Source organism: Aphelocoma coerulescens, chromosome 15 (genome assembly GCF_041296385.1).
Source record: "Aphelocoma coerulescens isolate FSJ_1873_10779 chromosome 15, UR_Acoe_1.0, whole genome shotgun sequence".
Classification (NCBI taxonomy): Eukaryota; Metazoa; Chordata; class Aves; order Passeriformes; family Corvidae; genus Aphelocoma; species Aphelocoma coerulescens.
Genome location: NC_091029.1, coordinates 14,212,472 through 14,356,650, shown reverse-complemented (window position 1 = coordinate 14,356,650; position 144,179 = coordinate 14,212,472). Strand labels below are relative to the sequence as shown.

The window sequence follows — 144,179 nt, the reverse complement described above, 5'->3', positions numbered from 1 at the left end:
TTTGAAGATGTAAACCAGTGTCAGACAATAGACAGGCGAGTCCAGCACTGGAACCTCACCAAGGTCACCCCGAGGGCACCGGTGCAATAGAATGTTAATTATATCCACGTGCAGGATGAACAACACAGAGATGCCAATCTCCCTCACAGAGATAGGCAGGGTTTTCCCTGATACACACAGAACCAGGCATCCAGTTACAGAAGTTCGCAGGATTTGTATTTGTCTCCCTCCACATCTTTTGTTTAGAATTTTTACTCATCTAAATGGCAACTACAATGAAACAGTTTCATAACAAGGGTAGAGCTCCAAACAAAGTTCTAGGTGTTCCACAAGCCCACAGTGAGGTGCAAAGGGCACCAATAAGAAGCAGAGGAACAGCAGTGGGAGATTTGTTGAAGGTCACCAGTGGACAGCCTGTTCCACACGTTCATCCCAGATTAAATACCTCCGTGGGACTGTAGCTGTGCACTAGTACTGGGTTGATGACAGATCAACCTCTAACAGGTTTGGGTGGCAGCAGGCAGAAGGTAGCATTGCACAAGTTGTAGAAATGTCTTTATCTGTGAAGTCGTCCAGAACAGATTAAAAAGAAATGACATTTTAAATATACAATAATCACGGCAAAACACAAGTTACCACATCCTGGCTCTGCCAACTCAGACTGAACACACGCACACCCACCAACTAAGAGACACGGACAACAAACCCTGGCAGAGAAGCTATAGCTTCTCCATCCCTGGAAGTGCTCAAGGCCAGGTTGGACAGGGCTTGGAACAACCTGGGATAGAGGAAAGTGTCTCTTCCATGGCAGGGGGTGGAACAGGATGAGCTTTAAGGTCAGGAGTTTCACTTTTCAAAATGCCTAAATGTCAGACCTCAGAGACCACAAGCCATGCTGGGTTCTCTCACTGCAAAGTAGCACCTGTGTCTCTGGTTTCATTAATTCTGCAGCTTTCAATATCTTCCTATACCCAAATGGCTGCACAGGAGCATCTGCACAAATAGAAATCTCCGCTGTAAATGCTGTATTTCCAGGCTCCTTTCAGACATAAAATAATAATGCAATGGTCAGCCCCATCCTGTAATGTTGAACAGCGCCTACCTTTTTGGACTATTTAAGCCTTACATGCATTGTAACTTTCCAACTCTTTCCAAAGGGTCAGTTTGATTTCTTGAAGTGCCTCAGTATCGCAGGCCAGCTTCACCAACTGCTCAAGAAATTAGGCAAGTTTCAATGGTTTTGTTGTTTTCCCAGGGAGGTATTTTCACTGACCAAGCAGCCCCTCCACCCCACTCCCACCCACTCCACCCCAAACCCTTTGGGATTCTGGGAATCCAACTGTAAATGACACTACCAGCTGAGATGTAATGGGTGTTGGAGCAGCAGCCGCTTCCTGTCCAGCAGGAACCCGAAGGTACAGGAATGTGGGAAGACTCCAGTGAGCCTCCTTAAGCAGCCAGAGCGGGCTGGGAACTAGAGAAGAGATAAGGGATGCCCTTTCCTCCTCCACCCACTGCAGCAGATAAGCATCATATGCCTCAGACATCTTGTCCACTGATCTGGCTTTTCTCCCGTGTCTCAGTATCTGTGACTCTACCTTCCTTCCTCTGCGGAACGGGCCAGGCCGCCCCGCGCTGATAACGGGGCTGCTGCCTGCCCGGGGCTCAGCAGCCAGCAGACACCTGTCTCATCCGGGGAAGGGACACGGATAAGGCACCGGGGCTCCACAGAGAGCAAACCCCTGTGTTTGAGGAGACAGGTGTGCTCCAGCAGACGGAGCCACAGCCTGTTTACTCAGGCAACATCCACAGGCCTGGCTCCAAAAGCAATTCATTTATAGTTTGTTTGGACACCAACACAATAATGAAATTGGCAACACCTTGCTGTGCAAACTGCAACAAAGTGCCATGGCTCTGTCAGGAGAGTGACACACAAACAGCAAAGGGACCAAGAGGCAAAACCCGGGGTTTAAGAGTCGTATACAGGAGTGTACCGGTGCTCTGAGGAGTGTGCTGTGTGCTCACACAACACGGGAACAGGCCACAGGGCAAACAAGAAAGCACCACATTAAGAGTATCCAAGATGCACCAGAAAAGACCAATCACGGATTCCAGCTCTCCTGTCTCTGGAAGGAAGGCACTAAATAACTGACTGCTCTGCCTCACATGCTTGCGGGCTTCAGGCCAAGACAATGACAGTAACACAGGCTGCATGTCATTCCAGAGCATCCCACATCGCTGAGACAGAAGGCAGCAGCCAGTTAGGCAGTAGGGGAATTTAGGGCCAGGAGAAGCTCAAGACAAAGGAGGAAAATCCTTAGAAAATGGATCTGGGGAATTTAGATCCTGTGTACAAACAGAAGTAACCTTTCCACCCAGTCACCTCTCCCTGCAGCCTCCCTGAGTAATACAATTCCAAAGTTAGCCCAGCTAAAACAATCCTGAGTTTATCTCTCTGAAGATTCAGAGGATCAGAAAGCCTGAGCCTTTTACACTCTCAAGTTTTCTTGTTGCTCATCTACGTGTTTGTCAGGGACATTGTGCAAAGAAAGAATTCTGAGTCCTGGCTTTATTGTTGGCCCTGCTGCAGGAGCCAGAAGATAACAGCAGGCAGGACTGGTCCCAAGGAAAAAACTCTCAGCTCTGGCACTGAAGTTTTCTTTTTGGGTGAACAATTGCTTGAAACTAAGGAATGCTGCATTGATTTGAAGAGGAAAAAACAAAACAACATACACACAAAAGCAAAACCAATCAGACTGAGCAGCATTATACGGTTTTCCTTTGGAAAACAGGAGAATATAAATGTAAAACCATCTTTCCACATTATCCCTTCCTATAAGCCTTCCTAGAAGAGAAGGAAGCCCAAGCCTTAAGCTGCTTTCTGTTCAAAGTTTGATTATTACTGAAAAATTCCAGCAATCCTCCAGACTTTGCTACCTTCTTACTAAGCCTGGGCCTGCTTAAACATCCCTTGCCTGAACTGACACACTCAGTGTGTCCTGACATGACTGTCCACTTCAGGAATTCTTCCTCTTCTGTGTTTCACCTGACACAAAACTGGAAGAGCTGAGATACTGTTAAAGAGGTGGGGTCCAAGAGCTTTCAATTTCAGTTTTGTGCAGCCAGCTTCAAAGTCAGGCAGTAAAAGACAATCCTTATCTGAGCAAGTTTTTCCATGCGCTGTAGAAGCTCATGCTGAGCTCTTCTCTGATGATAAAGCAAATTATTCAGCCCCGCACATGCACAAGTGTGTCACTGAACACACAGTGCCCAGCCCCTGCTGGGACCCATAGGCAGCACCTGAACCCTTCCAGGAGCAGCCTGCACCTACCATGAATTCAAAAATGTATTTTAATTCCCACAGAGGGGGTCACTTGCTCCTGCCTGTCCATTTGCAGTGATATCCCGAGAATGAGGACTGGCAGCAGTCTGAGGACAGTGGTATTTGCTGTCTCTGCTGCCCCCAGCCCTCCCACACAGCCTCGCACATCCTCCTCTCCTTTGGCTCTGATTGACAGACTCCTGAATTATGAAAAGGTAGAAAAAGCCTTGGTGAAGCTCAGAGGTATTTTTATCGTAGTTTGTGGCCCCCTACCCCCATCATATATTACAGAATAAGAATGCTTTTACACAGAGAAAAAAAAAAAATCTATAGAGTCCTCAAAGGAACAGTTTTTCTACTCCTCTCAGCAGCCTGCCCTCAGTCTGGTTCCCTTTTCAATGGGCTGCTGGCTCCTAGCTGTCTGCTGATAGGAAGGATTAGCTACAGAAATGGCACAGGGAAAGACTCAAAACTCGAGGGGAGCACAGCTCTCCAGCCCATGGAGCCATTTGTGTGCATTCAGCCACAGTTTGATAAAAGAGCAAACTGCAGGTGCTGCAATATTGCCTTTCCTTCTGGCTGGGCCATCCCTATAAAAGGCAGGAGTCAATCAAGTGTGCTCAAAAATGCTGAGAAATTAGACAGAAGAAATTAAAGTTATTAATGTAGTCACGCTGTCTCCCTTTCCCATCATTTTTTGGTTTAGGGACTAATATTTCATGTTGTTCTTTACAAGCATGGACAGATATTCTAATCTGTTTTCGCACTGAATGCTGAGAGGCAGTTTCCAAACCCAGATGCCAGACATTACAGAGCCAGACTTCGCAATCTGCGTTAGTCATTATTCCTGAAGTGTTGAGCATTCCCTCTCTCTGCCTTCCACAGGAATCTTGGGAATCTTAGAAGCCAGGTTTCCTTCTCTGAGATGCACAAACATAACTTAGGAGGTTACACTTTAGGCACAGACCTTTCCAATGAGACCCTGCACAAGGCTTTGGAAGAGCTCTTCCTCAAATGCAGGCAGGAGCTGCAAGCCCTGGGAACCAACCCCGCTGGGCCAATGGCTCCATTACATCCCAACAGCTGACACTGCTGGATCTGCTCCCCTCCACACCACACAGAACAAGACTTCTTTCATGTGCCAGAATTGTTTTGGAGACAGACTTTCCAAAAAGGCACTCATGTGCCTAATTCCTGTTGAAAACCACGAGGTTTAAAGAGTTTCAACCTTTGAAATTGTCTCTTGGCTCCAGCAGGACAGTGGTTGTATATACACCGTGCAGTTTTATATTTATTTCCCAGCAGTGTAAAAAGTCTTCTTCTCACCCTTTTTAAGTACATGAGCACAAGTAGGGCAAGGCCTGCCTTCCTGTTTTAAGAAGTGAAAGCTCTGGGGCAGACTGCCAGAGGACTTAATATAGTCTCCGATCTAAATTTAACAACAATAACATGGCTCCAGTCTGACCCTACAAAGAGAAGTTTGGAGAGACAAAAAGAAAAAAAAAAAAAAAGGTAATTCTTCACAAATTAAGAAAACAATAAAGGTCCCTTTCAAGTGTCAAGGAATATTCTTAGCCAGCCTGCAACACCTAAATCAAGAGAGAGGTTGTTAAAATGGCATAATACCAGGAAATTCGCCTACAGGGTCTACTTCCTCCGTGGAGACTCCGGCCTGGAGTGCCGGAGTCAGTGTGCTCGACATGGGGGAGGTGGGAGGGAGGAACAGGGAGCTGACTAAAGAGACTCTATAAAAAAAAAGCCCAGGCTGGGTATCAACACCACCATCTCTAGATCTAAGATGATACAAGCAGCCTTCCTGGCCCGAGATTCCGAGTCACATCAATAGGCTCTTTAATCCTTTCCCACCCAACATTTCCTGACAGCGACCGCAGAAGTCAACAAGTTCAAGCCCAGCACAGAAATTAGCGCTCGCACACAATACAGGCGGGTGATAATGCGCCTGTATTTATAGCTCAGAGCCAGCCCCCTCGGAGCAGTCATTAAAGATCCTGGTGGGAAGAAAACACAACTAGAAGAAAGTTATTCAAGTAAGTTAAAGATACACCTGAACCCTCCCTTCCTCTCCCACCCCTTTCTGAGGTCATAACATCACAATATAGTCTCCTAAGCAAGGACGTTCCTCCGGGACACTCTGATAGGGAAAGTGTGAACAACAAAAGCCCATTGTTAGCAGGGAACGGTGGTGCCACTTAGACCCTCGTTAAGCTCCCCAGGGGCTGTGGTTTGCGTTATGCAGGCTTAAAAATAAAAGGCACTAGGACAAGGGACAAACAAATAATGAAGTCATTTCCATTTACCTAGACCAGCACGGGGGTTGCCAAGCAGGGTAACCGGTTACTGCTGGGTGTTAGCAGCATCTCCACCCTGGGACTCCCACTCCTCTATTCCACGCTTCTCCCCGCAAGTTTGTCACACTGAGTTCAATTCCATCCCACAATGAGATGTGGACGACGCCCACAGACCACTAGCACATCTTACAAACTCCCTGTATGGGGAGATTCTTCCTTGTACAATGTCTACATGTCACCCAAAGAACAGGAATATGCCATTTAAAAGAGCTCTGTGCATCACTCCTGAGTTCAAGGAAGATTCTTAAAGGAGTACCTCAGCTGCATGGCACAATTAATGAGCTCACCCTCAAATTACTACCCCGAGCCATAAGTTCAAGCAGTTGCATCACCTAATAACATTCCAGCTACTGAATCTGAAATTTGCTAGCATGACAAACACCAGCTCTGGGCACTGCTGAGCTGCTCCACTGATTACTTGCCAGCGACCCACAGGAGAATTTTCCATCACACTCAAGCAGAAGGACTCAGATGGAGTCCCCTTAAATCAAGATTACAGGGAAGGTGTCAGTAGGTGGAGGTGCATTTACCAAACAGCAGCAGCTCCTCCTAGATCCAGCTCTTTGAGAAACACCACTGTGGAGTTCCCCTGTGTGAGTGGAGCTTGTGCTGGTGGCAACACACAAGGTGTGAGCTAATCCTGCAGTGAAGCCAAACTCTTAGGGCTTCATGGTCCCAGTACAGTCCTCATCCCTTCTCTGTGGTGCACAACAGCTGTTCCAAGAATCCCAACAGCCTATCAGAGAGTCCTCCCAAAAGGGTAACACTTGGGTAGTACTGAATCCATGCACTCACCTCCACATCCCATAAAACCTCTTGCAGCCTGGAAAGAAGCTTTTCTGCATTTCCAGGGATTAGTAAATGCCTGGAAATCAAGATGGTACAGAAGCCGTTTGCCACCTGTGAGCTGCTCCAGGTCACACCAGGAACACTCTCATCCAGGACACATCAGGAGCTACCTCCTGCTCCTGGCCCTGTTAAACTGAGCTCTAATAACTAATGCTCTGCACCTGGGGAAAGGAGGTGCTACAGGCATCAAGAGAGTGCTGCTTGTTTCCTTCACCTTTGCCAGCTGCAATCTCTCCTCAAGCCTTGCTTCTCCAACAGCCTTTTTAACTAAATGCAAAAAATTGGGGAAAAAATAACTATAGAGTAAGGATACAGTGGGCCTCTTTGGAGCTGAATACTTGTGAAGTTAACATTTGAGTTCATGCCAATCAAGCCACTGAAGAACTCCACTTGCCATTTCTATCATTTGATCTAGGATTGCATATTTTAACATGTGGGCAGTTCTAGGCATAATTATTCTCAGTAATCAGAAGAAAGTTGCCCACTTTAATCCTGAAAGAAAATAATAGAAAGTAGCTGTTCCACCCAAAGCTGGTCCTCCTTTTTCCCAGCAGCATGGATCATCCAGATGAAATAACAATGCTTAGACCTACAGTGCCCTGGTAGGAAGGATTGCCAAAAAGCCAGAGAGCAGCCTCCTAGCCTCAGCTCTAAAATGGTTCGTGACAGTGATTCACTTTTTGCCTTTTCTTCAGCTTCCCAGTATTTATTTTCACCTTGGGTGGGCTGGAAAATATAGTTTTAAGATGCTCCAGCATGCAAATAAAATATTTATCCATGGTAAGTATTATTTTATTTACTCTTGCAGTAGTAAAAGCAGCTGTGGCCAGAGTAAGGCTGCACAGCATTTGCAGTTACAGTGGAGATCTCCTCATGTGAGAACACCATACTGGGTAATCAGACCTTTACACAACCCAGGACTACAACCAAGACTGGAAGTTTGTTTCACATTTACACTAAAGTTCCTTTATACTGTTCTGGCAGGAAAATAAATGAGATTTCAAGTGTATGTAATAGTTCAAGTCTCTCTGGTACTACTCGTAGCAGGGGTTTAGTTGTAAGGCACATTGGACTCTGAATATTTGAGTAGTTCACAGTAAGTCTGCTGAGGAGATGCAAAAAAAGAAAAGTTTTAAACTAAGCAGGACAGCTTCCCCTCTTAAGGCTCCTTTAGGTACCAAGTGGCTCTACCCTTGAGGGGCAGACCCTAAACACTGACACAAAATCTCAGGCAGGACCTGTTCTTTTAACAAAACAGTCTTAGCCAAGTTCTTCTACACGATAAACATTTTCTGCCCAGGCCTAGCACTGCTGACCTCCGCAGCCAGGCTTTCCAAACTCCCAGCCTGACACCCCAATGTGTTTCTGAAGCTCAAAATTTGAGTGCAGAAGCCTCAAATTTTCTGATCATAATTTTCAAATCACTGCTGAGCTTCCTCTGAACCCTGAGTAAAGGGAAAGGTCGTTCTCTACAGACAACTGTCAAACACCTGAGAGGGGACTTCATGAAAACCTCTGCACAGATCGACTGATGGTGACAGACATGGAGCCTCAGGAGCAGCTCCATGGGGGAAATCATGCATGGACCTGAAGGAGCTGCACTGTTTTATCTTTATTTATATTCTCATTTATTTAGAAGTAGGCCTCTGAATTCTGAGGTCGCTTTCTAGGTCAGTGGAGCCTTGTGCAGTCAGTACCATGGCAGCTGGAAAGGCGGCTCAGGGGTGGTTCAGGATTCACACACAGATCCGGATATGAGGATCAAATGCGCCACACAATGAAATACATTTGTTAAGGAAATTGGCACTGCTAAAAAAGAAACACTCTGCGGAGAGCCAAGGAACATCTAAGGCTCCTTAACCCAATTAGCTAAACACTCTTCTGCCACTGAAAAAAAAGAAAACAAAAACCACCTCATGAAATTGAGCTGAGTTTGGGGCAGAAAGTGAATATCTTGATAAACTGCTGGTATCTTTGCCTGCCAGAGCTTTTAGCCAAGAGTCTGCTGAGTCTAGACAAAGGTTTGATTTTGAATTGAAAGGGGAATCATTTGCAGAGAGTAAAGCAATTTAGGTTTTCAAAAACAACCATGAATTTTTAACTATTAACCCAAAAGAGAGACAAGGAGCCTCTGCAGGCACATGAGGCTTTTAAATATTATCTGCTGCCACAGGAGGTCATTGAGAGTGGAGTGATTTTAAGATCAGAGAGCTTCATTAGGCCAAACCATTTAATGTACCCGAGAGCTGGAAGGAAAAGATTAAATTGGTGGAGCTAGAGATGCTAAGGGAGAATTCTATATTTGTCTCATTTACTGAAATCACTGGTTCTGCTCCATGTGATACCAGCAACAAGCAGCTGCTGACAGCCGGGAACTGCAGAGGTGACAAGCACAAGGCACCAGATTGTTCCTGTCCGTTGCATGACTGCACAGAAGACATGGACCTAAAGCTTGTTTCTTTATTTGAGTCTCAGAGTGGACCCTAGGCATAGAATTATTTCCCTCTTCATGAACACAGACAGCACTCGGCTGCAGCTGGGTGGACAGGCTGGTGGGCAATCACATTTTCCTCTTGCAAAGCAGAGTAGTCCAGTAGGAATTGTGACTCTTCTCAAACAATTTCTTCAGATCGTTCTCTGAACAGCAGAGAAACCACTTTCTATCGCACAGCTTTGCAAACAAAGCAAATGGAAGGAAAAGACCTGCCTGAGGAGAAGCACCAAGGCCCTCTCAGCATCAACACCCTGTGAAGGAGGCCTGATTGCTGTTAGATCCCCCCTCCCCGATCAATCAGCAAATTGTCTAATCAGTGCTTCAAAAAGAGCTCTCAGGCTGGTATCAAACTGCCAGCTGGGGCTGGCAGTGAGGCTGCTGTGCCAGGCTGTGTCTGAGGAAGGGCCTGCCCCAACCCCACGGGCTGTTTGCTGCAGCCATGGCAGCTTGTAAAATTAGCACATGAGCACTTGTTTTCCTTCAGGCCCCATGGCAAAATGCTCCAGGAGGCTGGAGATGAGAGCAGGGTGCAGAACAATGGGAAACCAATGAAATAATGAAGGAACAGTTTCTTCACCTTCTGTGGCTCGGTGTCACGCAGAGGAGCCTGAATGCATCTGGTTTGATCTCAGTTTCCTAAAGCACAGATGTGGTTTGACCAACTCCTTTGGTCGCTTAATAACATCCAGTTGCTTCTCAGACCACTGGGAGACGGGGAAACTGAGGCACTGGGAGGGGACTCTGGTCATGTCACCCCGGGGCGTGGTGGCACCCCCGGGCCGTGCCCTGGCCAACAGCGCCTTCTGGTGGAGAGAGAACGTCTGTGCACGGCCGAGGGTGTGGGCACCGAAAACCCCACAGAAATACCCCCTTAGGGCCAAACTCTGGGCACGCTCCTGTCCTCTAGGAACTGTCCTTCACTTGGCAACCTCGCTTTACATACTCAAGCCAGGCTATTTGAGACAGCAAGGAGTCACTCTGGCCTTTGAGGACCCCTGGTAATCAAGCATCAGGAAGTCTTTGCTTTAGTAGCCACCAGCACATGAACCCCAAAGGTCACAACAATGCAATGGGACAAATATATTCTTCGGAAGGCACAGGGCATTCAGTCTCTGCTTTTGTGTTCTCATGACAATGATTGTAATGACGCAGCTGGAGTGGGAAATGGCCCAGCGTAAATCCATCCTGGCAACAATACTGTGTAACAAAAACTGTCAAAGGAGGCAGGCATGTTTAGGATAAGTTGGAGATAGTAATCTGGTTATTTTTCTGAGGCCCCACTCAAACACTACACTGAGGAGATCCTGATTGTGTCACCTTGGCCCTATACCACACATATCCTTTGCAGAAGAACAGTGTAGACAGGAGTCTCTTGGCCCATCTGAAAATCCCTGAGGTAATTCTGCAAACAGGAAATGACACGAGGCAGCACGTCTGCCACAGCCCCTTCAGCCAGGAGGCACAAACCCAGCTCCCCCTCCGCGGTGAGCACGGGCAGCAGTGCCAGAATCAACCGAGGCACTGAGATCTGCATCCAAGGAAGAGAAGAGCAAAAGAAACTGCCATGAACAAGGCCAGGACTGAAAAGTACAGCTTGAAATGGTTTAACTACCAAGGAGGATGTATCTCATCCAAAGGGAGCTCTCTGGGCTGCTGTATAAGCAGCTCATGTTCATACCTAAGAAAACGGAGAAAGTGGGTAGAGACAAAAGAGCTGGTCAGTGGGGAGCTGGTCAGGAATTTATTGATGAGATCTTCTGTTGGAAAATTCAATCATCCAAACCAGAAACTTTCCCCTTTGCAAGAATGAAGCATCACTGGAAAAAATGTAATGAGAACAGCAGAGCAGCATTCTTGGGTTCATGAGTGAACTTCCACTCAGGCAAAAACCCCAAAACCCAGAACAGTGTAAGCTGCTGCCCAGAAGAGGTTCTTGGGCTCCAGGAGACTCTGGTTTACAGCTTGTCTTCTCTCCCTCAGGAAAGTCCTGGGCTGTTACCTATTTTAGGGGACAGTTGTGCCAGTTTGCTCCCAGGAGGCTTCTGCTTGTTTGCTCCAGTCTCACCCAGTACCTGTCAGCAAAGGCTTTGATCTCACACCTTCCAGGTGGACACACTGGCCACCAGACTGGGCTGTTCCACACCTCAGAAATTCTTTCCCTAGGGAAAACTTCCCTTCAGTGTTTGGAAACAGCTTAAGTCGCTTCCTTTTACAATAAATATTTCCTACCGAAAATAAAAACCCCAAGACAAAGCCTCAAGCAAATATAATGATGCCTTCCTTATACCAGAGCAATTTATTTCCCATCCCATACAGGATCAAAGAGGTGAAAATCCCCACATAAAGACCACAGTAGCCACCACAGAAAGACTCTGTCCATGCGATGTGACAAATACAGACAACTGAAGCTTGTGAGATCATCTCACACAGCCTGACAGGACAGATCACACAGATCTCTGCAGGGCTTTCTTTGCAAGCACTAATTCCTACAGTTTTCATTCCAGCTTATCAGTGAGCCAGTGGATGTGGTGTAATGGGGATGGTATTCCAACACAGACACAGATACATAGAGATACTTCTGCTGGTGCAATTAATTTTTAATAAGCCCTTTTTCATATTACTATTGCTGCAGTCACACTGAAAAAAGGATCTCTATTGAACTGTGAAATCAAATTAAGAAAAGCTGCATACTTGCCTATCATAAAGGGGGAAAAAAGATTCCATTCCTGCCTAACTCTTCCAAAAGGCAGTAACTTAGCACGTTTTTCTGACAACAGGTTGAATTCATAATGGAGAAGGTTTCTCTGTTCTTAACTTTGGGACTTGTCTCTTGCCCTTGGACTAATTCTTCTGGATTTGCATTTTGTGCTGAATGTTGTCACCTCCTGCTCCTTGGCTGAGTGCATTGTGATACAGAAGAGGTGCTAATCCTCTAGTAATTAGCACCTCATTGGGAGGTCAAGAAGAGGTCATGGAAGTGGGCTTGTTTATTTTTCAGGAGAATTCTGGTTTGCTCCTTGTTTTCATTAGGGATGTTGAGGTGTTCCAGCTCTCAGCAGGCTGATGCTGTTTAGAACACAGGGGCACCACTCAGAGCAGCTCATCTCCAGGGCACAAGGGATCTCGAAGGTGTAAAACAACCATGACTCCCATTTCGACATTCCTAAGCCCCCTCAGTCACCTCGTGACAGGACTCCTGCTGTACCTGACTTTCAGTTCTGTCTGGGGCTGATCTCTCCCCAACTTCCTGCATGCAAATCAATGTTCCCACAAACTTGGTGGTGTTTGGTAGTTGGCAGAAGCACATTCACCTGGTCAACAGGATCACAAGATTCATGACTCCTGCTTGAGACACTGGTGATTCATTCTCACAGTGAGCCAGATTTAAGACCCCAAATTGGCTTAAATGGTTTTTCCTAACAGAGGAATTGGACAATTTTAAGATTCAAAGAAAACTCTGTTCACTTCCAAAGGCAGGAACGTCATCTCAGGGGACAGTGGTCTTCCTTTAAAAGCTGCTCTCTGGGTGAGATCTCCTCCCTCTGCTGCTGACCTGGTCTAACTTGGATGAGGAAGCCAGGCCCTCGCTGATTGTGCCAACCAGCTCTCAAACAGAACCAGTTCTCCTCACAGGTCTTCCAATGGCCTTTTCACCATCTCCAAAACACTCATCTCTAACTTAGTGAGGACACTAATTTGCCTTCACCAGAAATACAGTCCCTGGCAACACAGAACAGGTCCATCAGCAGAGCTGACCATCCCCAACCAGAAGCACACCCAAAGGCTTCCATCTCCACTGGGGATCTCACTGCTGCTACAGCATGCAGGGAGAGAAAGCCCTGGATCCTCCATGGCAAAACACCAGGGTCTCCTGCCTCACACCTTTCAGAGGTATAACAATACACCCAGAAAACTCAAAAGGTAACTGTGTCATACTGCAAAAGGACACTTCCCAGAGGATCCAGGGCATCCAGACATCTCTGGACTTACCAAGAGAATGCTTAGGAATGCCAGCAGGAGCTAACAATAAACGGAGATCTTTGTTTTCATGCAAAGGTCAGGACAACTGCATTGTCTCTGGGGTCATATCACTGAATCCTCAGCCTCCAGAAATTCCTCATTTTTCTAGAAATTGCAAGCTCCTCCATCTAAGAGCTGTCCCAACTGCTCTCGCTCCCCCTCTCCCTTCCATTCCCAGGCTAATCCAAAGAGACTGCAAAGGAAGAAATGCTCGGACTTAAATCAGCACCAGCGATGCCGAGGGAGCCGTTACTGTTGGAATTCCCCATTCCTGAGTGGTCTCTATTAAGATCAATGGACCCCTGTGCTGGGCCCAGCACACAAATTATGAGCCAGCAGCCAGGTTAACTCTTACCACAGTGTCTGTGATGACACAGCATCCGTGAGCGCTGCTTCCCATCAGGAAAAAATAAAACTTGGTTAGTATTTCCCACATCTTTGTAGCAAGGTTCCTTGCTATCTATTTGGGAAAATGATTTTTAAATATATAATATATAAAACACAGACTGAAATTTTTTACAGATTTGGCCAGTTTTCAATATTTCAGTCTATGTGAAATAATCCAAATATGTTTTCAATATATTTCAACACATACAGTTGTCATATTCAGACCTGTATATTTTCCTTATTAGCAAAACTGGCCAAGTATGTGCTATTTTTCAATATAGTTGCTCTATCACCTCATATATTTTAGAGACATGATTGTACAGCACATTTTAGGAAAGATATTACAAATGAAGAGAGATCATTTTTCTCTTACAGAAAGGATGTGGTTTTCTAAACCATTTGGAAGACAGAACTGGATTGCTTTGTCACTGGGAATGGACTCTGGGCACGCTGCCCGGGGCAGAACCAGGACAGAGGTTTGTGTGGTGCCCACACCAACCTGTGCATGTGCTGCCCAAGAGCTTTGGATGCAAGACTAAGAAGAAGAATAAGCTGGTGTATCTATGCAGAGCAGACTTTGGGTTCAAGAAACAGGGAAAAACAGAGGACATAGCCCAACACTCTAAAGTTAAGCTGGCATCACAGTGTGACTGATCCCACATGGACACCTGATCCCAGCACTGCTCACTGACTTCACACAGCCCACAGACTCCACAGTCACCACACAGAAAGAACATCACTGACTTGCTCACTGGAGGAGACCTACGAGGAAAGCTGGAAGAAGGCGGCCTGCAGACCTCCCAACAAACAGCTTTGAGTCCTAAACTGAGTCCAAAGAAAGCTTCAAAGTCTGTGAAACTCTTAAGTCTTTTCACTAAATTCCAAGGACTCAGCTACAATTTTTCTGTAAGACCTGTACAGGAGATGGATAATCAGATTTGTCGACATCTGTAGATGTGAAATGAGTATGGCCAACCTGTCCTGCATGGGATTAATGATGCTGCAGCAGAGGGACTCCAGATGGCCCAAAGCTGAATTCTGGACACCAGCAACCCTGAAATCATTGAAAAAAGAAGGATGACAGAGCAGAGTTAAAAGCAGTGGAAGAAAAGAAAAAGAAAAAGAAAAAGAAAAAGAAAAAGAAAAAGAAAAAGAAAAAGAAAAAGAAAAAGAAAAAGAAAAAGAAAAAGAAAAAGAAAAAGAAAAAGAAAAAGAAAAAGAAAAAGAAAAAGAAAAAGAAAAAGAAAAAGAAAAAACTAAGAAACATAAGAATTCCCCAAACAAATCAAACAAACAAAACAACCCAAAGAATTCTCTATGTTGCTTATGCTTGTGTCACCCTGAGGAACTTGGCAAGAGTTATATTCTGAGAGACAGAATTCCTTCTTTCTGTTCACCCAGCAGCATTTCACAACACACATCAGACAAGCTCAACATTTTTGCCTTGCCATGGAAAAGCTGCCATCCCAAGAGCTTTGCCCAGCTTTTGCCCTTCTGTCTCTTGTTACTTGTCTTGCAGTAGATTGGGGACGTATTTGAAGGCACTTGGTGCCACGTGCTCATGTTTTCTCTTGCCTCCTACATGTTTGCAGATGTTTCAGTCACTTACCTGGATCCCTGCGCTGTCCTCCACATGACACTTAATGCTCATTTTGAAAGAGGTCCTTATGGTCGGAGCACAGCACAGAACAAGGAGAGGTTGAACTTTGCCACCACAGGAACAGAATCATGAAACTGGAAGACATCCCCAGGTATTTAGATTTGAAATGAAGCCACCAAAAAAGCCCAGGTTTGTTTAACTTTCAAATTGTATACCATGCCAAGATGAAAAAAACAACATTAAAATGAGGCAAAAATCATTTTGTTTAATACAAAATACCTTTCCTTGATTTATTTTCTTTTACCACAAACTGAAGCATACATTGGTTTTCCTTAACCAATGTTTCACCTTACGTGATTATGAGGCTTATGCAGATCTTTAAATCATTTGCCAGTCACTCCTATAAAGCTACTGATGGCTACAGTAGAAACAAGATTTTTTTCTAGCCTTGCAAGTTCCTCCTTCAGTTGTTCCCCTGTTGTAGTCCCAGCAGGTACAGATGAGGTCCTGATGCCTACACCTACATCCAGCCTAACTGATGATAAATCCCCATCTCCCTTCAATGAGCTCTTGCAGCCTAAATCTCAGTGAACGGGGATGGGGCTGTTCCCAGCAACACCTTGGCAGCCGCCTGTGTTTGCTGCTGGGTCTCCCATGTTCTGGGATGCCATCAGCACATTCCAGCTGATCACAGCTGCTGGGATTATCCTGCAGCTGCCAACCTGAGTGCCTGTGCTCACTAACCCGAAATCAGGTGGCAGACACAGAGGCTGCAGAGCTGGCAGCCTGTTTCTCCAGCCCTGGGAGCCCAGCACTTGCAGTGTGCCAGGCTTCCACACTCTCTGCTGCGTTTTCTGAGCCTTGTTTACTTCTCAGATATCCTCACTTACCACAGAGCTCACTGAAATGATGTTTCATGGTTCATGTACTGCTCTCTGGGCTATGGCCCTCAAGAACTCCATCCCTGTAAACTCAAACTAGTTCTTTAGAATGAAAAGTATTTGCAGAAATGCTCTTTGAAGCGAAGCACTGAATTCTCATTTCTGTAATGAATGAGCCTTGGACCTTATTTTGACATAAACTCACATCCACAGAGTGTTAATAGCTGCCTAAGCACAAGAAAAAAAGGATTCTCTCTCAGGTACTGGGGAAGCTTCTTCATTATAACAAGTGAAGAATAAATGAAGAGTTACAACTCAGAGACATGTCCTGAAGGCATGCTACTCTGTTCTGGAGTGACTCTTTTTTTTAGGCACAATTTAGTAAGGTACTAGGGCAGTCATTAATTCTGTGAGTTGAAAGATAATTTTAAAAGTGAGAGCTCTTTTCTTGAGAACACTTAGCTGGATAAAGCCTGGGAAAAATTAGTTAAGGAGAAGTTTTGTTGGCTACATACAGATAAGTGTTGCTTGACCTTCTACTGTTGATGAATTTCATCAAGGATCTAAAAACTCAAAAGCCCCCAAAATCATCCATGAGCCTACTCAAGAGGGCAAACAGAGAGATAAAGGCATGAACAGAGAAGAGGGTGTGAGGGAAGAGAGATGTCCTATTTCTATCCTATCTTTTAGCAGCAGTCACCTTCAGGACCTGAACTGAGTAAAAGAGACAGAGAAAATAAACATAAGCCACAAAAACCTCAACCCTCACAGAGACGATTTAGAAGGAGAAACTCACAGGGCTTCTCCATTCCACCTCACCCTACTCATCAAATATTGATAAGGAACAGCAGTGGCAGTTGTTAGCAGGAGCTGGTAACGGAAGCATGAAAAGTAAAAATCAATGGGATCTTTTATTTTGATGAAGAAAGGCAAAACTGTGTGTGCTGTGACAGAGCATGCTGCACGTGGCCATCAGCATTTCTGTGGGAAGCACAGGGATGGACACACTGGGATGGGATTTGATGTGCACAGACACGAGGTATTTTCTGTGAGGTCACATTTCTACAGCCAGTGCTGAAACTGAGGAACTAAGTGCCACACTTTGTACCTTTGTGTCTGTGCCATCAGAAGGGCAAATGTTCTGCGTGGTCAGGAGGGACTGTCCATCAATCAGCTGGGTTGGGTGGCCTTGTTTATCGTGTTGTTTCTTGCTCTGAGTACAGAGATTAATTTTCACTTTATGGGTTTGCAGAGACACTCAGGAAACCTCAGTTGTTCCATCCTTGCACGTGTAGCTAATGAGCTCCTTGCTCATTAGCATGCACCCACGTTTAGCACTCTTGCTGCCTACCCAGCTTTGAGGGAGAGTGTTTTTGTGCACTAACACTCCAGCAGCAGTAATTAATAGCTGTTTACCATGTAAAAATGATCTGACTGCAATGCAGTGCGAGTGAGCCCTCACAGGAGGGGTATCACCAGATGCACCACACACTGAGCAGCTGGGTGAGAACTGGTGTGTCCAAAAGGGAAGCCAGAGGTGACACCACAACACATTTTGAGGTCTAGGTTCAATGTCGCACCAATATCACACACAGGGTGCAAATTCTTCCATTGCCTAATGGAAGAGTGAGGTCTTGGATTCAGATACTTCCTGCCCAGTCAGAATTACAGTAATTACAGCCTTACATGTTGACCTCTCCTCTTTCAGCCTGGGCTGGTTTGAAGTAGGAAGCTGAACAGAAGGTGTGAATCATCAAGCCTGTCAAACCAATCTCTTTCAGCACCAATGAGTTCACTTAAAGTGTGTGCAGAGGAAAGGCATGGGGTGGAGGGAGAGGCTTTAAAGGAAAAGCATTCTGCAATTTAAGCCAGTGGAATTGGGTTCCTCCCTTTATTCTTTGGTCACAGTTGCCTTTCAAAGCTGTACTGCAACATAAAATGTAGAAATCCTCTGAAGGAAGAAAAATAAGACCCAAATTGATAGAACGGTTCAGCTTCCTACACTTGGCACTGACCTATTGAAGGCAACCAGAGAAGAAACCACCTTGTCCTCTGCTTAAAGCCCCGATTTCAGGCCCTCTGAGGTGAGGAGGGACTGGAATAGTTTTGTTCTGGGGTATTAACCCAGTAAAAGTGAGGAAGCAGTTGCTGGTACTTACATTCCATTAGAATGGCAGCTTTTCTTGGTTTCCCAGTTCAGAGAACAATCAAATGTACCATCTGTTTTCTCACACCAACAACCCCCACACACATGCTTAGGCTGACCTAGAGGAAACTCTTAGGATATTCTCTCTTCCTAAAGCACAGATAGATGCAAAGGTCCAAGAGAGACTCAGCATGATGCCAAAGGGGAGCTCCATGCCTGAAGGTGAGGATTATATCTGGGAGAGAACTGGACTTAGGCTCTTGTGCTGCACACTTGGAAGCTAGCAGAGGACAGAAGTGCTGCAGAGATGCTGCCCAAGGCCCCACAGCCCTACAGACATTCAGCTGATGTTCATTTTTGCATGTTTCAGCAGGTCCATTCCTGCTCAGCAAGGCACCAGTCCATGCCCAGCTGGAAGCACTTGAGCTGTCAGGCCATTGACACTCTCCTGATTCAGATCCATCAAGGAGATCCCTCCCAGCACATTGTTATGCTCTTTTAGTGACATCATCTCAGTTTTACAATAGATTATGAGAGAGATCTGCTCCAAACTGAGCTCAATGAACATGGCCCTCTGTGATATGATCCCCATAATATGGTCAAGAAGAGGGCATTTGATTAAACAAACTCCATCTGGCTGGATTAAGCCAAATAAAGACCACAAAGGGACAGTCTCAGTGCTCCAAACTACACGTTCCTGTTCCTCCCTTTCCATCAGCACTAGTGAGCCTACCACCTCCCAGCTAACCAGCTCAGCTTTCTGACTTGCAAACAAGCATAGCAAAACTAGAAGAAGAAAAAAGAAAAAAAAATGGAGGTATCTAAGCTTTCAGCTGGAGCAGTGAGCTGATTTATTCTGTGAGAACACCAGTGCTGACTAAAAGGAAAGCACAAACTCCCAATAAAAGGAAGGAAAGACAAGAACATGAGCACAGTGTCCGAAGGGCTCACACCAACCAGGTCACTGCATTTTTTGTTAGCTGCCTAGGGGCTAGCCTGGCTATCTCAGCACTGCACTGCAGAGTTACATCCAGAGGGATGAAGAGAACAAGCAATTAGTAAGTAGAATTGGAGCTCTGGTGCTAAAGGTACTTTGTACACCCTGTAGGATCCATCAGCAGCCCTAGAATAAGTGCCACATCATCTGAGCAAAGGATATGATGAACCCTCACAAGCCATGAACTCCTTTGAAGAGGAAAACTGAGCAGAGAAAGGAAAGCCATGTACAGCATCTTTTTGTACCTGGTACAAGTCTGGCCCAATATATCCCTGACCTACCATGCTTTTCTCCAAAGCTTACAGGCTTTCTTAAGGATGCCATGTTCTAGAAGCTGGTGTCTGCATGGAAGAGGTAGGCATATTTTGATTGTAAGACAGAACTGATTGTTCATGAGCTTGAGATCTGGAACTTAGGTTTTGAAACAAATCACTGCAGAGCTTTCACTCACTTTGTGCCTGCCTTAGTAAAAGTGACGTGCTGTCAAAGGAGTTTAAAGGCCTCATACATCAGTTCTGGGATTACATTTTGAGAGAAAGAAAGAGGCAGAGAACTTTGGATGCCTAAGCTTTTCACCCAAGAATCTGCACATTGTGATAATTTATAAAAAGCTTAAAATTGCCTAGATATCAGTACATTAAAATTTAATTTTAGATTGAAACTGTTATCTGAATGCAGTGGCCTGTGAGATATATATGTATTTGGAACATCCTGCCCAGAGAGCCTATTAAAGTACTTTCTGCAATTATTATTTAATATTGAACATTTTATAGCAGCAGTGCCTTGAGGCCAAACAAATCCTCATTGTGTTCCACACCACACAAATGTAACACAATTATAACAGCTCAAGTTTAAAGTTATTTATGCGTTGTTTGGTACAGCACTGCAAAGCCCAAGTGATTTTTACAATTATGGTCCATTTTTAGGAGGAACTGGGGACATGAACATCTTGTGATTTCTAATAAAAATAAGACACTGATCATTTCTCTCTCTCTCTACTGATCACACCTTTCCTTCCATCTTCTTTGGGAAGGAATGATCCATATAAAAACCTGGATCATGTTGAAAATTAGCAGTAACCTAAGAAAGAAAGTAATTGTTTTCAATGGAATGAGGAGATTTGTTTTCAAATGTGACTCACAATCACAGAATTATTTGAGATGAGAGGAACCCCCAGGCAGGATGAGCTTGTACCTCTGGATGATGCTTCCCACAGCCACACTGTCTTAAGTCAGTCACAAAACTGCATCACAAGGTTCCAGGTCCTTCAAAATTAAGGCACAAGAACCTAAATCACTTTAAGACACCGAAAGGAGAAAAGTGTAAAACATCTGAAAATCTTCCACCTTCAGCTCAAGACAAACCTATGCAGCACCTGGATCTGAGAGATGGGATCTGAATTCAGGTGAAATTGGCTGTACCTCAATCCCCAAGCCAAGCACACCCAAGTTTCTATTACCTGGACTTTGTAAACAAATGGTGGCAGCCAGAACTCCCAGCAGAGTTCCCAACATTGCCAGCTTGTTCCCAGGATGTATCAAAGGCTGGTGCCTTATCATCACTAAAATCATTCACGTCGGGTAGAGTGAAGAGCATTGTCCCATGTACCAAACTCCCCCTTCACCAGCACACCATCACAGCCGGTCACCTCCTTGCAGGAGCTCTGCTTCCAGCACAGCACAGCTTAATTAGACTTTCCCTGCTGATTTTTGAGACTAAAATCTTAGAAGCAAGACAGCATGCAGGTTCAATTCACATCTGAACTGGTGGTCCTGGCCCAAATGAGTATTTCTGAACATATGTCTTACTGACACCTGATAGTGCAAAGTTCCATCTCTGGAAGTCTGAATGGATGTTTGCAAGGAACAGTCCCCACTGCTCATCCTGGCCTTGCATGTACAAATCAGAACTTCTCCAATTTCAGGATAATGAGCCTGATCTCTCCCTTAGCTGTCATTCTGTTCAGCCAAAATTTCCATGTGTAAATATTGGATGGGCCCAGATCTGGAAAAGCTGAATCTTTGAAATAAAACACGAAGAGGAAGCAATGGCAGAAAGCAGAGAAGGTATGAAGAAGAATAAAGGATCGTTAGCAATTCTCCCAACTAATTAAACAAAGCTAAGGAGGAAGAGGAGCAGAGGCCTTCAGACAGCTCATGGCTGGGCTGGAGGCAGGGGGCTGCTATTCCCCAAGGCCTTTTGCGGGTTACCACAAAGAGAGTTCACAGATCCTCCACTCGCTTAAATATTTGATATGAAATTAAAGCCCTGTTCCAACTTGTATGACCACTGTCTCCCTGGCTCTCCCCTCCTCCTATTCCCAGCAGACCCCTTCATCCTTCACATGCCTGTCCTCAGCCCAAGACATGAGCACAATTAGCACGAGCCCACTGGCGCCAATTAGCAGCCAATAGTGTCTATATTGCAGCAGGAGGGGCTGAGGCAGCGGGTGCAGTGTCTCCAGCCTGCCTTCACACTCAATTACATTAAGTGGAGTCTCCTGGCTGGGCCTGGCCGGACAGTTGGGGCAGTAATTGTGTCCTCTCTGGCTGCAGGCGATCTCCTGCAGGCTCTCCCTACCCCGCTATCGGCTCCCTGCGTTGTCCACTTACATCAGCACACTCTTCCTCCAAGGGAAAAGGGGCAGGGCAGCACATGGGAGCAGAGGGGGCTGCGCAGGGGAGAGACCCCAAAGTCTTTGTTCCAAAGTCTGAGAGTCTGAAACTCTCGGGCCGTGAAACTCTCTTTGACCTCCCTGGGGCTCAGCTGTGCCTGTTCCCTGTGACTGTCACAGCTCCAGGGAACGCCCTCCCTGGATCCAGCCCTTGGCCTCTCACAGGGGAGCCCGGCATCTTTGTGGGAAATGGAACACTAATAATGTGTTTTTAGCTCAGAACCAAACCTGAGCAGGAAACGAGCTGGTGGGCTCCCATCCCTGCTCTTGGCCAGTGGCAAATGCTGGGAAATAAGCAGGGTAATTGGCAGACCTGACTGTCTGTACCACTGGAGCACTGCACAGCTCTGCTGTAATGGTCTGACTTTGCAGGTATCTGATAAAACCAAAATTCCATCATTTTTGATACAAAACTAAAATTAAAAAAGCTCTGTATGTGTTCTCAGTTAATCTAAAATTCCCTTCTTAAATGTTTTAGCTTTTGTACATGGTTTCATAACACACTGCTCCCAGTGCTGCAACAGGACGCACTTTGATGGAATACTCTGCTTTCATTTTATTTTTAAACTCGTGAAGGACAACAGCCACTTAGCACCAACATAAATATTTGTCCTTCTTGTGTAGATTCAAGTGTCTTCCTGTTTTTAATACGCCAGGCTGACTCTGGACAGAAATAATTTCTACTTTAACACCTATTTTAACATGAGTTGAATGATGCTCTGGAGCTGCTGATCTCCTCTTACTGCCTACAGCAGAGCTGTGGTGTAGGATCACGAGAAAGCTGGACCAAAATGAGATAAATCACACCCTTGATGGGTCATTGTGTGGCACAGTTATTCCAAGTACTGCTACACATAAGAACTTTCAAATGTGATATCTGATACTAAAGGAAGGGAAGAAACAATCTTCCAAAGTAAGATTTTTCATAGAATTTAAAGCAATATCAGCTCATGTAAAACAGCAGATAATGAAATCAGTTCTTGGGAAAGGTTAGTAACACCCCCAGTCTGTGAGCAGGACCTCTTGGTGCTTCAATAGCAATTCTGTTGCAGAGAAAGGATAAAAGGATAGAGTGTGGCAGTGAGAATGAATCATCTTCAAAAGATATAAACCCACGGCTTTACTGCGGCAGCTAATGAAGTGCTACACATTCCTGGACAAATCCACATCAGCTGTTGGCTCTATCTGTAAGTCCCAGGTGAGAGCTACTGCCTCAGCTGGGCACTTTGTAGTTGATGTTCACAGCTTGCACAACACATAAAAAGGATTCTCTTTTGCTTTATGTCAAGACTGAGAATTTTCCTGGAGATGCTGACACGAAGGAACGCTCCAAGAGTAAGATTAAAAATATTATATGCCAGAAATACTTTCTCCCCCTCTTTTCCCTTAACTTCTCTAGACCCAGGACTCCTCTTAGAGACTATGTCCCATCCTTCATCACTTCAGGCTTCTCAAGCTGTTCTGTGAAGAGGACGTGGGTTAAGCACTACTCTCCACCTGCTGATGCTTTTTCCCATATTCCTTTAGCTCTTTTTCTTCTGGTCCATTTCCAATGTGCTCTCAGTATCTCTCATCTCAGGACACATCCACCTATTTCTGCATCTCTTCCCTGCTCCATCCAGACATCCTCACTTTCTCTCTTTTGCCATGTGTTCTATTTTCTCTTTTCCTTCTTTAGTTCTTTCCCTTCTTCAATTATCTCCCTTTCCTTCCTATTCCTCCCTGCTTCATCTTCATTCCTATTCCCCAATTCTTTCACTTCTGTCTTCCACCTCTTGTACTTGCCACTTGTTCTGGAGTGGGTTGTGAAGATTCCCGGCTCTTTGTTGTGCTCAGGAAACATTTACTGACATCGGAAACATCCTCATTAGCTCTGGACAGGTGGGAACCATCTTTGTTTCCTGCAGGCACCGTCTCTTGTCTGCTCCCTAAGCCTCAGTGACAGCTGCCCAGCTCTGACGTGGAGACATCTTCTCCTCTCCACCCGTTACTGGGGCCCAGCTCAAACCCCCCAGGTGCTGAGGAGGAAGAGGTTGATGGGCAAAGACGACCCCAATTAAATTCAGTTGAAACTCTTTCCTCTCCTTTGGACTTCGCAGAGATTGGAAGGTCAGGCTCAAGGGCTAAACATTACCAAGCTCTCCCAGCTCACTCTTGCAGAAGGACAGAAGTCGAGCAATTAACAGTGTGAGAAACAAACAAAAGAAGAGAAACAATGACAGAATCAAACTTCTGCCCTCAAATAAGTAGTAGAAAATGTCCATTTTTAACCTTGATCTCACTGAAGTGTTGATAACAGATCAATGAAAACAATCTGCTGCAGATCAGGATCTGGTTCTGTTGTTCTTTATCATATCCTAAGTAAGAAAACTGCAAGGAAGTCAGTTCATTTCAGCAATTTAAACTGACACCAGAACCAGGCAGCTTAGCTCTTTGCAAGGCACTTCTTGTTCCGCAGTGCATCTGTTCCCTGGGTGTACCCTGCCAAGGCATTGGGAAGTATATGCTAAGACCCACCGAGATGTTATTCCTTAAGACAATTACAATTCACTGCAGAAAATCTAATTCCAAAAGCAAATTCTTTCCCTTCAAGAGCTACTCACAAGCCCTTGGTATCAGATTTGCCCAATGCCATCTCCAGCCTCATCTGCAACATCCCTGGAGGTAACATGGGATACAACTCACTGCTGAAAGGCACACATGTAAAGCAGTTGAAATACCCATGGGTATTTTTTTCAGAAAGAAGTCACATATTGGATCAAAGGATTTACTGAGCTGGAGATGTTCCTGAAACAGAGCCTGCTTCAAAATCTGTCTGGGCAAAATGTGTTTTTGCTGGTTTTACCTGATTTGGGATCACACCTATGGATTATGGGAAGATGGCAGAATTAAACCCCCACCATCCCCTGCCCTTTCAGTCCTTACATAAATACAGCAGCACTATTCCATATTGAAAAATTACTTCAGTCCCCCTCATCAAGCTGCTGCTGTCCCCCCTCTATGAACCAGGGCAGCAGCTTCCCTTGCAAGCAGGACCCACAGGAAAGGTTACCTTTATCCTAAATGCACTGCAAGGATATCTCTGACACATCTCGTCAGCACTTAAACATCCACGACAGGCTTCCTGCAACATTTTCCAGGTGAGCACCCTGGCTCCTTCTGCCGTGTCACCTGCTCATCATTCAGCACTCAGACACGGTGGGAGCAGCCTGTTGACATGGTTTCTCTCACTTTTCCTGGCCCCTACAGCTGACCTCCTGTCTCCCCAGCTAGATCAACTCCAGGAGACTGTACTTAGGGCTGGGTCACTGCATGGTGTTAAAAGCCTTTCTCTTCTTCTCTCAGCAACCAAAGTTGGAAGGTGGCAAGTGGGAGAGAAAACACTTCAAGTTGATTTTCCTTCAGGAGATGTTTTCTGTCAGATGGGAAAGGCTCCCAGGCACAGGCAAGGGTCTTGAAGAGTTTGCAGAACGACATATTCACACTTCTGGAGATTTAACAACTAGACTTGATTTCCCTCACTCTTTTGGCTACAGCCAAAGCAAGAAAAAAAATATGTAGAAAGTTCCATTGTCAGGGAACTTTTCTTTACTGCTGCTTATGAAAACTGAAGAAAACACCTTTGAAGGGAGACAAATTAAGTTCCAGGAGGTTCTGGCAAAGTGAAATTTTCTGTTTGCCATGCCAATAGAAAGGGGTTGCAGATCTGATTTTGCCACATAAAATATTCCAAGTTTGTGTCCAAGTTGAGCTTAATAATCAGCCACTGAATTCCTGAGAATCTGATGAAACACACAATGCAAACCACACAGTCCCATTTATATGTGCCAAAGTGGTAAGATAGACATAAATGTAATGTTTCACTTCATGCTTTTCCTAAAGGTGTTCTCCAAGGCAGATTTTAGTCTTGGTTCCTTTATCTCAGCAAGATCAACACCTTTTTATTGTACTATTTATGAAATAAATAGTCAGGAGTGGGTCATCTGAAGACAACAAGCCTTGCTCCCCTGCAGAGAACAAAGACTCAACCTTTCTCCTGCAGTTTCCATCTTGGTTGAATGGCACTGTAAGATGACTGATCTGCCCATCATAAAATCATAGGACTGTGCTTCAAACAGTAAAGAATCGAGCACAGTGAGTCAAATTTCAATTGAGAAATCGTTGTTCTCCATTTGCTCAGAGAATCCTCCTCTTTCAAACCCAATCCAATGAAGCAGCACACAGAGCACACTGTGGAACTGATCCTCCCCTGCATCACCAGCTCCCTGGGCTCAAATTCAAGCCAGGATGTTGGAGTACTCTTCCACAAAAGACTGACTGAAAATACCTTCACAGTCCGGAGCAATTTAAGATCTGGATTCTGCCGAGGAGCATATCTGTATTTTTTTTCTTCCATCACATCATTTTTCCTCTGGCCACTGCAGGTAGAGGCATTTCCCTTCATAAAGTGGATCAGTAGCTGATCCTCATGTGAGCTGAAACTCAGAGCTTTGCCAAGCTATACCACAATTTCTGATCACATAAGCTCCCAGCAGGACTCAAGGCCAAGGAACTTCTGCACTCACAGTGTTCTGTCAGCCACCTCTAACCATGCTGCTTGCTCTCCAGGCAAAATACTGGCTTGTAACCATGGAAAGAATCTGCACTAGCAGTGGGCTCCCCCTTCCCAGAAGGTATAATCAAACAACACTTCTATGGCAGCCATCTCCTTAAATGTGGCTTCCCCCCTGCCCAGAACGTGGTTGGGACACTTCCTCCAGCCCACAATCTCAGAGCTTTAGAGCACGAGCCATAAAGTGTATGGCAGGTGAGCAATGCTGCAAACACAGGGGTGTGTAAGCATCCAGCATGTCAGATCCTTAGTGGCTTGGCATAAACAGGGAAGGTAAGAAATCCCATCCTTTCAGCAGTCAGACAGATTTCTCAAGTGGTTTTTTTAAATAGGTCATGTGCCCCATTCAGCAGCTCCAGCTGATGCTTCCAAAAGAAACCCATTAACAGATTCCCCTATGTGTTCTTTATTGTTTGCACTGCTTTAATGGCCCCATCTGGCATCATCTTAAAGCCTCCTGGTCAGAAGCAGAGAGCAGCTTCTGGTTACAGCAGCATGAGAAGTTGTACTTTGCAGCCCCTTTCTCTACTCACAAGACCTAACTTTGAGAATAAAAGCGTTTGGAACTAGGCAAGGGTGGGAAGGTATGGGACCACCTGCAACCTGAGTGACACAACAGTGGAGAACTTCAGTTCTTTTCCTCTTCCCTCACACCATGGCAGTACCTCGACACCAGGTGTCTGGGCCTCCTAATCCTTTGTGGTGTCCACCAATCTGTGGTACCTCTAAGAGACTCATTCTATGGAAACAGAAGAGGCAACCAAAGCATATCTCCAGTGATGAGCGATTAAGGAGCGAGCCTCTGGTACCCCAGACCCACAGCAGCTGAGCAGGTTCCAGTACAGAGCTATTACAACACATGCTGCCTCTCAGAAAGGCCTGAACATCTGTGTGTCACCTGGTTTATTTTGTTGCCAAAGGCTGCTCAGGTGTGACACAATGACTCTTCTAGGACAGAAGCGTTTGGGTTATCCTGGGCAGCCCAGCACCGTTTTCCTTCGGCAGCTCCCAGCCAGTTTAGGCACCAATGCAGTAAAAATTAGTAGGACAGGCTGCAGCACACCTGAGAGCAGCGGAGTCCCTGAGTGGCACCTGCTGGTTTGCCCTGGGGACCAGCTATGACTGACTGATGGATGGTTTCATCCGACTGCACGGACAGTCTGACCTGGGACACGTCTCTCCACTTGGGAGGTCTCAGGATAGCTCCAGGCTTCCTGATAAACAGAGTTTATCAATAACAGATGCTGTTTGGATATTCTTCAGAAGGCCATATCCTCTCCAGACTTGGCTTAGCTTCTGCTGGTATGGGAGCTCAGCACACCTTTTTGAGATAAGCCTCAGCCTAGCCAAGCATTTAAAAGCACATATGCCCTCCTGTCCATGTGTACGAATTCCCTTGGAAAGCCTTGCCTACCCTACAGGCACCTTCTGGAACCAGACTCCTTGCATGAAGAGGTTTCCAGCGTGCTGCTGGGAGGTGCAGCCAGACGAGCAGGGTTAGCACGGGAGCAAGAGCCAAGGCAGGAAGCTGAGAGTTTGTTCCCTGCCCTCTCCCCTTTCTTCTCAAACACAGTGTTGCTGAGAGCCAGCTGAAAGGCCAGAGACAGTCTGCAGTCGGCTGGTTTTTACTAAACAAAAGTTTACTTTCATCCACTGTGCCGCAGCCGCTGGAGTCACTTCCTCCTTCTTCCAGCCTTTCTTCGAGGCGAGAAAACAGTCGGCTCTTTCAGCACGTTAAGAAAGCCATTACAATCAATTTAGGCAGTGCACAGACAGACTCCGTGTCTACTGTATTCTGTTACCACAGGCCGGGGGAGCGGGGGGAGCGCACCCACTGCCCAGCTCCCCTCGCACTCTGCTCCGTAATGGAAAGGATGCCGGCGCCGGCAGCTATTGGGATCTCGCTAACAAATGAAGCTGTCATCAAACACCTCTTGGGGGAAGCGCTGGGCAGCGGGGGGTGCGTTCTTGTGCTGGAGCTGCCTCCACCGCACTGGTCCTGCGGCTAATTGCTCAGCATGGAGAGCACACACTTAAAGCGCTATCGGCCTTGTCAATAATGGGGTATTAGGTGCCTCCTGGTTGGCTTGGCATTGATCTGTTCCAGCTTTCCCCTGTTGTTGTTGTGCTGGGGTTTAAGGGTTTTTTCTTTTCCTTTGTAAGTGTTTTCTGAGCCTGTGTTTAGCGTGAGTGCTGCTTAAGTGCTAATTGTTACACCACAGATTGATTGGCGACAAGATGGCTTGCCAAGTTTCTTCTCCCATCTCCCCGGGTGGGGTGTGGAGGAAGGACAGAGGGTGGGGGCTGAGAAGTGGGGAGAGAGGGAATCCTTTAGCACTCACTGACTTCCTCTCTCGCTGTCTCTCTGAGCTGGAAACTTTTGGCCTTTCCAAGCTTCTCCTGCCAATTTCCATTCCTGTTTTGATGCTCTCTTCCCTGCTACAGAAACTGTACATCTTCCGTTCCCGGGAATGTCCCTGTTACAGTGTCCTTTGGCCTAGATGACTTGGTGGGTAAGACGAGTGCTGCAATGACAGAAGAGGGTCATGCCTTTTTCTTTAAGAAAAAAACCCAAACAAAACCACAAGAATTCGAAAGGGTTCCATGCCTCCAGATACTCCCTATCTCCATCACATTCATGCTTCCAAAAACCTGTAGTGCTGAGGCCAGTGGTGGGAGAACTGGGTAATAAATGACACAGCAATGCCATGACTCTCTAGAGTCCTGAAACATCTGGGCAGGTGCCAGAGGAAGGATGTGAAACCCTCCCAGAGAATCTGGATGAAAGCTCTGAAACATACAGATACTGGCTTCAAGACCTGCACTACCCTGGCTAACACAAAACATTAGGAATGTTCCACCTAAGGTTAAAGAAGGTGAAACTTAAAACACATTTTCTTCCAAGAGGTTTAACTGTTGCTCAGCTGAAGAAGTTCATTAGCCAACATTTTTTATGATTTCAAGTCATTTTCCATGGAATCACAGAATATTTTGAGCTTGAAGGGACCCACAGGGATCATCCAGTCCAACTCCAACATACACTGTATGCAGAACTGCCATTTGTTCCAATTCCTCTTGCACAGCAAGCAACTCAAAATAATAATTTTGATTGCTACCAGTGTCACTGGTCATGCCACTGGGAAAGTGACTTCGTAACATTAACAGAAAATCAAGTTGGGAACTGAAAAAGCTGACAACAGAAAGTATTACTTGAACTTTGCTTTTTGCCAGTTACATGGAACTCTGAATGTAAAGCTCTGCTCTCCTGATATATCAATTTGTGGTGACTGAACTAAATATAATTGGATTTTCTCATAGTATAAAAACGTTCTAACAGAAGACACAGCCTTAAACTTTGTTTTCTGATTAACATTCACGCTAATAACCCTTATGTACTTGAACATGACCAAGAAGCAAAGGCAAGCCACACACAATTGAGTTGCAATTTGCTTTTCAATTCAAGCAAACATGCACAGGCATTTTTTCTCACTGATCCGTCAGATCTGTTAAAAACAGTGAGGTCTGGCAGTTCCCCAGCCCTGGGAAGGCTGCAAGAAACAGCTTTAACATTACCAGCAGCAGCTTCTTGGTGACCATTCACTTCCCTCAGGAGGTTAAGGACATCCAGGACTACACCCACCCGTGCAGGAAAAGCAAAGCACACCCCTCAGAAAGCAGTCAAACCGTAGCAGAGGGAGAAAAACTGCCCTTTACACCTTAATAAGTTTACCTCCAACAGCGAGTGTAACTCCTCTAGCTCTGGCTGCATAATGAGCAGCACAATAAAATCGGAAGCAAGGAACATTCTTTAAAAAAATCAACTGACTGGATGTCAAAGAGGCACAGGTAGAGGAGAATGAGAAACACAGTAAAACAAGCAACTGAGGGAGCAGGAAAATGAGACTTCCTGGGTTCAGATCAGGTAGGGTGTTTTGTATCCTGTTCCTCGTGGATGGTATGACAGAAGGTTAACATAGTGATGCTGGTAAGGTGAAAAAATATATAAGCATAACAGTCATTGCTTAATTCCAGTCTGATTTTCAAAGACACCAAGAACCTGAGGTTCTGCCTTTCTCTGGGCCTTCAGTACCTTTGAAAATAGGTTATAAAAATACATTGAACAAATACCCAAGAGAAGCTTCGATTGGCAGAAGGTGGTCAGAGGGGAGGGATGAGGACGAGAACCTTCTCAGCAAGGTATTCTATGCTTAACTCTCAGTTACAGTAGCAAATCTGACCTCATTTGGTTCCTAAACCCAAGGCCAAATTCCAGCCAAATTTTTCCATTCCCATTTGTAAACAGTTAACTTGTACTCCCAAAAAGCATTTGCTCAGAGCCTTGTCAAGTCACACGACACCATGATGGAAGAGACCAGAACGTACAGCAGATAAACGAGAATTTAATCACACACACATACACACAAAACAGAGAAAAACCACCCAAACACACACACTGAGAAGAAAAGACAGCCATGCTAACAGAGCACATACATGGAAAACTGTTTTCTGAGCTACTCTTGTCCAAAAACCACAGAACAAATTGAGGCTTTTCCCCACTGCACAAAGTGCCTTTTAGCATCCCAGGTTTCCTCCTGAGGGACAGGAGAAAAAGGGAAAGACAAGTGGCGTCGAGCTGCACATTGTCTGAAGATGCTGTCAAGAACATCATAAGGGAAGAGCTGTGTCTGAGGTCATCGGATTAGAGGAGAAACAAGGAAGGGAGCAGGGGCTGGGGATGGAAAGGGAAGGGGGAGGCACAGTGACCTGGGTGACCTCTGCTGCACTAACTTGATATAACAAATAGTTCTGAAAAACCAAATACTGTTAACCCTTTTAAACTGGGTCATTCCCTGCTGTGGATGGCTCATGGAGCAGAATCCTTAACTCCTTCCTCCCCACACGCTTCCAAACACCTAGGCTTGGCACTGCATTAGGTCACAGTACATTTGTAGCTCTCACTACTGGCAAAATGGATTAAAAAAGAATCTCTCTCTACCCAAATGAAAATGTTTCATGGATTTCAACTCCAAATTTAACCAGCTTTTTCAAGGCAAAACACAGTCTCTGCAAACATAAATGTGATCCTTTTTCCTATAGAAAAACTCACTTTTGGATGACAAGGTCAGTGTTTCTCTCTGCTGGTATCTTCACTCCCTCAGACAAAGGGACATTCTTAAGACCTTTGATAACATCCAGTGAAAAATCTCTTCTTATGAGGGAAGGCAAAGGCAGTGACTCTCCCAGCCTGCTTTGGACTCTGTGGAGCAACAAGTGCAACCTGATGGGGAAAAAAAATCTTCAAGCCTTTACAGGGCCCCAGTCACAGAGACCTCCCTGCAACCCCAGATCCTGGCTTTGACCCACTCCTGACTGCTGTCTAACTGCAAACTGCAGCAAACCTCCCAACTCTGCAAAAATGGGCTCCAAACCCTGGAGGAAATTATTAGCTTGTGTGTGATTTCTAGTACATTTATTTCTGCTCACAACTCCAAATGCTTGAATAAATTGTGAGGTATCTTGGTCTTTCTAGTTCTACTCCTAACCACAAATTAAAATGGAAAAAATTATCCCAGAAATTTCAAACCCTACAAACCAAGTTTAAATTTCACTCTGGTTTTGAACATGGATAAGCATTTCAAAAAAGAACAGATTATCCATTACTATTTTTTTATTCCTTATGAAAACCCTTCGTTTTCTTCTTCTGTTACTGTGATAACCACTTTTTAACATATCCAGCACTATAGCTATGTGCAGTTTTCCACCTGGATGAGTGACATGGACTTCCAATTTTGAGACCCCAGAAGCAAACCCAGCCCAGCTCTGTTCCACAGTTCCACACAGAGGTCACACAGCCTCCCTTGGCCACAGCCACTGCAGGAGTGCCACTCCAGCAGGGAGGGCTGGCAGAATGTGGCAATGCTGACTCTTGGAAACACTAATGGGAAAAGATGGTTGTATAGGATTAAGGATGGAGCAGGATTCTGAACTGCCCTCCCCTCTCCTTTGAGCTTGGATCATATGACCTCCAAAACTCCCTTCCAACTTGTATTATTCCACAGTTCTGTAGGGAGCTAAGGACTGTGTTGCAGAGCAGTATGTTGGCCTGTATCAGGTGTCTAGAAACAGAAGATGAGGTCTATTTTCCTAGGACTAGTCCAGAAAAATGTGGTATTATCAATAAGCTCTATATGGCACCACACTTAATAGAAGAGACAGAAATTGCTCCTGGAAAAAGACACAAAACCTCCTTGACCATTTCAACACATGCATGCACAAGGATCTTTAGCGTTCTCCTGTGGCACTGAGGGATATTTTTACTGCCTGCCTATTTATACCCCAGTTCTCTAAGCCAGGGAAAGGATCTCTCCCTCAGGTCTCTGTGCAGACAGAAGAGGGAGGCAAACAAGCTTCTCCAGAGCCTTTGGAGCAGGAGCACAGCATGTGTGATTTGTGTCCTAATCTTATCAATGCAGGTAAGATACCTCAAGCTGGGTAGTGAATACATCCCATCAGTCCCAAACATCAGCAGATTCCTTCCAGAAAAACCATCTCTAGTTTAATTACAGATGAAATACCATGAGAAGCAAAAGTCTGTGAGTAGGCCAGCAGACTGCCATCAAGAAAAATTCAGCCTTCCCTGCTTTATTTGTTGCTCATCTGAAAGAGGAGTGGTGAGAGGATGGGGGGGGCATTCAGGCACTTTTGAAAAGCTCCTTCTCTGTGTCCATGAGAGAGATTGGGCAAACCATGTCAGAAGCTGAGAACGACTCAAGGGTAGCTTTGTCTTCAGGCTCTGTCATTCTCAGCTGCTCTGCTCAGCTTGACAAAGAAGCTGAGTAGAGGAAGGGATTTTAAGGAACCAGAAAGACTTATACTACAGAACTGGATTTTAAAAGGGTTTCACTGACCTTAGGTCTAGGATTTTGTCTATAGAGACTATACCCACTACAAGGAAACTGTGGGCATAGTTCTTCCTCTTTCAAAACTCAGAAAAAAGTTTCCAGATGTAGGAGTCCATCTTCCTGACTCTGGTAGGGTTATGAGGAAGTCTGTCTAGTGTTTTCCACTTCATATCAGTGGCTACATTTAAGATGAAAATCTAGTCCACGTCCCATCTTCTCATTTCAGTAGGGGAGGCTTAAATTCCTCCAAACCCACTGGCACTGGAACAGTTTGTTGTCTGCCCAGTACACCCAGGCATGCATGCAGGGCACTGGGTGGCAGTGCCAGGAGTAACAACCGACACAAGGACTAAACTGGGGGTGACAATATTGGGCCCTAACAATCGATCCTTCATAAAGCTTAATACCAGTGGTGTGAGACTAATCAAGAGCTAAAGCTTCCTTTGATTCTGTTTGCATACCAATCTTGTGCATAGTATCACGTGATGGTTATTGTAGTTACAAAAATGCTGCTAGCGAGGATTTTCTTGTTATTTTCTAAGTCCGTGAGAGACTTTTCTCTCTCACAGAAGAGGTAGCAGGGAATGTAAACAACCCAGACACCTGCAACCTTGAAAAGTCTTGTTTATGGTATAGTAAAAAAATATTTTGACAATGGATGTTTTCGGATTTTAGCCAATCACCCCCAAGGGGTGGCTGGCCCTTTGTCCAATTAGGCTATGAAGAAAAAAGTCTATAAAAGAGTTTGTAAAATAATTAAATAAATCAATCTTGCTGCACAACTCCTGCCTGCTGGATCTTCTCCTCCTCCTCCTCCCTATGGCTGCGGGACACGGTGCTATACCGTAGGAACCAGGCCTGCGGTAATAGGTTATCAACACCGAGATGCTCTCCTCTTCCCTCCAAACCAAAATAATGGGCTGCAACACAGGGTGCACACCCCATCCAGAGAACACTGGCAGGATAAGCACTGTTGAGGAATGGCACTGGCATTCCACCAAGATGGCTATTGCAAATAAATGGGACATCAATCAGTTGGTAAAAATAATAATTGACCTTAAAAAGATGATGTTATTGCATAACTAATGGGCTCGACAGATGATTTATAAAATTGCCCATATCTTTTACATGTAATATCTTACATGTACCTCAAGGAGTCTCCTACTCACATGGTCCAAAGTGCCACTGCTGGAGTGTGCAGCCATACCTCACTCAGAAACACTGAATCTACACAGAAAGGATGTTCAAGTTTCATAGAGATTTGTGTTAGGCTGCAGATTAATCGTGCTGAGAAGGCAAGTCTAACATCAAAGAGGAGACTTCAAACTGAGTCCAGCAACTCTGGAGTCTTGAGCAAGGAAAAGGTTAAAATACTGCAAAAGTTGGTCACTCAGCAGTGACCATTCCATTTATCTGCATGGTCGTAACTGTGGAGTATCCCCAGCACCATGGATGATTCCCATAAATTTGCTAGCAGGAAGCTGTGCCAATTTCTGAGCATGGAGCAGAAGAACACAAGACATTGCAGTCTAACACTGGTATCAAGCAAGCACAGCAGCAAATCTCACTGTGCTCCAGCTGCAAGAAGGGCTAAGAGCTGTTTCTTTCTGCTTCTCTCCCCCTCATCCTCATCCCCCTGTTTCCACCAAGTAACCTCTACTAAAGCCAGCACGTGAGGAGATCTGCTCGGCCCTGCCTCTCTAAGAAAGGAGAAACTTCTCAGCTGCCTATTGCGGGCTGACTGAGGGGGCAGGGAGGTTCTCAAGCAGCCTGATGAGAATTTACAGGTCGCCAGCTCCCTTTCCCGCTGTCAAGCAGGGGGCAAACCCTTAATGGGGCGGAACGGGGAGCGCGGGGCTGGCTCCCGGCTCAGCCCCTAATGAGGGCCGGCGGCTCGGCCCGCAGCTTGTTAGGAACGGGCAGGCGCGGCACGGAACGGGAGCCGGGGACAGGGGCACACAATGGCTCCTGAGGGACCGGCAGCCGCAGCACTGGGGCTCAGGGGAGGGGGCACAACCACCTCCTCCTCCTCTGCCTACTCCTGGCCTCTTAAAATCCCATTACCTTCCTTTTATTTCACAGTAGCGACTGGCGGGAGGGAAAGGAGGGGGAGATGTCCGGGAGGAGCTGCCTCTGTCTAGTGCCTTCTGTCAGCAGAGGTCGGGCCCATAGGATCAATTTTTTTCTGTGGATGTGATTTTCTTGTCTCCCTCTCTCTCTTCTTTTTTTAAACAAGAATACGGGCGCCAGGCTTACAAGAGGTCCTCAAGAACTGTCAATCAGGGGCATGAAATATTCAGAGAGCTTAATCTTCTTAGGAGATCTGTAGAGACCCCCTCATGGGGTCTGAATGCTCTTCATGAACCTGCAAAGAATGGGTGAGGGGAGGGAGGAAAATAAACACAGCTGAAAAGAGTGAAAAGAGAGACATCCTTAGACAGACACCCTCATATCTCGGTGAGGGGTGTATTGTAAGAATTTAAACAGAATAGAAAAGACCTTTTAAGACCCAATTAGCGAAACAGTCTCCTTTCTGAGTGGGAACCTGAAAAACCACCTTTGGGTACTCTTCATCATGGCTATTTCTTCCTTTCTTTGCTCAACAGGTAGCCCAGTTCATTGGCATTCCCAGCTCGGCCATGACCTAGTTTTTGACCTTATACAACTTCCTGCTTCTCCACAGACTTTGACTTTCGTGTGGTCTGGCCAATATACAAGAACTCCATCGATCTGCTTAGTTAAAGGTCAGGAACAGGTCCACTGGCCTGGTGGGTAGTCTGCAAGCTGCATCAATTTCCTCTGAGATCCTGGGAATTAGATGTGGATTTTTTAAGGTATTACAACTGAAAGTAAGACAGTCTTGAGATACTTAATTACTTTGGGCTCACAGCAAGTACCTCCATTAAAGGAACACTGTCTTAAAAAACATTCTGAGAGATGTGACTCATCTATGTGAGCAGTAAGAGCCCTTACAGAGAGATCTAAGAGAGATGCACATCATTGCATCTTAAAGTGAAAACTTGGCTATCTATTTTTCGAAGACAAGCCAAGGACAGGCTGTTCCCTGTTCCAAAGTTATAGTGAGTTGTCTGAAAAGAGACTCCTCTGTGTTTCTCTAACTCTTTATATCTCTACTTAAACATCTTAAGGAAATTCTGTGTGAAGAATGAATGCTGCAAATAAAATAACTTGTATCAAGTTATCACCCTCACAAAGTCAACTGTGTTTCTGAAACTTAATGTCCCATGTCTGCCGTTTGAAGGACCATGTCCAGCATCTGTGACAAGCCCCTGCAGTCCTCAAACAGAGAATCATATTCAGCATCTCAGGCCAGCCCTTAAGAAAATAATTATTAAATTGAGCAGACAGAGAAACCCCCTGTATTTATCCCTTCCATTAGCATCTGAAATGCAGAAAATAATTCCACTGCTGTTGCAAATTCTATGACAGGGAAGAATTTCAAATCACACTGGGAGGATGATCCAGCAGTTAAAGACACTAGTTCTGAATTGAAGCCTTATGGGTTTGCACATATATGTCTTGTTAACCATGGGGCCTTACCTAAGTCAAGAAAAACAAATAGTTTTCATGCCCTAGCTGGTTCAGTAAATCTTGGTTTGGGAAACAGCTCTGCAGCAGTGTGTGACACCTGAGCATCTGGCCTTTACCTGTGCTCCCTGCCCCACTGACCTGTGTGATCAGTGCCAAAAAGGAGCAAGGGAAGGCAGTTTTCCCATCAGGAGATGTATCCATTTACTGCTATATGCTGGGATGAGTAAGAGAAGGATTGTTACTTTCCCCCCACCCAGCCCTCAGTGGAAAAACTATCCATGTAGCAGTTTGTGCTCCTGCATCTCACACAAGCTGTGGTGAAGGACTGTGCTCAGAGAGTTTTACACCTGGAGGGCACAGCGAGGTTGGAAGCGTTTGCTCATTCCTTGAGGGACAACAGCTACAGCTCTGCAGGGAGAACGAAGTGGACAAAGAGGAGAAAATCCAGTAACCAGCCATTGAAACCTATAAAGGGAGAGCTTATGCTGTAGCATTTAGGAAGAGAAGGTGCCAGTGCAGGTCGAGAGAGGGGGCAGTACAAGAGCAAAGACAAGGCATATTTTTTTTCAGGCAGTGGCAACAAATTAAAAAAAAAAAAAAAAAAAAAAAAGGGAGAAAGCTGCCTTGTCCCTCCTCCTCTTCTCCTGCACCTGGGGTCATGCTGTGACCTTTCAGAAGACGGGATGTAAAAGTGACCTTTGTCAGAGTGTGACAGAGCGTCCAGCCAGGCTTTCCATGAGCAGACGTGGGAGGCCCACAGGCAGTGCTCCTTCCCCGGGCAGAGGTCCTGACCTGCAGCAGCGTGCTCAGGGAGCTGTCAGGGCAGGCTCCCTGTCCCCAGCTCCTCTGCTTTAGGAAGCACAGACTGGAATACAGCCTAGCACACAAAGAGCCTGCTCTTCAAACTTTCTCATCCTGCCTGTAACAACAGAGGTATTGCCTGGGAGCTCTGAGATAGTGCTTCTCTCTTTCTCTCTCTGTCCTCTCTCCGAGTCCTAAAATAATCTTATGAAAAGGCCACAACCCTTAGATGCTTGAGATGCCTTCAAGACGTCACAGGCACACTGAAGTCCTTTCAAAGGCAAGAGAGAGGGGAATGGGGCCAGAGATCCTTTGCTGCTTTACTGCCACCACTTTATAAAACCAAACCACCCAGCACACATAACTGGATGTCTTGAAGAGGCTCAGGAATGGCTTGGTGGACACCCTTCTCTGTCTCCTCTCTGAGCTCCAGGGCTGTATGCACATTCCTAAATACTCTATGTCCATACATTTTCCTGCAATCGACTGCACAGAGAGAACAAACGAAGCTACAGAAAAAATAATCCAGCCCTGGGACAGACCCCAGCGAGTTGTAAACAGGTCAGTCCCACGCAGCAGAGCAGGGAAACCTTGGAGAAAACCCAGCAGGAGCTGTGTGACACCGGCTCACCCCACACACGTGTTCTGCTGCCACTCGCAGGGACAGGCATTCCCCGCTCTGCCCCTAAGCCCCTGCTTTGGCTAATTTACAGCAGATCCTCTGGATAAACACATCTCTGTTGGACACGCAGTTCAGGTGCTGGCTGCTCCAGCTGGGAATCCCTCATGTCCTTGCTATGTCCTGGAGGCATGAGAGGGCATAGGAAGCAGGGCAATCTTCAACCTCCATCTCCTGCTGCCCTGCGACCCCTGGGCTGCCACTGCTGACCCTGCTGGGGTTGTCAGGGGTTGACTAATTTGGACACGTTCAGGCAATTGCTGTCATCAGCTTCCTGCTTCGTGGATCAGGGAGGTTTTTGCTGTAGGCGGGAGTCAATTATTTGGCAATCTCAGGATGATCGGAAGAGACTATTAGTGTTTGACATTTTAAAGGGAAATGGAAAACAGCCCACCTCTCCCTTTCTGCCAGCTAAACCAACCACTTCATATTAAACTTCACATGGCTCCTTCCTCATACAAATTGGCTCAACAACTGCTGCTCGTCTCCAATGTCAATGGCCCACCTCCCAAAAGGATGCTTGACCATGACTCCAAACCTGCTTTAACAGGAAGTAGAGTCTGGGCTGCAATGGAGCCTCCGGAAGCCTATGAGCAGCAAAAATCCCTCATGGAAGACATAAACCAGCAGGCTGAGCAGGGAACACAAGTATGGAAGTATCCACCAATTAGCTGAAACAAAAAAATGGAGCTACACGCTGTACATTCAACATCCTGACCTGACAACACATGGATGAAACTTGTTTGAAGCTTAAAAATCTATCACAGAGAAAGACCAGGCCTAAGCGGGAGGATGGCAACTTGAAGAGATGTTCAGCAAGCCCATGCCACTCGTGAGCACAAACTCTATTTCAGACACTTTTCCAAAACTCCATTCTATGCCTCCATATGGGATGAGAGGGTTATCCACTTTTCCCCAGAATTTCTCCCCAGGGATTTATGCAAAAAAGAATACTTATCTTGGACGTGTAGAGTAGAGAGCAAGACAGGGCCATTGGTAATGTAAGCAGCAGAGTCCATAAAACAGCAGCCCTGGTTCCACCTGTGTTTAAAAACCAGTCCTTGAGAAAGAAGGGAACATAGCAGGGCTTTTGTTTCAGAACTAACAGCAATAGAAGTGATGTCTCCTGACTTACAGAACAAAGTTTCCAGCTTGAATATCTCTCTCCTGTCTGCCTTAACTGCAGAATATGTGGTATTACTGTTTAGCAGGCAAGTGTAGAAATCCCATCTGGAATCAAACCCTCACTGTACCTCCCACTGCACAAATATACTGAAGCATTTTGATTTTTCCCTGCTTTAGTATGATAACTTAAGGTTTGAACAGCAGAATTTTTTATTTCCAAAGGCTTAGATACACTGACACCAGGGAATTCTTTTAGAAAATCATTGAGTATTAACAACCTTCTCCCACTGTAACTTAGTGAGTTGAAAGTGAAGGCCACACTTCCCTGTAAGGACTGACACAGGAAAGCCACTCTCCAAGGCTCAGACACACCAGTTTGGCAAGCAAGTGCCTGCCTCTACTCCTGCTTCCTAACAAGGAGAGAGGAACACAACTTTATGGTTTCCCCACTGCTACAAATGCAAACAGTGACCCTAAATAAAGGATTTTCTGCTCTAGAAGAATAACCCATGATGGAACCTAACGAGGGGCTGTTGGTGAGGGCTGCTCCCTCCTCCCCCTGCCTTTATTACCACCAGTATCCAGTTGGCCCAGGTTCCCCCGGGACTGGCCAGGGTTCGTCTGTGTGCAGACAGCTCTGATGTGGCAGCAGGGCAGACTCTAAGCGCTGGTGTGATTTAATAAACAGACACTTAAGGCAGTTTACGCTGGAGTCAGCCCACTTCGATGGCCTTCTCTGCTAATTTAACACTGGCTGCAGCCCCCGAGCTGGCGTCTCCCTGCTCATTAGGGAGCAGGGGTGTGTGTGCCTGTGTGTGGGGGAGGAATTCTTGTTTCACGTTGGTGCTCCAGAGATTTTATTATACCGGGCAGCTCATTTCAGTCACTACATTGCAGAGGATTTTTAAAGAGAAAGGGAGAGGCAGGGCATGCTAGTTAGGATCCTTCCCTGTTGTTATTTTCATTAATTTTCCTCTTTTTTTGTTTTGGTTGGGGGGGATGTGACAAAAAGGGACAATAATTGCCATTTGCCGCAGACTTTGAGGAGTCCTCCTCAGCCATTACAGATTAAATTGCATTCTGTACAAGTGTCCATCAGGCCCCAGCTCCAGACTCCAGGCTGGTTAGAGGGCAGCTGATTCAGCTGCAAGAACATTTTGCTCCACTTCTGATCTATCCTAATTATAAAAGGGATGCTCTTGCCTTTAACCCCTGGAGTTCTCTCCTCCCTATTAGGATGGAACAGCCTTCAGCCAGCTCTTCCACTGCTTTAAATGAGTCACCTGGACTGCCAGCAGCAGAGAATAATCTACACAGATCTCTGCTGCCTGACTGTCTCTCTCCCCATTTTTATCTCACAGACCCACACAAACAAAGCCTTTGAGATTCCAAATGGAGAATGGTAACATCAGGACAGGTTTACTTACAGAAACCATTCAGTCAGGTTTTAGATTTTGTAGAATCAAATCTAAAACTAAAGAAAATACTCACCCTTTCAGTCCAAAGCATGAATAGGTTGAATACACATGGCTGAGGTAGTTTTAAGGTAGTGACCATCAGTACTCCCAGAAGTATAGTGATATAGTGAGAGGCAGAGTCTGTAATATTTTTGGAGAAGGCACACATGGAGTCTATTATGGTTCTGGCAGCACAGGCAGAAGTATCAAGGCCAGCTTGTTAACAGCTGCCTCAGGAAGAGCTACACAGCTGTACTGACAGCACTGCAGTGTAGATACAGAATGCACACCTGGACTGCACCCAAAAAGCAGCGGGTTGTCCTTTTCCCTTCAAATAAAGAATTGTTCCACTTTAAACCTCTTACAGTGGATCTTTCCACACCTTTGGGCACAACGAGGTGCAACAGGACTAAAAACAAAGCAGAAAAACAACGTGGGGCTGATACTGCTCCCTTCAAGACTGATTTTGATGCAGCTCTGACACTGACTTCAGCTGGGAGACATCAGGTAAGAATCTACCTTTGTTTGATTTTGGCTCCTGCAGCACAGACTCCCCTCATCCCCTCCTGATAGCAATCTCCTGCCTTTTCCGTCTCACAGCTAATTCCCATCCCTTCCACAGCCCCTTTCCTAAGAGAGGAGCAGGGTTGGGATTCGTGCTTCTCTGAAAACTGGCTGTGAGCCCAACCTGCCCAAGAATGCCATGAGCACTTGTGGCCCCACAGCACCACAATCAGGACAAGTCTGTCCCTTAGCACCCACGCTAGTTTTGTTTTGTTTTCAGTGAGTTTACATTCTGCTGAATATTTCTTAGAACCAATAGCCCTTTAACCATTGGTTGCACGTTTAGAACACATTAGTGGAAAACATAAAAGAAGGAAAAAAAACTTAGTAAAATATCCATGAAGAAGAGCACCATAGTATGTGTCTTCTCCAGCTAGGACTGGACAGCTCCCTCAAACCAGGCTCTCATCCTCAATGCCTGATGGCACAGGGAGCCTTTTAATACCCTTCTGATACAAACCAGAATCAGCTGTTACCAAACTCATGAACCAAGTCTATGGAAACAGTCAGGGACACTGTGCAGAAGGCTTGCAGCAAACAACCTGGAGAAATCTTCCTTATAAAAGAATTTCTCCTTATTTATCTTCAGAGTTAGAGAGCGACTGATGTCCTGAAGCAACAAGTCTGACATTCCTGCCAGAGATCTTACCTGGTAAAGCAATTCCTCTGCTGTCCTTGTCCCTGTGGTATTTTAATTATGCCTACCTTTTGGATTTCAGTGATCCTTGTGGGTGCCTTCCAGCTCAGGAAATTCTTCAATGCTATGATTCTACCTTTTAAACCCCTTTTCAGGGAGCAGCTCCTAATACACATTCTCTGCATTGTTCACTCTGTGAAGACTGTATTTATTCCTTTTGGACTAACCCATCTTCTTACACAGCAACACCGAGGCGCTGGTGAGAACTGGACACATATTTTAGTTTGAAATCCCCTGCCCAGTCCTTTAATGCAGGATGAGCCATCTCCATCTTCTTAAAACCACATCTCTGAAAAAACAGAAATTTGCTACGGCAGTGGAAAGAGGAAAGATAGCTAAAGCAATGTAAAATTCGTTCAAAATAGGTGTCACACTGCAGTAAATAACAATGTCAAATGATCACATATGCAAGTAAAATATTTATAGCAGTATAAACTTGGTAAGTGAATGAAGCTGTAGGGATCAAACACAGGATGAAGGATCAAACAAGAAACTGCATTTCCCTGAGTCAGCCGAGCTTCTGCAACTGTTCATGTGTGCTTTTAGCTCACTCTAATTTTGAAAAATGACAAGTTAAAATCAGTAATTATTTAATGAGCAAATGCTTAATTGCTTATTTATCTTCATTACTATTTTACATATTGCTGCTAGTGCCAGAGGCTGGAAAAAGAAGAGACAGAGGAAAGTACATCATAGTAGGTGAGACATGGTTGTTTAAGGAGTCTAAGAGGTCAAAGAAATCCTAAACAAAACTAGCAGCAAGAATGTAACTGACCATGAAAATCATAATCTAAAATCTAATTAGAACAGGTGAGGCTGACACCAGGAAAGGAATAACACCAGCAAAAGTGAGTGACACTGCAGAGCTACCCAACAACCGCTGCCACTGACCATAACACTTGTACTACAAGCTGTGCTAATCCCAGAGAAAAAGAGGGTCCCCCACAGGGAGAGAGCAGAAGTAAGTGTGAAATGCTCCAACTCAGTAAGTATTAAAAAACATCTCCTCAAAACTCAAATGTAATTTATTCTCTTCAGCACTGCCATAATTTCCACTCATGAACTCAAAGCTTGGCGCAAGGGAAACAACTTCTCTTCAGCGTGCACTGCAAGCATGTGGATAAATCTGTGTTCTGGGTGGAAAGAGACTCGGGTTTAAGGGAAGGAAAGCAAGGCCAAGCTTTCAGCCATTTTGTGCAGCCGTTTCCAATGCCCTCGGACGAGCTGATCGTGTCAGTGTCTCAAGGTCCCCAGAGACCGTAATCTTATGTGTTCAGAGAGGCTTTAGTTCATGCAAGGTCAGAGTAATTGTGCATGATTAATGGTTTATCTCTTCCTGAAAGCCTTACACAAAGGCTCCAAACCAAGTTAGCCGTAATTCCATACTCCTTACAGCCTGCTTAAAGGGGCAGCATCCTATTTCCTGTTGGTGGGGCCAAGCAGGTTGACTTTATCTATCAGAATTGGAAGTGAGCCATGTGGCCTTTGAAAGAAGTTCCTCTCCCCCATTCAGCTCCCAAAGAAACATGAATACACTAAAAAAAAAAAAAAAAAAGGAACAAAGGAAAAAAAAAAGAAGAAAGAAAGGCGAAAAAAAGAAAGAAAAGAAGTCTAAATTCAGTCTAAACCACCCTAAAGTCTGAAAAGACTTCTCTGTAACAGTCCCCAAACCTTTTGCTGTGAGATTCTTTGGTTTTCTACAGAAGTGCTCCTTATCACATTGCCAGAGCAGGGCACGTTAGAATCACCTTAGAATCTCATTTTTATTCCGCAGCTTATTTTGTTACAAAAAGGATAATTTTTAATCAATTATGGCTTTGTGACCATGGGCAGCCAAATAAGCTGATTAAATTATTATTTGCAGATAGAGCTCACAGATAACTCCTATGGGATAGCTGCAAATTTAGCCCTTTTTGTTTCCCAAAGCATTAAAGCACCCGATTGCCCTGAATGCACTGTGCCTTTTGCTGGAGCTTTGAGCTGCCTGTTTTCAGACTATGGAGCATTTGTGAGCTGCTCCTTCAGCTCCTTGGTGACACACAGGGTGCAAGTGGGCACCTAAGTCATATGCTGCTGTCTCTGCCCTCTGAGTGGATGTGCAAAGCCCTTTACCCAAGAGAATAGTGAAGAGTTTTGTTCACATACCAAATCCTCCTTGCCCTCTAAGATGTTCAGATCAAACTCCACATTCTCTGTGGTTTTACGCACATCAAAATCCACGCACATCAAGTTTGTTCCCTAACAGCAAACGACAGGGATCACAAACATGGATGAATACAAACAGCAGCTGGCAGCTCAAATATACTTTTGTCTTTTGTAAATGCAGTTCCCACCAGCAAAAGTTTTGATTTATCTGGGAATTTGAAATGTTATGTTATGTCAGAGGGAGGAAAAGGCGTCCAGTGTGGTTAGAAACTTCCACACAGCAATAACCCAGAACTCATGGAAAATGAGCCAGGGAGCCTCTGGAAAGGCAACACTGCCAGTCAAAGGCTGCTCACCCCACTCTGCCAGGGTGTCATGAACACATTTGTTTCATAAGGTGAGGGAGCTGAACTGTGTCATCAGCTGCCTTGAACACCTTCCTACCTAGCAGGAATGGACTGGCTGAACACTGCAACCAGAAGATAACCTGGATGAAAGAGAATCATGACCTCAAATGTTTTGCTGTCAGGGGAAAGGTAAGATTGGACACTGGACTGCAAAACAGGAGATGACAGCAAGCTGGGGAGATTGGTTTCTTGGAAAGACTTCTCATAGGAAGCAGTGTAGAGTAAAGCTGGAATTTTCTGGACAGACTACACCAAGAGTACAGTGGCAAACTGACAGGAGAAAAATGGAATGCCTCTGATCTTAATTAACTCCAAAAAACTGAACACTAACATGGAAATAGCAACACACAAGTAAGGGTTAATATCAAGGAAGACCATATGAGGAAGAGAAAAAAAAAATCAGGGACAGAACTGCAAAACAAACTACATACACCACACATAAAAAGCAGAGAGGAAAAAAATAAGAAAGTCATCAATGCCTTCTTTACTTCCACATTCACTAAAAGATTAATGGTGACTCAAGGTAATTTTTCCTATCAAGAGAAAGACACAGTCCAGAACAAAGACAAAGCAGGTTAAATAACACTTCTGTCAGTCCAGCCCAACTGGGGGGCTGTGTGCTAAATCCTCTTTCCCCGGAGAGAAAAGGAAACATCATAAATTATCCAAGCTGTGGAGCAGATCCTATGCATAGGGCTCGGATCACCCCATGCCCATAGAGCCAGGAACTGGGAATGGCAGCAGGCCTCCTTCTGTAACAACAGGCTCTGGGGACAGAACGACAAAAATTCTAGACCTCATGGAAGCCACATTCAGGTCACCCTGAGATACTTAAATTGAACACAACCAAGTAAGTAGGGCTGATGAAGTCTGCCCTAAAGCAGCTCAGAAGTAGCTGTAACAGTTAATCTGTGAATAGATAACATTGATCTTCATGTAATTCTGGAAGGTTCTGGACAAACAGAAGGCAAACAAAGGTCCCATCTTTAAAAGCACAACTCAGTAAACTGCAAATTACTTAAATGCACCTTGTAGAAAGATGAAAAAAAATCTGAAAAATCATTTTAGATGTAAGCAGAAGGTAGCATAATTATGAAAAAAGCCTGTCAATACAGAATTCTCAAGAACAAATTTATTATGTTCCATCTAACGGGGTAACAGTCCCCGTGATGGGGGGAAGCATTAGGGTGATTTCCTTTGATGAGTAAAGTAACAAAACAGTGTTTTTAATCCTTGCCCACATAATGTTGCCAGAGCATAGAAAGGAAATCAAATGTAGATTAAAATCACCACAATCTGGTGTACAAATATCTAGAAAATCCTCGTAACAGCTCTTTGCTGTCAAACTCTTTGCATGTAACTCCACAGGGGGCACAGCAGCTGCAGCTTCAAGAGCTACTGGCATAAACAGCCCTTAGAGATACACATTTAGAGATGCCATTTTAGCAGGTATTATTAGAAGTCAACAATCTCAAGAAAGTGGGAAGAAGAACATCTCTATTTAGATGGCACAAAATAGAGAGGTACAAAATCAATCTATAATAAACAAATTTAAACATTTACAAACAAATGGCAGCAATATTCAGAGAAGAGACTTCAACAATGCTAACTGAATTCTGGTCAACAAGTTGATGTCACCAAAACGAGGAAAAGAAGGGGGAAAACATCCCAGAATGTACTGACAGATGAAGAATGGAATGACATTTTCCTTAGAGTGCTAGACTTGCCTCAAGTTAAGATATCCAGCTTCAGCATTGCTGAAGGATAAAGATTGATGGAACTGTGTTTATTTTCCATTCCAAAGAGAGATCAAGACAGGGTTCTTCTTTTACAATAGATAAGTAGTGATTATTAAGTAGACTGACATTCATTTTTTTCTCTGGCCACTTGGTGGTAGAACAGAATGTAGCCAGCTTTGCTGATAGCAAGAATATTTGGGTTTGATATTAATTTAACTTTCACTAATTTCCTAATAAAACAGATAATCAAGCAAAAAAAGCATCCAGCTACACATGCAGGAAGCAGAATTCCCTTCCAAGAAGGACTTTAGAGAGCTTTGTCACAGGATAGCCTGAGTATGCACTCATAGACATGAGCAAGACAACAGCCAAAGTGCTGGCCATAAATTCATCATGGGGATCTCTACCCACCTGGAATTGTCTGTCCAGCTCTGAAAAAGCCCAGCTTGGTACCCCAGGCTTGTGGTTAAATAAGCAGCTTGTGGTAAAAGATGAGGAAGGTGTGGATGATTGGTATGAGTGCCTAATAAGCAGCATCCTGATTGTGACTCCCAGTTGCTGCAAGTGTGCTCTAACCACACTGACCCAGACTCCAGGTAAGCTTCCCACCTGGACTGGCCTGAGCCAAAACACTGATCAGCCCAGGTTGTTCAGCAGCAGGAAGTCAAAACTTTGGTGTGATGAGCAAGATGTGCACTGAGGAGATTCACCAGGAACAGCACTCAGGAATCCTGGACTGGCTTTCACGTCCCCATCAAAGCACCAGGGAGGTTTGCATGTGACAGTGCAGGAGCTGACAGCACCACGCAGGGTCTCAGTGCAGCCTCTGCTCCAAACACAGCATCAGAGCTCAGTGTCACCAGCAGGCACTGTCTGCCATGTGGTCAGACCCACAACAAATGGGGACCTGCCATGTCACATTTCCCTGGCTCAATGGCTGTAAAGTCAGCATGTGATGCAGAACAGATTCAAAGAATAAAAGCACTGCTTTCATCTTCAGCATGCATTTTCTGAAGCACACCTGAAGATGTATCAGCTGGCCACCTTTTATTATTTGCAACACTGTGTGGAAATAAGCAGAGAAGTCTATCCACGCACTGCTATGAACTTGGAACAGCAGGAAACAACCCTGGCTTGGGATGCAATGTCCTTTCCAATATGGTAGCAATATATCTTTCCAAGTTTGTTTTTTTTTTTTTAACTGTTACGGTTACCAACCATTTGAACAACCTAATTTACAGTTGCCAAGGAGCCAGGGCCTCGCTTTCTTTTTCTTCTTGTCTCTTTGGGGTAAAGTAGATTTTTATGCCAGATTAAACAAAGTGCTGCTCTTCTTTGATCTACAGTTCAGGCCACAGTCCTGACTGGAGAAGGGAAAAATAATTCACCAGGGTGCTCCTAACTTAACTACAGCCAAAACCACTTGGGTTTCCAAGGTTTCCCCTACTTCCTTTTTTGTAGGGACATCAAGAAACAAGTAACAAGTTAAAATACATTGAAATACATTTCTGGTTTGCTCTTCATTTCTTTCCTGCTTGCTCTCTTTCTCTACAAGTAGAACCTGAACAAATACTGACCTTAGAAAAGCCTCTGCATGAACCATCAGAAGGTGCAGAAAATACTTCTAAGTTATTAAATAACCACAGTATCCTAACCCTCAGTGCCCCTTTTCCACTTTGTTCCTTTGTGCCACTGTTCAGCATAAGACAGACTGCAGAATTTTTTAACAAATATTTCTGACACCACATCTAAGAACATCTCTAAAGAGAAGGAAACTCTAGAAAGCTTAATCCAGTCTAGTGCAGATGTCAAATGACAGACACATCCCCACATTCCTCAGTGCTTATATTTAGCTTCAAACCCCCACTAATTAGCATTCAGCAACCTCTGTACAATTTTAAAACTGCAGTAATAGTAACACTGATAGCTGAAATGAAAACTTCCTCAGTTCAGACCTTAACTAAGGCAGAACAGAGAAGTTCTAAGATAACAAGGATAAAATCATCTAAAGTCTAGCATGACAATGACATGTGCTTACTCGTGACAAAATTAACAGTAAGGTCTGCGTAGCTCAGAATATAAACAACACCAGGTGCTTAAGTAGCACTTAACCTGGTGTTAATTATATCTCATGAGCTCTGTCTTTCAGCAGGAAAGTTTCCAAGAAATCACTCTCCAGTGGCACCAGAGGATTTGGAAACAGCTTGTTAGTACCTTACAGAAACAAAGGATTAAATTGTGCCTCAAAACATCCAACACACACTGCTGCAAAGCCATTCAACTAAATCCAGTGCTTTTTACAATCATCAGGAGTGGGACACTGATAGCGGTAGCACGACAAAGCTGAGAAACAAAAGCAGTCATGGCTATGAGGGGCAAAAGTAGGGGAACTAGATCAGAAGCCAGGCCTTCTTTAGACCTACAATTTCTTTTCTCTCACTAGTTTTCCTCTGTTTAGAGTTACAGACCTCCTTCTGTAGCCTGGCCTGCTTTCTAGCTCAGCCAAAACACATATTCCAAATATTTCAGTCCTTCCTGTGAAATAGCTCAGCTGTTGCTAAGCCTGAGGTAAACCCACCTCCTCTTCTCCCTTAAAATGATGTTATGTTGGGCACCAGACAATTGATTTCAACCCAGCAGTTTGTTATTCTGCAAGTGGGAAGAGCAGTACATGAACCCCCAACCCACACTACATAACCAATAACTGACCCAGGCTGGGACTCCACCCAGGACATCAGAAGGTAATTTTTTTCTCTATTAGAACACTCAGTATGCAATGCAAAAGAATTAGTTAGCTGGGGAGTTCTGTGCTTTTTTAATTAAAAGGAACAGTCATGCTATGCCAAAAATTGACTTTTCGGGGGGACTTGAGTGATAGGAGTAGCTGCTGCATTCAAGTTATCTGAGCCTACAGACATACAAGACACATAAAGGACATCAGCAGATTTGGGTTTTTACCCCATTCCTGTATGCATTTAGTCAGGAGAACTCACCAACTTTCATAATGTAGTTTACAGCCCCTGAGCTCAGCTGTGCAACCTGGAAAGTGGAAATGTGGAGTGGCAGCAGCAAACAGGCTGGCTGGGCCCAGGGAAGGCTCATGTCTCTCCAGACATTCAGTCACGCCTGTCTGAACACTGTCATTCAACCTTCCCTTCACAGAAGTGTTCCTACCTGCTCAGAGGGTCTCACATCATCCTTCTTCCCCTGGACCAGCAGGATAATGAGGAAACCTCTGGGCAGAATTGCTCTCCATAATAAATGCCTCAATCAGGAAAAAAAAGAAAGTTACTGCACCTAAAATCATGGGAAAAAAAATTAACTGAAATGGTTCCATCAGCACCTGTGTTAGTAACAGCCTAGAAAAAATGGGGGATTTTGAGATGCTGTCTTCCCAGGAAGTTTCAGTGGCTTACCAAGTAGAAAACACCAGCATTTCAAATAAATTCTTAACTATTTAACTTTGGATTCCTCTAGCATACAGTTCCACTCAAATCCAAACTCTTCCTATTTCCCTAGGGATTAAAATAGGACATGTTGAACCTACTGAGCAAAGTAGCTATTCCCTAATATCTGAGGATATTCTCCAAGGGTATGGAACACGGACACGCACCACACAGGTCACGCTTTGACAACCATGACTTTGATGGGACAACAAACACTGCACACACAGATTTTGTTTTGCATAAATATATGGTACAGAAAGGAACTGGTTAACAAGAACACAGGAAACTCCTTACAAATTGGTAGTGATGGCAATTTCCTGCAATAACTTAGAAGATTTTCACTTGCTTGGTTGGGTTGGTAACTCATATCCTTAGGTTGAAATTCAAGAACCTCAAGTCTTGACACACAATCTAGTGATTAATGATATAGACTGTGTGTACAAGAATGTGGAATATACAGGACCAAATTCATGGTATATCTACATTAGGTGTAACATAAATGCCTTTCAGACAGGTTTTTGGTTTCAATACGCTTTTGGAAGGTTTGTTATTGGAGAAGAGGCTTAGAAAATTGACTATGCAAGAAAAGCTATCACAACAGTCAATGAGAGTTATGTCAAACTGCAAAATAGGAGCTGAGCAAAGACTAGGATTCAGAATGACATTTTCAACATCACTCAAATGATACAGGGCTATGGAAAGATTTTTGGAGGCAGAGAAGGCATTTCAGCATCCTACTCCTATCAGCTTCCTTAAGAAGGTATTAAATTATTGATCTGCCATTTGTAAATTTGCATAATCCTAAACCAAGTAAGCACTTTTTAAAAAGTTCTTATGTGAGCCTTTAGCTGTATGGGTAAGTCCTGTGTGGTTATCAGGAAGCACAACACTGGTTTTCAAAAGAGCAAACTACACTGACCACATGTCAGGTTCTGAGTTCTTCTGAAAATTCAGGCACTTGATTCTGTTGTCCAAATGTAGAACTGACAAGCTGCGAATATTTTTCAAGCAAAGATCTGAAGAGCTGTCTCTGACCTCTGCCAAAATCTGTATACTATTGATTGAAATCAGAGGAGGGGTTAAAATAAGGGCATATGGATTAATACATTTTTCATTATTCTTCATCTTTACAAGCACAGCTTTAGTTGATTTTGCACAACGGAGATGCTTCTGTGTTTAAGGACAGAATAGTGGCTAGAATATAGTACAGCTGAGGAAAACAGGAGGAGAAAGAGGCAGGAAAACACCCTGAAATCACTGTGAACCAGACGCTTCCACCTCACAGCCTGACACGAACCGCACGGTTTGATGGCCAAAGGGCAGCATGTCATGCTTTAGTGTTTCATTTTTCTACCCCATGGCAGTGAGTTGCATTACAATCTGTAAAGTAGTAAACCCACAGAGACCATTATAAATAGTCATGGAATGCCCTGGAGTGACTGCAGCAGAGCTGGAACTGTGCCTTCTGAGCCCCTCGAGGAATTTCAGCTGTGGCTTAACGGTAGGGACATCACTTATCCTATCAGCTGAATATCTAGTAGACAGGTAGATGTGGGCCTTCACACAAGATGTGACAAGGTGTACAGCTGCTTCAGTGAATCCATGTTTGCTGGGATGAGGCTTTAGGGGGCCTTCAGTTTCTGAAAACAGCAGTCATCTCTGTGCCATCTCATCTCCCACGGTCTTTCTTCCACAGAGAATCATCCCCTTGTCCAAGGGAGGAGGCAATAGCTGAGGCCCAGCTTAGCAGATCACTTGGAAAACAAGCCTAACTCAGCGTTTCTTCCCTGCCCAACTGATGTGGTTCCTCACATGGACCCCACTGAAAATGTCCCAGTCGTCACGAGCAGCCAAGATATGCTGACAGTGTCTCTTTCCTCCATGGACAATGGCTCAAGGAGGTGCCACCAGCAGAGCCACAACACCTGCAGCAGAGTACTGCTGCAGTCCACAGGCACTGCCTCCCTCTGGAACCATGCAGATTCCCACCCTCTAGCACAGAGCTGGGCCTCAAACTCCCTCTGTATGCACATGGAAATGCCACTCGTCCCATTGGGTGCCAGGAGTAAAACACAACCCTCAGCTCTGCTCTGCCCACAGTCTCCACTCCTGCTTTTTCAAAAGTTCTACCAACGTGGCTTGAGACACTTTCCATCCGCTGGTTAAGGTACAGGAATACACATCTCCTTTGGGAAGCCCTCTTACTTCCCTTTTTCCCCATTGCTCATTTCAGTTTCTAACACACTGCAGCTACAAGAGCTGCACAAGGTTCAGTTCTCTCACCACTGGTGTTTGTGTCACCAAGCTTCTTGTCCCGCAGAATCAGCCTAGAAACTCCTCCCAAAGCTTTCCTGGCTTTGTGGGCAACAATGGCTATTCAAAACTGGGGAAAACCAGGGAATGGAGAACACTCCCAGCATCTAAAAATTATCTCCTATTCTCACAAAAGCAGGGCTGAGATTGACCACTGTTTTTTTCCCCTCAGAAGTCCACTTGGCTTCTACTTGTATTACTTACTGCCCAAACTTGTGTGATTTGATGCTCTGCTGTACTCAAGAGTTCACAGAACTTATTCATGTGCCAGGTTTGTTAGGAGACCTCAGGCTGTAGCTTCAGGCAGCCCAACTTTCATCAAATTTCTGCCTCACCTGCAGTGTAAAAAGAGCAGTGCAGGCCCTACCTGCCTCCAGAAAGGGCAGTACAGGACCCAGCTGCCCTGGTACCACAGCGTGCCTTGCAGAGCAGGAATTCCTCCTCAGCTGCATAACCCACAGATGGGTTCTGTGGTGCCAGCCCGGTGCTGGAATGACACAGCAGCAGACTAGGCTGGGCTGTGTCTCCTCCCTGAAGGAAGTGAAGAGAACTGCTTGTCCCTGTCCCTTTCAGGAGCACATAACTGAGCTGGCTCCTCTCCCTGTCCAGTGCAGAGCCAGGCTCAGGCAGGTTTGCAGTGCCTTTGGCTCCTGCCCCAGCTGAGTGGGGACACAGCAGCTGTGTGAGCCCCCAGCCATCCCGGGCCACGGCTGGTGCCTGTGCAGTCTGAAGTGCCGCAGCAGCTAATTCCTTACAGCTTGCACTGCTGAGCCCTCGCTGGGGCAGACACTTGGGCGCCCCTGTACAGTTAAAGATCACAGGCCTTGATAACCTGGCTCTTTGATTTATGACAGCCCAGACCTTAGTGATCACCTAATGAGGGGAACCTGGAGTGTCAACCTGTTTATTAAATACCCAGAACCAGCTGTAGGCCCAGCCAAGGAAATAAGTTAATCATATTTCTCATTTATTTTGTGTATCCCTCTCACTCCCTGGGTCTCCCCATTCTCTCCTTCGTTCTGCCTGGCTCTCTCTTTTCATCTCAGAAGGGGAGGGATTTTGGACAGGTCATTTACGGAGACTGTCAGGGGGCCAAAATGTTTGTGATTTCCTACTGATTTCTTAGGTGTTTAGAAGTTAATAATATTCAGCACCTCATGATTCTTTCCTAGATGTCAAACAAAGACATGAAAGGCAAGGAACCCAAGAGGAAAGGAGGGGGAAGGAGGAAAAGGGATGGAGCAGCAGAGGCAGTAGGAGAACAACTTTCCCCTTCCCCACAGTTTTAAAGAAAGCTGCATCCAAGAAAAAAGTTAGTACTAACACAAAAAAGAAGCACGTAAGAGTTGTGTAAACATCTCGCTATTGCTTAAATCAGACAAAAATTTCTTTGCTCTTCTTTGTAACACCCTGAGCAATACAAACTAAGATCCAAAAGGCAAAGATTCAACCTGTAAAACTACTTTACATTTATGAAATTTCTATCCCTGTTTAGGGCTCTTACTTGCTTAATCCATTCAAGTTTTTGCTTTTGTTGCATTTTGGGGGTTTTTTTAATACCTTAGAAGAAACTTATGAAAAACAGGAGTAACTAAAGAAAAAAAAAATCACAAAAATCACTGTATCCATCCACCTGATAGGACACAACTCAGAATCCAGGGGGGAAAAAGATATCCAGTATTACAATGATATCAGATATCACACAAATAATCCGGATAACTCAGATCCAGATCTAGAGCACGGAGCAAGTGCAGTTACGTCTATATTGACATATTACTGTGAGGTTTATAATCTTTAAGACTTTAACAAAGCTCAGCTATCACCAATTCAAGTGTTTTCATCTCTCCTTGTCCACAACAGTTCACTTTCTGGAACTCAGCAGAGCTTTAATCAAAAAAGTACATCTCTTATCCATGAGAACAGCTTCTGCTCTCTCACAAGATGAAGCTGGCCCCAGCAACTGTGAATCTGCCTCTGAATAAGCCTGTCTGCCATCTGGAAAGATAAACCTCAAAATCTAAGGCAATAAACACCCTTCTTCATAAATACTTTGGCGAAACATAAATGTGCAGAAAGCTCTCAGATACCTTCTCTGATCCACACGGGACAACGTATCAGGCCATATCTATCCCTTCTGCTGTATTCACAAAGGATGAGGCAGCTGATACAGAGCACCAGAAAAATCCAGTATTTAGTGTTCTTAAACAATAGTTCCCTACTCCATCCCAACCAATATAGCAGTGTGCTATTTGAATTGCAATAAGAACTGTTCTGAGAGCTGGAGCGCATTTGGGCGTCCCAGCCCTGAGGTCAGCAGAGCTGCAGTACTGCAGGGGCACATCCACAACCAACACAAGCACTCGGAGCCCAGGACCAGCTGCTTGGGGGAAAGGCAATACCTGCCTCTGCTACCACCTGAGAGGCCAAAAGGAGAGGGCTATGGGATGACACAGCTTTTGAATTGCAAATGTCAGGTAAGTATCTCCACTTCTGGCCCAGCAACAACCTGATGTGAGCCTGAGGTCTGGGCTCACCACACAGAACCTTGTTCCTGTTCATGCCTCTGCTTCCATCAGAAACTAGAAGAGCAGGAGCTGGCTCTTCAGGGAAGGAGACAGGGGCCGGAATAGCATCTTCTTATTGACTACAATTAGGATACTTCTAATAGTGCCTTCCAGAGCTTTCAAGCAAAAACCTTCCCCATCTTTCACAGCGACTAGGTGAGGTCACAGACTGAGCTCTGCAATGTCGTCCATGGGTGAACTAACAGGGACGGAAAAGAGCTCACATGATTCCTTGTTGCTGGCAGCTGCAGAAGAAACAAACCTAATTTGCCAATCCTGCAAGTCTCTTGAGTGAGCTGACAAGACCTCCAGGAGTCAGGCTTATCAGAAGTTGTTGCCTCATCCTTCCAGGCTCAACCTTTGTAGAATTAGCCTAAGACATCAAGTGGTGCTATTTACAGAGGCTCCACCTTGACGGGATGATTTTCAAAGGTATCAGACACCCGATCTGAGACGAACAATTGCAATTCCAGCCCATGGTATTTCAGTGTTGTCCCCTTTCATCCCTCCTGAGGCCGAACTCACCTCAGCATGTACCTCTGTCTCCTTGTACCCCTTCCCAGGCCTTCCCATCACACCATTAACTGGCTTTTGCAACTCAAAGAAGGAGCTCAGCCAGGCTTCTCTTAAGAGCCCAAGACTGACAGGTTACCAATTCAATCCCCGGCCTACTGTCAGAGATGAGTGCGTCAAGCTACCAAGTTCACGCACCCTCTAGACTACACAAGAATCTGCCTGAAGCTTCCCCACGTCTCCCTGACTTGCACTGGCCAGCAGAGCCCATAAGGGCAGCCCAGAGTGCACTTTCTCTGGTGCTTTACCCAGCCTGCTTGGAAATGATGAGGAAATGCTTTGGGTTGCTGCAGACTGGGCCGATTTTTAGCTTCAGAAACCTTAACGCTTTGCTTGGTTTCCTTTTATCTGCCTCTTTATCTGTTTAAATTTAGCCTGGTTCCTCTCTGCTGTTTCCCAAGTCCGAGCCAATATCTGTTACCCAGTAGCCAAGGGGGATCTTTCTCTGCCACTTTCCTCCTTCCTTCAGCTCTGCTCATTCTCTCACAGGAGCTGAGGCTCTCTTGACCCAAAACCACGATCCTGCTGGCAGCTGCTGCTACCGGAGGTAAGATGTCTTCAAGGCATGACATCAAGGAGTACTGCAGAAAATAGAAGCAAATCCTAAAGGCTGCCTGTGTCTATATAATATATTTATTTAATTGATATGCTCTCAGCTTTCCTTAATAGAAATTGTCAGAAGCATCCAACAGAATTGCCTCTTGCTATTCACTGAGTCCCCCAGAGCAGGCAGGTAGCAGATGGGGATGGGAAGAAATTGCTAACTGCCCTTATTGTGTGGAAATGAGCCTGCGAGCACTTGCAGGAGGAGTATTTCAAGGCTCAACTGAGAAATAATAGTATGGACATTGTAGCAAGCAGCTAAAGTGGGAAACAGGAGCAAAACAGGTCTGTGTTGAGAAGGGACTTGAAAGGAAGAGAATGTACCCAGCAGCTGCTGGCATGAGGAGCAAGCCCTGGGGATGGTTCTCTAGCTGGGGATATGGGAGGGGGACACACATGAACACAAAGGAGTTTTTTTCCTTCCCTCTGAAGACCCTGCAGCCAACATGACTGGCAGCTGTCACTCAGCCCGTGTCTGCTGTGCTCTCTTTCACTCAGACGCCCTGGCTGGCACGGAAAAGCGCAGGATGTGTAAGGAAGCCACTGCAGGAGCTGCCTCGGCCGTTCTGCTCTCAGCCCCCGGGCAGGCAGGACGCGCTCGCGGCACCCCGAGCTGACGGGGCCGCCGTCACCGGACAGCCGCGCTCGGCACGGGGCTGTCACATCGCCATGGCTGCTGCGGGGCGGCAGGGACGTGCCTTCCCTCCTCCCTGCCCTGCTCCCTGCCCTGATTGCTTCTGACCGTGCTGTAGGCCAAGGGAGCTTTGGGGCTACTCGGCCCACACTGTCCCCCCTCACAGACACTCCTCAGGGGAGGAGACCAGCCTAAATCTTGCCCACATCCATTTCTGCTTAAAGCCAGCCCTTGTCACCACCTCCCTGCACAATGGAATATTCTGTGCAACATGATCATGGATCATTGTCATGTTTTAATTCCTCAACAGCCCTATCAGGAGAAAGGATTTTCCAGACTAGGTTGCAACAGTTCTCCAGCAAATGGATCTAAGATAGCCACGCCACAGGGGTAGGACAAAGAGCTGAATCTTTACAACTGAACATGAAGAGTATCTGTTAAAAATCTTACTTTCTTTTCCCCTTCTGTCAGGCAGAAGAGCAAATGCATTCTCTTGTTAACATCCTTTCAGAACAGCAGAAAAGCCTTCAGGGCCAGCTATGGCTGTGATGGCAACAGCAGTGGGGGAAAAGAACCCCAGTGCTTTGGCTGCGTGCATGACTTGCAGTGGTGGTGCTGGAACTTTCCTTGCTGCACAGTAACTCCAGCCATCATCTGATGGTAACAACAGGTCCTCACCCAGCAGCACAGACCTAGAGCTTCTTACAGACCTTTAAAAGCATGAGGCACATTCTCCCTTGTCCTGAGAGCCTTCAGTTACATGCAAAGACAAGGAGTATCTTGCACAAATTACTTCAGCTACTCTGGCACAGAAGCCCATTTGGGCCAGATGTCTACCCATTTCTCCCTCCCCTTACTCCATTAACTGATGCTCCCTTTTCTCTTTCACCCCAAACACCTTGCTTGTTTTGCTTTTCCCTATTTTTCCATGTTGAACATCTTGTCCTCACTGCTAAATACCCCGTACTCCAAGGGGTAATGCAGGAATCCCGTTTTCGTTTGTCACATTTGGTTTTGTTATTGCATAACAAAAGTAAAGCATATGCAGAGCACACTTGATGTCAAGCAGGTCAACAGTTCCACTGCAGCAACCCCCTTCTGTTTACTTAATTTTGGCAGGCAGCATTTTCAAAAACACCCACAACACTCTGACCTTCAGTGAGATTGAGCTGGGCTTCAAGGTAAGATGTGCTGTCCTAAAGATCCTCCACAAAGCCATACAGGCAGCTTGAGACTCATCTTGTACCAACCTTATCTCTACTAGTCAGTCACTTTGAAGTCAAGAGGAGACAGGTCTAACTCATTTGGTGCTTTTGTAAAGATCATCAGGCATTTCAGATATCTACCAAGCTCTGTAAAGCTGGCCCTGAGGCTCAGACCCTCCAAAAAGGCATTTAAAGCTTCCAGCCTTCCCTGCCTTTAGTGGCAGATCGGCACCTTAATACATTTGTAAATCCAGTGCTCACACCTAAATCACCTTTAAAAATGGTACATGGTGAAAGTCAATACCGCAGCACGGCTCCCAGGGCAGAGGTCCCTAAGCTGCTAAATCCCCCCCAGCCCGGCCCTGCTGGGTGCTGGGATCCCGAAGAGCCCGGCCACATTAGCAGGATACAGCATTCCTCCTAACAAGCCCCACCTGCTCAAGACTTGCCCTGAGGCTCCTGTGGCACTTAGGTGCTTTTGAAAATGTTGCCCTTCAACTAAATCCAGCTCCCAAATCAGTCTAATGACAATTCTGTCCCCGTGGCTTCACTTCTCAAACATTTGTGTGGCTGGAATTCACTCGTACAAACATTGGGCTTGTTTTTCTCCTGCATGTCCGTGCATAAATCAAGGCATTTGCCCATGAAGCTCTTCCTCAACCAACTTGTTTGTAAAACACAATTAGTTGGGGGAGTCCCAACAAGCAAAAATTCAATGCAAGCTTGCTAGGCGGCTAACAAATTTGACTCATTTCAGTCTTTCTCCCTCAGCCAGGAAGGAACCCAGCTATTTTTAAGTCTGGATTTGTGTATGTAGCCAAATATAAAGTTCTTCCTTCTGTGAGAGGGAACAGGAAAATATTTTAAATGTCCTAACATTTCCTCAGCTGGTATATCTCTCTGTCACCCTCCCCAAGAAAAACCCACTGTCTGCCTTGTCTGTTTAGACCGTAATTTTTTTTCTTTTTAGGCCAGAGTTGTCTTTTATTATGTGTCTGCACAAAGTCTGGTACAATGAGCCCAGCCTCCTCTGGATACTGCTGTTGTTGGAATAATAAGCCTTTGCTCGGGGGGTATAAAGCAACAAGATGCTTGTTTCCCAAAGGGATGAGTATGCAGGTCTAGGCCCAGAAAGTAAGTTAAAATGTCAGAAATGAACAAAACCAAAACCGAGACGAAGGTTTCTCAGAGATGGAGAGGTTATGTGCACACACATCTGATTTCCTTGGCCCCCAGCATAGTAGCTGTCTTTACTCTGTGGCCTTGTTCCCATACTGAAAGGTAAACAAGTAGTTTTGTACATTTTTGGATTGTGGCCCACAGTCTGGCAGAGTGATAACCACCAAAGCTGATGCATGCGGAGCGAATGCCGAGACATTAAGGCAGCCAGACACAAGCTTTTCAAAACACATCATTATTAAACAGAGGTGTGGGTGGGAGGAGATTTCAGATGAGAAAGACACACCCAAGGTTACCACATTGTGTTCTAATTTTAACACTTCTTAAGACCCAGCAGCAGTACCTCCCTGGCTTCAGCTCATAATATCTCCAAATCCAGGAAGCCATTATGATTCTCCAGGGTCAAAGGTTGCTTGCATTGTAATCCACTTCCTCCTTTGGAGGTTTAATTTTGGAAATATTTCTAATTGCCATTGTATGTGACATCGTCTTGCAGATAACCATGGAACGAGCTTTCTATTTGTTGGCTATGACTCAAGTATCCAAAACAAAAAGAAAAAGCAACCCTGTACTTTCTTTGGAACAATGATTTACGAGTGACACAGACTTCGCAGAGGCTGTTCCACAGTCCTAGTTCTCAGCTCTAGGAGTGGGAGGGTGGTGCCTCCCATACCCAGGGAGCAAGAACTACACAATGGACACACTGTCAGTGTGTTGGAACAGCCTTCCCAGGCATCCAAGACCTCTTCTGTAATTAGTGAATGTTCCAAAGCAGTCACAGAGGTGAATCAGCAGCTCTGAGCAGCACTCATGGCTATCTGGTGTTTAGTTCTCCTTCTGGCCCTTAATGACTGTATGTACCTAATGACTGTATCTGCCACATCTACATAGGTTCCTCTCCCCAAACAAATCCCCTGATTTTGCTCTGGCCCTACCTCCTCCCCATCTTAATTTCCATAGGCTCATTCTCTGAACTCTTACCTCCTCTCTTCTCAATATCAGTCTGACCACAAGCCCCCCCTCCATTCCGTTCCTACCCCTAAGGACCTTCCAGCAGCAGCTGCTCACACTGTCACAATCCCTACGGTGGCTGATGCTGCTCAAGTGGAAAATGGAAGAGAGAGAATATGTTATCCAGAAAAAATGCATCAGAAATTTAACAGGTCTTGTGTAAGCCCACTGGTTTTTAATTTCTTATTTCCCCCTGATTTCCTGCACTAGTAACTTCACAGTTTTGCTACTGGTCTTTATGGTTCAGTGGCACCACAAAAGCTTGAGTGCACCATATAGTGAGCACTGTACAAACACCTACAACACAATGGGACCAGTGGGTGCTATTACAATTGTTTACATGTAAAGACGAGTCAGGATATAATAGATCTGAGCAAGAGTAAGGAAATAAAAAGTGGATTATTACAAGTTAATTTTTTGTTCCACTCCCAGTCAAGAATTAATGGTTTGGTGAGAGAAAACACTTCAGTCTCTGCAAGCGTTCAAGTGCAATGGACTAAATCCTTCCAGACAACAACAACAAAAAAAAAGGTAAATCGCCTTTTTGGATTAACAGCTCCCAGCATGCCAACACCAGCAGTCCACCCAGACCTGCAGTTGGTGTGGAGGAGGACTGTCTGTAAAGGAATTAAAACATTTCCAGCCCTGTTGACACCGTGAACCAAAGGCTGGGGGTGGGGTGTGGAGGAAGTGTTAGAAGTCAGAGTCTGCTGGAGAAAGTGTGAACAAGCCAATTAAATCCCAACACTTCTGGACAAAGAGGTCTCTTAGGAAGAAGGAGATTAGCACCTCCTATTCATCAAGAGCAGCAGCTTTCTGGGGGCTGTAGGACTGCCTGGCCTGTCTCAAGGAGCCACCAGGGGACCGAGGGCTGTGCTGTCATCGGGGTTGGGTGTGCTCACCCCCTCCCAGCAGCACAGGGCCCTCTCATGTACCTTGCCTTTTGCTTGAGAGTGTGTAAAGAAACACGGTTGTTGAAATCACTGCCACGCTGTCACTGTGGCTTTGTCAGGTACCCCCAAGCTTGTATTAACAACGCCTGGAACCCTCACCAACGGTGCAGCCACCTTCATGCACCTTTCTTCAAGCCTAGGATTGATAAAACAACCAAAACAGAGACAGCCACAAGCATCTCAAGTATTCGAACCAATCTGGACCTGGGCATTGTTCCTGGCCCATTATAGATCCAGAGACAGTTTGAAGCTCAGCCAAAAATCACCATGATTTGTGCATTAAGACTGTGCTGGATCTAGAACTCCAGAAAGACCCTGTGGACCTGCAAATCAGGCTTTTAAAGGTCCCAGTTTAAAAACAAAATCACAAGAGCCATGGCACTGGATGCAGTATTCTTGGACAGTGAAAACATGCAAACGAAGCCACGTAAAACCTCTCAGCTGGGACATTGTAAATGAGGCACCCAAAGTACTGGGAACTGCTGGGCTCTTGGACATGCTTCACTTCCAGTTAAACTTTATTCCAAGAGGACAATTCCCAGTATTATACACCTGACAGCACCCTGTTGTTCACCACTACAGTCTTTTACAAGCTGCCATTTTCCACTTGGTGACATAATGGCACTTGCTGCCATTTTCCACTTGGTGACATAATGGCACTTGCAAATGTAGCCCCAGGTTTGAGGAGGTTCAGTAAAACCAGAGCTCTAAGAGGAACAATTCCATGATCACCCAACCAAAGAAAGCCAAGAGAACATAAAGAGATGATGCTGTTATAGCAAAAGAAAATACATACTTTTTGTAACTAGAGAGTAAGGTGAAAAACATGGCCTTTTGAGACTTCCTACTCCCTCCCTTCTTTGCCTTTTAATTTCATAGTGGCCTTAGGCTGCCTAATGCCACCAGTATGGAAAACATTTTAAAGGACCTTTTCCTTTCATTCATTATTTACCACTGAGTGCACACATGTCCTGAACAGTCATTGCCCAGATGAGATTGTGTAAATCAAAATCCAAAATTCACACATAAGTAAACCAATGCACCTTAAAAACAAGTGGCCTTTCATTTGACTCAGCTCAATGACCAGAAACTGTAAATTATCTCCGAGTGCTCCAGATCAGATGCGATATAGCTCTGGTTGTGACAGGAGATGTGAGTTCAATTTCTGATTTAGGTCTCAAGGGAATTTTCTACACCTTGAATTAAAAGGGCATGTACCATTTGACTGTTTCCTTGAACCCCCTCACACATCATTCGCCTGCTCTTGACATAATGCCAGAGAAAGCACAAGGATGGAGAGCTGGTTATTAATTTGAGTAGTCAAGAGGAAGCAAGAAGCCTGAGCTACTAATGAGAGCTGAGTGAATGCTCAACATTCTCTCTGGCTCTCCAACCCCATGAACTCACTTTGGCTGTGCTCATGTTTCCTTTGGGGTTCACTTTCCATAAGCACTCCAGCTGACCAGTTTCTTGGCAGGAAAAATCTCAGAAGCAGCCAAGATCTAAAGAAACATTTAAAGAATACTTGTGGAAAAGGAATTTTCAGCTTGTCAAACTCCACTTTCATCCTAGCAAACAGGTCCTCGGTGCTGCTGTATGTGTTCATCTAATCAGGGTGCAGAGAAGATGCCACATGATCAACCTGCCCAACAAAGCTTAGACCAAATTAGTTCACTTCTGAGCATTGAGAATTCACAACTAGATGCTCATAATCTGCCAACATTTTCCAGCCAATTATAAAAAATACCACATTCTGAAAGACCAGAAGCTGTGTACAAAGAGGAGACCTTTTTATTAGAAAAATCTCATCATCAGCCAGAGCTCCATTCACAAACACAAAATCTTTTCCCTTCCTTTCTGACTATGATGTTATCCAGCTGGAATGACACATTGCTCAGTGGTAATCTAGACCTCAAACACTGACATTTTTGCTCTGTAATGTAGGCTCAGTCCTAATTTTCACTTTTAATCTGCTATGCCATCTCTAAATACTATGTATTTGGTGACAAAGGACAGGTCTTTTCCCTAGAACCACAGAGACTTTCTGAAGTGGTTGGGACGATATTGAAGGGACTCAGAGTAAGAACAATCCTGCTTCCCAATACAGCCACTCTTACTGGGTTCACTACGAGAAGTACCTTAACCACAGATAACCTCAGTGACTTTAGGCAATGAAGCAGATACATTTTTCACAGCCAAGCTGAGAAGTTCTTTCAACACCTATTTGGAAGTCCTCTGAAGTTAAAAATTATTCTTCCATTAAATCCCCAGACAGTGGATTAGTTGAATGCAAAGAAAGAGGATGATGTCCTTTGGTATGTACACGACTCCCATAAAGTCACTACTTGTCTTTCAGTTGAACCAATGGCCTCATATCAAAGATCATTAAAGAAAAATGGGTTCGTTTAGTTCAGTATTTTGATTTAAAACCTTCAAACTCTTTCTCTTTAGGGCATGTGTTCACTGGTCAAATAGTATTTAGGTCCTTTCCCTTCTCTTCCCACATTTAATCACAACATTACTAATGAAAACAAAAAAAGAAACTCTAGCTGGGCCTTACATGATTTAGGTACCAAGTAAACAGTACTTAACAGTTCTAATTGAAGGTCAGTAAATCCCCAAGAGATTAAATGAATCCTGCAGTGAGATGTGTAAATCTCACTGCCTTTTACGGCATCCCAGCCAAGACCCTGTGCTGGGTTGTGCAAGACTTAATAAATGTGGTATGCACTTAATCAAAACCATTTTGCCACCAAAGGGGCAGCGGGTGTAAATCACAATTACTCTTGGCACTAAACCACTGGCACAAAGAGGCCCAGCAATGCCAAACGTCACTGGGCTGGCTCCTCGCGCCTACTCAGCTGTCTGGCACTGCGCGCGCGTCTGAGCGCCCGCTTGCTGCTCGGCAGGGGGAAATCCAGATGGGAAAATAAAACACACCAAAGGATACTGAATGCATAAGGGTTGTGCCTCTCTCCAGCTCGCTCTCCACTTGCCTTCTGCCAGCTCTCACCCCAATTTAGTAACTATTAATAAGCTAAAGCACGGAGCTTTGGCAACAGCCTGACTCTTTGCAGCTAGACCCTGTAGATTTAATAATCCCATCATAGTTAATGTTCCAAATTGTATTTCAAGGTTTAATAACTGGTGCACCGAGAGACTCTGGAAAAAGTTTTTGTGAAGCTGGTTTCTTTTAGCCACTCAGGAATTTGGAATGGGTAAAGAAAGAGTGAACCAGTGATGCTGACGATGTTAAAAGTATTTTCCAATCTAAACAATTCCATGATTCTATTGCTCATGATGGTCATCACCCAGGAACTTTTACCCATTCCTAGATCAGCTACCAAAGCCAGATTATGGAACAAGGACAATGGATTCCTCAAGAGAGTAATAATGTATTTTAAAATAGGTGAAGACAAAAAATGGACGCTCGGTTCCAACACGGAAGTTCAAAATAGCTACATAATAGAAGATCCCAACTGATCAGTTACTAAAAAAGAGAAGGTCATGATGATGCCAAGCAGCAGGGAAAAAGCAAGAGAACCCCGAAGTCAGAGACTGAGTGGTTAGAAGAGATGGAAACCTCTTTGTTTTCAAACAACAAAATTGGAAAGATAGAAAAAGATCTAGTAATTTTATTATGAAAACATTTGGGGTTCATAAAGCACATTCAACTCTTAATTCATCTGTAATCTCAAAATCTTCCAGTACTTCAGTTTCCCAAGGGGCTGATCCCTGTATCTGTTCTAGTAACAGATCTTTTTCATGGCACAGCAGGTAAGATCCAAGCTGCTTAGCTTGCTGTTCCCAAGTCTTAATTTAATGCATTAATTCTCAGCACTGTCATACTGGGGTCTTGGATGCATCTGATGAGTTGTTCCCAAAAGTAATTCAACGGTTCTCCCCACTGACACACAACTGTAAAACAGCAGCTGATTTACACTGGTAGCTCACCGTAAGTCAGGAATAAAGGGATTCTCCAGCACCACAGTTGGTGGATTGGGACAATGGGCTTCTTTTCCCACCAGCAACAAATAGCTAAAAGCACACAAGTTGCCCTCATCTCCCTGCTTTCATGGTTTTCCTTGCCACCAGTCTCATTCTGCCACCTCTTCTTCTTTCACCTCACAAAGTCACATGTTCATTCCTTTATTTCTTTCCTGTTTCCCCTCTTTATTATCCCCCCTTCTAAGACATTTTAATATTTTTTCCTAATATTTTGTTCCATGCTGCTCTTATTTCTCATTCTTCCACATTGCAGTTTCCCTTTCTTCCCCCTCTCTCTCCCCTTCTCCCCCCTTTCCCAGTATCTTACTCTTCCCTTATACGTTCTTTTCCACTCTTCTCCTCCCCCAGTGTGCCTGGAGCTTGAGCAGAGAGTCGGCTGGAGCCTTAATTGCTGCTCCCCTGCCTGACGTCCATTGGAGATGACATCTCCTGAGCACAGAGCTGCAGCCGTCCTTTTGCATATTCCCTCTGTCTGAGCACATCAGGAGAGATGTCACAAGCAGAAAGCTGGAAGCCCTCACAGAAGCGGGGAGCCACGGAGATCACTGAAGCCAGCATGAACCGTTGGAGAGGTTGGTAAACCTTGCTTCCACAACGGGTTCTTCCAACGCTTTCTGCACTGTTGGTCTCAGGCTCAGAGCATTTACAGGAACTGACATATCCAAAGTTGCACAGCAATGTTACACCAGGGTTTTTAAACAAAACAAATGGTTGTGTTCAACTCCATTACAGCTTCGTGGCTCCCTGTGGGAGGGTGAATTTCCAGTAATTGAGCAAAGATGGTATTTCATAGCATAAGGGACACCAAGTACTTGCACCATTTTAGACCTGATCTTTAACTGAAAGAAGGAGCTGTTCACAACACAGAGAAAGGAACAGCACAGGCAGCTGTGCCCATGCACTCGATCCCAAGACCTGACACCAGAGCTTCCACACATTCCTTTCCCCAGAAGATGCAGGCCACGCACACTTCAGCTCCTGCTCCCACATGGCCTTTCCCCAGTTACTTAACTAAAACAGTAATTACAGTATCAGCAACTTCCCTATCAACTGATTCTCCTCTGGTCTCTCAGCTATTTAGCTGAATTAGATATTCAACTCCTTAACCCCACTTTAATCCTGTAAATACGCTTCTCCCCAGATCTGCAGATGAAATCCATGAACTACAGAAATGCCAGCATGTCGGTTTGGTTCACATCAGCAAACAAGAGGGAACTTTCAGCAGTGGCTGGAAGGACTGAAACTCACCCTGTAGTTCATGCAAAACTGCTTGAACTTCGATCCTAGGAAAGTTTGGTCTAGCACTCTAAACTGTAGAGGGGAGTACAAGCAAAAAGGAAATCCTGATGTCCACGTCCTATGCAGTATTTCTTTAATATCATCCTTGGCTCATACACGTAATCAGGCACACCAATAACTGCTTTTGGTTTGCTGAAGTAGCACCTTAAAAAGCTTGAAGAAACAGCATTTTCACCAAACAAGCAAATACTCTGCAGCAATTACAGGTTCTGTATTCTGTTTCATGGTTTTATCTTAATTCAAAATGTCTTCATTTGAATCTTCCTTCAGTTTAAGGAGTTGTTCTCCTAGAAGACCACTATGTCATCCACCAAATGGGCGAGTTGAATAGCAAACTGTTGCTCAAACCTTCAATCTCACCTGCATGGCTTGCTTCAGAACTCGAGTTCAAAGCCATAAAGGCCTGTCCTGTTCGCATAAGCTCAGCATCCCTCACATGTAATTTTAAAATGCACCACCTCCAAACTCACACAGGAACACATAATGTGCACTCACATACACATCAGCGACTGAACGCAGTTCACATTGTATGAGAGTCAGGAGTGGAGTTTAGAGCAAGAAAATAGCTTCATTTGGTGCCTCTGAGACATTTATTTTAAGATTTTACCTGAAATGGACTGCAATTGTCACACTTTCAAAAAACAAAACAATAAGAAATGGATAGCTTCAGTGTCTTGTTAAAGCCATCAGGTGCCAAAGTGTCCATGTTTCAGTTAACCACCACAAAGCAAGACCTTATTTCAGGATTTTCAGTGTGTTCACATTTCAAACCTGTGACTTTTCTGTGTTTGCTGTGTTATTACACAGGGGCAGTGCAGTTAAGAACAGACCATGCTCTGCAGGCGTAACACTGCTAAACACGTACAGATCAGGAAGGGCTTCCCAGAGCAAGGTAAGTGTCCCCAGCATCACATTCCATGTGAAACTACTGAGACACCAAGAAGGGAAATCAATGCGCTGTATGACCACAGGCAAGTTAAGAACTCGTGCTTCCTGGATCACAAGTCACTCTTAGTTCTCATCATACAGGCTCTGAAATTGCTCCATTGCACAGAGACTTGGGACAGATGCTGCTGTTTTGAACACTGTAAGTTTTTAGTGTCTGCCCACCATTACAGTTACCTTTATAATAAAAATTACCCAAATGCAGTTAAAATACTCGCAAAGTAGTTGAAGTGTGTTTACCTTACCTAGCTACCAACTAGCTATTGAACACCTACTCATCTCCACTTTCACTCTTCTGATAAGTTTCTGATGGACTTTACAAATCATAACAAAAATCAGCAGCATATTTATGCAGTTCTGTTACTAACAGGCTTAGATACTGTATTATGTCAAAGTAAAGAAAAGAAGTAACCATGAAACTCACCACCTGAAACCCAGGATTCTCAGCCAAGCAGGAACCTATCAGAGAGGCAGTCAGTGAAGCTTTTTACTACATGTAGGCTCCACAGAGCGCCATGAGGCTCTCCAAGTCAAAGTACAATGTGTTGGTAGCACATTCAGTGTTACCTCTACAGAGACTTAAGGTCCACATCTACTAGGGGTAGAGCTGGTGGGAGTCACTTGGCAGCCTCAGCCTGGATGAGAACTCTGTGAGTAAACCAGAACTGAAGCCACCTGAACACTCTTCCACATTCACTTCATGCTAACCTGTTCTGGGAAATTACAGCTACCAGTGCAGGACACAGCCATGTTCTTCACTGCCTTTTAAATGGAAACTGCTGCTCTGGAAAGCAGGTCCTCAGACACCCAGGCTCAAAACACAGATTTACATTGCCAAAGAAAAATACAATGACTGGTACATAACCCTTACTCTTTAGTCAATAAAAATTTGATCTTGCAAGATGCAGCCACTGTTCCAGGCTCTCTAAATCCTCCACTAATCTCACTGGCTCCCAGAGTTCCAGATCTATAGCGCAATTTAAAAATGGCACATGGACAAGAAACACAAACCTGCTTTCCCCATTTAAAACTGTTACATGGGACAAGGGGTTTTGATTTCAGCAAAAATGTTTGTTAACAACCTATCAGACAGAGAAGGATTTCTGTAACTTGCTTAAAACACTGGAATAAAAGCAGACAAGATAACCAGGAAGAGGGCTCCTGAATGAATTACTATGAATTACCAAGTTGGCCCAGGAAAAGCAGTTCCAGGTTTTAGAGATAAGGCAGCCATGTATATATAAAATGAAAAAAAAAAATTAATAAAGAAAGGAAAACAGGGAATTATGGAGTCATTATGCCAAATTCAAAGAACAGCCATACTGCACAGAGAGTGGTCTGAAAGTAAAACTCAAAGTGTATGTATGTGCTTGTGCATGACTATCCAGAGATCAGATACACCACCCCAGCTCAGTATTTGTCCTCCCTTCTGTGATGCTGTGACACGTTACCTAAGCACACACAGCCATTTCAGAATATATGAACCTGAACAGACAGCTAAGGAAGGTCTGATTTACACACTGAGGGTAACAAAGAGAAGACAGTAAACTGTTTGTTCTACTGGGAATAACTGGCAGGGGTTTTATTCCACCCATCTTAAAAAAAAGTCAGTTGGTGCTAAAGGAAAGGCCAAGGAAATACCAAAACACAGGTTTGCTGATCAGCTGAGGCTAAGTACAAGATCACAGGCAAAGAATGAGTTTTAGTAATTTTAAAACAACTTCCCTTTGACCAGAATATCTGCAGTTTTGCAACTAGGATCGTTACATTGGAAAAATTGCAATAACTTTCATGGCTTTGCTTCATAAAGTTCTAAGATCAGAAGTTGTCAGGAAATTTGATTTTTCCATCTTCTCTAAGATGTGTATCGAAATGAGTAACTAATTCCCTCTAAGCTCCCTCTAAAGTAGCCAAGGTGGGAAGTTTGCCTAGCTGCACACAGAATGGGATGCATTCCCTGTTATTTTTCTGGAAGTTAGCATGGATCCTTCCTAATCACAGTGTTCTAATCACAGTGTTCCTAATCACAACACCACGTTTTAAACATTGCATGCAATCATCTGTTTGAAATCTCAACCAAGCAAAACTGGTGCTGTATTTCTGACAGGGAAGAACCATCCTCATTCACCTCTATTGTTTTTAATCCTGGAGCCCCAAAAGGACAGTTTAAATGTCAGTTATTGAATTGTTTCACTGCTAATTATTATTCAAGTATTTTTGCTGAAATCTGTGTCCCACAGCAGGAATGCCCACTATTGTTTCACAGGCTGGTATGGAAATTTTATGCAAATTCCAAAAAGGAATGGCCCCACCCTACTCGTTCTTTCTTTCCCCTAGCTGTAGCCTGTACCAATCCTTCCATCTAAATCAATACAGATCTTCACAAGCAGGAGAGCTGGGATAATGAGAAAGGAGGGATCTGTGTATGGCACTGCTGGCTCAAGAGGTTCAAAGAACTCCTGGGAGGGGAGTGTGTGCATACACACACCCCCCACACACTGTCTCAGCTGCAGAGTTCCCACAGCTCCAGCTGAAGTTTCTCAACAGGAACTTCTGTTTTCATACTCAGGATGTAGATTTTTGTTTTGATGGCAGTAACCAAAAAAGGAAAGTGTGAAGACAGCTCAAGAGAAGGACTATTCAGTATCACAATCAGTAAGAAGGGACTTTTATTATGTCTTTTATACATTCCCCCTCCTAAAATTCTCCAATTTCAGTAGAACTGCTACAGAACTCCCCACCTTCCATTCCACTACAGGATTCCCTTTCCCATGGCTTCATCTGCAGGTCAGGAAGGAGAGACATGAACAGGAGGCATCGAAGAACTTGGCTGCCTGCAACTTGTGCTGGTGCAGGCCAGAACCTGGATGGAAGGTGCCAGTACCAGTCCCTCAGCCTTTTTCTTCACCAGTATCAGCTCGCCTACGCAAACTAAACATCAGTGACAGCAGGAAGTTAGAGACACTCCAAGCATCTTCAAGTCCCCCTATTTTCTTAATCATCTGAGGAATCCATCTGCCTTTCTCTCTCACACCCATCCTACACCTTACGTACTCACTTACCTAGTGCATGAGAAAAAGCAAAACTACTGATCACTCTTGCCTGCCGTATTTTCCATGGTTTAGGATTTGAGCAGTCACTGTGTGTGAGTATCTGACAGGATCCAGGTTGCTTCCAACCACCAGGCACACTGGTTTGCAGAGACTCAACTGAAAACTGTGGCTGATCACCAGAGAGGTTCATGAACATCCTCTTCTACAGGGAAAACAAGCTACAAAATTAGACCATATTTTTTTTTGTGTGTGTGTGTGTGCGTGTGTGTATGTTTTGTGTGTTGCTTCTTAGGCTTTAATTTTAAAATTGTAACCTACTCACAGACAAAAGAGGCATCCTTGGTCCCATGCAGTATTACAGAACCACTATTACAAAGGAAAAATATCCTCAGGTGGCATAAGGAAAGGAAGAGATTCCTGGAGTAAGCCATTTCCACAGCACTGACAATACAGTTGGAAAGGCTTGAAGACCTTTGTATTCAGGAATGGGCTGCAGGCAGATGCACACAATAAAACCTAAGAGTTTCTCAGAAATACATCGAGGTGATTAGTTCAGTCAGCTCAGCCAGGCTGGAAGACCAAGACCACACAGAGGGATGTTTGTCTGGGACTCAATCTCCAAAATCCTTGCTTAGAATAACAACAAAAGACAACGTGTTAGTTTAAGGAGGATCCTCACTCTCCCACTGCAGTGAAACTCTCCAGTCATCACTGACATCATAGCACAGGTAGCATTTGCATCCTGAAGGCAGGCAAAAGTTTCTCAAGCTCTTAGAAGGAGGAAGAAAGGAGAAAATTAAGGAACCTTCCATAAAGTAGAGAAAACATATCTGAAAGCCACATTTAAGTTAACCTAATTTTACTTTATTTTTTACTGGTATTTTAGAGGGTGCGCAATCACTAAACAGTGTTTCTTCAACAGTAAGAAAAAGCCCATTACAGAGGACTGCCCCATTTGCTGTACTAGCTCCAACCTATAGCCTGCCTTCAGCAAGATCAAAGATCTAAGTGAAACATAGAAAAGCAAAACTAATTAAGTAAAATTACCAGGCTTATAACAATTCAGAAGTGCAAATGCTCAGGCAGTGCTAATCCATTCCTACAGTAAAGGTCCCTCTTTTAGTATGGGGATCTTCACTACTACTGCACTGAGTGCCCTCAGCTCTGGAGGGACAGGGATGTATCAGCAGTTACAAGTGCCATTAAATATCCAGTCCTTGTGGAATTAAGACAGGTTGTTCCATTTCAAATTTTAGCACATGGTTAAACTCATGATTCTTCCCTTCAGCTTCTGTTTTTACCGCACTAGAAAACTTCAACCAATCACTGGCATGCACCACACTTGTCTCAATTTTCCATTCCTGTTCCCAAGCTCCTCATACATCTCTGACCACTGGCAGATAAAGCTCTGCTAGAGGACAGGGCTGCCGCACAGACACCCAGGCTGTCCTTGCCCCTTGGAACACGTTTCCCAAAGAAACACAGCAAACCTGTCTCCCTTTCTGCCAGACAGGTATCTGCACCTGACTCTGACAGAAACTAAAAACACGGTTCAGAGCAGAGTTAGTGTGTTAGGGTGAGCAGAGATGCCCACCCATGAACACATGGCTGATAGAAATTTGTGAGATAGCATTTTATGTATTTACTTATGCATGCCTACATGCAAACTATCCTTAGCTTATTCTCTGGAATACATCTCTAAAATCCCATTAATCTCCAGCAAAAGCAACACTTCATACCCAGAAGATTCTTGCACTCCTATCTTCTTGAGTAGATAAAAGGAAATTTTCACTAAATTTGTAATCTCTTAGCAAAATACTGACTTCTTAAAAATTTTCAGCTTGTGTGAAGTAAGGGTTTATTAAGTCACCATCAATGGGGATCATATGAAATGTCAACCTCCCATCCATCCCTCTCCTCTTGCTCTCCCTGCCCCCCTTCTTAACCCCTCCCTGGCTCCTCTGAGCTCCCTCTGTCCTAGCCTGAGCAGCTAAAGACATTACTGACAGACACAAAAGGCGGCAGAAATCAAATAAAAGGCAAACGCAGCAGCCGCAGGTCAGTCTTATATAAATATTTATGCTGGAGGAAGGCTCAGTGCCTGAGTAATGACCTTGTGGCTGGTATTAATAGAGATAATGTGAGTCTGTAAAGACATGCTGCCAGAGAGAGGGAGAATTTGGAGGGTTATAAATCTCTGCGTCGGGCTGCAATGCTGGCTTGACCTTTACACTGCTCTCTCTCCTGCTTTCCATCTTTCTTCTTCTTTCTTTTAATAAGAGAGAGATTGGTAGAGCACTTAGCAAGGGGAGGAGTCCCCAAATCCAAACCATTTGCACAAGAGGATTTGATGCAAGTCAGAATTCCCACAGCAACAAAAATCGGAGCGAGGAATCCAATATATGCTGTGTTTACCTACATGACAAACACAGACCTGCACAGACTCCCCTGTGCACGTACCGATGTGCTGATCAAAAATCATGGATAGAAACATGCACGTATACTTTCCATGACTTGTCTGAATGGAAGTACATATTTGCATCTATATATGCATATATCTATGTAAATATACAAATATACAGAAAGTCTCTGTACCACATACATGAATGCTCCCAAAAGTAATCTGCACTCTCTCGTACCTATATAACAATCACAGCAGAGAAGGGGAGCTGCAAAGAGCAGCTTTAATGTAAACTAAAGGCCCCAGTGAGAGGGATTGAAGTCTCTTCTGTATTTCTGCCACATACAGACCTGCAAGATGAGGTTTCAGTAGCAGATAAAGGAGAGGTAGGAGCAAGGTTTTGATCCAAAGCACAAGACATCAACCTCAAGCACTGCTGTCTCTTATTAAAAGGTGCTCCTACTGCCACCTAAGTTCCAATGGAAATCTCCAAATTATTATAAAGTGACTAGGACTGAGATCTGAAACAGCCTCAACAATTCCCTCTTGGGTGAGCATAACTGGGCCATTAGTCTTGAGTCCCTAGAAGATTAACCCTTTAGCTTTCATCATGTATCATGTCATCTGTGCTTCAGGCAGACACTCAGAAACACATGCTATGGAAAACAGCAGCATTCAAACTACAATTCTGGGGCTAAAAGATGGAAGAGAGAAAATAACAATTTTGTGGGTTTTGCTGGCTTTCCTCTGTAACACTTGAGTAAAAAGAAAGCGAGAAACCACAGCAAATGTGCATAAAGTTCCATTTGGTAGGCACTTAGTCTTTAATATAGATTTATGTCTCGGATTTTTTTCTGAAAGAAACCCCCAACCAGCCAAGCTTATTAATATTTGATAGGAAAGTAATTTGGTAGAAACAGGCTCCACAATCTTTTTAATTCAAACATCTAAATGACAACTTTGTTATTTTACTGCACAGTGACTCAGAGCTGGAGCTGGGTTTTGCTGGGTAATGTACAAAGTAAGATACAGAAAGTTCAAAGTGGGGACAGACCATGCAACGCTGTTGGTGGGGAGCTGGACAGTAGAATCTTTTGAGCCTCAGAAGCACTACTGGACCTACAGACCAGATTTTTTAACATCGTTCTGAGGCCCAGCAGGTATCAGCTACCTGAGAAAAGGTTTCAGGATGGGGGCAGACTGAAGAGTTGCTGCTGAGTTCTTCAGAGAGACAGCAGAAGGCAGACAACCAGTCAGGCTCACCATGGCCAGGCAACAGCACCTCAATTAGTCTGACACACAGTTCACTTAAGAACAGGGGAGAATGACAGCTGATGTTACTGACAACACTTCTGGCATCGGCATCACCTAATCCTGGTTCTGTGGTATTTGCCTTGATCTCTATGTTGCCCACCTCCAGGACTCTTTCCTTGAGTTTCTGTTCATTTCTCTTCTGCACTGATGATTTTCATCATTGTGGCACTAACAGAAATCTTAACCTACCATGGCAGAACAGTGTCAACAGGTACCCAGAGTATAAACAAAACAAGCTGTTACAAAGTCTCTCTGCTCTAATAAAGTCACAGTATCAGAATTCACAAACCAATCTCGCACTACACAGATAGTTCTTCTATTTCTATTTCATTCTACATGAGCTTCATTCAAAGTGTTACATGAAAACCAAAAATCAGTTCCAATAATACTGTCCTCTCTGAAAGGATAAGCTGTTACCAAATTCCTGATCCATACTGCACCATTTCAGTCATTTGGGATCCTGACCTTTTTCCCTACAAGGCATTTGTTCCATGTATGACTTGTTTTGATTTTTGAGCTATGCTGCAACTACCCTGCAGGCCAGGATTTGCAAGAACCTTCCCTAATACATGCAGACATCTCTACCGCAGGGATATTCCAAGAAGTTACTAAGTACATAGATGTCTGTGAAAGTTCTGATTCTTTGGTTGGTATATAATCTATGGTTAATGCCTAGTTAGCTCATTCATGGATAATTCATGGTTAGTTATTAACAAATGTAAGAACAACCAAGAGCTATATGTTGAAGCTCTTAAATCATGGAAGTAAACATGTCATACACAAAGGAGAATGTATGATTTATTCAGGAAGACAAACATGGAGCCAGGTGACCACTGGGCAGCACAGATCATCCCCACTCCAAGAAACTAAGCTTGTCAATCATCTGAGAGAAGAAGCAAATGCTTGATTCCCAGGCTAGGGATACAGGAAGGTGAGAAGATAAAGGTTTGTGGCTTAATTCTGTCTCTTCTGAATAGGTTTTTCATAGAAGAGAACAGGACTGTGTAATGGAAAGACAGAATGGTGCCCAAGATATTTTGATTGAGAGTTCAACACACCAGAACATCTTACTGGATAGTGGACTGGACACTCACAAGTACCCCTCTATTGTTTGGTCTGTGAGGGAGCTGGATGTCACCAATGAAGCCTGGGGCACACTAGTACGTGCACAGCAAGATGGAGACACAAACACACCACACGGGGACAAGGAGCATCTGAGAGCATACACAGTCATTTCCAAACATTTGACCCCTCTGAGCAACACTGTTCCCCTGTATAAATAATTCCAAGTGAATGACAGCAGACACAGCAAAGACACCCCACAACAGAGGATCATCCCATATATTTTACAAGTACTTTATGCAAACTGGAAGAGCTCCAAGAGGAATGAGCTCAACCCCACACAACCTCAAAGCCCAAGATAAGACTGTCATTCAACAAATGTTTGAATTATTCTGCACTTAAGTCAAGATCTATGCAGTGGAACGAAGCTTTCCTGAGCCTGTTTCATTATTTCTGAACCACACTTTTATTTGGACACACAAATTTGATTCATTTTAGGGGATGGATGTTTGAGCAAGTCTTGCCAAGGTTCCTTCCCTATTGCTGAGCTATTTACAGAAGGACTGCTCCTCAAGCAAAAAAAACCATCCCTGAAGATCAAAAAAAGTTTTTCCTGCAAATTTAGGTAACTGCTACATATTCCAGTACAATTAACATGTGTTTCTGTAACATTCCAGGAAGTAGAAATGCTGTAGTATCTCAGTGGCCCACTACAGAACACAAATATATACACAAAGCCCCCAAGCAAAGAGAAACCAGATGCAAACTGTACAAGGCTACTCATATTGGCAGAAATCTCTCCATATAAAGTGGTTGCTGAGCAATTGAAAACAATGAATACATTCCTAAAATATGCCTACTTGTGCATAATTCATGAACAGAAACAAACACTAAATCCATTGGATAAACTGTGGACTATGAATCGTTTGCCCTGCTCTAATTATAATTCCATTTCAGTCTACTAATGGTACCATAAACCATTTGAGTTTCACCCTTGTGGTTTATTGCCTCATTAGCTCTCCTTTGAAGTAATTAATGCCTTGTCAATTTACCTGACTAGAGCTCCCATGGTGGCTATGGGTGAGATCCAATGAACTCCATACACCCAGCAGACCTGGAACTTCTGCTCAAGTGGGAGACTTCAGGCTCTTTGGCACGGGGGCTTTCTGTGCTCTTGTCCGTACAACAGCTCCCACAACAGCCCACACCTACACACAAACCTGACTACCATTTTTGAAGGCTACAATATAATGGACTTAAATTTAGATATGGATTACTGGATTTCTAGGACAATGACATCAGGTAGAATTATTGAGGCGAGGTGTGTATTATCTGAGTTGGCACTTTGCAGTGACTTTGTTTTCTGTCACAAACCCTCTCATGTAAACAATCAGCAGATCTTGGGTTGATTGTCTAAAGTTAATACCTTAAGCTTAGCTTCACTGAAAAAACCTCTTGTTTTCATCCATTCTTCTCCTTTCCTCAGCTAGCCAGAGATCTCCTTAGTCCAACAGAGGGCAATCCCAAGCTTGGGCACAAAATATACTTTCAACAACACAGCAAGCGCCATGGTTGGATTCAAACTGGACCACACGTGAGAAATTCAATAAACATCATTTGTCAGAAGCCTTTGTCGGCTCACAGCTGTATTTATTTATAGGCTCCCTTGTTATTTATAGGTCCTTGTGCTCTATATAAAAGCTGTGCAAAGGAACAGTGGTCCTAATGCAGGGGGAAGGGAAGGCCAAGTGTTCTGCTGATTATACCAAACCAGAGTGTCTTTTCTAAGAACAAACAGCTGAGCATCTACTTCATCTCCTATCCCCTTCCATGGACATTGGAGCCAATAACTCTCAAAGCCTAGTTCAAGTTACTTTCAATTTAGCTACAAAAATCATTTTTAAGAACTCCACAAGTGTAGGAGTTCTCCAAACTTGGTATGCTGTTGACTCTTCCTCAAGTTAGACAATCTCTGCAGATGTTAACAACTACAGGATCTTCTCATCCAACATACAGGAACTCCTGTACCACAACCCTCTCCCTTCCATTCAGTTTAGCAACCTTCCCTCAGGCAATATCAAGGATACAAAGCTCAACCAAGGTCATTGTGTTGTGAAGAATAAAGTAGCACAGTTCTGTGTCCTCTGCTTATTGCCTGTTTTGTATCAGATCCTTGAATTCAAGTTTTCTAACCATACATCGGAACTGCTTTAAACTACCCTGAAGCCCAGGAACATTATGGCCAAGGTAACATCTTTGTTACTGAATTTGCCTGTTCTCTCTGGTGGTTGAAATAAAACCGTGACAATGAGAAACCTGAAGTGATATTTTTGAACCAGCTAGGGGGGAAAAAATAAGAAAAGAAAAAAAAAGACAAACCTGGTCAATTTGTTCCCAGCACAACATAATATAAACCTCAGAAAGAACTGCTGAGCATTTAGAGGTGGGGTAAGAAGGGAATTTCCCAGATCATCTCTTTATAATACACCACAAAAAAGGGCACAAACCCATAAATTCTAGCATATGTATACACACACCCCATGGACAGTATTTAAGAGAATACTTAATACTTCATAGTTCTTTACTTCAAAGAGTTGGATCCACAGTACAAATCAACATAGCCTTCTTATAGCTCCATTAACAACAAATCATACCTGCTAAGGAGCCAACCCATTAATTAATCAAACAAATTCATTTGGGGTTTCCACTAAGGATTATGTAGTAGTTTGAAAAATGAGGAAGACACAATAACACAACCACACAGTTATCATTTCCTCACCAAGTGTTTTAAATCCTGGGTGGTGTTCTCCTTATGCCAATTTACTGAGTATAGAAGCTGAAACAGAAAGAATATTCTTAAACAGAAAAAGCTCAAGCTCAGGAGACTCCACAGTTCATACTTTGAGGGAACAAAGAGAAAGTAACGATTACATTGGATGTTATTTCTACCCAGATAATCTTGAGCAGTGAAGAAATTTCCAAGTTACAGAACAAGAAAACCTTTCGTACTCTTCAAGGGATCTACCATTTCTAGTAAGACATTGTTGCCTTGCCAGTAGACTGTTCCCATTTGAAGAGTCATTAAATACCCTCAAAGCAGATGCTGATTGCCCTCAAAAAAAAGATAATTTAGAAAAGACTGAGGTTGGAAATATGCTGTCTGAATATCTAGACATGCTCCCAGTGAGGTACAAAACAACCTCAGCTACCAATGGATCAGGTCAGATGAGCTGCTCCCATGAGCCAGATGCTGGTGTCAGTCTCTCGAAAATCCACTGCAACTCCACTGCAGAAAACGGGCAACATTCCAGAGGTATCCTAATGAGACTAAGACTATAGACCTGCCTTCTGCTAAGAAACTGTTTTGGCTTACTTTATATACATCCCATTGAATATGAATTACATCTCCCTGCCATTCCACTCCCATTAAACTGATTTCCATGAAATGCAATCTTTGTTTCTTAAGGATTACGGATTTCTCTTTGGCCAAAATACATCAAGCCTTGTTCTTCTGGAGATTTAGTGGCAGTTCTTGCATTCCCCACGGCTTTTATTCGTTGGCAGAAATTGGCAGCAACACACAGGCATTCTTTGGCTGGGATGTGGGAGGGCAGGAGCACTGTTCGAAGAAACACTGGCTGGTAAAGCTTCATGTTGTCTTTGGCAGGTGTGCACTTTGCTGAAACAAAAGACTTAGGCAGGCTCTGCCAGAGCAATGTGGCCTGGGATGTTAATTGGAAAGGGAGGCAGCAGAAGGCCCTGGTGTGTTTGCTCAACAGGATAAAGAGCTCATTTTACAAGGGTTGATTCTGGGCTTGTAAACAGCATGGCGCAGAGAGCAAAGACAGGCTTTTCTCCCATGAATTACCAAATCCAAGGCATTTCCAGCAATGCCCAGCAGAAAGGAAATACCTGCAGTGATGCAATCCTACAGATATGGCTATCCTGGTTTACACACACTGCCTCAAATGCCAAGTAATGTCTACATTCTCCACAGCACAAATCTGCTCCCAGAATGAACCTTTGAGTCAATGTGGCACTTTCCACCCAGAGCTCCCCAGCATGAGTCCACTCAAATTTAAGCATCCAGAGAATTTAGAACTGTCCCCTCCCATATCTACAAAACTGATGTGTAAATTCACAGCTGCAGGAATTTGAAAGTCAGTCACGGGGTCTTAAAAACAAAGAGAGAAATAAATGAAAAGCAAGCAGTATTTTTGATTCCAAAAGAACAAAGTGGGGACTATTTTTATCTGCCTTCTCTTTTCTCAGCCATTACCACACTTAGGGAACACACTTTCAAGGATATTCTCTACCATTATCAAGACCAGGAATAAGACCCTTTAGTTAATGATAAGGTTTTAATGAAATTCCAAAGCATGACACACCCAAAGTACTGAAAGATTTAGTAACACTAAGGCAGATGCAAAATGAACATCACCTTTTCTTGTCAAGCCAAAAGAGATGACAGTAGCTCATGTGGATTTAATTTTATTTGGTTTGCATACCCTGCAGGGCAATTAAATCATTCCGTTTGCAGGCTGAACACTGCATGAAACTACACACAAGACAGATTCTTGACTGAAATTACATGAAAGTTATACACTGAAAGATCTGAGCTTGGGGCTTCAGCTGCAATCTTGTAACCTTTGTCTTCTAGTAGTAGGAAAAGATGACAGAAAACAGGACAACAATGCAAGAGGAGCTGGAAATAAATGCATTAAGGTGGACAATATCACTGTACTACTTTTTCCACCAGGAGCTGTTGTCTGTGCTCTACCCCACCAGGGAATTAAACATCTCAGCTAAGATAGTGAATAATTCTCCAGTGGAAATTACAAGGCTAAAAGGAGGCAGAGTACAAGAGCAAGAGCTCCAGCTGTAAATTTAAGCTGCATGCAGTTGCCAGCAGATTTTAAATGACCCCCCAAGGAAGTGGCCACTGTTTGAGGTCTTCTTTTAATGAGAGCAATTGCCAGTCATGAGTGCGTTTACCTGTCAAATAAACAACACTAGCTGGTTTGGGGGTTTTTTTGGACAGAGGAAGGGATGGAGACCTGGAGACTACTAACATTCCTGTTGTTCAGAACATCAGATGCTGTCACAAATTATGCAGACACGAATACTGGTTTTCTGGACCTCCTGCAGCAAACGGCACAAAGGATTTTAATATATTTTAGTGCCAGCCACTGCCAGTAATGCTATTAAAAATAAGTGTACTGACATAGCACTTACTTTGCCCTTTTCAGCACCCTCCTTTTAAGCTAGCACTTGCTGCTGGAAGAAAGCAGATGAAAGAGTTCATTTACCACCATGTTAAGCAGCCTCAAATACGATTTTTGGCAAAGGTTTCTTAACAAGACGTTTAAGGAAGCTGATCTAGCAGCAGAATGAACTTGCAAGCAGTTAGTGTCATAACGCCTCAAGTCAGTCAGAGACCTCTTTGTCTGAAGCTTAAGTTCCCTTTGTCTGAAGGAAAGACTTACGCACACATTTTCAAAAGCAGCAAAGCAATTAAAAGACAAATTCCTTTTGAATTCATCAGCCCACACCACACAAGCCACTTCTTACCTATCTCTTCCCTACAGTTACTTAGTTACTTACATTATTGATTACCATTAGCTAAATGAAGTCCTTTTGGATATAGGTTTGCAAACAATCCACCGCTCCCCAGACTTGTATCCCAAATTTACTACTTAAAAGCAGTTAAGAGAGGATAGAGGACAAATACATTTCATGGGGTAAAAAAAGAGAGGAGTGGGATGATCCCAAAGTCAGTGCTTTCCAAGGAAAATGTTAACCAAACCCTGTAAAGAGAAGTTCCACAGTGCATTTCAGACTCCATAAGAGAAGAGCTGGTGGCCAAGCTAAGAAGCATAGAGTGCATATGGCAAGGAAAATTGGGTCTGAGGGGATGATTAAAACCTTTCTAACTATTAATTCAGACATGCCATAGTCTAATATATTAAACATATTTATAAATCCATCTCTACTGAAATCCCTAAGAGACGGGTACCTGATCATATTCAAAGAACTGGGCTTCCATCTGCTGACTTTTAATGAGACTAAAACTCATCGGTGTTGCTCATAGGAACAGTACAGAGCCTAAGGAAAATGACCTGAGTGCTCTTGAAAAGGCAGTTCTGCTCAACCTGTAGCAAAAAAAGGGTCGGTTCCCAGCTGGGAGGTAGCGAGGAACCGTGGTGTTCAACAGGAGTTATGCAGGACAAAGTCCGCAGATGAATGCACTGGAAGCTGGTTTTTCCTCGGAGGGCACAATTTAAGGCATTCTGCTGGTATGAGAATATTGCTACTGAGAACACACCTCCTCACGAGGCAGCAAGTGCAGAGAGAACCAGTCCCCGCCTGAAACACCCAGCCTTGCAATGCCTTCCTCCACCCACAGGGATTTGATCCTCAGAAACTGAGGCTGTGTGCTACAACACTCCCAGGTGCCAGGTCAGCTCCTACAGGGATGCTGAGCTCCTGGCAGCCAGTGTGAGAAAAAGGAGGTTCACATGACACAGGTCCCACAAAATCCCCCACTTTTCCTTGTCTCAGTCATAGCTTCTGCTGCCTGTGCATCCAGGTACTCCTCCAGCAGCACAGGAGACATTCTGACCTTCCCTACACCTACTTCCAAATGACTTTATGAGGCATGGAGACTGCTATTAACTGCACTTATTTGAAATTCTACAAAGTACAGGAATTGCCCTTCATGTCTGACAAATACCTGAGTAAAACAAACCCTTTGTGGGCAGCTGTGAAATACCTCAACCATCACAAAATATTCATCATAATCCTTTATTGTCACAAACAGAACAGCACGTTTGTTGATAAGGATCAGGTGTTTGGAACGGTGCAGAGAAAGCACAACTCTTGGGGCACTAAGAGGTGGTTCTGCAACTGTGAGGAGAAATGAGAGGAACAACACAGCCAGCAGTTCTCTTGGCAAACCTCGACTTTAACTAGTGTTTGCTGTGCCAGAGGCAAGGTGGCAGTCACTCCATTTCCTTACCTCGCAGGGGTGTGAGGTGAGCTAGTTAATGTCTGCAGAGTACAAAGTCAAAGCTGACTATTATTGCTGGGGTATTACATCCTACCCAGCTCCTCTGCGCTGTAGGACAGGGAACACTGAGTGGAAAATTGCAAATGTAATAGCTGAAGTTATTCACTTTACAAGTTACCTCAATGTTTTTCTTTTCAGCTGTCAAAGTGCTTTATAAATAGCAGCTCAGCTAAGCAGCTCTCACCCTCTACAATTTGGTTTTGTTTGCTTCCTAACCTGGAAATGGGCGTCTCTTGTCTTTATTTCATTTCCAAGTCAAGCCCAAAAAGAAAAATGCTTGCAGAAAAATCCTGTAATTACTGAATCTGATTTTCATTTGAACTTTTGCTTCATTCATATGGTACCAACAACTTCTGAAATTTAATGAAACTAATGTAATTACAATTTATATGGAAGAATGAGTGGGAAAGTTTTCAAGTGGGCATACATATGATAGACTGTATGTCCATAAGAGAAAAAAAAATGTACTTACAGGATTAATACAGAGTCATTGGAACTGTAATATATGAACTAGCTTTCCTGAAGAACCCAGCCTCCATTTGGGCATTAAAATAAGTGGCTAGATTTTCGAAACTCCCTAGCTTCCACCACGCTGAGCAATTTTGATTATCTGGCCATAAAAATGTCTCAGTGAGAACTGCTGGGTGCCAAGCACTTTTGGAAATCTGGGCTCAATTGTGGGCTCTGAGCATTTAAGAAACCACTAGCTCCAAATGTTAATAGTGGTTGTATGAAGCAATGGGTCAAAGTCATGTAAGAGGCATATATGTGTCTGAAAGTATGTGTATTTTCTTAGCTTCCCTTAAACATCTAATCTGCATCCTACTCCTGCATGTTACCATGCAAAAAGACACAATCATGTTGCAAATCTTTCTCCTGAAATGAAAACAAGCCTCAAAATTCAACAGTGTCCTAAATAAGTTCTGCTTCAATGCATAATCTCACAGGAAAAGTATGAGGATGCTCCTTAATTTTCTGTATTCATCCAAATGATGCAGGATGGTGCCATCAGAGGATAAATTTAATTACCATTGCAGGAGGAGCCATAAAGTCATTAAGAGCTATATTATGATGGACAAGTTCATCACACATCTGGAAGTGACACTTTCTTTCCAATCCCACAAGAAAAACACAAAAAGAATAATATGATTGGAAACAACAAACACTGAACTCTAACTCACATCAGTGAGTGCATGGTTATGAGCCTACCACGACCTGCACCACTGCTCTTTTTAGCCACCATGAGCCTGTGTGGATTTGCTCTGCATTTACCTGGTTGCCTCAGACACCAGCTCACCACAGCCCAACTTCTCTGGACAGGTCTGGTAATGCCAACTCTTTCAGCAGTGACATTTAAAACTTGTCAGTCACCACTCCTTTGTTCTGAGCTATGTAACCAAAATGGAACAGAAAGAGCATCATGTAATCTAGATGGCCAATGGCATAAAAATTTTTGAATACTTAAGGAAAAAAGTCTCTGAAAACTGTTTGTAAACAACTTACAGCTTGAAATATATTAATATGCAGTATTTGTTGGTGTTTTCCAGTCACAGGTATAACTATATAAATGTTTATGGAATATTGATAGATAAGATTTGACAAAATTGTGTCCTCCTTTTTCTTAAAAATAGTTTTCCCAGCTCAATTTGCAGCTATACTACAGTAATGTACTTAACTCCATAATCTTGAATAATCTACAAGAAAGCGAGTAAATATCGACTGATTCAAAAAGCTGCAAAGCATTTGCAATCACTTTATGAAGAGATACTTTCTACTAATCCTACATGCCAGTCACTTTGATTTTGTGAGAAAAAAGTGTTGCTCAATGCCCCAAGGGACTTTTGCAGCTTTGTACAGATGCTGCTAATCTCAATGGTCAGGCCAGAATCACAAAAATAAATCAAACTCCCCACACAGACAGAGCGTCATTAAACATTAAATTAAGCTGGCATTAATTAGCAAAGCATTGGTTAGTAATTTAATGAGAAAGATGGACACAGAGAAAAGGAGGTAAAACAGGAAGACAAAAGATGAGTGGCAAAAAGAAAGAGCGGCATGAAACATTTTCTGCAATTGCTTTTCATGCTTTTAGAAGAGAATACACAATTCAATGAAGTAACACTTGAACAAAGAGTATATTTTTGTTCCAACAAACACTTCATTTCCCTCGAATCTGGACAGCAAAGCTTCCTCTTTCGAAAGTGCCTCCTATTGACTGGTAATAGTTAATCCCCTCATTCTTAGGTGACTTTGCTGAAGGGGGGTGGAGGGGAATCAGGAAAAGGGGTTTTGCTACTTATTTTACTTCCCTCACTGCGCTCCAAGAGCTCATGAAAAGTGTATTTTTACCTGTACCAAGATTTCCAACAACTGTGATTTAAATGTACTAATGGAAATGCTGGAAAAAAAAGGCAACTTTTACATGAGTAACCATCTCTAAATTAAAACAATGAAACTTCTGTGGTGAAAGCTTAGGCCAAGGTTTGTTTGCTCCCCTCTCCTCCACCCTCCAGCCCCTGCCTCTCCTTCTCTTCAGGTGCTTAAGAAATCAAGTGGCTGTTTTGTGCTTCAATGTAGTAGCTCATAAGGCAAATGGATCAGATAGTGCAGATCATGCCCTTTAGGCCTTTGCAACCCAAAACAATTTTTCCTTTTTAACTGCATAAGCCAAACATTTCTTCAAAGCACAACCATTAAGCTACACCAAACCCCTCTCATCTGTATCAGTCAGATACACTCATATGCCAGAAGAAGACTGATGCACTCCCACTCACCATCTTTAATGAGAATGAGGAAACTGTTGGAAGTTCAAGTGAGCAAAGCATTTGGAAATCTTCTCTTACTACTGCTATGAACTGTTCTCAATATGGACTGTTGGACAGAAAGGGCTTCTAGACAGCAACATGACCTCATGTGCAAAGTGACTCAGCTAGGAATCCGAGTGTGCTGCACAATCCAAGTTGGGCTCACTGTGCTTGCTCAGATCCCTGTGCAGTGTGAGATATCTTACATGGGAGTACAACACAGCAGCTGCTTCTCCCATACCGTGAATATTCAGCAACTGCAGCAAACTACAATTCCAGCAAGGCTGTTGAATGTCAGGAAATCCCGGGCAAACAGGCAGAGCACAAAGTTCCTTTCCATTTATCAACATTTCAGGACAAATCAGATATATGGTAGCCCACACTGACACTTAGAGGGCACAAATTACAAATGATCACCACTTGAAAAAAGGAGCCCTAGGCAGCCCAGCACTGATGGCCCTCATGTACTTTTTTGGCACAAGTAAACCCACTTGCATTATGCTCCATTCTGCACAAATGGCCAGATTTTCAGAATGGCTAAGATGCCTTTTAGGGTAACTACACAGATTTTTTGAATGAGTTAAACCCATCTGATGCATCCTGGATGGAGAAAATATTTTGAATCCTCATTTATTTGCCTAGGTGAGAAGTGAAGCCTTCAGGAAATGTGCGCCCCTAACACCACATGGCAGTCAGAAACATACTTTGTTTTGGCATCAAACAAATCAAAACCTTTTGAACCAGGCCTCTTTAGTATAAGTTTCCAACTTCTACTGGACCAGAATGTTCAAGGTAAACCATAAGATTATCTTTTCCCACTTCATTGCTACTTTTTGCCTTGCAAGTCCCATAGACGGGAAAGGGTCAAGAAGCAGGTTATTATGCATTCTTCCAGTTCAGAGCTACTTGTTTGTTTTATCCTAGAAGCAGCTGTATTTTAGTACTGACTGATAGAATGTATCATATATAATCCTATCCAGAGTGGCTACAGTACCTTCCCAGCAGGGAACTCTTGAGGAAGCAGCGACTCCCACCATGGCTGAGCAGAAGCTGTGGGCAGAAGCTGCAGAGCTCTACACCCCTTTCAGTCGCTGAAGACCTAGAGAGACACAAAAATTCACACTGTTACTCCCAGCATTGCACACCACAGACTTCCAGGAGATTTCTGGGGAGGAAAAGAGAACAGATATTTTCCCTTTTTCCCATCTGTGCTTTTATAATGAACTTCTCACACACAGACCTCACCATGCTCCCTCTCCCAGGCCTGGCAGCCCTGGCTGGTTCCCTCTGCATTGCTTAAGAGGAAGGGCCATGAAGCTACGAGGGGTTAAACTTGCACGTACTTTCCATCCAAAGTGCCTATGAATATATGCAAATATCTGGTTTTTTAAAACACCTGGTCACACTACTCACAGAAGTGAGTATATTTACCGGCAAATATTTTTTACACTGTCAGCACAATCATGCCTATATCACTAAACAAAAAATCACATGCCCAGAAAAAGGGATCTGGTTATTACAACAGCCCAGTGACAATTTGTTTCATTTCATTTAGCTTTGTTCCATCTTTCTCTCAAGAAAACAAAAAATCCATTTATCATCTCTGTGCATTTTTTCATCCCTGACATGCTAGGTCAGTCATAAAGCTGAGAATGGCTCTATTTTTTAACTTGTTTTAATACTTATTAATAATAAATGTTATGCAATTATATGCAGAATTAATTAGTGGCTCATTGTGGGCGCAAAAAAGATTTTATGAGATGTGCTGTATTTATGTATGGACGCTGCTGACAAGCAAAGATAAAGGCAAAGCTATTCTCAGTCTTTACAGGAGATAGAATTTGTGTATGTACATAAACATACGTGCCTGTAAACAACATGCAGAGGGAATTGAGGCCTTTGGGCGCTCATATGAGCACCAAGAGACCTTTCAGAACATCTCTGGAGTCCTTTAGAGCATCTGAGTTTCACTATCCAAAAATACAAATTACATCAAACCACTAACAGCCTTCCAAAATTTAATCAGCTACGCATTCATGCAATTTCAGTGTATAAGACTCCATTTTATTCTGAATTTCAGTTCTGTATCTCAGAGAACATTACTCTGCCCATTTTTCATTAAGTACAAAATTATTAAAAAGTCTATTTTTGAAAATACTCCATGCAAACGTCTTACAAAAGTATAAATAAAATCACCAAGATTTCAATCACAGCAGAAAAAAAAACATAAGGAAAAAAGACTTCTTAAACTGTCTTCCAATTTTAGTGCAATTATTCTTCCAAACTATACTGATTTTTTTGTTGCTGATTATCACACAATGTTCCTAAGGGTTTGTAAAACTACACTTAAGATTTGAAAGGAAAAAGAGAATGTGAAGTGTGGATTTGTTTTAAGTCAGCCAAAACAGGTATCTAAATAAATGCCCATGAACTTTGTTCAGAAAATAAAAATTATTTCAAATCTGCCCAAAATATCTATGCATTTTACACAACATTTATGCACATAGGATCCTATTTCAATGGTTTTCAGAGGCAGCAACATCATCTGCATTTAGCTGCCAGGAAAGAGTCATGATGGATTTGCAGTGTATATTTCTTTCCTATCTATTTTTGAACACTGCAAACATTGACGGTACCTTTGAATTCGATTTCCTCTGTCACTGGCTTTTAACCTGAGAGAAAAAGGAATATGAGCCCTTCTCTCTTGTGTACTTTCATGATTTGAGATATTTGGAGGCAGAGGGTCTGTTTAATAGGAAATTATTTCCTAGTATTTTCTGCCTTGCTTGGATTTCCTTTCTTTCCAGTATTTTTAGATCCCAAGATAAAAACCCCCTTGGTTTATTTGTGTTGTAAGACAATCCACCAAATAAAGCACGGATCACTGGGAGACTTTCTTCAATGAAAGGTCCAGTTTAACTGGTTCACTTTTAATTTAATGAATGGCTCTTTCCCTCAGACAAGGAGAAACCGCCACAGACATTTACAAAGACACAAAGCCAACACTGGGCTGTTTTATGTTAGTTTCTTTTATTAAAACATTTGTTTTTAACTTGAAATGTTCAAGGCAGAACTTGCAGATACAAATCCTTCTCCTTATAAAAATAAAAGTGTTTATATAGCCCATGGTAAATAAACCCTAATTAAATGTATCCATCAACTATAGTTCTTTTATATCATTTATTGTTTTCAGAATGTAAGATAATGTTTGAGGGAGACTTGTAATTAAATCTTTATCATATAGAAAATGCCATTTTTCTTTTGAATACTACATATCCTTTTCTTCTTTAGAAGGCTATCATGCCTGATAGATGCAGCTTCTTGCCACCAAATCCAGTACAACTTTCTGTCCTGTTTGGATGTATTTTGACATAAAACATAACCTTTTCATGCCATCAATTGCTGCCTCTAGTTTAGTCCAACTGGTAATCACTGGGTACTTCTACAAAACATTATTTCCTCTTTTCCTCCTCCTCCAAAGTTAAAATGCAAATAGCTCAGTGAACATAAGAGAAAGGGGGCGAAAAAGGGAAAGAAAAAAAAAAAAGAAAAAAGAGAAAAAGAAAAAAAGAAGAAGAAACAAGAAGCAGGCCATCTAATATAGTCCAGAATTTTTTTCATTGTTTTTACAGAGGTTTACAGTGAAAAAAAGGAAGGAAAAATTCATATTTTGTTTTCTGCCTTTCTAGTGGTTTGTGCTTGTTGTAGAAATAAAGTATTACAAATAGAAACCAGAGAGAGAGAAAGGGGGGGCGGGGGAAAGCTCGTTTAGTTTTCCTTTTTCATTTCCTTCGCTGGAATCCTGGTTTGGAACATCTGAAGACAAAAAGGATTTCAAAGTTCTACGTTTTGTTGCCGTTTAAAGGAGCCCTTAAAGCAGGCGCGGTTCGGGTTCGTGGTGTCACAGCGGCCCCTGGAGGCCGCGGCCGGGGCACGGCGGCCGCTCGGCCCGCAGCTCCCCGGGGATCGCAAATCGCTGCTCACCAACGCTCTTCCCTCTTTGCCCTTCAGCCCCCTTCAGCTGGGCTCTGACCTTGGCCGCTTCCAAAAGATTTTAATCTGCTAACTGTGAAACTAGAAAAGGTGGGAGCATGTACGGAGAACTGCTCCGAGTTAGTTAAAGTCTTCATGAACAAACTGCTTTGGTTTTGTCCTTGTAGCTGAACTCCCATAGTTATAGACTTCACATACGTTTTTTAAACTCCTATGTTTAATAGCACCATACTCAAGCAGGGAAAGTGTTCACCACATAAAGCAAAGTCTGTCATATTTGTATATAATTGTTTCTTTAAAATGTACTGAGTAAAACCCCAGTAGTCATATACACATCTAAATACCTGTATTACACAACTGCCAATTCCAGTTTGGGTTCAAAGTTGTGAAATTCAGTTACTTTTCTGAGTAACAAATATATCTAGTGTGGTAGACTATCAGGACCCAGTTTATTGGTTCATTAAGACATAATTCACTATGAAAAATGTCTTGGAGGGTGCAAACCAGAAAATTAATCATTCTGTTTTTGAGACAAGAGGATCTGTTGAGCCCAGGTCTTTTGTTTATCTGATAAAAATTGCTGTAAGAGGCAGAGACACATCATTATAATGTTTTAACACTTAACCATGTATAATCAATCACAAATTTGGGCCAATAAAATCACTGTTTTTGTTGTTATAAAATTTCAGTTATTGTCTTCACTGTTCTTAATATTGTGTGAACACTTCCTTCCCAAACCAATCTTTTGGGAAAAACTGGATAGAAGCTCACTGCAGCATGAAATCTGACTGCTTTAGATTACTAGCACACTTACATTTACTTTCGATGGCAAAGAGAATATTTGGCTCAAGAATTCTTAATTGGATAGTTCATGTTCATATCTGTAACTTAGATATTTCATGTGATTTTGATAGTTCTGGTAACTTTTTCTTCCTCTGTATATACTTAAAGAGAATGTAAGTACTCATGAAATAAATGTAATATTTTTATTTTTGGTATTTCAAAATGCTTACTTAACGTGCACCAAGAAATTAATATTAATATTATTATTGTTATTAATAATGTCTCCCAGTGGAAACCGGTACAAATATTGTACATTCTTGATATGATCCTGTTGTATAGGACAACTAAGTGCAAAAACATTTGTGCTTACAGTGATGCTTTCAAAGATTCTGTAGAACTTTAAACAAGGTTTAATACAGAATCAATGGAGGTGTCTGCCCCGTCTACTATCCAAGGAGTTACAAATGTAGCAAGATGTGCATACGTGAAAGTATTTCAAACTCTGTTGACAAAATCACGAAGTAGAAAAAAATCCACCTATGTCAGATAAAAACCACAATAATTTGTCACTCATGCAGTTATGAATATACACAATCTCCATTTTCCTTTCATACCAAGCACAGAGCAAGCATCTTGTCCTTCATTTCTGACACAACCAAGACCTGCATTTCTTACTGCAATGGCCCCTGGATCCAACCTAAGCACTGCTCTGGGAATGACATAACAGATCTCACTCCTTCCATCTGACCTCCCAGCTTTCCAAGCAAGTTCTGTACTTCCTAAACCTGCCAGGAGAAAAGAAACTTACTCAGTGGCTCTAAATCAAATAAAAGCGGACCACCACTGAACCCTAGAAATCATCTGTAAAAATACCTTTAGCGGGTGTTTAATGAATGGTACTGCTCCACTGGGAGGAGAAATCTTTGGTCTCCGACGGTCACTTAAATATCAGTTGGAAATTACAAACTAAAGTAATTGTCCTTAAACACAGCTAGAAAATACAGGAGAGATTTTTCTAAGAAATTCAAGTCAAATTCTGATTCTACTCCCCCAATAGCTGATGTTCTGCCTGGACAGATAAATTATGTTTGTATTATTACACCACTCTGGAAAACGTATTTGCCCCCTTTCTGAGGAAATTAAAGACAATTTTTTAGGGCTGTGACACAAACCAACAAAAGCCAGGAAATGCAGTGTTAGGACTGACGTTGTGTTCTTACCTCTCTCATCATTGTGCTTTTTCACCACAAAACGTACTCACAATAGCGTGAGGTAAGTGGGGAGTATCAGAATTAACTTACATTTCCTGGCTTCTTCCAGCTGGTGTCCAAAACCTTACAGTTGTTTAGGCAGAACTGAGTTCTTTTGTACTTCAAGTTTGTGTTGTGCATGCAGAAACACAAAATGCATCTAACTATAAAGTCAACTAAAAGACTGAATAAGCAACTTTTTGCTGCGCTAAGAAAAAAAGATAAATCATGGTTTTATTTCTACATTAGGAATGTGGAAATAACTAACAAGAATAGCTACCAATGAGAAACAAACCCTTTTCTGTCATTAATGCCACAATGCCTTATACTATTTAACATCACAGAGCATTCTGGATTACATTATTTACCAAGGACAATGGGATGTAAAAAGAAGGCCTCAACCTCTAAAACTTTTTGTATAAGAGTACAGTTGGTGAAACATTCAGGTAACATTTGAAGCAAGTTGACCAAAAGAAGGCAAGCTACAAAGGGAAAAAAAGCAAGAAAAGCGAAAAAATAGACACTTTGAATGCTACTACTATTGGTTTAGTACTTAATACTTAAATAGTACTGAGTGATGAAAGACTGAACATACAGGTTTTCTCCATGTTGATTCTCTGCAAGTTCTTTTGCATATTTTTTTCTACAAATGTTTAAACTTTAACTATATTTTAGCATTTGAAGCATGATACATGTGCATGTAAAGCTTCCTGGTGTGTACGAAGTTATTCATTAAAACAAGCTTTATGACACTCTCAGTTAATTTCTGCATTTTTAAGGTGCATGCAAAAAGTTGTAGGGGTTTTTTTTTAATGCACTTTAGTTGGATTTCATTGAATGTGTTGTACACCTTGACATTTTAGGTACTTTAATGGGGGTTTTCTTAGTTACAAAAACGAAGTTCTTGAAAGAGAGGTTGCGGGGGGGGAAATCCTTTTAGGAAAAAAGAGGGGGGTGGTATGGGTAAAAGGACTTTATTTTCTAAAGCTCAAATTCCAAAGGAGGAAGACGGGGAGAAATAGGAACTGAAACTAATTTACCTGCATTCCTTTGTCACTGCTTGGCCCTTGACTAGTAAATGATTCCTTTCACTAGCCAATAAAACCAAATCAAAAGCAGGCTTAGAGAGCAGAGGGGGAAGGGGGCAAGAAAGTAGACAAGAGAATCAACTTAAACTTTGACAAAAAAAAGGGAAGAAAGCAAACTCACTTCTCTTGCTTTCCAGAAGCTCTCAGGAGCTGTATTGCCTGACTCCTTGCGCTATCTTCCCAGCATTAGCACAGCACAAAGACATTCCCTACCTGCTTTCTTGCAGCACTAGCTAAGGTTGTTCCATTGTTCCCCAGGACAGAGCGAGCTGCTTTTGTCTCCATCCCATGCTGGTCTCAGCCCTGCCAATTTGGGTACAGTGAGAGGCCTGAACGCCGCTTCGCAGGCGAGGGGTATCCCAGCACGGCTTTGCTCGGCACAAACCTGATGCCTAAGCAGCGCATCTGTGAGGCCTGGGAAATGCTCACTTCAAAGGAGAGACGTTCAGTAACATGACAGCAGCATTAAGAGCTCTGAGGATGAGAGCCTGGCATCGTGGACACTGTGCAAACACGTACCCTGGTATCTTCTCCCCTAGAGCACTTCACATTCTAGAGAAGCAAGACGGGTTCAAAGAAGGACACAATGTACTGACACGGTCAAATTTTAAAAAGTGCCCACATGCTTAAGGTGTGTTGAAGTCCACTGAAAGATACTTTAAATTCTGATTTTAATTTTTACCCTATTAATTATTTTTAATAAATGATTGCTGGGAAAAGAGGCAAGATAAGCTCCTCAAAACCAGACCAGAAAGTATGATACAGAAATTCTTTGTTCTTGAAATCACTACATCATATTTTTAGCATCAAAGGGGCTTCCTCAGAGCTCAGTATATAACATTTTTCAGAACTGGATTTTTTTTTTCTTCTTTCATACCTCTCTTGACTAAAAAGAAGAGTTGATTAGAATGGCAAGGAGGCAGTAAAAAGCATAATGAACAGAAAAGCCAAAGAGATCTCTCAGTAACACACACATCTTCAAGTGGTTGTAGTGCTGCCAAATACAAGTCAGGAGGTACAATCACAAGTGGAAATAGCAGCTCTAAGTCCTGTCAAGGTGAGGATCATTTAAAACTTTGTATTTTAATTTCAAGGCATTATATTTAAATTTTAAGGTATTCCAAGTTTGTGGAGAGAGGGCCCAGGGACTGTGTCAGACAGAAGCAGAGCTACCAGCTGCTCCAGCACCTACATGTACTGCTTCACCAACAGTCACGAGTCCTGAGGACTGCGGACCACACAAAGACGTGGATCAGCAGCAGAGCAGAAATTAGACCAGATTTTACCAAGATATCAGCCCTAAACGCTCTCCATAAGCCTGTGGTACATCTACAGTAGAAGTTAAGATACAATCACAGACAAATACTCACCTATTTTCTTCCTGCCTGAATTAGTGGGTTGTGCCCAAATGACCTATATTCATCTCCATGGCAGAGGAAAACATCATCAGTGTAAGCACAGCCATGTATTGTTGTCTGTAGCTGTACTGTAAAAGATGCAGGCCCATCTTGGGGAACTCAGGTGAACTTCCTTCCCAGGCGAGGAGGAGAGCTGCCTCAGGAGACCATGACAGTTCTAGCCGTGGTCAGACAGCAAAATCTTTATAAACTTTCCACCTTAGGGAAAAGCTCAGTAAATTAGTTCAGCGTCCAAACAGCAGGTGAAGCAAGCATTCTCTCCCTTTCAACCTTCAGGGGTAGGGAACAGTCAAGATTCCCATTGAGCAGTGTTTGGAATTTCATGCGGAGTACAGGGTATTTATTCCTAATTAGCAGCAAATATAACATATACAAGAAGGAATTCTAAGAATTCAAAGCTTCCCTTTCTATAATACACATATATATACAGACACACACACCAGGTTTTACAGTCCTTGTTTCCCAGAAACTCAAGCAACACAATCACAAATAGAGGTGTAGTCTCAAACATCTTGTTACGATGTTTAATATGGGAAAAAGAGTACAGTAAGTATCAACATGACAGAATATTTCAGGAGCTCTGGGTAAGATAAAATGAGAGCACTGTACCTCCAGAGGACCAATGGTCTGTAATAAAGGGTTACATTTACAGTGATGAAGAATTAGAAAACTAAAATTCCTTGGTGTAGCTTGATGCTGCTCCAAGGCAGGTGTACACACTTCACGGTGCGAAAAAGAACAAGCTGTGGTGCACAAAGCACTCAAATATCAGACAGGATAAATGTTAGTGATATCAGTCATAATTACCAGAGGGTAAAAGATCTAACAGTGGCATAAAGCCCCAGAACCAGTACAGGGACACCTATGAGCAGATTTATTCTGGAAACGACAGTGACATCTGCCAGCTCATACATCGGCACTCACTGGGGTTCCAAATGTGGACAGCAGAAGCTTTGGATTGGTGACTGCCTCAGTCAAAACCCATGGAAGGAAGGCTGCAAAAGAAAGTTATCACAGAAGAAAACACATGGAATGTGAGTCACACTTCTTCCTGGTTATCTCAGAAAAATACATCACAGAAGTTTCAGCTTTCCAGTGCAGATGTTAATAAATAAAGTATATTTTTTCCTTCTGTCAGAAGACCTCAACCAGATTTATGCATATGTCAGATATTCAGACTCATATGGAGGAATGGTAATGGGCAGTAAAAATAAGTATTAAAAGCAAATTAAATCAGTAGGAATCCATGATGTCTGTAGCCTACCTGAGAGGAGGTGTTAGGAGCTTGGTTCAAATGAAAGTCACTAAGCCCATGGCAGAGCTGTGTAATGTGAATACGAACAGCTGAAGGAACTGAAGTCATGAAAATCTAATGGGAATGCTGGGAAAATCTTAGACATTTACTCCAACAAAAGAAATTGTGAAAAGATGGGAGTACATAAGAAACAGGTAAAAAAAAAAAAAAAAAATCTCTTCTGAAAATAAATTACTATACACGGGAAAAGCATTGCCCAGACAGCCAAATTCAGTCCAGACTGAGACACTGCTCTGTTAACCATGGGAGGAACATATAAGAAATCCTGGCCCCATCCTGAAGTATTTGCATTTAAGATGATGAAAGGAATTCATAAATGCTGAATAGTTGAGATGTTCTATGGTCTGTTTGCAGACAAACCATGAACAAAAACAGGGATGGAAAAAATTAAATTAATCAGGAGAAAATATGCACTATTACTTATCCTAGCAGACCTCAACAAAGCCAAGGATTGGGTTTTTTTTCAAAATACGCCACTGATCAGTGACATTTTTAACAATATTAGTGTACAAACATGTAATGCTTTGTGCATTCTTGGACACTAACTGGTAAGGTGGAGTGAGTCAGTCATCAAGCCTAGCTGTAGGAACTTCAGCATATTTAAGGCCTCTAATTTTTCCCACTGAATTCTGCAAAGTTTTTAAGACTAGCAAATTACAATAATATTTTGCTTTGTGAAATAATCTTCCTTGCTCTCCCTAATCTCTTTGTCTCCACAAAGTCTATAATTTAATGGAGCAGGATGCTTCAAAATATTGCCAAGGCCATTATCTCTAGTGGTATTAATAAACTTGCCTCCAAGACATGCCCATACTCACATTCCCACATGCACCCATTTCACATGCAAGGCACACAGGATGTCTTAGCCCCTGCGGGCTATGAAAGAAACAGTGCTGAAGAAGCAATAGGTAGGGCATGGCAAACACATGAAAAACCACTCTCATATCCACGAGAAAGCAGGCTGAGCAGCCCATTTGCCAAGCTCTAAGTTTCCTGGAGCAAACAAATCGCAGGAACTCCTCAAACAAGCCAGAGCTGGCCACACAAAAAGCGTAACCCCTCCCTTTGGTTGTTACGTTGATAATGGGACAATCCCTGGCCAGAGGGCTTGAGGACTAGGAAGGCAGGAACAGGAAATTTCAAGATCCAGCTCATGGAATACCATAGTGAAAGACTGCCTACCAGAGTACAGAAAAATACGTACCCCCATCAACTTCCCCTGATCTAAAAGCATAAAATAGATGGTTCGGGGAGATAAAGTCTTCTCAAAAATGTATGGAACTGCTTTGTCAGTCACCCATAATTTGTCTAATAAATACATAAATGCACAGCAGGTTAATATGGGCACAGACACACTCAGGTAGGCAAGCAGTGAGCACCTCCATGTACACACGTAGCCAGTTAGCTTGCCCCAGTTTGCTTCCTTGGTACCACAGAAACAGGAGATGAGGTTGGTCAGCTACAATCATACCTGCAGGAGGAAAACACCACCGATTTCTGCCATACAGTTCTGCTGCAACCTTATTCACTGAACACGATACAGGCACAACACATCTCTTAGACCAGCCTAGTCCCTGCCATAACCCTACTCTCTTCTAGATGCTTTAGGCCAGCCTCGGCTTTAGCTAAGAGTAGGATGAATTGCAAACACTCAAGATCTTGTAGCTTCTTTCCTCTTCTTTCTGCTGATCAGGTTTGTTCCCTTTGCTGGCTCTTAGCACATCTGCTAACTCACGTCACGACACTTCACCTCTTAATGCTTTCTACAGTGTCTGGTCTCCTAGATCAGTGCAAGAGCTGTTAATCTCGATCCCCAACTTCTCCCTCTTTACCACTGGCTAGAGCCCTGGGATACGGTGCAGCAGCAGCAAAAGCGGCAGGTGTGGAGTTTTACACACACACAGCACTGAATTTAGGGGTGACAATGACCTCTCTGCCATTTCACACCTGACTGCCTCCTACCTTTTTCCCCTGCATCCTTTAGCATCCCTATACCCATTCCACTTTTGGCTTCCCTGCAAACACTATCTAAGATGGTACAATCAGTCCTTAAACCACCTGCCTGCTAACAACTACAGAAGAATTGCAGATACCTTATTTTCTCTCAGGAGTTCTCAAAAATCTCTCTCCAGGCACCAGAGAGATGGGCCAAGGCACCATGTTAAAATAACCAAGCTTTGGGTTTTAGTTTTCACCCGGAGAAGGAAGTACATTCCATGCTTCGCTGTTTCCAGGCCTTTCTTTGAAAATCCTTTCTTTGCTTTAAATAACAAGGGGGAGCAGTCAAGTGAAAGCAAGGGCTACTTGATCCATTGTTTGGCCCCCAGCCAGGTTCTGCTGGTCCCGCTTTCCCTCTCAACCACCCGTTTTTCTATCTGTCCTGTAATTTGGGGAGATTAAGATGTATAGCCTGTAAATTGGCTAAACTTTTCCAGGCTGCTTTAATGAGACTTCATATAATAGGGTTGGCTTTTTTTTTTTTTTTTTTTAATATTTTCCTTAACGTGACCCATATGGAAATAAAAAGATATATTTTTTAATGTATGCTAGATTACGGCCGACATTTTCCTCAAATTAAAATCCATGCTTCAGCAGCAGCATACATTTTCAATGATGTCAAATATATTTTTTCAGCCAACTGGCTGGGGTCACCCTTATAACTCAAAATTTAAGTGTGCTGGATAATCAGTAGAACATGTGAGACTCTGTAGGGCACCGTGGCTGCCTCGGTGCCTGCTCAGGAGCACACAGGGCTTATTCTACTCCGAGGCACTCGGGGCAGGAGACATGGAATAGGACAGGGATAAAGCTCTGCCTCGGAAGGAGCTGACAGCACATGGCTCACAGCAGGAACCATGTGGCACCAGCCCATAATCGGCATCAAGGTCTTCCAGCAGAGATCGCCAGGACACAATAACCACGCTCAGCTATAGGCTAAGACTAAATTTACAGGCTAAGCTAAAACCACCAGCACTTCTCCATTGACAGATGGGGTGTCCTTTGTTCAGAGATGCCATACAAGCCTTGTCAACCATTCCTGTTATCATTTTGTTGGGAATGATTCCCAGTGGGAGCAGCCACAACCTAAACAAGGGCTGGTCTTAGCTCTGTTCATAGCATATACATTACTGAAGTACTTATTTACCTGATTTTCCCACCCTAAGAATAAAGTCAGAATATTACTTATAGAATAGCAAATGTTTGGGCCCATTTACGCTACCTTTTAAACCCTTGTTTTAAAGCAGCTTACACAGATTGCAACTAAGGCTGAATCAGAATATTAACAAATTTCAGATTACATATCTGGGGAGGCTAAATTCAAACAACTTGGAGAAACATTTCCCAAATGTTAAAGCAAAAGAGAGAACTCTAATCATTTCCATGTAGAAATTCTGTTTTGTAACAACTCTTTTACCTCACAAGAAGCTGATAATGAATCCACAATTGCTTGAGGAACCACAAGAAACACTGAGCTTTTGACTTTAAATGGGTTGTTTTGGGTTTTTTTAAATTTAAAGTTACAGTTGGTGATTAGAAATTGCATCGTCATACAGTTCAGTCCAACATTCCCCTTTCTGTCAAAAGGACATCCATTCAGCTTCACAGAAAAATGTATTTTGAGTAATTTCGTAGCTGGCACAAGCAACGATAGCTTAGGATGGAAAACTGAAACCTGGCCTATACTTAAAAGTTGCATAAGAATACTGGTATTGACTGGGTGTAGAGAGTTACCCCTGTAACCCTAATATGGCTGCATTCAAAATGGGCAAAAAACCCAAAAGCAAACAACTAAGTCAACTTGCTTCCAGGGCTTGCCTCAGTGGTGAGGAAATCCTTATAAACTAGACAGACAAATGGTTCTTTTAAAGCTGTGGCTCCACTCAGCAGATTCAGTGATATAATTGGATCAGGGTATTTATACCAGCACATCCTTTGTAGCTAATGCATAAACACCCAGCAAAACTTCATTTACAGTCAAAATGACACGTAATTAATATAAGAGCGATTACGTTACTTCAAATAAGATTCAAAAAGGTTATGGGATACAAATATCAGGCTTCTCCTATGAACAAATTTGTTCAGTCACACCTGGCTTGCCCAGCCCCTCCATCTTCCCATCACTACTGCACGCCTCTTCTGTTTAATGATTCATCCTGTGAAATATTCATTTTTAGCCCAGGTCTCACAGACACTGAGCCCACTGGGGCCTTGTACTATCCCTGTATCTAATGCGGTTTTTACTAAACAACAATGAAGTTATTACTAAATAACTGTACTAACAACATATTTATGACTGTGCATATTCAGATTTCCTGGAGAAGCCAGTCCTGCCTTACTTACTGAAGCACAGATGAGCCACCAAAGGCACTGGAGCAATTTTATCCCAGGGTGCAGAGGACACAGTGGGAATTAGGAAGAAAATCATGTGACCCTAAAGGTATGGACCTGCTGAGCAAGAATAACAGTGTTTGGATGAAAGCTGCCCATAGTCACAAGCAGAAATAAGCACAGTATTGGAAACCCAGACTGGGACACAAGCAAACCTTCAGACTTCTCATTGAAATGAACACGGAATTGATTGCTGATACTGAAACAGACAACCAAGAGCTTTAAAGTAATTCACTGCATTTCACAAACAATATGCACAGGAAAGGCCATCAACTAAAACACAAGAAGTTTCACCTCAGCATGAGGAAGGACTTCTTTCCAAGGACGGTGGCAGAGCACTAGAACACCCGGACTCTCCCTCTCTGGAGACATTCCAAACCCATCTGGGTGTGTTCCTTTGTCACCTGCTCCAGGTGACCCTACCTTACAAGGGAGTGGGACTGGGTGACCTCCAGAGGTCCCTTCCAACCCTGACTATCCTGCAAACATGCGAAAGCCGTATCTACGGCACCTGAGGTCATTTCTTTGCCCTCAGCCTCCTCCCGCCGTGACCGCCCCCTCAAGGGCCTCCTCACCGCGCCTCGTACCCATCCGCGCCTCACGGCTTCCCGCGCTTGAGCCGCATCACCGCGCCTCGTACCCATCCGCGCCTCACGGCTTCCCGCGCTTGAGCCGCATCACCGCGCCTCGTACCCATCCGCGCCTCACGGCTTCCCGCGCTTGAGCCGCATCACCGTGCCTCGTATCCATCCGCGCCTCACGGCTTCCCGCGCTTGAGCCGCATCACCGCGCCCCGTACCCATGCGCGCCTCACGGCTTCCCGCGCTTGAGCCGCATCACCGCGCCTCGTACCCATCCGCGCCTCACGGCTTCCCGCGCTTGAGCCGCATCACCGTGCCTCGTATCCATCCGCGCCTCACGGCTTCCCGCGCTTGAGCCGCATCACCGCGCCCCGTACCCATGCGCGCCTCACGGCTTCACGCGCTTGAGCCGCATCACCGCGCCCCGTACCCATGCGCGCCTCACGGCTTCACACGCTTGACCCACGTCACCGCCGCGCCTCGTGCCCATCCGCGCCTCACGGCTTCACGCACTTGAGTCGCATCACCGCCGCGCCTCGTGCCCATCCGCAGTTCAGGCCGCCATCGGTCTGCCCTCGCTGTCCGGCCACCATGGCAGCAGGTGACTGGTAACCTCTGTCCTTCCATGAGCACATTCCAGCGCCAAGGACATCCTAGGTAGGTTTGAGAAGGAGATCCTTTCGTGTATTAGGGAGTCATAGAGTGGTTTCGGTTGGAAGGGACCTTAAGGCTCATCTCGTCTTCCCCCTATCCCCCTACCTTCCACTATCCCAGGTTGCTCCAAGCCCCATCCAACCTGGCTTTGGACACTTCTAGGAATGGGGCAGCCACAGCATCTCTGGTCAGCCTGTGCCAGGGCTTCACCGTACAACATTAGGACCCTGTAAAAGGAGAATGTGGGACTACCCTCAGGTAGGAGATGAGGGTGGCACTCGTTTTCCAAACTCAGCTTTGTGGCATTCTGTTACACTCACTCATGGCTTATTGAGGCAAATAAAATAAGTTTCATTAATTTTGTAAATTTGTCGCCAGGAAGCAGAAAGAAGACGGCTTGGTTTCTTGTCCCATTGCGAGGGCTTGAGGGGCATTCCCCCATCTCCTCGTCCACGCTGGTACAAGCAGGACTGAAGCATTCAGATAATACTAAATACTGAAACTGAGGTAAGTAACAAGAATCAAGATAATTCCTTATAAAATAGTTTCATAGTTAGTTAGAGCAGGGTGCTAATAACACCAAGTTTGTAGGTTCAATCCCTGTACAGGCTATGTATATTTAAGAGTTGGACTCAATGATCCTGGTGGGTACCTTCCAACTCAGAATATTCTGTGAATCCAAATCAGTATTTACTCTATACCGTCACGTTTATTGAAATGAAGCAAAAATACAGAAGGTAATTGAGGCAGTTTTCCTGAAAATCAAAAAATTCTCCCTGGGACTCTCATTGTTCCAAGGCTTATCCTCCTGTGTGTCACTCTAAACTCCATATTTAATTAACTTACTGTCATTGATCAGCCGCAGTAAAGCAAGGCTGCAGTTCTGATGGGATATTACTGCATTTTAGCTGAGCACCAGAAACATTTCTTAATGATGAGATCTGTTGGGTAGTTAAACTCTCTTCCAATGGAAATCACAGAGGCCCTGTTATTACAGCCATTTGTAATTCCATTGTACAAAATACTCTGCAAGCAGCAGTTCCCAGACAGGAGCAAGCCGATGTTCTCTCTCCAGGATTTTGGGGAGTTGCTCTATGAACCATGGGTGTTAGGAGCTGTGGAAAAGCTGGGATTTCCCAGCTGTCTTGCCTAGATTGTTTACCCCTGTGTATAATTAAGAGTTCACTTTCTGAGCTCTTCAGAACTTTCTGGAAGGTGATAAGTAACCTTGAATCACACCAAATTCGTTGAAATTGATCCATTTTTAGCGATGGAGAAAGGTTACATCTGGAGAATCAGGTTCTTTACAAAATGTGGGAATGGATGAAAGCAGCCTTCATTCAAAATTTGAATATAGTATTGATATATTTATTCCTTTTGGTTATCAACATTTTCACACTCTACAGTAGTAACAAAAGCATTAAATTTGCATTTAAATCTCCTTATTCCATAGCTAAAACACTGAACTGTGAAAAAGATTCCAGACTATTTTTCTCAGATCATCTGTAGGTGTCCTGTGTCTGCTGGCTTCATTTGGGAACTGAAGGATGAAATGGAACTAAAAACCAGAGAGTGGTATCTCAAAATTGCCTGATACCCAGATATACCAGAAATCTCATTAAAATATTATGTATTAGAGTTCCATTAAATGGTCTCAATCAAAAACGTCTATGGAAATATCCCAAACTATCTAAGTAGGTTACAGAAAAGGGTGAAGAGAAGGAAGGATGCAGATTTTTAAAGAAGTTTGGCAATGCTGAACAGAGTAAATCTCTAGTGGGAAATAGGGGGGAAAAATCAAGAATTGTTTTTGCCTCAGCACTAAGTATTACAGAAATACTCTGCTTTGACTGATGAGAGGAAAAGACAGGGAAACAGAAGATGTTTTGAATGTTCCCTGCCCAGGCAGTGGAGGGGTTTGAAATGTGCTCTGGTGCAGCTGTGTTCTGTCACACAGCCACGTGTAGGCAGCCCTTGGTCCGCCTGCCAGGACGTGCAGGTAAGGGTGAGTGGTGTTGGCTCGTGCCACCTCCCAGCCTGCCTGTGCACAGCAGGTGCTGCAGGCTCCCTGCCAGCTAAAGCCACCTTGTTTCCTCGGTTAGGCGTTCCACAGGCTTCCTGGAAAACTGCTTCAACTGGCCATCCCATACTAGGGAGTGTTTTTCACAACATGGACTGATTCTAATGGACCCTAGAGGGCAACTGGTGTTTTCTAGTATTTGCTTCAGGAATGAAAAAAACTCTTGCCAGACTAAACAAGGCTAAATTAAATGGACAAATATCCCTTCTCTGGGACAAGTGCAATAACTTCTAGTTATAGGGCAGTGGAGGAACTGACAGCATCGTTTCTTTTGGATACAATGATGTCACAGTGCACAGCTTTGGTCTGTTGACTGAGGCAGATTTTGTATTCCCATGTATCTTATCATCAGCACTTTCAAATCAATGTTACCCTTTTGAGGAAGGGAAGTGAGAGTTGGAGGTTGGATTTTTATTAGGCACAGCTGGTCCGAGGGACGTCATTTGTTCCTCAAGCCAGGGCTGTCTTTCATGTGAAACCATGGGGTGGATGGTGGACAGGGGGAATCACTCGAAGTAGTTTCAACAGCTGGGGGTCAAATTATAGGGAAAAGTGGAGAGAAGTAAAATTTATAATCTATAATTTGAAACCAAAATAAGAATGAGACAAGCTGATTTGAAGGACTGGAAGGAAAAGGATGTGATATATGGCCTGATACAGCCAAGCAAAATGAACACTGCCATTGCGCTATTACTTTGCAGACAATCCAAAAAAACCAAAAGGGCCTATTAAGGCTGTCTCTGTGGAAATCTAATTAGGTCATACAAACAATCTCTGTTGTTAATAGGACCCTTTAGCCATACACAGACACCTTAAGAAGTCTGTAGCAGATATAGGAAAGATTCTAATCTATGATGGGAGTAAGAAGTGAGCAAGAGCAAAGAAATAACAGATGAGAAATTGGCATAGGAAAGAAAAGGCCTATAAAAGTATTATATTAAATAGAAGCACTGAAGTAGAGAGGAACGTGAGAGCCTAATTCTTCCCTAGAGGTGAAGTTGTCCTATTATGTGAGACATGATCTGCTTTGTTTGCTTGAAGTTAAGGGAATGGAGAAGAGGAATTGGTAGGAAACAATGCATTTTGGGGGGGGAAAAAAGCTTCCAAGGGAAAGTGTGGGAAAAACCATGTTAAAAGAATGTGTTTGCCTAGAGTGACTGATAGCGGTGACCACCTCTATCATCCTAGTGAAAGAGATACAGAGGAAAGTTGGGTGTAAATTAAAATAGAATTACAACAGGTCCTGTGAGACCACTTGTGGCTCCAGGACATCATGCAAGAAAGGTGTCAAAGGTATGTGGGGCCTTGCTCAGTGCAGACTGGACTTGTTGAGACAACAGCACCAAGTGATCCACTCACACCTACACTGCAAGTGTGGTCCTTCTTTACACTTATCTTCTCTCCTCCCAAGTTTTCAGGTAGCAAATAACTGTTTCACACCTATTACTCCCATTATGTCCCAATAATATTCTGACCACTTCTCTAGCACAGAACCCCACTCCTGTACTTGTTACAGCTAGGGATTGAGTAATATTTTTATGAACATGTCCTAGAATCTTGAAAGAGTTATGGCCTTAATCACAGCAGGATACTCTGTGGGCCAGGAAATGTTCATGTTCTATAGCAGTGTACCTGGAGAGGGAGAATTTAGTATCTGAATATCTGCAGAAAGCACACACTCAATGAGCAGTTGTTCATGACATCCTTGGGGTGTGCTGTTCAGTCACCAGTGGGTGTACAGTATTCCCATCACCTGAGTCCTGTAACTAGCTCACTTGGGGTGAATTTGCAGGTGGGATACTCACAGTGGCCTAGTTCTGAGCTGCTTGCAACAAGCAACATTGCACACTAACACAAGTAGTAAAGCATAATTTGAAATTTCAGAGTGTCACAATCCACTTACTAATGGCTCAATATTATAAAGAGCCTAACTCAGTACTCACACAGAATCTTCCCTTGGATATTTAAGTCCCACTGAATCAGGTACTAAGAGAGTCAAACCATGAGAAAAAAAATACTTCATATGCATTTCGATCCTGCTATGCATGGCCCTACAGCATTTTATCAGCAGTATTTGAGTTCCTCAATACCCATGAAAAACAGAGGGGTTATACTGTTTTGCTTATGCTGTCCTGGTTCATTTCCTAAAGATTGTATGGGAGACCTACAGTTCAGCTTGTAAAAAGCATCCCATCCCAATCCTTAGCTCCTCGTGAAGGAACACTGCAAGTGTAGCTGTCCCAGGGAAGGAGGTGGCTTAGGAGATCTGCTGGGCTTCCTTTCTGCCCTGTTTTCTGTGACTCTGTGCTGTGGTCCATAAAGCAAGTCTGACACTCCACTGCATGGATATTTAGCCTTGCTAGCAGCAAGTTATAGCTAGACAAACCCCAGTGAAGGGACTGTGTCTACTCATACACTGGATAGTTTTTACCAGTAAATGTTGCCTAGAAGCAAGAGCAAAATTGGAATACTGCTAGTCTGAGGAGGAAGTCAGGGATTTTAGAAGCAGCTCTGAAAATAATATGAGCTACCTATAGCAGAATTCCTTCAAACTCAACTATATGAGTGTATAGGAATCTACAGAAAAATATCCTCATAGATCACTTTATTCACAAATCTGTCATCTGTTGTTGCATATGCAAATGAAGCAGTCAGAGAGCTGCCCGGCAGTTCACCCTGCCATGACTGAGCTGCATTTCAGATTCGGATGGAACTTGTTTACAATAGATCTTTGCTTATTGCAAGTGAAACTGCAGAAGTTCGCAACCAGCGGTTTTGAGAAGGCCAAAAATAAGAGTACAAAAGCTAATTTTAAGTATTTATAACAAAATAAGCAATCTATATGCCAGTTATATACAGGCACCCTGTATATCAGCAAGTGCCACCACATACAGGAAACTCGAGGCAGTGCTTTGGTAGCAAACCAGCAGAGCCGACACGGTGCTTTGCTGGTGACATCATCACTGCTGGATGGCTGTTTGGAATAAATAACCTCTTCCACATGTCCCTAAGCACACAGCTCCCAAAATAAATTTCAATTGCTGTAAGGCTCAAGGACATCCTAAATCACCTTGGGTTAATAAAGCAGCAGAAATAAAGGAGGAAGGAGTCCAGGATTTGTTTTTATTTCACTAGAAATACTTCAGATGAAGCAATTGTTAAATGCATTAGATACAATGCAAGGCAAGCAGGAAATAAAAGCATGAAGGTGGGAGAGATGTTTATATCAGATTAACATACTGAAAACCTGGCAGGACATACTGCTCTAGCTTGTGTATTGCCAGACTAGAAACTATGGCAGCGTTCAAGGTTGGTTGAGATTCTGTAACTGTTTAATGAGCAGTGTTTTTGTCAAGAGTCTTTGCAGAGGGTTGTGTTAAATATTTCAGAATACAGAGGAAGTTTAATGTGAAACTTCCCTGACAAAAAAAAAACCCGCAAGAACACTTTCATTCTCACTCACAAACAGCAAAGTAGATGATCAGTGAAGGACAAGCAAATATAACTTCCACTTAGACCTAATCTGTATTCTGGAGTGTAAATGGTGCCTTTATCTCTTGCTCTGAGCAGGGAAAATTTAAGAAGATACGAATAGATGTGTTATGGATGAGTAATGCCAGCTTATTTAGAAGTGTCCAGAGCAGTTGATCTTCCAGGAACTACCAGGTGAAAATGAGTCCTCAGCCAGTTTATGCTGGCTCTCTTTTTAAAGAAGTTGGATTTAATTATTCTGATGTGGTCTTTGCTTATCAGTTTGTAATACAGGGGAAATTGTCTCTAGAAACACTTTTGCCTTTAACATGCCCTGTCATTGCAGCAAAAGGTAAACCCTATTCTAATACTCAGCCTGCGTTTCAGTGAATTTTTACGAATTTTGGCTGCAGCTTCAAGCCTTGCACATCTGTGTGATGCACCACAGTGAATAGCAGGGTTGCATTCCCACAGACTTTGTGAAGCTGGAATTTTATTATTTAAATAATAATTGGAATATTATTAATATTGATTAGGTTCCAGTTTCTAAAGACATACAAAGTATAAGTAGTAGAGGTGTAAATAAACTCTGAGTGCACAATATACAAAGGATCTTGTCCCTGCAGCTAGAGAAGGGATGAGGGATTTCTCTGTATGTGGTGGATGCTTTCTGTACATCAGGATTGCCTTCTCCCTCTGGCCCATTATGGTTTTTTCTCCTTCCAATGGATAATAACAAAGTATAAAAACACAAGAACCTGCCCTGAATAGTGTTTTACTCCCAAGACCTATAGAGAAACTGTTTTCAAGAGTTGCTACTTCTGGACAAAACAAAGAAGAAAATGAAAAGGTCCTGAAGTTGGAGCCATTTTTCTGCTTTTTGTGAGAAAAACCAGGTTTAGCTTACAAGTGCAATGAGAGAAGTGCCCGGTGTCCCTTTTTCTTTTTTTCACATGTTCTACTAAAGAACACAACACCATCTTGGTTCATGAGAGAAAATTAAAAAAGAAAAACACTTGCTAACCTAAATGGTGGGTGGCTTTTGATTGGTATCGTTCAGCATGTCCTGTGGTGTGCAGCTGAACTGGACTGAGAAGCTGTGACATGCAGGCTCTCAATCAGAGAAGTGATACATTCAGAAGTCCCATTACACCACTCATCTCTGCCATTGCTGAGTTTTTCTCACAGTGCAGTATCTCTTGTCGTTTGTTCAGCGCTGTCCTAAAACAATTTGAACATCGTGGTTTCACAAGTCCCTTGCAGACTGCACTTACCATTCTGCATTTCATCCCATCCTGCTCATTCCACTCCCCAGAGAAGCTGAGGCAATCCCTTCCACTGCCTAGTGTGTTCACCTTGCCCACCATGACCAGGGCAGCTGCCAAAGGTAGAAGTGAGCAGGAAGCAGTGAAGGAGAGAGCAGAGAGGAGCACCTGGCCCTGTGACATCCCATTAGTAAGAGCTGGTTTAAAATTTCTGTCAATGACAGGCAGTTCAGAGACACTTGACAGTTTTATCACAGCAGACCACACTGTAATTTCACTGCTTACATGGTGCGTGTGCTTGTGTTTTACTGGTGTTTGTCCACCTCCCCACCCATCTGCCACAGTTAACTGAGGGCAGTGACTTGAGAAACAAAGTTATTTTGCTCTCATTCTCTCTCTGTCCTAAACCACACCACACTGAAAATCCAGTAGGGAAGAATGCCATCTATTTATCCCATTTCCCGGGAAATACTGGCAAAGACTGGATGTTTTAAAAACTCTGAATAGCACAGGAGTTTGAGTGTTCCACTGAGTGGAATTTTCATCTCAGATGCATTTCTTTAGAGACTTATGCCTTTTATGAGCATTTCACCATGTATTTGCTGTGTAGAAATGGTTCTCCCTGTCCCAAATCCAACCCCATATCCTCTGTCCCACCTCCCATGTTTATAGAGAATGTCATAATCATATGGTGCTGTTGTTGTGCCTGTCACAAAGCAGGTATGTCTAAATGGCAGCTTTTCAGGATTCCAGCTCCCTCTTGCAGAGAGTTGCAGTTGTTTTCAGCTGCATATCCTCACCTCAGACACCTTAAAGACTAGGGAGTGGCATAGTGCTGTTTTGGAGGTCCTCATCTTCACGTTCTAAAAGCTCTCAGCTTCATTAAGTGTGTATTATAGAGATCCCAAACCACATCATACTATCATACCACACTTGCAATCGTGCATATAGCAAGCCAAACCTTTACATTAAATCAGCTGAGACAGAGACCTTGACACTCGTTTCTCAGAAACAGAAGTACTAAAGATGCCTGCATTAAGGCAGATTTTTTTTAAGCCTTTAGCTGTTCCACAGTCCTTCCACTAACAGAGAGACTTATGTGGCAAACTCTTAAGTGTGCAAATCAAGATTGCTCTCAAGACTTATTAGCATGTGACAACACCGCCATGCTTTTCCATGGCAGCAGGGCACAGTGCCTGGGACGGAGGGAATGGAGCTGGTGGGAGACCGGGGTGTGCTCCCTGACCTCCCAAGAAGAGAACCCAAGTAGTCTCTGACAAGCCTTGTCCTTCACACCCCGAGACCTTGCTATAAGCACTGTCTCTCCAGACCAGTCAGGGCAGCAAGAGGAGGGCTGGGACAGAGGACAGCAAGCCCAGGGAAGTTTAGTTTAGCAGACTATAAATCCCCCTTCCCCTCCTCCCCTCTTTATTGCCTGTCTTTGGAAAACACAATCCGATATAAACCAGAGAGAGTGGAAGCAGGGCAATAAAACGGTACGGCAGGAGCACGAGTGTCGCAGGGGTGTTATATTACTGGCATTCCAAGTGGCTGATGTCAGGCAGTGAGCAGCAGGGCCCACAAACCCACCAGGGCAAAGAAATGTCCCAACTGTCCTTTGTGGCCCTGTGACATCCCTTCTGTTCAGATCCATTCTCAGCTCTTACACTATTCATCTCTTCTGCCCTTTGCTACTCCCAAATCCTTGCAATTAGGATTTGAGGGGCTCTGGTTTCCAAGCTGTTCAAGTTGAGCACTCAGGCCTTTTGACCACAAGTCAAGATATTCTTGAAACTCACAATGTGTTGTCTGATCCATGTGTAACAGGATCAGCACTGCCACACTTACAAAAATTATTTCTTGATGTGCACATGGCTGGATTAAAATATATGTGTATTGATTTGTTTTAAAAGTTAATTTATGTGAACTCTACTCTTTTTAGATAGGGCCAAGAGACCAAAACTGGTTAGCAGTTCTGAATGCCCTACTTGAGTGATGGTTTTCACAGGACTGGCTCCCAGCATTTTCTGAAAACCAGGCACCTTTAAGGTACTATTAATTGTCCACTTAAAAGAGTTTTCAACTGTCTTTGCCAAAGCTTACTGTGAAAAATTGATGGAAAGACACTTAACCACAAGTTCCGAGGTATAGATACTGCTCAGAAACTCAGACATACTTCCATTCATAGGAGCTGGCACAAGTACGATTTCTTGGGGCTAAGTTTCTTTCTCCTCAGTTGTCTTCAGTTAGGTGTTTGCTATAAATTAACTTAAAAAGCCCATTTAATTGGTAGACTGAAAGAAATATGTCTGGAAAAGAGTTCATCCTGCTTTTTTTTCGGATACGGTCACACAATCAAAATTAAGCCAGCTTAAGTCAAGATGCATAACTCGTGTTTTTCTCTCTCTTCTCATTGTTGGTATTGTTCAGAGTTGCTTTGGGTTGGATCACTTTCCCGATTCGATTTGTTCCACCGCTGTATGAATGAATGCTTGCTGGCACACGAGGCATGGGGAAACATGCAGCTAAGGACAGGGGAATATGAGGTGAACTTTTGGGGACAGCCTCCCCTTATGTGAACTTAACAGCGACCCTTTAACAGCAGCCTCAGTGCCTACCACGATGGCTTTGTCATCCTCTAGGTTTGCACATCTTCCTGTGGAGTTAGGAGATGTAACAAACTTAGAGACCTCACTTTGGACAACCAAAGTTTGGTGAGGTGAATCTCGCCATTTTTTATCATTTAAGTGTATTCCAGTTCTGAGGAGTACTCAGCAGTGCCAATATGCTCATTGAAATGGTAAATTCTGAATGTATATTCACTGAGCCCTGGGCTTGAATTTCTTGGCCATTTTATAAACATGACACATGTACTCTGGGGTAGTTTCAGAGCATGTTGGGAAAAAATATCCAAATTAACTTTTGAAGTGGACCAATTAAAGCATAGTAAATCCCTGTGTAGACACTCTTCCTGAGTATCAAAGAGGCCTTAATTCAGGTCAACCTAATTTATTTTGTATTGAAGTAAAACAAATCAAATAAAGGTCCCTTTAATCCTAAATGAGAGTGCCTGTGCAGGCCGGTGGAGGGGCTTAACGCTATTCAGAATTTAATGGCATTTGATAGCAATTACTTAGAATAATCTCCTTTATGAGGTTTTTGGACACTCCTCTCAAATTCAGTAGCACTGTTTGTTTAATTACATGGAATAAAGATGATATTGAAGAGTTAACGTTGGAAATGCAATTCCAAAGGGTTTTCTGTACATGAAATATTGAGATTTTGGGTGACCAAGTAAGCAGGAAAAGAACATGTGATTATCTCATCATTACAGATGTGCATTGCTCTCCATGTCATTTATTTGTACACATTTTTCCAAGTCTGCATAGCACTTATTTTTAGATCTGATTTAACTTTTTGGTTCAACACAGCACTCTGAAGAGAAAGCTGTTAGATTAATGGTTGAGTTTCCTGGTCTACATAGGAAGGGAGGTTCTCTTCATTCTCTTCTCCGTCCAGATGGGTATTCAGTGTACAGAGTATCATACTATTTTGCATGAGCATATAACACCTTTAAACCTGTGATCCTAAAGTGCCTTTAAAATGTCAGTGAGCAAAGCCTCTGTGCTGCCCCTGAGAAAATCAGAGAAGTGCTGTTATCCCAAATTTACAGATAGGAAAGACACGACCCTTAGAAGTGAATTGTCTTGCCTAAGGTCACACACAAGGAGAGAACGACTGCATGGAATATAACCAATTCTTCTAAATCCCTGTCTTGTGACTCAGTCACAAGACTCCCCTTCTCTATTGTTTTATAACAAGCCTTATTTCCACTATCTCCCCTTCCAGAAATTCTGCTGTCAATACAGTCCTTTCTGTGGTAGCCACATTGTCTGGCAGTATCTGTTAGGAAAGCTGGAGAAGTTACTGGTGGTATGGCTTAGGGCTGCCGTGGCACTTGAGTGTGGTGGGGTCTTTCTGCTCCTAATCCATTGTATCAGCTCCTGGCAATTCAAACCCTGTCTACTGAATTGCTGGGGGTGAAAGGTCAATGCATTAAGCATAGCAGATTAATACACTGCAGTAAATCCCAGAACCAGCACTTTAAGGAGCCAGTAATATTTCACACGTGATTGTTCTACCAATTGATTGCACCATCTTGTGAGTGCGTTGTGTGTGTGTATTTCTTTGACTCCATTTACGAGCTTTCCCAAGCTCCCCTGTTTAGTGGAGATTGCTGTGTCCCACACTGGTTGCACTTTGATCAGGGAAATTCAATACCTGAGGTCTGGGCTTTATAGGAAAGCAAGGTCCAGATTAAGGGAATTAGCCACAGTATATCACAACTAATAAAAGAGTGATTGAGCCCCACCACAGTGCTGCCCCAGGGGACGGGAAGAAAAAGGAGGGGGGCAGTTAGAGGAGGGGGAGGAAGACCTGCAGATGAAGCCATGTCTGTAATTAGAAATTAATAAACCTGCTATCACATCATGCTTCTTATGGTTCTAGCAACCAAAGCAACATCTTTTCACAAAATGTTGCAGCTATAGCCTTTTCATTCCTTTTTTCCTTTACTGTTTCTTCCTGTTAACCTTGTCCATTTCCACATTTTCAGTGCAGCTAAATTTAAAGTCCTTTTAGGAATTTTGTGGAGAAATAAATCACATATTCTTATGTCCATTTCATGACGATGATTAAGTCAGTAGAAGCTGCAATTTCAGACACTTGACAAAAACAGAAGTAGGAGCATCAACTGTTGTGTGGATGCTGGGATTTCTCTCAAGATAAGCCTTGAGAGTTTTGTAAAGCACTGCCTATTGTTATTATGAACCCAGTCAGAATCATCAATCTTCCGTTATCCATACTGCTTTAGAGAAAAAAATCAAACCAGATCTGAGCATGTAGCTTGCTCTTGGACTAAGAAAATTGCTGCAATCATTTTCTTGGAAAGTTTTCACAGTAATATGCCGAGACACAGTGTAACATCTACATATCTAAATCAGGAGATAATAGGTTTTATTATTTTACAGACAGTGATTGCGGAAAGATTGCTGATCATTCTATCAGAGAATCAGACTGCTGCAAAAGCCAAATTATTCAGTTGCAAAAAGACTTTGTATAAACTGTCTTCACTAAGGCTGTGAGCTTCACTTTGTTCTAATTTCCTTGCCCTTTTTTTTCCCCACGTTCTTAATCCAGACAAAACTTCCCTTGAGTTTTCCTTATTTTTAAAGATATTTGCTTGAACTAGGAGTGGCAAAAAGAGTAGAAAAAGGCCCAGCACATAATGCCTGTGTCTGGTATCTCCATTGTCATACACACGGCTGGGGCTGGGTACACTGATAGAGGTGCAGTTGTACATGAGCAGCCTTGATTTGTTTCCCAAACTGAGCACTTGATTTTTCAGTTTCTTGTTCCTTCTCCATGATACTTGTTTGGAAAACAAATACAGAAAAGTACCTAATTTTGCATTTAGGTGTCTGTTAATGTAATGATTTTGGGGCTTACTAATTTGAATCTGAAAAAGCATTTTAGCATACACCTAATCTGATTTGTAGAGTGTTCTAGGATTTTTCTTGGAGTCAAACACAGGGTTAAGTGCTTCCATTAATCAGTTGCAGCAATTTAAACTAGACAGATAGTAAAAGGAGGAGTGTATTAACCATACTTAGTGCCTTGCAGAGTTTTAGGATTTCTGTGTGTTGGATACATCCTCTCCAATGACAAATTCCTATCTTTTTTACTAAATCTTTTCATTTCAATACTCTTCAGCATTCCAGGGTGAACCATAGTGGGCACTGAGGCCAATGGAAAGAGTGTGTTGAACTAAGTGCATATTTGATCAGGTTCCTAGAATCCATTTTCAGATATTATTTATTATTACTGTTTATTATTATGGTATAAAGTAGATGGCTACATAAATAGATATTCTGTCTAATTGGGCTGGTCTGCCTGAAATCCTCATTCATTTGCCAGATAATGCATTTTCAGTCAAATGGCACAACAGCATTGATTAATCACAGTAACTCTTGACAGTGTTTTTTAAAACAACTGACCATGCACAGTGTTTTGAAAGCATAGGCAATTTTTTTTTTTTTTGTCCTCTTGTGCCAGCTCATTAAATTTGCCCCAAGTTTTCAGAAGTACATAATTTTCTTCCAGGATCAGGATTTCCTGCTTTCTAACACTTTTGTTTTCCTTGAGACCTGGAATCTTCCTGCCAAAGCACACATTTGTGCTTGTCTCATTCTCTCTAAGCAAACCAGGTTCCCAGCCTCCTCAGCTTTGATATCATTACAAGAGGAGATACAAAAAATGAACAGAAAATAATGTTCAATTCAAGTTAGTTATGTTGTGAAAAGCTATCAGTAATTGAAGACAAATGGTTGGTTGACTTGAGCAGGAAATTTTGGTTCAATGTCAGTTCCTAGAAAGATTTTCCTCCTGACACAATTGAGCCATCTCTGAATTGTCTGTCAAAAGTGGGCTAAACTCAACAGCAAAATTATATATATTAGTTGAGACAGTGACAGCACTGAAATGTATTAAACTTACCCAAGTACAAGCAAACCCACTTTACTGTGGTACAGAAGTTAAGCACTCAGGAACATACTATTTTATTTGAAATGAAAATGTAAATACGGTGGAGAATTTCAGTTTTGTGATCACCTAGTTTTAAAAACTTAAACCTAAACTTTGTGTCCCATAAAATCTTATTAGATGATGTGCTCTTACGCAGTTTGTTACCTCAGTAATTAAAGACCAGCTCAGGCAGCTTCATGTGTGACAACACAGCAACTCTAGCTTCTCTTACTGAAGGTGGTCAATGCTGAGTAGTCCTTCCCCCTCTAATCTCCCAGTATAACCTGTGATTCTGCATTACTCATAGTTTGTGCTGGTTTTGATTATCTGCTTTCGTTATTTCATTATTCTTCTGCCAGATAACAGGGAAAAAACACAAACCCCACTTTCTCTAAAAAAACCCTTCTAATTGTCACATGAAATGATGCCTTTAGTCCAACGTCCTGTGCATGAATAGACCATGGATCTGGGTATCAGTGAGGCAGAGTTGTCAGGGAAATCATGTCAATAAACAAACAGGGAAACTTGTTCTAGAAACCCGTTTTAAATCTAAAAAACCCAGAGCAATCAATGGACCTAATGCAGTTCAGCTTTTCTCAGCATCCCCAGTCCAGACCCTTGTACCCCTCCAAGCTACAACTAGTATGAGCTTATTTCACAGTCCTGAAACTTTAACATTCTAATGAGGTAAAGTTTTGTCCCACAGAAGCTAAACTCTACCAGAAACACCTAGGTAGGAGCCAAATACTGAAAGTCTTTATGTACACAGTAATCCCTTTTCATACAATACTGCCATACAGCTAAGAAATTGATTTCTTTCAGAAGAAAACAATAGAGCAGCACCCATTAGTTCTTAGTTAAATATTAGATGAAATTACTTACATGCAAAATGTATGGCATTCATTCAGTACAGGATTCAGACTAGTTTTTTAACTGCTTTGTTACTTTTTCCGATCCATGAACAATTTACATGGTGAGGGATTAACTACCACTTCTTTAGGCATTTATTCCTGCTTCTGTTCAAGTGAATGGTAAAATTTTGATAGGTTTGAACAATGAAGAATCAAGGCTGATAAAAAGTCTACTGAAGATTCCCATCAATCCCCATGGTCTTTGCAGCAGGATCCCACATGAGTGTAAACTTGAAGCAGCTCAGTGGAGTTACTTAGAATAACCCAAAACAAGTCTGTAACTGTAACTTGAGCCTGTTTTATAAAGTGGCAGGAAATGAAGACACTGCTGATGGGCAGAACTCAGGAAATTGGTTAAACCCCTCAAAATCTCTTTTTTGAGATCCATCTCCACAAGCAGCAGATGAATGCTACCAAGTGATGCTGAAATGCCAGTGAGCAGGGCCAACCCACATCAGCTGTTTCATGACTGCTTGCCAGACAAACAGATTGGTTGTCAGAGCAGCAGGAAAGAAATACTTGGACTGCCAATAACCAGAAGTTGAAAATCTGGCAAGGTCAGTCCCTCCCTTGGATCCCAAGGCTCGGGTTTTGACTTCTGATCCCTCCTGAGAATATGATAAAATTTATATAAACTAAAACTATTTCTAAAGTCGTTAAATAAGTAGCAGCTAGGCATTAAAATATTTGTATGAAGATATCCTAAGCTCTGCCAAACAGGATGCACGTTGCTGTACAAAAGCCATCCAGACAGGACATTAAAGTTACGATTCTGTCATCTCCACATAGTCATGAAAAATACTTTTGTGAGATTTCCACATCCAGCTCAGTTAGAATATTCCCACTTCCAACTAGACTGTACCTTCCAGTAATACTTTAAGTCAAGTCTCAGCTATCCAATAACATTTGTTTTTCATTCTAACACTTTTTATCCATTCATGACAATATATGTCTTATAAAGAAAGCACATTTGTCCTTATCATTTCACAGATAGGAACAAAATTATTTACTCAAAACACTCCAGTGGCAGAGCTAGCAGTAAATGCAGTTTCCTGACTGAGTGCCCTTTTGCTGAACCACACTGTGCTAGTCTAACATTCCCTAAAATCTGCAATCACATACAATAGCCTAGTTATCAACCCCCCATTATCTGTAACAACAGGTACTGTAGTGTTTGGCTTCTCTAAGAAATGAGAGACTAGCAAATATTAGGTTTAATTTTCTGATTTTGATTACTGTTGCCCTAAATGGATAGTATCGTAGTTACCTCTTCCCCATCCCACTGTTCCTACTCAATCATGTATTTTGAAGCCATTTACTAAATAAAACTTCACTCTACCAAGGGATCTGGAGAGACTTTGACCTATACAGTGCTAATATTACTCTTTTTTTAACAGGCTGTTATTAAAATGGGAACATCTACTCCAGTCCATATTATCAGTATGGGTTATATGTTCCTTTTACCTGCACTCCAGGTATCTTTTTTCTGTATTTACAGAACAATGTAAACAATTGTTACTGGGACGGCTCAATGCAGACCTTTTGTCCATACAAGAAGTGAGTTTGTTCATCCTGTACTTGAGCTGGTACCACTCATCCTCCCACTGTCACCATCTACCACAGCACAGGGGTTCTATAATGTTCTGTAGGAACAGGTTCTGACTAAGCCTGCAGGCCTCCAGTTTTTCCTGAGGGATAAAAAGCAGAACACTCAGGGCTGTGGTTAATAGAAGGTGAGCAAAAGGCTTCCCAAGTCAGCTTGAAATCAAATGTATTGAGGAGTATTTTCTTTGAATGTGTTCTCACAAGATATTCAGAATGTTTTCAGTGCTTCCTTATATAATGATGACAGCATGCAAGGAGCTTCCTTGGCAATCACAGAATGGAAATCTTTGCTTTGGGAAGCTGACAGATCTTACACCTTGGAGATGACTATCATTTTACCCTGGCAGCTTCTAGTCCTAGGCTGCCACATTTGGCATGGCTTCTCATCACCATTATGCACTGGTAGACACAATACATAACCTTTTTTAGTCAGGCTGCTCTGATGAAAAGCCTATTCTACACTGTGATTCTGGCTGATCTCCTCTTGCCTGGGGTAATCCTAACAAATGAAGTGCTGCAGTCAGGAGTGAATGTCAGTATACACATACACAGAAAGGGCAAGTTTATTGCTAAAGATAACATGGGAATAATACAGTGAAGCCAGTATCTCAGTGTGGTGGTGCCCCCACTGTGGACTCCTGTAACTTCAGACTCAAGTACACAAAGCCTACTATAGCCTTCTGTTAATTTGTTTTCATCTGGTTTTGTAACCACTTGGCCCATGAGAACATGTGAGTAGCCACAGATAGGTTTAAGATCTGTTTTTCATATGATTCTCATGACATGGAGGGTTGTGGAGCTCAGGAGATCCCAGAAGAATCATCACAAAGGGATGAAGGTTGTTTGACCTGAGCATCTTTGATCTTCTGTACATGGGGCTAATTTGAACTGGAAACTGAGGTATAGGTGACTATAAAAGGCAGTAGTAGAGAGGGAGAAAAATCTGCTGCTTGGGATCCATGTACCTGGATTGGCCATGGTGCTGTGTAAACAACTGGAGAAATCCAGACTTCCACTGTATAAATGAAGACAGCTTTTCCTGGGGAAATCTGGCCTGGCCTTCCATAGGCACAGAATGCCTTGAAGCAGCAATAGGAAGATGATAGAAAACTCAAGTGAATAAAAAATATCAGATAGATACCTAGCACCCCAAGCATTTCTGGGATTGCACATGGGACATCAGAGGATTTGGACAAGCTTCAAAACTGGGAAAGCTTGGGACAACTTGTAAATTGCCCTTCTGTCCTCACAAGTGGCACTGTGTCCTCTGTCCCTACTCTGCTGTTGAGTGATGGCACTTCCACACAGTTTCCCCACAAATTGGTTGCGTGAGGAAGACTCCCACAGAAGTGGGTCCTCAAGGTCATACTGAGATAAACTGAATGCTTACCCCTTCACTATGATTCTGTCAAATTTTCCAGCAGGTACTCGGAAAAATATTTCACTGCCCTAAAGGCAGGTTCTTAATTTACTTCCTGCCCTGCACGGTGTCTCACTCTTACTTGTGTTTTTCTCTTTATTTTGAGGGTAGGGGACTGGGTTTTTATGGTGGCCATGTTAATCGTATCCCTGGTGGTCACAAAGGAGTTTAATAAAAGGGGTGGGTGGCTGGGTTAATTATTTTTTCCATCTGTCTTAGGAGAAGAGTGTTTTAAATAAATACAGCTCTGTTGGAACAGAGGGGTTACAAGGGTAACATTTTTTGTTTCCCTTCTTTTGTCACCCACCACCCTCCTTCCCACCCCCCAGTTTATTTCCTGCTGTGGAGACAAGTGATTTAATAAACTATTATTTATTTGTTAAAGATGTCTCTTTCCAGCACGAGCTTTCCTGCTGGGGAGATGAGTGTCTATAAAATACTTCCAAAGGTACCTCCTTTAAAGATTTAGTGGGTTTCCCAGTAGCACACTCCAAGTCCTGCTGCTGTAAAAGTTGCTGGCTGTTTATTTTTCAACATGTCTAAGCGCCAGAGTGATGGAACAAGAGGAAAGTTTTGTTCTTCCACAATTTTTTAAATCAGCTTCTACTTTGAATCTCAGTTCTGTACAGCAGGAACAAACTGCCAAGCCAGCACTGAGCCCTATTTGGTTTAACAAGGCTCTGGTTTAGCTCAACTTTATACCATGCAGATTTGCTAAGCAGTACTGAGACCTTCATTTTAAACAACTTTGTGAACAGTTGCTGAGCAGGGAGGCTCGAAGTTAAATTCTGGGCTTGAAGGCAAAGGACCACAGATCTCAGTATCACAATCGCCAACTCTGTTTTTTTAATGTTTCAAGACAAGTTATTTTTTTACCGTACCAGTATCTGTGGAGGAGACTGTAAATACAATAGGTTCCTGCTGCTCAGCATGGACTTTTTTTCACTACTGACACATAGATTCATTTTTTTAAGAGCAGGCTTTCACTTCTTTATTTTCGCTCAAAATTCAGTCTGCCATGCTGTGTCCAACACCTTTCTCCTTTTCTCATACAAGTCAGTAGAATATACTACATAAATACTGCATACTAAGGGTATGTATCCTCACAAATGGCATACAGTTTCTTCTTCAATGCTACAGAATTCAGAATTATTAGTGTAGTAATTATAGTGTGTGTAACAACCTTCCTACGCTTACAGCATTACAGCCTGGTGGCCCAGACAAGCTTAACCTGCCAACTTCAGGAGCAATGATGCTGTACAATATCATGTCATTTGCTTTTTGTAACCTCCCTGTGTTGCTTCAGTCCCAAAGCTACAGGTGAAACCCCACCTTTGGGTCCAGTTCTTCCTTGGGAGAAATGCTCAAAATTGATAGATTGGAGTTATGAAGGCACCAGCCAACCCAGTACCTCTTTTGGGTGAAAACTCCCTCCTGTATGGGGTTTTGGTCCAAGTTCTGGTTGCTCGGTACTGGTGTTGGACCTGGCACAACTTTTAAGCCTGGAGTTTCACATATTAAGGAGCTACCTGAAGCAGGAGAGTACTCGGGAACCTTCTAAAAGCAAGGAGCTCCGTGTGGTTCTCTGCTTCCCCCAGGTGGAGGCATCTGTGCTGGCATGGCTCCGGGATGGGCACAGCCTCTGCTGAGAACTTTCCTCAGTAGAGGGGAGAATAAATCACTAGGGAGTCCCTGAGACAAACTGGGTGGGAGGAGGAGGCTGCTGAACAGAAGTCTACTGGAGACACAAGGAAGGAGGAATTCCCAGCTTGGGAAGTAGGTAGAATAAGACTGAGATGACCAAGATATGTGACTGGTCACTCGCTGTCCACTGTTCTGGGTGAGTTGTATGTGAGATGCTGCCTGAAATCTTCATTGAACAAAAATGCCATCTTGCCATCATAGGATGGGCTCAGGATTCTCTCAGTGTTTGTGCATTACTGCCGAAAGTGTTCCAGGAATATTTGTGTTCACCACCTAGCTGAACTAAGAGGGGGAGCGCTATGCAGGGAGGAGATAGGGGGAGAACTAAGAAGATTTCAGAGAAGAGTTGAAACATCACTAGAAAGAGGCAGGCACTGACTTCAGGTTCTTTTAAGCCTGGCCTTACAGTGTTTGAGCCAACAGGTAGGACTCCTGCATCATCTCACATTGTAAGACAAGCCAGCTGGATTGCCTTGAGCCACGGGTCCATACCAGGCAGGTCACTCTGAATGTAGCTGCTTGGGACATTAATTCTTTCCAATATGTGAAAAGTTGGAGAGAGGTTGCTTCTCCACTAGGTACAAGGGGAGGGAAAGAGCCTGGAGAGGGAGCAGAAAATACTTCTGAAGTGTAACTACTGAAAAGATACAGTAGAATCTGCTGGGAAGTGCAGGGCTTGGTCCCCTGTGACAATGACCTTGTGTTGAACAGATAGAATGCAGAAAAAGTAGAGAAGGCTTAGAAAATGGTTCTTTTTTGACAACTCGATTGTCTAACCTCAGGAGGGCCCTGAAGAGAGATGAACCAGTGCACAATAAGAAACCAAGAGAGTGGATGTTGGAAGCAGACTGTTAGCCAGCCAACGACTGGCAGCTGTATAAAATTCTGGAGACAGATAATTGTCATCAGGATTCAGTCCCACAGAGACAATTAGTTATGTGAATACAAACCAGAGCACAGCCAACTGAATGGAAAAGAAATATTTCATTCCTGTATAAGACTGAAAAAATCTAGGAAACACACGTGAAGAGACATCCTATGTACCATGAATGAAATGATTATATTATTTGAAACTTTTAAATTACAGGCATTATTCAACATCCTAACTATGTATACGTCTGCTCAGAGTGGCCTTATCTGCAAGGGCCACTTGGAGTTTGTGGTTATACCCTTGTTCCAGATTTCAGGTGGTTTTGCTTACACAAAACACTGGTGTTAAATCGGAGCATTCTGAAACATCCCTGGATTTAAAGCAATGGAATCTGAAATCAGGACCCTTCCCTTAGCTTTGGCATCACCTTTCTCATTTTGTCTTCACTGATTTCAAATCTTCCATGTGTTATAAAGTAAGCACTTCAAGATTTGGCCCATAGCAGGAGTCATAAATTCTTAGGTTTTGAAGACCTGATCCTTCATCCACTGATGTTAATAGAGAAATTCTTATTTGACGTCATTTGGGAGGAACAGATCCCAAGGCGTTTGCTCTCAGGCATATCAAAGCAACTATTTTGTATTGAAAGTAAATTAAAATGCAGTATTCCTATATTTGCTAGGAGTGTAAATCTCAGCACCACAAATCAAATTAATTGTATATCTATGTCCAATATTTCAAATGAAACCTGTGACAGTCAGACAAGTTGTTCGATAACTGATCTTTTAAAAACATCAGAGCAACATTATTCAAAGGACTACTTCAAACTGCTTTTTCGTGGCTGAAGCACAAAATGGTCTAGATTTAAAGCTTAAGTATAGCAATTTAATTTGAAGTTTCTCTGTATTTTCTCAAGGATGCTTGAGGACAGAATGTCACCTGAATGAGCTATTCCCTACACTAACCAGAAGGTGACTGGACAATTTACATCTGTATACTTATTGAAAGGAAGGCTGAAGAATCATTTTTGTTGGTGAGTCTTGCAACAATGTTATTATGTGGGAAAACAAGATCTAAGAGAGAAAGAGGGAAAAAATAATTCTAAATTGTCTCTGCTCATATCCAGCTTCACAATAATGTGATGATATTGACGATAATTCTTACTGCATCATTTTTAGATCACTCCCCGTCTAGTTCAGCAACACACCCCCCACCTCACTTTTCTTCAGTTTAGTGCAGAACATTTCTGACACTGTAAATTCACTATGTACGGCTACATCCTTATTTTAGGAAGGAATACTTCCTCTGCTTGTCATGCTAATACTTGGCTGTTTTAAATGATTTATGTATTTTACTTGCTGTGGAAGTCTTAGTGCATTTGCTTGTATACACATACTATATATACATATAAGTAAATGATTTTCTATTCTGTTTTTCTGTAAAGTTTCTTTCAAGGGAAGGCAACTATTTCTAGGTTTTTATAAGCTGATGGAGCAGGCTTGTCAAATATTCTTTATGAGAGAAGAAACAGGAAGATGGTTTGGTTTGCAGACAGAGGGTTATTGGGCAATTATGTTTTTTATAGAGCTGTTGTAGGACAAATCACGGGCCTGCTTTTGCCTTTGATGCTACGAGGCAGACGGCCCAATAAAGATCAGAACAAGGGAGGGCAAAGGGGGTCAGGGACAGAGCCTTCCCTTGGGGTCCCGCTTCTGCCCCTCGCCTCAGAAACCAGACACCCCTTCCAGATGCACCATAGCTCCACTGTGACCCTCCTGATGGGCTGTGCTGGGAAACTGGGAGTGCTCCAGGAAGCGTTCACCCTGTACAGCAGCTCCAGGGTTACATGGATGCTGGGGAGAAAGCTATCCTCTGTGGTGTCCTGGCACAACTGAGGAGATTGTTTCCTTCCATGTCTATAAAAAGCCAAACATGAAACTTTGTGTGGAGATAAACCAGCTTAGCTTATGCAAGGTTGTATAACTGGCAAAACTCTTCCTGAATGAATGTATATGTCCTTTTTTGATATCTCTTTCCTTTTGTACTGTCTGAACTCATCTTTCAGCCACTCTCTAACTTTCCACAATTAGGAAGAATTCTCCTTGGGGCGAGTTGTCCTATCAATTTTTATTTTGTTTCACCTTCATCTATAGCAGTTGGTACTGGGCCTGTAAGAGAATCTTGACTTACATAAACTACAGGTTGTCTATGCCAATTCTTTTATATATAAAACAGTGTTTAGTAGAAAAGTGTGTTTATTTTGATGATGGAGATTCATCATAGGCCCATGTGGGGGACACTGGGGAAATCTCATCTCTGGAGTGCTCCTAATCTTAAAACAGTTCTGCTGCCATTTAGACATACTTCAGTTGGGCAGTTCCTTCCAAATACAGAATAGATAAATACATTTGGAAAAAAAATAGTGGTTGCACATTTTACATCATCTTTTCCTCATTATTCAGAGCAGCACGTGATACGAACCTGAGCTACTTCTCTTCTGCTTTATTTTCCTTTGAAGACACTTTGACTAGGTAGAGATCATTTCCATGTAAATGCTGCAAATAGTGTACTGGAGCTATCTTTGGGAATATCCTGCTCTGCTCTCAGGGAGTTGGTGACTGGGGTAAGTGTCAGAGCCCAGAACTGCATGGAAAGAAGCCCTGGTACCTTCAGTGTTTGACTGGCCAAAGCTATAAAATGCATACATACACAGCAACACAGGTCCACCTAGGAAAGCTTGGGGCAATAGATCTGTTAGAACTAAATTGTTTCATAGAGTTAAAATTGTGGCTCAGTTACTTGAGGCAGTTCCTGCACTTACACCTGGCACAGGCTTCCAAATTACCTATTTTGATCACTTTCACCACTTTTTTCATCACAACTGTGTTGTATCATGGATGTTGGAGAGACCAGAAAGAGGGGACTAAGGCTGCTAGAATCGTACAAGTAGATGCAGTGTACGTTATATCACAGAAGATGGAAGTACTCAGTGTGCAAGTAGCAGATTTTGACCCCTGACTTTCCCTGCAAAGAGTATTGACTTCCTTGCATCCTCAGGCCATCACAAAATTAGCTGTTCAGAATGAGCTGAACTTAGGAAAAGAAAGGATTTATTAAATACAAAGTTGACTGACAGGGAGAGCTTTCACCCTTCCAGCATGCCACTGATCTACTTGAAAACCAACGTGAAAGGGAAGAAAATGTATTGTGTAATGAAACTCACCAGTGTTTGCTGTTTATTTGCTAAATGCTGGACCAGTTACGGAGAAAGTAGAGCACTGTCAAATTCTTACTGGAATAGCAGTGAGATTAACTACCTAAGAAACAAAGATGGATCAGTTCTGCCTACTACACTTCCTTTTACTGCAGCTGGTTTTCCTGCTTGATAAACCTGTAAGCTTTCCCTTTCCTTCACTCCCAGTCACAGTTAGACTTTTCCAAAGATGTCTGCTGCTTGTTTTCTGAGAAGTTCTTCAAATGATTGTTGGTCTGTGGCTGTTTCCAAGTGTCTGCTATAAAACCAGAACATGACTTCATTGTTACTGACAACTCAGCTTCAAAAACTAAGTCTCATTCTGCACTCTGGCAGAAAGAGAGCTTTGAAACACAGCATTGGAATTGCCACCAGATTCAGAGCCCTGTATCAGGACTCTCTGCAGGATATGCAGGATTCTAATTTCCACACCCATAAGATTCCTCACTACTTCAAAATGTCAGACTTTATGGACAGCTAATTAACATTTAGTGTATAAGAAAATAAAAGCTTAAGGCTCAGAAGGGCCTCCTTAACGTGAACATTAGAAGTCTGAAAGTCTAGAAGATGGCTCAGCACAGGGCTTAAATCTTTCCCTCCTAGAGCTGAGGAATCTGTATGTAGCCCATTGGCTGAGCAGCAGGTCCCTGACAATCTGGAGAATTCCAAGAACAGTCCCTTAGGCCTCTTCCAGTAGTCATGGGCAAGAGCCAGACAGAAGCACCAAGCACCGTGCCCAAGATATCTTGAAGACCTAAATAACTGTACATTCCCTGCCCTCCTCTCTGCCTCTGCCCCCCAGTCATATTTGACTCTGTAATTCACCTACCTTGGGAAATCTGCAAAATTTCACCTGTGACAGCTCTGCTGACAAACAGGGGAGATCAGAGCTTTCATCTGGGTGATGAACTGCCAGGCTGTCAGAACAGCAGAGTATCTGTGCCGTGGTGAGACAGGTCAGGGCTGCCGCGGGGGCTCTGTATCCTGACCTTGGGAAGACTCTGGGAGGACTGGGCTGTACCTGCTCCTGCCTCTCAGGGTCTGCAGGACAGTCAGGGCATGTTTTCCCTCACAAGGACACAGAGACAGACCAGAGACATCCCTGAGCACACACATGGCTTGGGGAATTGTCTAGGATCACACTCCATTTCTCAAATGAGGGCCTCCTACACTAGGGATTAATTGGCAGGTAGGTTCTAGAAACTGACAGTGAGGTAATTACATGTAAAATTAGGTCCTTTCATTTGAATACCTGACTGTGAAGCCATAGCATTATATTCTCCCAGCTGTTACACAGTACAATTTGATCCACCTGAAATTTGGTACGTTTTAAAAAGCACCAAGAGTAGCAACTTGTTTTTTCTGCATGACACCATATACAGAAGAGCACTCTGTGAGTATTTAAGGAATTTCTCAACGTGTCCTCTTCCAGCTTCCCTGGATCTGGTCTTTGGAAAGAGAAGGATCTTGTCTGGACATTGTTCTGTCTACTCCCAAACATGTGGTCTGACTTGGGAAAACCCTGCATACTTGTGACCTCCTGGATCAGCCCAGCAAGCTGGAACAGAAAAAGAATTTAGAAGCCCCAGTTTCATTCCCCCTTTCTGTCTGAAGTAAGCTGAACCTACATCTGATTCTCTGAGTGGCCTGAACAGTGTACTACTGTCTTTCTTGTGCCTAGGCTAAATATTTTATTTAAAAAAAAAAACAGAATAGAACTAAACCTGAGCATCACGAACATCTCTCTGTCCTCAAATAGCCAACAGCCTTGTGTCAGTTCTTTAAGGAAGGTGCAAGATCCAGGGTTCAGTCAAGAAGCAAATGAGGGCTTTTAAGGCAGGTTATGAGTTCCAAGGATGAAGACTTCGTAAAGCCCTCAACTTTGTTTTAACCCCTCCCTACAGCTGAAGTCTTCTGTCATCTCAACATTAATTTCTGTCAACATGTGGGGAATTTTGCTGAGAAATTTTCCTATCTTAACCCGTTACAGATGCATTTTTCTGCAAACATCTTGACTGCAGGGTGACAGTTTTAAAGCAGACACAGAGGTAGGAAAGGTGGGTCTCAGTGCAGTGAAAGCCTGTTATGAGAACATTAGTCATCTAATCCCTAATTCCTGGGGGGACTGGGTTGGTGCAAGATCACTTTAGACTTGCCTTGTTTCTTACAAGCTTTCCGTTTGCATCCACTAATGACCATTGTAACAGACAGGATGCTGGGATAGATTTAGCTGTGATCTAATCTAACCTGACTCCTCTCGTGTGATTTGATAGTGGCTCCAAGACACTGTCTCTCTAGTGAGACGATTTACAAGGTTTACCCAATTTGAGTAGTCCCCATCAGTGGAGTTAGGGAGCTGTGGTGCCTGTAAGTGCTTGACAGAAGGACAGTGACTTTGTTCATCTGAAGTGGGACTGAGAGGCCTCTCGAGGCAAGTGCCTCAGTGAAGAGCAAGTGCTATCATCGTTCCCTTCTTGCTCCCTGAATTTAAGACACTGAACTGTTAAGATCAGTTGCCTGAGGTCAGAATGTTTCTCGGTGCTATAACAGCATTCTCTTCTCCTGGGGAAAGTACCGTGTCAGACTAGTTAGTACCTCCTTGCTGCTGGCAATTTATTTCTAATGGCAGGAGCCGGAATTCCCCTTTTTCCATAGGAGACAAGGAAGACAGCAGGCTCTGGCTGTTTGTTGGGTTTTCTTGCCTTTCTAAAATACTGTTTAATACTTTCTAAATGTAGTTTTGCTCATTCAACAGCACAGCTTAGTGCTTCTACTCACCCCTATGTATGTTTTCTCCCTCCCCATTCCCTCAACTGTACCAAGAAAGTTTGCAAGTGAACTGTAGCTTAGAATGTGAATGCCAGGTTAGCTGGACCAGTAGTAAAATACAAAAAAAACGAGGATTCAGCAAGGTGTTGATTGCAGAGAAAATTTATGACCAGTGGAAGGTAAATAGAGAGGTGAGAAAACATCAGCATTGCTCGTTTGTGCCTTTAGATATCACCAAATAGCCTCAATGAATTCTTAACTGCTCAAAATTTTAGGAATAGACTCTTCAGTGAGTTTTGAGCCTCTCTGCTGCTCTGTTGGCACGATAATACCCCTTGCAGGACTGGCAGTAAGGGCTCAGGGGCAGATTACTGCATGGGGGGCTCTCTCATTACCCAGTCTTGTGTGGAGCTCTCTGAAACTTAGGAGCAATGGGAGCATAAGAGGAACACTGGAAAAGTAGGAGGAATATGAGTGTTTAGAATACGAGTGTTTGGATGGTTCTACACTAATGCTGTGGAGCAGTCCCTGGAAAGATGGTATAATTAAAATGGAATAATGTGAAGGTCAGTATCAAGGGCAAAGTGTAGCCTTCCATATTTCTCCTTGCATTGGCAAAGGAACAATAAAATCAGCCTGAACATTTATTCAACCTTTTTTTGTTATTTACTTTTCTAGTCACCTCTTGGAATTTAGATATTTCAGATGTGTCCCAGAAATTCTGCAGAAATTGAAATATCATACCCACAGTGTTTGAGGAATCAAGAGAAAAGTGCTTAAACTCTTCAATTATCTGCTTTTCCTCCAATCTCCCTCCTCCTTGCCAATGTAAATTACACCATATTAAACTCCCTTTTGCTGTGGGGACAAAACTAAGTGCACAAGGGGAAGAGTGGGAAGGGAAAAAGAGGAGAAAGAACATGATATTCGTTCACTACAAAGTAAGCAAGTCCAAAAAAGTCTTAAGTTTTACAGGAAATGCACAACATGCCAAGTCACTTGTCCCTGCCACCTGCCTGCCCAGAGCACTAAGGGGAATCTGTGGACACACTCAGTGTCATTTTGGGTTGTATCACTAGACCCAGGAAATGATGGGAAGAAGACATAGATAGAAGAATCTTAAGGCAGCCCTCTTTATTCCCAACTAAAAGCATCAGAGAGGGGCTTTTCTCTCGTCTTTGTAGAGAGAGCAGAAATCCCATTTCCCCCTCCTGTTCAGAACTGCCTGCCTGTACCTGCTCCTCCTGCCTCTGCTGGTCTGCTGTGTGTGTTTGGAATGAAAGATTTTCCCTGCAAGCCCTGAGCCTCTTCCCTGGCCTGTCAAGCTCTTATCAGCACAGGTTCCTCAGTGGGCCACAGTGATTTACTGTCCAAGTAGTGCTGTTCTTTGTCAGAGATTGTGATCGAAAAGCCTTACTTTGCAGCTAATAAGAAACTCTTCCCTTTCCCTCATATTTTTTTACCTTTCTTCAAATATTGTTTTACGAGCTCATTGCTTGCTATCTGCCTGACACAGAAGCTGTGCCTCAGGGCATCATTTTCTCACCTCTAAGCCAGAGGGTTGTTGCTTTGATGCTGGGTTTGAAGAGCTTGGAACAGCTCCAGGTAGGGTATCTACCCTGTCTCCCCAGGGCAATTTGCTCAGGTGAGATAGTTGCCTTCATGGTTCACACTGGCATTCTGGGCATTGCTGTTTTGTTTGGTTTTCCCTGATACAAAAGGAAAAACGTTTTATAAAGGGAGGGGGCTTGACATTTATCAGATGTTTGAAAATGGCAACATGAACAGGAATGGGAAAATGCCTATTATTCACTGTATGTTCTAAGGTTAAACTTCAAATGCTTGGGCACTTTGTTCTTAAGAGGTCAAAGTAGCAGTCAGGGAAGGGGATTCTGGGCTGCAGTGTACTTCCAAAAAATAGGAAAAGACAACTATCCTTTCACTACTACACAACTTCAATTGCTGCTTGTCGAGTTTTTTTGCAAATGAGAAAAGTGATGTTTTCTTGTTGATCTCAAGCAAACCAGACATTCTACTGCCTCGTTTTCATTAGAAGCTTCCCATTAATTGTATTATTTTGTAGAAAGATCCCATTTCTATTTCTGCCCAGAAATTCACATACTGAAAGTACAGCCATAACCTTTAAAGAAAGTCCTGTCCTGAGATGCCTTGAACCTTGTGGGAAGATTTGATAGGAGGGACACTGCAAATGCTTTATATCTTTAATTCAAGCACAAATACAAGAAGACACACTCAGTTGAGATGATATTTCAAGCACAAGGCAATGGAGATGTCCAGACTCCTCACAATTCCACTCAAAATGGATTTTTAATTTTTTTCTCCTTACTTTACATAGAGGCACATAAGTGTGTATTTCACTATTTATCTTCATACTGTAGAAATGTGTATTTTAGCTTATCATTTTTCTCAAATGCATGTTATTATCTTGGTGTACACCTGAATGGTGACTTGACAGCCTATCATTTTCACATGTTAGAACACATTTTAAAGTGTCTATCAAAGCAGCCTGTTCTTAGCATCAGCTCTGTCACCCTTCAGCAGGGCTGCTTATTAATCATCATTCACATAAAAAGCTGTTTCCTTTGACTTTGCAACAAACATGAGAAAAAGAAAAGGGCAAAAAGGTAAAGATGCATAGATTCTTTGAGATTTAGTGAAGTGCAGTTGAAGCTTGCATGCCACCTCAAGATATTATCTTGTCAGATTCCATACATTTTAAAAAGAATTCCAGAGCAATAAACAGTAAGTGCTCCCAAGTCAATGCAGCACTGCAGGTAGTGACGTAGATCAGCAGGGTTTCTAAACATCCTGCAGCACTCTTTGCAAGTACAGAGGTGCTAAACCTGACATCCCCTCCAAATTCCAGCTGTAATTATTTTCTCTCCATTAATGTCTCATTGAGTTTTCAATGGAGCCATCATTCCTTGCTTTGTCCTGAGCTCACGTATAACATTCCTCCATCACATTAAACGACTGCCAATTTCTACCCTGAAGGGGGCTGCAGTTAAGGGGGGGATTAATGCTACTCCTTGTTTGACCCAAAACAAGCTTGGGTCCTTGCTGAAGCAGAAACCTGCTCCAGCTATTCTGTTGGGTTTCTTGGTTTTTGAAAGAAAAAGCAAGTGTGAACTTCACACCTGGCTGGCAGTGTGCTGGTACAAGAAGTCAAGGGTATCTGTGTATCCTGTTTGCTGTTTAACCCAAGGCCCAGATGTGGAGGGCTGGCAGCCCTTGGCACAAGAGACTTTCCATGATCCAAAAGGGGCAAATTACTGATGCCAATGTCAAACTTAACAGATCAGCTTAATACCTCAGCATTGATTTTCTTCTTCGAAAGGGTACTAAGACAGTATCTAGTGCAAAAAGAGCTCCTTCTTATACTCTCCATGTAGCTTCTAAATTGAATTTAGAGCTTTTGGTGGTGATGGAGTTTTGTTCCTTCAAGTCAGTTTTGAATTTGTTCTGTGTATGCCAGGCATCTGTGTGATCTGCCTGGAAGTGCTTGGCCTCAGTGATTTTGGTTGAGAGATAGTTCTGTTTTCGTGGCTCTCAGACGTGGCATTTCTCACCCTTTCCTGAATCTGAGCAACACTTGAGAACCAAGACTTTAATTAACAATGGCATCTCAGGCAGCTGCTGGTGGCTGCCCTCTTAGAGCAGAGTACATCTCTGGTCACACTGACAGAAGAGGGGGCAGGGGAAGAGAAAAAGAGGAGACCCGTGTGTATGGAATTGGAAACCTATCTTCTGCTTGATTGTGTTTTAGCAGTTAGAACTGAACTGTTTAGGACTGCTTAATTTTTTTTAGGTTCTTAATTGGTGAACCAGCAGTTCAGCATTTCAGCCTCCTCTGCAGTTTTCACGTTGCTCGTGTCAGAAGGGATGTCTCTCATCAGCCGAGTGCCCACTGGCACAGGCACTGAGTGTCCAAAATGCCAGCTGCAATTAAGCATTTCTGTTGTGAAGCCCCACAGTTTGTGCACGGTGAGAACAGCTTCTCTCCCTGAGCATGAACTGGAACCTGCCAACCTCAGCAGCAAGAAAACCAGTTGTCCTTTCTCAGGTACTCACAGGATCAGACACAGGCACACAGTACAGAGGCTCACGTGTAGGTTAAGCAATATATGACCATTCTGTGCATCTACCCACTGCTTACAGAGAGCAGAGGTTGAACTAACCTCAGTGCTGTCCTCAGACTTCTCCCTAAACTAATGGTCTGCTTTGTGACTGCTTCCTTGGCAGCCTTGCTCCCTCTGTGTTACCAGTCGTATTCAAATTCAGGGACAGACTTTTTCTTTTTTTAAATGTTAAACCCCCCCTGTTACCCCAGCAGAACAAGTACAGTCAAGAAAATAGTGCATTTTTATCACTGAATCTTTTGCTAATGTCACAGAGCTGACACAGGTTTTACTTTTGTCCATCCATATTGTACACAGACAGTATGTGATGGCAGAGTTTAGCACCAGGCTTGGCCTGTAAATCCGAGCTGAGGGAGGCTGAGGCAGCTGCCTCTCCCATTTCAGTGTGAAGTCCTGCTCATCTGCATTTAGCCTGAGTTTGCAGAGCCAGCATGCTGTTCAAGTTGCCATCATTTCACTTGCAAAGATAGCACATTTGAGCTGAAGTCTATGGAATGCAATACAGAACAATGCTTCCTTCTCACTGGGAGTAGCCCAAAAGGCTCTTGCTCAAATCCTCAGGGTTTATGTGGGACTCAGAGTTATCACCTCGGGTGGCTTGACCCACCTGGTTGTGACCTCCAGCTAACACAGTCTTTCATCCTACACAAACAGGGTTGTTCTCCTTGCTGCAGAGCAAACAGGTTTAGATAGTGCAGATTTGCTTCCTTCAGGGCTGAAGGAGACAGAAGGCTGGAGCAATAAAATCCATTATATATATAATTTTGTATCTCCTTATGAACTCCTAAGAAAGGGAACGAAGAGGATCACTACTGAGAAAAGCACTATAATTGTAGCTCCTGAGCACCACATGGAGAAGATTGCCAAGGCAACCAATCATTCCACAGCAAGGGCAGAGGTAGTTGAGTTAAGATGAGGTTGTTACAAACCCCTGCTGTGCATAATCATATAGTAAGCAACGTTTTTAAAAGGCCCTTGTAAAAAATAGGACATAGGGAAAAGGAACGAGAGAAATTAATTTCCTCCTATTTTTCTGCTTGTTCACTGATTGAGGTATAAGAGCAAATTATATGTGTGTCCTGCACCTGAGGACACTGGGAGCTGGCAGGGAACAGCTGCTTCCTTCAAAACAAGGCAGAGCTTCTAACACACAGGGCACTGGGCTAGTTTTACCTGAAAAAAATACACTTTTGTTTCTAATGTATTTTTAAATACGAAGTCTGAACAAAACTGCTCTTCTAATGCAGAAGCTTAAGTCTTGGCTGTTTGTTACAAATTGCATTCGTGGGGGATTGTTTGACATCAGCAAGATCTTTGTGAATCAAATTTACTCCTGTAGTATGAGATTGGCAGATCAAATCTCTAAAAATTAAAAGGATATGTCCACAGAATCCCTCCACCGTCAGCAAACTCCTCTGAAGCAGATCTTTCCCTGGATTCCTCCATTCCATTACTCCAAATTACTTACCTGAGCTGCTAGAAATCAGCTGTATAGCAGTACAGTGATTCACATGGCTGGACCATCAGCTGAAGCAGATAATTTTATTTTTGGTTCCAAATAACTTTTCCAGGCAGCTGTTTTGGTGGTTCAGCCTGTACTGCTGCCCCACAAACAGTTAACCAGCACAACAAAGCTATGGCCAAGTTTAGGTACCCCAAGTACAAACAACTGCCAAAAAAATCTGCCACAATACTTCAGTGAACAGCACTTGTCACTTTTCCAGTTCTAGACACTGCTTTCCTCCAGTGACCTTCCACTTCAACAAGGAATAATTACTGCTTCACAAATTGGTGTTTCCATTAGGTTTGCTCCATTTTTGTTCTGAGCCATGTTCAGTTGCTGGCTCCTGCTAAATAGTTTGCAAACCAGACTGGAAGCGTTCTAGACCCACTTGTGCAGATTCCAATTTCTACAAGTTGAACTGACCCCTATTTTCTGTAGCTAGAACTGTGTCCATCGTACATGTGAGCATCAGAGGTGGGATTCACCTGGGATTGTCCTACAGTGGTGTTCCTGTTGCATAGCTCACCAGTAGCCATATACCAAAAAAAAAAACCAAACTACAAAACAAAAACCCCACTATCTGTCTTTATTTGTATGACCTGAAACCAGATAGCTACAAGTGGTACACTGAAAAACTGAACATAAAACCTCGTGGAAGAACAGATGCCAGCTGAAAAGCTGAAGCACCACAGTAGCCCATGCTGTTGTGTGAAATTTTGCCTCTGAATAGTCACGTGTAATAAACACGATGCTGATCTTTGCTTTATTGGCAATTAGCAGAGGTGATTTGTATTCAGACAGGTATCTAGTGGCAGACTAACCACGCAGCTTTCCTGCAGCGTGCTCTGATTTAGTGATGTTACAGCTAAACACCAAATAACACTTGCCCAGACCTTTCTTTTGTTAAAATTAGACTTCAGCTCATTCCTAAATCTGCAAGATTGAATTTTCTGTATGTTTGCCCTTCCGTACCCCCCCAGCTGAAAACTGACATTCAAGGAACTGAAAAACAAATTCTTTCATTAACACGGGGCCCTTGGAGAAAGTGGTTTTTCCATACACGTGAGATGACCAGAGATATGGATGGCTCTCTGATGTAACATTCTGAACCTACAGAAGGATGTTTGCTTGTCCTGCCAATCAAGTTCCACTTTAATATTGATGTTTTAAGCCCCCACCCTTTAAGGGTCCTCAAAGTTATCTGCATATCTTTTCATTGACAGATTTAGCTCTTTCCCCAACCTTCCCTTTAGCAGAAAAATGAGTCCCAGTTTCACTGTTACCCCACTCTTGCTTTCAAAAAGTCTTTCCTGTTTTATACATCACCTTCAGCCTACAATACCACATCTTTCCATAAAGAATTTAGGTGTGGGGTTTGTTTGGTTTGCTGAGGAAGGATGCTTTTATGTCGAGGCAGACAACTGCAGCTGAGGGTATTTAGGTTGTGCCCACAGGGCTTCTCACAGAGTGAGCAGTGTGTGTAGCAAGTTGTTACTTGACTTCTGTGGCATTGCTAAAGAAGATGGGGATAATACTTCACTATTTCAGTGTGGTACAAAACTAGAGTAGTGCTTGAAATCACTCTGAAACAGCCTCTTTTCCCTCAAATAGAAGGTGTAATGGAGGCAGTGGTTTGTTATTATTATGTATTTACCCAATCTCATCTAGATTTTACATGTTTTTGCCCTGTGGTTATGTCAGATACGGGAAATACGATTATATGCTGTGAAGTAAATTGCTCTTATTTGCTATTTTGTCCATAAAAGCTTCCTGGAGGAGCTCAAAGGTAATTTTAGCTGTGTCAAAGAGGAGTTTATGCACCAATGAAAGCATTATTCTCTTCCCTGTTCTCTTTCCACCCCAAAGTGATTTGGGCTCCCTGTCTCCTTCTCCACCAGGTAAGGAAGGAGCCCATCTGGGGTGGCAGGGCTAAGTGAGCTACTCAGAGCTAATTTGTTTATGAGCTGCACTTGCAAATTCATCTGTGCAAGCACAAACTCAGAGCTTGGCATGACCCATCTTTGAGACACAATAGCTCTCCCTTCACTTGAAGCTGACCACAGCCACGTGCCCTTCTGCTATCACTGTGAATTACTGTGTTTGACAGAAATAATATAAACAGTATTTGTACAACAGCTCTGTGCCCACCTTTTCTGCAGCCTTAGGAAAAGAATTGGACAGCACTAAGGTCATCCAGCTGGTGCTACTTGGGCTCTTCTGCAACTGAGCCATGGGTCAGTGGGCTCCTTTCTGACAGCCTTTGGCCACCCCTGCTTTAGTCACTATGCTGTGGTTTACTCAGATTTCCACACACATTGTGCCTAAGTGTGCAGGAGAAGCCTTGAACAAAGCTAAAGAAGTCCTGCCTGGTTTTCCTGGCTTTACAATCCCAGTCCTGCACGTGTGCTCCTAGAAGCCTGATGTGCATCCCAGTGGCTTGGACTGAGAGGATAAGACTGCTGAAGGCCTGGTGTTGCAGCTTTAGTTTGGCTCAGAGAAGTCAGGAGCTTGTCAGTACTCCTCTTGAGGCTGAACACAGCATTCCCAGTCCAGGGAGCAAAGAGTGGGAGACAAACCAAGGTGTTCTACATGTTAACACAAGGCACTTTATCCAGTTTATTCCAGACAAAGAGTCTTATGTTTATGCCAGTGAAGTTTCACCATGAGAACCTATTTCCCTTCCCTTCGATTTGAAACAATGCAGATGCAGCTCCAGGTTATCAGGCCTGAGATGTGCAAACCTGTCTTTTCTCTCACTTCAAAACTGTACATTCTGATGTCTCTCAGGTCAACATTTATCTCCCCACATATATTGTAGGAGCAAAAAAATGTTATTAAACTCTGGGGAGAAACTGGTTCCTTTTCTGCAAGACTTTGTTCACTCTCCCATTCCCTATGAATGTCATTGTATCTGCTGTTTGCTGAGCAGGAAATGCATTATTAAAGCAGTTTCTCCTCCATAAACTGCTTTGCATATGACTGTTCCATTGTAAATCTGTAGCCACAAAGTCAGGCCACCTTGGGATAACCCAACGTGAAATCTGACCTGATGAAAATGGTTCATGCCTCCCAGCCTGGCTTGCAACCTGTGAGAAGGGCTTTTATTATTTATTCAAAACCTGTTTAAATCCCCCATTTCTGAAACAACCATTTTAAAAATATTAAAACACCACAGCTAAGCTGGGAGATTAAACAAGTTTAAACCTTATCATCGCAGGTGGGATATTAGTTCCAATAAAATGAGGAGGGATGGCAGGCTGCGTGGTAACTGGAGCCCCTTCTACTCAGTAACTAATCACCGAGAAAGCATTTGGGGAAGGAGGGGGAGAGGGGATGAGGGACTGACACAAACAGTGCATCCAGGCTCCTGGCAACCCTCTCTGTTTACCATGGTGATGCACAAAAGGAAGAATGCCACGCAGAGTAACAGACCTGGATCTGTCCCCATAACACTTGCCCTAGATTCAAGTGCTCTGGGAAGCTGAAAATGTGACCTTCAGATATTTTTTCTGATGGGTGATGCTGCAGCTGGACAACACTGTTCCAAAGCTGTCAGAAGGCTGCAGACTATTTGCCTACATTTCTTCCATTACATATTTTTCTTTTGCATCTTTAGCTATCAGTGCCTCTCTTCCACATCTCCCTCCACTCTTGTACTTAGGCTTTTTAAAGAGAGCCACAGTCTTTCTGTGGGCCTTATGCACCCAGAAGTGTAACTTCATTAAAAGTATTTGAATTAAAACCCATCAAACTCCAAAGTTTTCAGGTGAAGGATGACTATTTAAAATAATATTCTCCTCTCTTGAGAGCAGTATTTCCTAATAGGCCATTCCTGTTCTAAGGTACCAAAACTTCTGTTTTCCAGTGAAGAGTAGCTTATGGGAAGAACTTCAATGTCCTACAGCTGGATCACCCTTCCCTTCTTTCCCCAGGCTTCAGCCCCATCATGCAGGAAGACCACAAGTGGAGGTACAGCTTGGGGAGCCCCAGCAAGAGATCAGGCTCTTCTAACCCTGAGACACAGATGTGCCAAACAGGAGAATCCTGCACTGCCCAGCAACACAGAAGGGTGTTGATCAGTACAGATACTTGACCATCTGAGTGGTAAGAGAATCATTTCATGTCAAGAGAAATTACATTGGTTGCTTACAAGTTTAACCTCATTTTGTCACCATCATTGAAACCCATGAAGTTGGTCCATTTCTAGGGCATCTTTACACACACACACACACACACACACACACACACACAGACTTACAGTGGAGAGGATGCAATGTAAAAAAAAAAAAAAAAAAAAAAAACCAAACAGTGCAAGCAAGGTTTTAAGGGCTACATAATTGTCCTGAGTGAGGGGCAGTAACCACTCAGTGATATTTCAGCAATTCAAGTATTCCAGCCTTGAGAAGTTTTAGGAGGAAAATTCTAACATGTAAAAAATTCACTATGACCTAAAGTAGATGAAGACAAAAGGGCTGGAAACCACAACACTACTCCTGTCTCTCACTGTTGATTCTGAAAAAAGGTTTAACCAGAAACTAGCACTTCACACCCTCTCCAAAGGGGAAGGAAAGTTTTGAGAGCTAAAAGCTGGCTTATTTGGGCTGGACAGCTTTCATCTGGCTATCACTGAGGAAAACTCTGAGTGTACATTAGCTTGTTTGAAACACAAACCTGTTTCTAACGGAAGAATTTGTGCTTTTGCCATGTATCACAGGTACTTAGGCAGGCAGTGTGAGCTGTATAAACCCAAATCATTAAATAGCCCTTGGCCACTGCTTAAAGTGAGACAAGTACATGCCTGAGCTGTGTACTTAAATGCTTAAGGGAGGAAAAACACGCAGGGCAGAGTTAATAGAAATCTCAGAGCACTAAAAATGCAAGTGTAACTCCTAGAAGGAGAGCTCCTGAATGGTGCATCCAGAAATACTTGGAGGAATCTGAAAATAATAAACAAGGTACTTTGATGGGGTCACCAGTGGGTGTGAAGGACAGAAACACAGTGTCAGAGACTGATGGGGAAACCTATAACCTTGCTGGCTTGCCTGAGAGCAGAGCAAGGGGAAGAACAGATCCAGAGCAGGTGTGGGGTGGCCCAGCTCTCAGGTATGTTTGAACACACCTGCCTGTAAGGCTGCTGCCCATGTTCCCAGCCCTTGATGATTGCATCTGCCTCATTGTTAAAGAAACATTTAGTTGTGACTGAAGGAATACTCTGCACCAGGGAGTGGGAGAAAGCTGATTTCATTGAATTAGAGATTTCCATGAGATTCTAAGGAGTAGCACAGGAGCGAATACACGGGGAGGATGCACATGGGCCACAGAGCATCTGATTCCTTTTGGAGGATGGACTTCATACTCGTGATGTAGTTCAGGTACATTTCCAGCTCTTCACTCCAAAGGATTAGAGTGGCTGCCTGGTGGTTTGGAGTTGTGTGAGCATTCTTGGATTGTTTGGGGTTTTTTTTTAACCTCCCTCCCTCTAAATGTGGTCTCTGCAGTCTGGAATGTTTTCTTTTTCTAAGAGCGGCACAGGCAGTTCATCTACATTCAGTATTCCTGTATGCAGTTAAACTGTATGTGAGGGATAATCATCACTGCCTATCTCAGCTACAGTAGTGTCTTCCTGTATACCAGCTTATAATCACAGTTTGGAACATAATACAAGTTTAAAGCTTGCTGCCAAAATATTCCTGTATCAGAGGTGTACAGAAAACATCTCAGTTTGATGTGTGTGGCTACACGTCCCCACACTACATTGTCCAGTGGTGCCCGTTCATACTTTGCAAACACCACAAGACCAGCCAGTGTTGAGCCTCTGTTGCACTGGCTGCTGTATTTTCAAGTACAACAAAGTGATACCTTTGATGACCACAAACACCAAGTGCTGCATAAATGTCTCATTCAAGTCTAGTGGCACTCAAGATGCCCAAAAATCAAGTTAATCATATGGTGCATGAGATGCCCAGTACTCCCTTCTGCTCTCATGACACAGTCCCAGTATTCCACAGCAACCATGACCTCAGTGAAAGCCTCTTTAAATGTCTGCTTTAATGCAAGTAAAGCAGCTCTTTATCAGATCTCTCTGTATACATAATCTCATTTTTTGTCAGACCAAATCCAAAATCCCTCTGGTTTTGAACATTTATTAGGCTTCAGCACAAAGGTCACCCACGGAAGACACCCTGGCAGGCAGCAGATTCAGCGGCGGGCAGGGAGAGCCCCTCACCCTCTGCTGCAGGTAAAGAGCCAGGTGCTGACAATGGGGACAGGGGAATGAGATCGGCACGGGGAGCCTCAGCCTGCTGCTGGCGCAGCATCACACAGGAGGTGGCACTGGAGTCTGGTTCTGCCACCTGAGGTTGAGGTGTCCCCCCAGCCCCTTGCCCACAGTCCGTGTGTCCCGACGCAATGGGGACGCAGCCCGGTCCCGGCGCCTCGAGCCTTGGGCTGCGGCGACACCTCCCGGGAGCTGCCGGCACAGGAGCGGCACCCGCTCCTCTCCTCCGCTGCCCCGGCTCATGTCCGACTCGCCACTTAGAAATATCCTTTTGATTTTTAACATGGGGTCCAGAAACTTTCCCTGTTTGATATTTTTTGATGTTTTGTTCCTTCCTCAGAGAAGCAGCCCTTTGTTTTACTATCAGGAAAACTTCTGGTCTTGCACACACCACCAATAATAAGCTTGTAGGAGACAAGATTCGAAGCTCTTCTCTGTGCAAGGCATCTGGAATTTAACTGCTAAGTGGATGAAAAATGCTTGAACGGTGGTAGTTAAGAGCCCTGTTTGCTTCTTAACCCGGTCAAAAGGCCCAGAACATCTGCCTGTATGGACAAACACTGGCAATTCCTGCACTTAGATCATAGGGATAAATAAGTACCTGCATGCACTAAGAAAGTTGTTAAGACACAGTTCAGCCCAAAGACTCCCAAATTATACAAAGCCTTTGTTCTGGTTTATGACCTTTGAAAGGTGATGTGTGGGAAAGGAGGACACTCTTGGGGGATCCTTTGATAATTCAGTTTCGGTGTGACTGGGCAAGTCATTCCCACATCAGCCCCTGTGCACATTCCTGTCAGCAATGTCAGAGGACACTGAGAATTTAAAACCCCTGTCAAAGGCAGAAGCTTCCAAAATCTGAGCAGCAAGGAAGAACACAAAGCATCCTTATCTTCCTGCAGATGGCTTGGGCTCACTTAGTAAAACCAAATGCCCTCCACAGGTCCTCACATCCCAGTGGGATGCCAGTCCTTTACCAGGGGAACAGCCTGGTGACTCCAGGACAGAAGCTTCACAGTCCTAGCTGGCTCTTTAGGGAAATTGCAGTATTTGTACACCAGCATAAATCTAAGGATGTGCAAATATCCTGCTAAGCTCCCTTTGTAAGCAAAGCCTGGGATTTCACACAGGCTCAAGTTGTGGGGAAACTGACTACTGAGAACAAGAAACAGAACTGACTCCTTCATGTCACTGCAGAGACCCCTCCTGTCAGCTCAGTCACATCCTGTCTCCTGAGCACGTTTCATTCAGAAAGAAGTGGTTCTTGCTATGCTTCAGAAACAAATATATAGCAGTATCGTTATATTCAGACATAAAAAAGAAAACGAAAGCATCTGAGTTTAAGCTGAAGTGGGACTCTAAAGTGTTCTGCCAACTTGGACCCTTCCTGTCACTTACTGTGCAGTGGGCACTGGGACAGGACAATATCCAACCACTCTCACTACCTTTTCCCCAGAAGTGAGTGCTAGAGTTGTAACGGCAAGAGTGTTCCTAGATGCTTGTTTTTCAGTCTCAGCTCTTGTTCATAAGGGTTTTTTTCTCCTCCTTAACAGAATGGCACAGTCTTCAGCCTCCTCCCCTGATTCCCATCTTCTTTGGAAAATAAACAGCTCTGATTGTTGTGCACTTGAGATTATGAAAACATCAAGTCCATTAGTATTTGGCAAAGTGCTCTCTCATTTCCTTCTGATGTAATAATTGAGAGAGGGGGAGCGGAGACGGCAAAGATAGCACAAGGCACGAGTTAATGACCTTCTCGCATGTATGTGTGGGCTCTTTGAGAGGGAGCCTTTTCCAAGCCCCATCTCGCCTCCACTCATACTGTTTCAGCTGAAACACTGCTTCAATGTGGCCTTTATTATTTGATCTGATGTCCCTTGGCCAGCCTTCAGAGGCAGCTAAATGGCAGGCAGGTGTGGGGGGCTCAGAGACAAAAAGCAAATGGAGCTAATGCTTCAGCAGGCCTGCCGCACACAGGCCCTGGGCTCCTGCCCCGCAGGCAAATGCCACTGGTGCCCAGTTCCTCTTGCCTGCTTTAGGTTCACTTACACATTTAAGTCAAGGCAGGAATGTGTCCTACTTCACTCTCTGAGGGAGATTCTTTGGAAGACAGAAGGCCTGATAAAAATCAGGACGTGGGTGGAATGGCTGAGTGTAGAAGGAAAATTAACTGAGGTCAATGGTTGCTACTCTAAGTGTTGGACTGGCCACCCACTTACTTGATTGCCAAATTTGTGGCTTTACTTTGGGTGCCTAGAGCCAAACTAAAGTGGGATAAATTCCACAGAAGAGTATAGTATTCCCTGCTGGCTTTCTTGAGATTTTACTTCAGTCTTTTGAAGTGCTTCTAGAAGCCTCCAGAGATGTGTAGCTTTCCACATTAGCTTAACTAGAAGCTAAGCCAAAAATCTCATCTCATTTAAAAAAATAATCTGAATTTGACAGCTGAAGTTTTGGGAAAATAAAGATTACCCTTTGCCAAGTGGTCCCATTTGAGAGCCCCACCTTGAAGCGACAAGTCCCTGGCCTACCTGAGCCAAAAGGTGATAATATGGATACTGCTCTTCCTCCATGACATTGAAGCCCAATCCTTCCCTGTACCAGGTGTCCCTGCTCCCACTGGATTCATGTAGTCAGCACCCTGGAAAGAGGAAGCATGTGAAGGATCACAAGTGGATTTCCGTGGGGTACTCCCTCCTGCAGGCAAGGGCCTCTGTCAAGGAATGGATGGAGCTCTGAACAACCTGGGCTAGTGGAAGGTTCCCTGCCCATGGCAGGGGGATGGAACTGGAGGATCTTTGAGGTCCTTTCCCACCCCGGCCATTCTGTGATAAAGGATTATTAATTTTTATGAAGGATTGACAGCAGTGCCAGAAGGCAATTCCACACTTCCTGGTGCCTAGAGGAGGACTCCTTCTCCTTTCCCCTTAAGTAAGGGTATCTACCGCTTCCCTCTGTACCTGGAAGTGTTACAGAGGATAGTTAAGCAAGTTAGTTTGATGTATTCCAAGTCTCAGCAGGTTTGGGCTGGCCCTGGTTTGCCACCAAGGCACCCTGGGTTTACATGTTCCAAGGCAAACCATGTGCTCTTTGTGCAGCAGCATTAGAAGGCTGGTGGGGGGGGGATCAGTTTTATCATCCACCTCCCATTCAAAAAGGAACTGACAAATGGATTATAGGATTGATCTGTACCAGAAGACACATGATTTTTGAAAGGACCTTTAGCAGGGCCCCCAGCTGGTGTCAGGGCTGTGTAGCAGTCCTTCCCTGCCAGTCTAATACACCCTTATATTTAATCATGAAAAAATTCATATCAGAAGGATACTCTTTTCCAGAGCTAGCTACAAGGATAGTTGTTTCCTTCCTCCCTGTACATTTCCTCCCCTCATATTTTATACATGCAAAGGCATATACATTCTTACTCCTTTCTGCCATCCTTACGTGGCTGCAGTTTTGATTTCATTGATTGCACACACCAGTGTCTGCAGAGCTGCCTTAAGTAAGTCGAAGCCATTGGGAATTCAAGGTGAATACATTTTTCTCCTTCAGATACGTTGTTTTAGTTAAAAGCCACTCTGGCTGTTCCATAACAAAACCAGACACAGTGGGCCCCATTGTCCGGCTCTTGGCCAAGGTAGCATGTATGGATTAAGTGATGAATTGCAAAAAGGGCCTAAAAGCCAAGCTGTAACTTCACAAAAAGGCCATTAAAGGTGAGCTCTGTCAGTAAAGTGCCCATTCAGAAGGGCTTTTATGACCCTCTGTGTTCCAGAGACGCTCACAAGCTACAAATGGTTCAGGCTACCAGACTCACTGCCCAAAGTGACACATCCTCAGCTGAACCTGCCTGGGAGAGCTGCTCCCTGCAGGGATGGGGGTGGGCCACTGGCACTGTCTATACCCAGCAGATGAGGAAAAGCAACACCTTGGGCCTGCTCAGAGATAAGTAATGAGTTTAACCTCGAGGTGGAAAAACTGGGGACAAAAAAATGAACAGAAAATGAAAGCACACACTTTTTGGGCTACTTTTACCTCCTAAACCTCACCCTCCAATTCTGCATAAAATCTAGTTTTGCCTCTTTTTATACATCCCTTCATATTTCAGTGCATCTGTAAAGCGTTTCAGGGTGCCAAGTGCCTCACAGATTTCAGTTACTAGAGAGGAGGCACTGGAAAGCACGTTAGGGCTACAGAACAGATGTCAAGAAGGACAGGAGGTGTCCTCTCATGGAACTCACGGTTGGTCTTTCTCTCCTGTCTCCCTGCCCTCCAGGCAGCACTGCTGCCATTAAGGCATCACCAGTTCAAGTACTTCTTAGCACCAAGCTTTTTTACTGGACTGAAATTTTAATCTATGGGAGATGAAGAACAAATACTTATTCCCAGAGCTGATTTCCTTACATTGAAGGTAAGAAGCAGAAAAGGGCAGAGAAGGGCACCCACAAATAGAGGCATGTGAATCAAAGTTTAGGTCACTACTGCTGATCAGGCTTTCCAGACTGCCTGAGCAATGGAAATTAAAGCAATATCTGTCGTTGATTGTAAGAACAGAGTAGAGAGAATGTAAATTATTCAAGTTCCTTCCAAGAATCCAACAAAGCTTGAAACCTGACAAATCTGAATTTGCAGCCAAATTCAAACCTAACCTGTGTAGTCAGAATTGCAACCCAACCAGAATGGGCATGTTTCCTCAAAACAGGCAACCCCAGGCAAAAAACCATGATCTTGCCAGGAAATACCTTGGTCTAGCATGTGTCTTTTTAAACAAAAAAGGAAATAAACCCAAACCAAATCACCAGGCAGCACAGCAGAAGAAATGCCAACATAGCAACACACACATGAGAAGTTTATCAGCACAAGAGAATTCTTCTTACCTTGCAGGCTTCTGTAAGTGGAAACTAACTCTAGAGACTAGGAATAGTTCCTCAAATATAAATGGCTCAGCAACCTCTAAATACCTTTTTTATAAAACCAAAAAGAAAAGCCAAAAGACACCACAGCCTGCCCGTGGGAGCCTTACATAAGGCTTTAATTAACAAGGGAAGAGGGCAGGTGTGTGCATCTCCATCCCCTCTGGCTACCTGAAAGCTGATGGGATTGGTCAGCAGGAGGGACAGGTGGGAATTCAGGGCTGGCTGAGAGCAGAGCCCGCTGAGAGTTCTGAGTGAATCAAGTTCTCTAAGGAGGTGACTGCAGTGGGCCGAGCCTTGCCCAGGTGGGGCCGGTTTGCTGTGGCAGCAGACTGGTTTGGTACAGCACTCGTGCCACATTTCCAGATTTCTCACTGGGACAGAGGCCATTCCAGAAAGTCCAACACTTAATTCAAAGGCATTTCAGCTCCACCTGCTGCTTCTGCCCACTTGAGAGTAATGCCCATTTCTCCAGTTACAGATGATAAAGGCTCAGGACACACTGGTTTTATTCTTCTATATCAGTTAATTTTCTAATTGATAGAAGAAAAACTCAGTTGATGCTGCAGTCTTTGTACTTGAATCATTCCTGGCTGTCTGGAATTCATCTGTGGTTTGGTGATTACATTTTCACAGTGTGATAGATACTTCTCTAAAATTCCATGGCTCTCTCAGGATGTTTCACTAGAACTTTATTCTGTAATAAAATTGGAGTTATGGGAAGACTTCTATGAGTACCAGAAATATCTTTCTGCTTTCCTATAAAGTGCAAAATTCTTAAAAGTAGACCCTAAGTTTGAATCACAAACTGGTTTAAGTTGGAAGGGACCTTAAAGTTCATCCAGTGCCAGCCCTGCCATGGGCAGGGACACCTCCCACTGTCCCAGGCTGTTCCCAGCCCCAATGTCCAGCCTGGCCTTGGGCACTGCCAGGGATCCACAAGCAGCCACAGCTGCTCTGGGCACCCTGTGCCAGGGCCTGCCCACTCTCCCAGGGAACAATTCCTTCCCTATATCCCATCCAGCCCTGCCCTCTGGCACTGGGAAGCCATTCCCCCTTGTCCTGTCCCTC

General features: G+C 43.4%; 3 long non-coding RNA genes across 7 annotated transcripts in view; 1 reads left to right on the top strand and 2 right to left on the bottom strand.

The window, feature by feature from the left end:
- Nucleotides 1–6,727, bottom strand: part of LOC138119202 (uncharacterized) — a 7,290-nt gene extending 563 nt beyond the window's left edge. The window contains exons 1-3 of the long non-coding RNA XR_011155429.1: nucleotides 6,487–6,727; nucleotides 1,103–1,208; nucleotides 1–993 (exon numbers count right to left, since the gene is read on the bottom strand). The exon at nucleotides 1–993 is cut by the window's left edge and continues 563 nt beyond it. This is a non-coding gene — a long non-coding RNA (uncharacterized lncRNA). The remainder of the gene's footprint in view (nucleotides 994–1,102; nucleotides 1,209–6,486) is intronic.
- A 72,688-nt stretch (nucleotides 6,728–79,415) lies between these two features.
- Nucleotides 79,416–143,411, bottom strand: LOC138119203 (uncharacterized). Of its 4 annotated transcripts, none has more exons than XR_011155433.1 (6): nucleotides 143,073–143,411; nucleotides 140,730–140,839; nucleotides 94,312–94,382; nucleotides 85,850–85,954; nucleotides 80,218–80,259; nucleotides 79,416–80,124 (listed from the first exon to the last, which is right to left on the bottom strand). It is a non-coding gene; the product is annotated as an uncharacterized lncRNA (long non-coding RNA). The 4 variants fall into 4 exon arrangements; XR_011155431.1 differs by having other exon boundaries at nucleotides 80,218–80,256; XR_011155432.1 differs by lacking the exon at nucleotides 94,312–94,382 and having other exon boundaries at nucleotides 80,218–80,256.
- On the top strand, nucleotides 100,198–136,010 carry LOC138119204 (uncharacterized). Of its 2 annotated transcripts, XR_011155435.1 has the most exons (4): nucleotides 100,198–100,329; nucleotides 100,705–100,833; nucleotides 121,152–121,268; nucleotides 135,854–136,010. It is a non-coding gene; the product is annotated as an uncharacterized lncRNA (long non-coding RNA). The 2 variants fall into 2 exon arrangements; XR_011155434.1 differs by lacking the exons at nucleotides 121,152–121,268; nucleotides 135,854–136,010 and adding an exon at nucleotides 101,780–101,921.
- Nucleotides 143,412–144,179: the final 768 nt, after the last annotated feature.